The 113,120-nt window shown below is 48.6% G+C and overlaps 3 protein-coding genes and 1 pseudogene across 13 annotated transcripts; 2 read left to right on the top strand and 2 right to left on the bottom strand.

The window, feature by feature from the left end:
- Nucleotides 1-410: 410 nt before the first annotated feature.
- Nucleotides 411-42,554, bottom strand: Kif9 (kinesin family member 9). Of its 6 annotated transcripts, XM_004834980.4 has the most exons (22): nt 42,366-42,538; nt 41,179-41,407; nt 37,243-37,340; nt 35,127-35,292; nt 32,535-32,641; nt 31,108-31,332; nt 25,711-25,794; nt 25,527-25,619; nt 24,507-24,654; nt 23,271-23,335; nt 20,929-21,006; nt 16,101-16,169; nt 15,543-15,647; nt 14,408-14,463; nt 13,897-13,987; nt 13,308-13,438; nt 11,616-11,810; nt 10,037-10,251; nt 7,813-7,989; nt 7,401-7,516; nt 6,951-7,055; nt 411-703 (listed from the first exon to the last, which is right to left on the bottom strand). In XM_004834980.4, exons 2-22 carry the CDS (start codon nt 41,213-41,215, stop codon nt 653-655), a joined length of 2,412 nt encoding a protein of 803 aa, XP_004835037.2. In that variant the 5' UTR covers nt 41,216-41,407; nt 42,366-42,538; the 3' UTR covers nt 411-652. The 6 variants fall into 6 exon arrangements, with proteins under 6 accessions (XP_004835037.2, XP_087043222.1, XP_087043223.1 ...); XM_087187096.1 differs by having other exon boundaries at nt 37,243-41,404; nt 42,366-42,554; XM_087187097.1 differs by having other exon boundaries at nt 37,243-41,407.
- A 256-nt stretch (nt 42,555-42,810) lies between these two features.
- Klhl18 (kelch like family member 18) lies at nt 42,811-94,267 on the top strand. 5 transcript variants are annotated; one of them, XM_004834985.4, is made up of 10 exons: nt 42,811-42,981; nt 72,247-72,377; nt 74,411-74,551; nt 79,002-79,200; nt 81,721-81,881; nt 84,078-84,214; nt 85,513-85,735; nt 88,713-88,817; nt 90,475-90,586; nt 91,332-94,267. In XM_004834985.4, exons 1-10 carry the CDS (start codon nt 42,853-42,855, stop codon nt 91,716-91,718), a joined length of 1,725 nt encoding a protein of 574 aa, XP_004835042.1. In that variant the 5' UTR covers nt 42,811-42,852; the 3' UTR covers nt 91,719-94,267. The 5 variants fall into 5 exon arrangements, with proteins under 5 accessions (XP_004835042.1, XP_021112545.1, XP_004835041.1 ...); XM_021256886.2 differs by having other exon boundaries at nt 88,674-88,817; XM_004834984.4 differs by having other exon boundaries at nt 85,498-85,735.
- LOC106007995 (zinc finger and BTB domain-containing protein 44-like) lies at nt 43,088-55,072 on the top strand (annotated as a pseudogene). Its single transcript, XR_015441170.1, has 3 exons — nt 43,088-44,121; nt 44,214-45,225; nt 45,936-55,072. The product of XR_015441170.1 is annotated as a zinc finger and BTB domain-containing protein 44-like (transcript).
- A 3,139-nt stretch (nt 94,268-97,406) lies between the features above and the next one.
- LOC101708924 (15 kDa protein B-like) lies at nt 97,407-100,138 on the bottom strand. The gene is made up of 4 exons (XM_004834977.4): nt 99,876-100,138; nt 99,093-99,200; nt 98,205-98,297; nt 97,407-98,069 (listed from the first exon to the last, which is right to left on the bottom strand). Exons 1-4 carry the CDS (start codon nt 100,053-100,055, stop codon nt 97,863-97,865), a joined length of 588 nt encoding a protein of 195 aa, XP_004835034.2. The 5' UTR covers nt 100,056-100,138; the 3' UTR covers nt 97,407-97,862.
- Between the last annotated feature and the right edge of the window lie 12,982 nt (nt 100,139-113,120).

Here is a 113,120-nt window from a genome sequence, read left to right as displayed (position 1 = left end):
AAGAGCAAAGCAGTGAGTAAGCACTTTCCCTTTCATATGACCAAGGGCAGAGCTACATCTAAGAACTGGAACAAAAAACGTCTTCTCTTCCCTGCTCAATTTCAGCAGTATCACCCTGTTCCTATGAGGTCCTCTCCAGGGTCACTCCCCAGAGCAGGTCCTCTCCTGGTTGCCAAGGACAGAGAAACAATGCCCCTAGAGTTGATCTGGGGGTGCCACGAGAAGCAGGACGCTTCACACCAAGCACTCCCCTGGGCATGCATCCAGGAGAGGAAAGAGGCTGCAGAGGGAGAAAGGCTGCTGCCTGAGCTACTCTTGCTTCCTACTGGAAACTCAGTTCTAACCCCACTGGTACACAGGGAAAGACGTCCTTTCAGGTAGGAAATGAAACAAAGTTCTTAGATTAGCACTAAAAAGTCCAAACTAGAAAGTAAGTTTATCTGTCTGTGCATGTAAGGCTGAATCAAAACCAAACACATTCCGTGGAGGCGAGCTAGGGCGTGCCCTGGAGGACGCTCTTCTGGCATGCAGGCTGTTATGCCTTCGAGAGCTGCAGCCTGGGAGCAGAGTGGTTGGAGCTCCTGGCAGGTGGTTTAGCGGCTCCACTACAGCAGGTTGGAGTTGAGGGACCCTCCAGGGACTGGTGATGAGACTATTTTCTGTGTGCCTGCTGGAGGCCCATCATGGTTTTCAAGTAATTTTGCTGGACAAAGGAAAAAAGGAGACAGAACAGGAACTGATCAGGAGGTACAGAGTTAACAGGGACTGAAAAACTGTGTGACCCAGATGTTCACCTTACTGTTCTAACCTCATTACACACACACACACATATGCACACACACATGCACAGATAAAAGCTGCCATGACAGATTCAATAAAATTGGAAGATTTTTGACCTTGAAAAATCTGATCCTAAATATTTCATAGATGAGTAAATAAATGCATGAAAGTTTAAATGGTTCAAGTACAACATGACATAAAAAGTTAGCTCATGGCCTTGGCAATTTAGTAACTTAACAAGACCCTGTCTCAAAATAAAAACATTGAAGCCGGTGATTTAGCTCAGTGGTTCCACCGCCTGCCTCAAAAGCACAAGGTCCCGAGTATAATCCTTGGTACCAAAAATAAATAAAAACATTTAAAAAGGGGACCCATATACCTCAATGGAAGGTTCAATCCCTAATATTGCAAATAAAGTAAAACAAATAAAAAGTTAGTGGATAGGCATGTCTTAAACTTGAGAGTTCATCTAGAGTACGGGGCATAGTGGGAGAATGAAATTTTGACCTATAGAAACACAGGGTCCTTAATGTAATGATTCTGAATTTTTTAAAAATCTAAAAATTTGAAAGCAACTAAAGAAAACACAAAATTTATCTGTGATATCAAGAAATTCAGAATAGTATAATAATTTTGATTCATATTTAATGATTTCTGTGATCTTGAAATAGCTTATCTAGTTAAAGCTAAGTTACAATAAAACTTCTGAAGCTCTTTCTGCATAGCCAAAGTCTTGTTATCCTTTTATTCAAAACACAGAATGAGGGCTGGGGATTTAGCTCAGTGGTTCTGTCGCCTGCCTCACAAGTGCAAGGACCCGAGTTTGATCCCCGGTAACCACCCCCTCCAAAAAAAAAAAAAAAAAGAAGCTTTTGGGCCGGGGATTTAGCTCAGTGGTTTTGGCTGCCTGCTGCACAAGCGCAAGGACCCAAGTTCGATCCCTGGTACCAAAAACAAAATACAGAATGACGTTCCCCTCATCCCCTGCCGTGGTACTGGGGATTGAACCCAAGACCTGTGCATTAAGCTACTTGCCCAGTCCTTTTATTTTATTTTTTATGCTTTTTTAAAATTTTGAGACAGAGTCTCATTAAATTGCTAAATTGTCCAGGCTGGACTTAAACTTGCAATTCTCCTGCCTCGGCCTCCCGAGTGCTGGGATCACAGGCATGCACCACCATGCCCAGCTTCATAGGTTGAATTTAAACAAAAAGAAAACATCAGACAAACCCAAATGGAGAGGTATCCTACCAAAAGCTGTCCTGGATTCTTCAAATGTATCAAAATTATGAAACAAAGGGAGAGACTAGAAAATTGTTCCAAGTCAAAGGAGATGTGGCAATTAAATGTAATATGTGCCAAGATTTCCTAGCCTCTGCAGAAGACAGGTGGAAATTATTAAATAAATTTTGACTACATAGCTGTATAATCACTGTAAAGGTCACCACTAGGAGAATAATGAAAAGTTGGGCTTGGTGTGGTAGCCCAACACTCTGGGAGGATGAGATAGGAGGATCAAGTTTAAACCCAGTCTGGGCACCTTAGCAATTTACCAAGACTAGGCTGGGGATTTAGCTCAGTGGTGCCACCACCTGCCTTCCAAGTGCAAGGTCCCAAGTTCAATCCCCAGTACCAAAAAAAAAAAAAAAAGAAATTAGCAAGACCCTGTCTCAAAAAATTAAAAAAGGATCCCACCGCTCCCAGGGCACAGGCAGTGAACAAATCCCAGTGCCTAGGAGGAGGGTCCCCGGCCCCCATTCCACCGCTCCCAGGGCAGAGGAAGTGAGCCAATCCCAGTGCCCAGGAAGAGGCTCCCCGGCTGCCATTACACTGTTCCCAGGGCAGAGGAGGTGAGCCACGCAGGAGCCAGCAGCAGCCCCCATCCTGTGGAAATGAGAAGACATGTAAACAAGCCTCAAAAACAGACTTCCAGATCAACTATAGCAACCCCAAAGGGAAACAAGATGGAACACTGATACTCAACCACCTGGACTCCTGGAACTGGAAACAAAAGAGGATCTGGAAAAAATGAAATCAGAAATAATATCTCAGATAACACAAAGATCTTGCCCATAGTGCAAGACATGATTAATAAATCTAGAGAGGGCACAGATAAAAAAAATAGAGGAGCTGAGGAACATAATGGAATCCCAACATAGGAAACATGGAATCCATAAAACAGATGCAAACAGATTTCCAGGAGATTAAAAACTCCATTGAAAGTCTGCGCAGCAAAATGAACCAATGTGAGGACAGAATTTCAGATATAGAAGATAAGATTGCAATTACTGATCAGGAAATGAAAAATTGCTTTAAAATTATAAGGGACCACAAGAAATCAATCCAGCAGCTGCTAGATGATGCAAAGAATAACATAAGACTGACTGGAGTCAATGAAGAAACAGGAGAGAGTGCAGATGACATTAAAAAACTGTTCACAGAAGTGATGGCAGAAAACTTCCCAAGCAGGGAAAAAGAACTTGACATACAGTTAAGTAAGGCATATAGGACTCCAACTAGCCTTGATTAAAAAAAAATCTACACATAGGCATATAATAGTTAGGATTCCAGAAACCCAAATGAAGAACAAACTTCTACAAGCAGTGAGAGAAAAGAAACAAATCACATACAAAGGAAAGCCCATCAGAATCACAGCAGACTTCTCAATGCAAACAAACACTCAAGGCAAGAAGAGCTTGGAGTAACATATTTCAAGCCCTATAGGAAAACAACCTCCAACCCAGACTGATGTACCCTGCAAAACTATCTTTCAAAATTGATGGAGAAATAAAAATACTTTCATGATAAAGAGCACCTTAGGAACTTCATGAATACTAAACCAGCACTCCAAAAAATTTTAGACAATATCCTAGGAAAAGACAATGAGGATCACAACCCCAGGAAGCCCAGCAGAATGAATCTGTTGGGCATGACGAATTAAATGCAAAGGGGGAGAATCCAACAAAAAGAAAAAGTCATGAAAAGGATTTTAAAACTTTTAACTTCATCTCCCTAATGTGTGTATAATTCAATCTTGTTATTGTACTGATTAGTATTTTTCTGATTCTAGTGTTGCACACCTTTCCTTGTGCTGTACTGGCTATTTATCATCTTCTTGTGTCTACTTTTTAATTGGGTTGTCTATTAATGAACTGTAAGAGTTCTTTATATATTCTGGTCTTAGGTTACATGCATTGTAAATATGGTCTGTTTAAGGACTATTTTTCATTTTAACAATGTTATTTAAAGTTCTAAATTTTGATGGAATCTCACTTACCAATTTTTTTCTTTTATACATCATGTTTTTTGTATCCTAGGAAGTTCTTGCCTACCCTAAATTCATAAACATTTTCCCTTATATTTAAAAAAAATTTGAAAAGGTCTAGGAATATAGCACAATGTGAAGGCCTTGGGTTCAATCTCTAGTACCACCAAAAAAAAAGGTGAATACAGACTTTTGAATAAATAATACTATTGTATCCTTTTTAATTTTCCTGATTTTTATTTTTTATCATTTTTTATTTTTAGTTTTTTGAGACAGGGTCTCACTGTGCAGTTCAGGGTAGCCTTAAACTCACTATGTTACCCAGGTTGGCCTTGAACTCATGACAATCCTCCTGCCTCACCCTCTGAGTGCTGAGATTATAGTCATGCACCACAATGTCTGGCTCTGATTTTGATTATTATATCATGATTATTTAAGGGAATTTCCTTGCTTTTAAGACATAAACATTGAACTATTTCTAAGTAAAAAGGAAAATAGAGTACAAAGTGTTCTAAAATTCACTGTGGTAGCCTGGTGTGGTGGTGCACACCTGTAATCCCAGCACTTGGGAAGCTGAGGTAGGAGGATCACAAGCTTGTGCCCAGCCCAAGCATATTAGTGACTTAGCGAGATCCTGTCTCAAAATAAAAAAATAAAAAAGGGATGGGGATGTAGCTCAGTATAGAGGCCCTGGGTTCAATCCCTAGCCCTGAAAAAGATTTTTCAGTGTGGTGATGGTTGGACATATTGTGACCATCTTGAAAACCACTGAGTTGTACACTTTAAATGAGTGAATTGTATGGCATGTAGATTATATCTCAATAACCTATTTTTTCAAAAAGCAAGATTTTATTAAAATTGACCAGACGTATGTGAAAGAGAACCAAATAGATTTTTTTTTTGTTTTTTGGTACCAGGGATCGAACATGGGGCCTTGTGCTTGCGAGCCAAATAGAATTTTTTGACATAGCTGATCAGACACAGCTGAAGTGAGTATTAATAAACTGGAATGGGAATCTAAAGAAGTTACTCAAATTATAGCATAGAGAGATGGGGAGCTGGAATAAACAAAAGACATTTTAAAAGACAAGTTCAAATCTGACCTGGGCTACTTAGCAACTTAGCAAAACTGTGTCTTGAAAAATAAAAAGGGGGGCCAGGGATTTAGCTCAGTGGTTCCGGCACCTGCTGCGCAAGCGCATGGTCCCGAGTTCAATCCCTGGTACCAAAAAAACAAAACAAAACAAAACAAAAAATAAATAAAAATAAAAAGGGATGTGGATTGTAGCTCAGCAGTCAGAGTGCCCCTGGGTTTGATCCCTCATAAGTGAAAAGAAAAAAAAGTGTCATAAACAAAAAAGTAAATTCATGATCAGGATCTGGGAGCATAGCTCAGTGATAGAGCACTTGCCTAGTATGCACGAGGCCCTGGGTTTGATTCCAGCACCAAAAAAGAAAAAATAATTAGCCAATTAATTTTAAAGAGAAATGTAAACTTTTAATCTTCATCAATATGAGATGGTTTAAAAAAATATATATGAGATGGTTGAAGCAGGGGTGTAGTTCATGCCTGTAATCCCAGCCACTCAGGAGGCTGAGGCTGGAGGTTCACAAATTCAATGCCAGCCTGGGCAATTTAGCAACTTAGAAAAACCTTGTCTCAAAATAAAATATTAAAAATGGTCTGGGGTTGTCACTCCACACTCCCTGGGTTCAATCCCCAGCACCCCTCAACAGAGATGAGTTAAACACATTTTGAAAAATCCTCATATGGGGTGCAATGGTGCAGCTGTCAAAAAGAACACAGCAGCCCAGTACAGGCTGGCATGGAGTGGTCTCAGGATGCATTGTTGAGTGGAAAAAGCAAGATGCTGAACAATGTGCAGGGGATACTAGAGTTAAGACATGGGTTCTGTCAGAGGGGGGTGGTGGGAGGTGGAAGGATGGGGTACAGTATGATTAACCTTTCACACTTTCTTTATAAATATTTAAAACATCTGAAGATATTACTTTTTGAAAATGTAAATAAATAACAAAAAGCAACTTTTGGGGGGGGGCAGAATCTTACTATATTTCCCAGGCTGGCCTCAAACTCCTGGGCTCAAGTGATCTTCCTGCCTCAGCCTCCCAAGTACAGTAACAGAGACTAGAGGCATGTTCTACCATGCCTAATTTATAAAAAATATTTTAAAAGTGGGCTGAGGATTTAGCTCAGTGGTTCTGCCACCTGCCTGGCAAGCGCAAGGTCCTGAGTTCGTTCCCCAGTATGAAAATATATATATATATATAGATAGATAGATAGATAGATAGATAGATAGATATATTTTTTTTTTAAAGAATGAGCTCCCTCAGGAAGTTTCCCTGAGTATACATGCTGTATGAAACCTGCCTCTGGGCAGAGGGGTGCCCGGCACATGGGGACCTCTGGGTTCTGGCTCCAGGCTGGACCTGGGCAGGTGGAGAGTCTGCTCCACCCACCTACTCAGGGAGGAGTCAGACCCATCTGTGGCTCTGTCTTTTTTTTTTTTTTTTTGGTACCAGGGATCGAATTCAGGACCTTGGGCTTGTGAGGCAGGCACCAGAACCACTGAGCTAAATCCCCGGCCCAAAGTACTTTTGCTTTTTTTTTGGTACTGGGAATCGAACTCAAGGCCCTGTCTTGCTGCATGTGGGCCTCGGTCCCTTGTCCCCAATTCCTGCTTGACAGGGAGTGGCCTCTGGGCACCCCCGGGCTTTGTTCTCAGCTGTGAACCATAAGTGGCTGGCTGAGCACTTCCAGCCATGGGCAGGGCTGGCCAGGGCAGCCAACGCTAGTCCATCGGTAAAGCAGGGGTGAGATTCGGAGTGTCCCGGTTGTGAGATTTCTGAGGCCCTGTGCTTTCGAGACATGAGCCTTCCAAGTTACCTTCTGCGCTGTTTTGACCTTGGCGTTGACAAAGGAGATGGACTCAGGCGCCTCTGGCAAGACTGTCTGCTGAATCTGGCTGAACCTGTCCTGGTCATCTTCTCCCTGCGGGAGGCCCAAACCAGGACGGTCCTGTCAGCCTGACCTTGTCAGGATCTGCCCACAACACCTCATAATCCTGCAGGCCCTGAGTCTGTCAGGATCCTCACATATCCCTGGAGCTGCCACCTAGGCTGGACAAGCCACTCTGGGAGGGTGGTAGTAGCCAGAGTGGCATTTTTCCAATAACCAAGGGGGGACTGGCACCTACCCCTGCCTGGGCCAGCTGCGGAAGAGGCAGGAGTGTCCCCCATGCTGCCATGGCTGTGGCAAAGACCCAGGACAAGGGGTGCTGCCACTGGCCTGTGCTCAACCCTTACCATGTCATGGCCCTACCCTCATGCTGCTCACCAGAGACACAATCCTGTTGACAGGCACCATGCCTGGTCGGATGCTGCTGCCCAGCCTCAGTGCCACCTGCATGTCCTCGGGGATAACAAAGGACTCATTGTACCAGATGTCAAATTCTGTCAGGAAGAGGGAGACAGGACTGTGAGGTGTGGGGAGCCCCAAGGAGGAGGCAGGTAGGGGCCTTGTGGCCGTCTGGCCTGTGCCTGTGGCAGGCTCCCCCTGTTCACTCCCTGCTGCGGGGTTTCCCACCTTCTTCTCTATCTTCATCCCTCACTGCCCTGGAACCTACACAACCGAAGCCCTATCCAGCCTCTGCCCCTGCCCCTGAGCAGCTCTTGGACAGATCTCAGGCCATGGCCCTTCCCATGTTCTCTTGGGCTCAAGGGGCCACCAGCCTTCCCAGCCTGCACACCCATGAGCAGGCGCTGGCGACACTGATCCACCAGGCGCTGGCAGTACTGGATCTCAGCCCTGAGGTCACGCAGGTCCTGGTACTGGCTGCGGTACTGCTTCTTGAGGTCTTTGAGCTTCAGGATTAGCAGGAATTCCTCCTCGTCTATGATCATCAGCCCCTTGTTCTCGTACTGGCCTGCAGGGGGACGGAGAGTAGGTCAGAATGAGGAAGAGGCATCAGGGGAAGACGGGACTGGAGGCGTGGCTGGCGCAGGCCAGGAGGTGGGCAAAGCAAAGAAGGCCAGGCTGCCTGGGCATGTCCATAGGGAGGGGAGCTCAGTGCAGTGGGGCCCTGTTGGCATTTTAGGACAAAGAAGAGAGGTGGGCAGGGAGGGTGGGGATGGCCTGCATGCCATACTTATTTTAGTGTTAAACCTAATCACCAACAATATTTCTTTGTTTGTTTGTTTACTTAGAGACAGGGTCTCACTATGCAAGTCAGGCTGGCCTTGAACTCATGGCCTTGAAGCCAGGAGGCCTTAAACTCCTGCCTCAGCTTCCCAAGTGCTAGAATTTCAGGCCTTCACCACCACTCCCGGCCTTAGCCAAAGATATTTATTAAGTACCCTGTTATATAAATGTTTATTTTTCATATGAATTATACACATGAAGGTGTGGTGGCACATACCTGTAATCCTAGCACTCAGAATGCTGAGGCAGGAGGATCGCTATGAGTTCGGGACCAGCCTCAACTACATAGTGAGACCCTGTCTCTGATGTCCCCCCCCAAATCATACACGTGAACTGCCATCACTGGGTAGTAAACCAAGGCCCTTGCACAAGGTTCCTTATTAATAACCGTGGATATAAAACTTTGAGAGGAAAAAGCTAAAAACGATCTTTATATTGATATAATTTTTTTAAAAAAATATTTCAAAGGGGCCGGGGATTTAGCTCTGTGGTTTCGTCGCTTGCTGTGCAAGCTCAAGGACCCGAGTTCAATCCCTGGTACCAAAAAAAAAAAATTTTTAAATATGTATTTCCTTTTTCTCTCATCTTTTGGAAATATCTGTTTTCAGGTATATTTAGGAATAAATGACATGGCAGCATAGCACACATGCGTTTTATTTTAAATACATTGCAAGGATCGGCATGTTCAAAGGTTGGGCAGAGCAGACGGAGAAGTGCTTGCTGGCCCTTCGCCAGGTCCCCTCCCAGGAGGGTCTAGGTCTAGGTTGGGACATGTGTGGCCCCACTGCACCTGGGTTCTTCTCCCAGGCTCTTGGAGGGCTCTGCCCTCTGGAATAACACACTGTGGTTATCTGTGGGGTGAGAGTACAATGGAAATAAAGTCGACCTCTGAGAAACAGATAAGAAAAATGCACCCTTCGATGATCTATCTGACCTGCAGGAACAAACTGCGTGATGCCAGGCAATCACGGTGAGAGCTGGTCAGGATCGAGGCTGTGAGTTAGCAGGGCAGGCCCAGCAACCTGTGGGGACCCGACAGGAGAAGACACGAGAGGGAGCCAGGAACACCTTCTTGGAATCAGTGTGCTCACGCATTAAAATGCAGGTTTGGGGCCCTGGTCAGCAGGCCCTCCCGGACCTCCCAGAGTGCTCTCCTGCCTCAGGCTTGGCCTATGTGCTAGGTGTCGGTGGTGTGCAACACTGGGTCACAACAACCAGGTAAGCAACAGTCCCACGCAGACCTGTGTCCTTCAAGCCTGGGGCACCCATGCCACCTGCCCTAGGATAGAGGCTGCCAGGCCAGCACAGGTGACAGAGGTCAGAACCGGCAATTGTCACACTGACAGTGAGTCCCTTGGCCCTCTGGCAGCCACATGCTAGTTCCCTCTGAGTTTCTCATGGTCCCTGCCAGCAACTGATCCACTGGCAGGGAGGCAACCTTGTAGGGGCTGCCAGCCACCCATCTCCTGGGGACACCTCTGTAGGACCAAGGGCCAGTTATTCTATAGAAGCAGCAGGCATCAGGTAAAGACCAGCAGCCGGCTCTGAGATACTGCGGGGACAGAGGACTGCACAGAGGAGGGCTGGCAGGGAGGGACTCAGTGGCCCTTGAGGGCTGGCAGAGCCAAGTGATGAGACCTAGGGGTGAAGGCTGCACGGCAGTGCCCTCTGCCGGCCCCTCCCATCTCCAGGGCTCAAGGCTGGCCCCTCAGAGCAGGACGACCCTGAGACCCCACAGCCTCCTGCCCTGGTTGTCGTCCCAGAACCTTCACCTTGCTTCTCCCGTAGCGACTTCTGGAAGTTCAGGGCCTCCTTGGTCACATCAATCTCCCGCTTGATGGTATTGATGTGCTGTATGGTCTCACTGGCCCTTCTTCTCCGTTCATTCAAGATGGATTTGTTTTCTTTGAAGATGCGGTTGATCTCACTACCTCGATCATTCTTGAAATCCTCAAAGGCCACAGGCCTGGAGGGTGGAGTGCCGGGCCTGGGGACAGGGAAAGGCCAAGGAGAAGAAAGAAACAGGTGGCAGCCTTGAAAGTGACGGTACTTCATTTGTCTTCCTTGGGGCTTCTGTGGGCAGGAGGCCAAAGTCCTAGGTGCCACCTACCCAGGTTGGAGCTAAGCGCCCATCATTCCCTCATCTTGCTTTTACTCAGCCCACAAGGCCACAGGCTGATTGCAGAAAATGAGGAACATGCACACATGCACGTGCACACGCACACACACACACACACACACACACACACACACAAACAATCTTTTGGCACCCATACTTTGGTGTATCTCCATGCAGGATTTCTTTGATACATTTTTAAATGGTTGCGCCCATGCAGAACATCTAATTTTACATCTTACTTTTTCACACATGGGTCCTTTCACACTATTAAAGTCTGAGAATTCTAGGTACTGTGATGTAAGATGAGGTACTGGGCTGAGAGGAAGTGGACTGATGTTGGGAACTCACTTTGCAATGCATCAAAACATTTAGAGGGGCAGACAGAAGACAGAACAAGTCTAATAGCAGGTTTGTTGTAGGACTGAGCAGGTGCTTCGTCCTCACTGCACAATTCACTGCACAATTCTAACTTCTCTGACTACTTGGAAGTATGCATGGGCTGGGGAAAGATTCTTTACACACATCCTTGCACAATCAAAGGTCACAGATACTTCATGTAATGCCCTTTTCCTAATGATGCCTATTGAAGGTGTTAAATGTGTTTTTTTTAATTAAATTTTTTTTTGGTATCTGGGATCGAACTCGGGTCCTTGTGCTTGCACAGCAGGCTGCAAAACCACTATGCTAAATCCTTGGCCCTGTTTTTTTTTTTTTGAGACAAAGTATCACCATGTAGTTGAGGCTGGCCTCGAACTCACTATGTAGCCCAGGGTGGCCTCAAACTCATGGTGCTCCTCCTGCCTCAGCCTTTCAAATTTAATTTTTAAGTTAAGGATGCAGTAAATATCTTTTTGGTATAAATCTTGCCTACACCTCTGTTTCCTTAGAACGGATTCCTAAAAACTCAATTACTGACTCACTAGGGAGAAGGATGGAGGAAAAGGAGTTACACTCATAGCTTGAGAATGTGGTACCTTCACTGCATTGTAAAAGACACATAACTTTATTTTAGTAATTGCTGTGTGGAGGGTCTAAAGCGATTCCACATTGAATTACGTGTCTCGGGTGACTCCTCGGATCATTTTGCGTGTGTCTAAGTCACCTTGGGACTTACGCTGAGTCTTGCCCTTATCCCCTATCTTCTTTCTCTTCTGTCTGCAGGCACGATTACATATGGAGGATCACACTCTGATTTGGGTTGATGTGGTGCAGAGCGATCTATAGATGGTTACCTGGCTAGGCGTGATTCCTCCTTCGGGGAGCTTGAGGTAGGGGGCTCAATGCTGGAGGTTTCCCTCTCCCGAGAAAGCATGTCCTTGACATCCCCATCCTTAACAGGCAGGACCAGCAGGGTCTTGGAGGTGGAGATCATATCCAGGTCCTTGCCACTCACAGGGCTGCTAGCACCTTCCTTTCTCAGTGGAACGCTACAAGGCGGAAGGGGCGCACCAGCGCTCAGTCATGGGCAGTGAGGTGGGTGGCCTTCCTCAGCCCTCGCTATGCCAGGCCCCCCACCCCTCTCAGCTCTTATCTTTTCCTTTTGGGTTTGGTTTGGTTTTGGTGCTGATACTAGGGCCTTGTGCATGCTAGACAAGCCCCCACCACTGTCAGCTCCTATCTTGATCATATCCCTGGGCAGAGTGCAACTTTAAGCCATACAAAGAGGAAAGAAGAGAGCATTTTCTCTCCTTTCATCAGACAGGGGTCCCTCCGAAGTCTTGAAGGACCCTGAGGCAGGATGGCACAGTCTCTCAGCTTCAAAGCATGTGGCCCTGTGGGGTGGGCCGCAGGCTCCCAGAGCCATTGGGGCAGCTGCAGCTTCAGTCACACTGGTGTCCCTGGGAAGGCCTGGCAGAGCCCTGCCCAACAGGGGAACTGTCCGTGGCTCAGTGGACAAGTCTGCCCAGGGGCTGTGACCAGTCAGTGTCCTGTGCTCCCCACCTGCACCAGTGCCACCTCAGCTCCTAGAAAAGCCACCTGGGCCCCCTCTCCCCTATCTGCCTCAGGGCTGAACAGATAGGAGGTCGCCCACAGCTCTTTCCACTGTTTGCTCCTCCTCTGGTCATAAGTGTGGCAGGGGACGAGCTCAAAGCATGCTACTGTACTGACTGTGAGGCAGCTGAACAGAGAGGCCTGGATGTGACTGAGCAGGCAGGGGCAGCTAGTCACTGACATCTGCCATCTGACTCCTGCCCTCCTGTGATGGTTTTCTGGCCCATGTGCAGAGAGAAACAGCATTCACTCATGGGTCCTCACAACAGCCCCAGCACTCAGAGGCCATCGTCACCATTCCTGTTTTAGGGACATGGGAACAGGCACAGCTGGTTCTCACCTCACACGCAGGTGGTCCCTTGGGTGTTATAGGTGCAGAGCAAGGAGGAGGGCCCAGTCTCCATCCAAGGCCTGCACCCTTGTCTCCTGCTGTGTGCACTGCCCGGCACTCTGGGGATGCAGTGCGCTGTGTGGGAGCTCATTAAGGGAACCTAACCATTAGCCCCCACCTTGCACATACAAGAAGTCGTGCCTGAAAGCTGACCTGGGGACTTAGGTGACTGAGTGCCAGTCAGTGGAAGGACTGCAGTAAGGGGGCAGGTACCACCTGAGGTAGCAGAGGACAAGGACTCTGCAGTGCTGCCCAGGTCCTCCCTGCAACCATACTCCTCAGCAGTCGTGTGATCCTGAGATGTGACTTCCCCTCTCAGAGCCCCAGTTCCCTCGTCAGACCGGGGTGACATTAGCTCCCATCTCACAGGGCTGCTGTGAGGGTGACAGGCCCCACAAAACTGTGAACACTGGCAGCAGGGATGTCCACTGTGGCCATACAGTAGCAGAAATACCAGGGGCGGCAGGAAACAGCAGGTGTCTGCCCTTCCACCCACGAAGGAGGCCAGATGCCAGGCAGGCAGAGCAGGGACATCACTCACCTCAGCTCTTTGAATGTCTTCTTGGCCTTGGATTTCTTCCCAGGCTTGGCAGAGAAAGGGATGACCCCGAGTCCAAAGCCATGTCCATCGGACTCACCAACTAGGTGGCCGTCAACATCCACAAGCCCTGCCTGGATAGGAAGCCAGTCAGAGGGTCACAGGTGAGATGAAAGGTTTGGGCCCGCCAGGGTCACACATGTTTATGGTGTAAGTCTGGCATGGACATCTCACACCCCAAGACTTGCCTGCTCCTGAAGCCTCAGGAGAGCTGTCCCTGACCTCCCTAGCAAATGCTCACTTTCCACATTACCTCCCTACTCATCCATCCCTGAGGATCCTAAGGCCTGTTTCCAGCCTAATTCCAGGAACGGTCGGTCCTATTACTATTAGCCACATCTCCAATTCATGGAAAGCACTTTCAGTTCCAAGGCGGTTTGCTCTCTCACAGGTCACACCCTGCACATCCTGGTGTTACCTTTTCTGGGGCAGCGCCAGCTCCGGTTTGACCCATGACACTTGCTGCCTCTGCAAAGGGCTGAGGATGGAGAATCTGGGGTGAGTGCTGTTAGCAAGAGGCAACTGTCCATACCTTATGGACGGCAGAAATGGTTGCGAAGTCATTCTTGTCTATGAGGGTGTACTTCCGGCGTAAGGCAGACTCCACTTCCTGTTCCTGTTGGCTGGGAGATAGGAAGAGAACACTTCGTAATACAGGTCGTGCTGAACCCAGGGGGCAAGAACCAGTTCTGGGATTAGAATTCTTTCGGGTGAGGCCACTTGGAATCTTGTGGCCAGCTTCAGTGACGCAGTGTGAGCTGCCCAGGCCACACGTTTATATTCACCCAAATAAACCATAGATGCCTCCCATGTCCAGGGTGGGGAAGATTCATGATGTCCTGCTCTGGGCACACACAGGGCTGGCACTCAATAGACTTCCTGTCCTACTGATAGACCCAGTAAGCCCCAGGGACCAGGGCACACACCTAGGACTTGGATCTAGCTCCTCACATGGGAGAGAGAAAGGGGTGCTCTCGGGGGCAAACGCCCAGGATATGGGAAATGAAAATGGCAGCCTGAAGGAGTGTGTGGGGGTCCCTCACCTCAGAACCACTCGGAACTGGTTGAACACCTCCTGGATCTGTCTGAGGTTGATTATCTGGAGTGAAGACAGCAAGGCTGCAGGCACAGAGGGACCAGGCTGTCTCTGTTAGCAGGGATCGGGGCCCTCTGTCGAGACTGGGACATCTGCACACCACTTCAGCAAAGTGGGCTGAGCCTTCTCAAGAGCAGAGAAGCATCTGATGATAGCTTTCCAACAAAGTATTTGCTGAGGCTATTAAAACCACTTTTCTAAGTAGAGATCTCTAGTTCTTAGAAATACTTTCTAAGATACCAAAATTAAATAGAATCTATTTCATTGGCTCTCTCCTACTCCTAAAAAGTTCAGCCTGCCACCTTCAGATGGACCCCATTTGTGAATCTGTCTGTGTGGGTACAGGCATACACAGCTACAGCTAGAGAAAGATCACTGGCCTCCTTCCCGGCCCTAAAGCCTATAAGTATTGCCCTTGACTGAAGGCTCATGTGCAAGTCCCTGTTAGGAAGGCCTCAGAGCACACATTCCCAGTTGGCCTGAGACTGACTCTCCTGGCTGCTCATGCTAACAGGGAGCAGGGGCGACCCACCGGCTCCTGGTGAGGACTTCGATGGCCTGCACAGAAAAGCACTTTTTATCCTGAGGACCTACCCCTCCTTGCATGCTACTGCCTCCCTCTCCTCAACCCACTCCAACGTGGGCCCTGAGTCTTCTTGCAACCAGCCTGACTTCCATCCTTCAGCAGCTGCACCCCGCCAGGCTGCTGCGAAACCAGCAGTTTCCCTGCACAGGTGAGGATCCTGGGGGCTGAGAGGAGGGTTGGAGGGTTGTTTTGCTAGAGGTCACTCAGCAGGGAGGCAGCTAAGCTGGGATTCCATTGGAATCTGGACTGCCTGAGACAGACCACTTTCTGTACCTCACTGGCCACGTTGCACAACCCACAGCCCCGTAACCCTGAATTCGGAAGCTGAGACCAGGGTGGCTGAAGGCTCCTGACACCAGGGGCCCAGCACTACCCCACACCCACAGTCCCCACTTAGTGTGAGCTTCCGATCAGCACCACACACACTGGGTGCGCCAGGACGGGGACAGGGAGCCCCAGGCCAGCTGAGCGTGGTGGTCCACAGAGGGCTCCTTACGTCGATCTCGTCCAGGGTCCCTTCCAGGTACCTCCGCACTTGGGAGTTGATCTCAGCGATCTGGATTTCATCCATGGGGTCATAGGTCACCAGAGGGCGGTTGGCCTGGAGGAAGGTGAAGAACGTCTGGTAAGAAGCAGTAGAAGCCCTGAGCCCAGGCAGGAGTGCAGAGGCCACCACGAGCGCCAGATTAGGGGCCGCTCAGCTGCCCAGGAGGCCTCTGTCTGGTTCCCCATCTGGCCCTGGCAGATAGGGCCCTAATCCAGAGGACCTGGGTCCAAGAGGGCAATGGGGTGGGGAGGGAAGGAAAGGCCACTGGACGGGAGGCTCTGCTGGCTGAGTCTGAGCAGACCACAGGGCCCTCGGGAGCAAGACATCACCCCAGGGGGCTCCTGGGGGAATCCCACCCCTTTGCCCTCCCTGATGGCTGCACTGCCACCCCTTTCTGCCGCCCTTCCTGGCCTCAGCTCCTCGTGTCATCTGGCCCTGGCCCCAGGCCCTGCAGTTTCCCCTGCCCTGGCATACCATTCCCCTCCACCCCCCGCGTCTGCCCCATACCAAGCTGTTGTGCAGGGCCAGCTCCTGCTTGAGCAGTGACAGCTCCTTCTCCAGGTTCTTGACCATTCGCTGCCAGGGAAACAAAGGGTGGGGAGGTGAACAGAGAGGTGACTACCTGGTCTTCCTGCTAAAGAGCACTCTCAGCTTCGGGGCCGCGCCCCCCCACTGGCAGTCTTCCCCGAGAGGGAAGTTCAGGGTCTGAGAGGGACTCCGCATTCCCTGGGCTTTGCCTCCTCCCCAGAGGAGAATGGGGACGGAGGCAGCACAGGCCAAGGGGCCACTTCACTAAGCCAGGCCTGGGGACAAGCGCCTATAGTCCTGGCCACTTGGGAGCCTGAGCAGGAGGGTTGTGAGTTGCAGCCAAGCCTGGGTAACACAGGGAGACCCTGGTTCAAAGTAAAAGATAAAAAGGAACAGGGATATAGCTCAATGGTAGAATGCCCCTGGGTTCAATTGCCAGTACAGAGAGAGAGAGAGAGAGAGAGAGAGAGAGAGAGAGAGAGAGAGAGAGAAAGGGAGAAAGAAAGGGAGAAAGAAAGAACAGACCCTAATTCCTCCAGGGGCTCCAGGCTCTTCCTAACCTCTCAGAATAATGGCCCTTTCCTTGCAGCCTAAGGGCTCCACAATACTTTTTTGGAAGGAGGTTTGTTTTGAAACAGGGTCTTGCTAAGTTGCCCAGACTGGCTTTAAATTCTCAATCCTCCTGCCTCAGCCTCCCAAGGAACTGGGAGCTCAACCGTGTGCCACGGACTCTAGGACGCTTTCTGTGCACGTCCTTACCCTCACCCTTTCCTCCAGGTACTTGTTAGCATTCTCCAGGAATGATCATATATGGCACCTCTGACTTTTTGCAGCTACAGTGAACATCTTTGTACTCATTTCTCCTTATCCCTAGAGATTTCTGTAGGACACAGTGACCAAGGAGGCTTAGTAACTTGTCCCCATTACCTCCTCTCTAGTGTGCTCCCCTGGCTGACTCCAGTCCCACCAGATTGGTATACTCTTTCCGTGTATGCCTGTCCCTCCTGCCCAGGATGCTGTTCCCCCATTACCACAGCTTATGCCCAAACTTAAAACAGGACCTGGTAGTACACTCTAAACTGGGAGGCTGAGGCAGGAGGATCGCATTTTAGCATATTAGTGAGACCTGTCTAAAAATAAATGAGTAGGGCCGGGGATTTAGCTCAGTGGTTCCGCCTCCTGCCTTGCAAACGCAAGGTCCCGAGTTCGATGCCCAGTACCTAAATAAATAAATAAATAAATAATAAAAATAAAAATAAATGAGTGAATGAATGAATGAATGAATGAACAAAAAATAAATAGGGGGCTGGGGATGTAATTCAGTGTAAAGACCCTGGGTTCAATCTCCAGTACAGCAAAAAGACAAAACAAAAGCTTCTACCTGAGGTATACTACAATCACCCTATCTAAAATTGCAATCCCCTCCCGACCTCTATACCACTTTTTTTTTGCTGGAACTGAGGATCCAACTCAGGACCTTGAGCTTGCAAGGCAGGTGAGGTGCCACTGAGCTAAATCCTGGGCCCACTATACCACTATTTTTAAAAATCTCACTCTAGGGCCCGGGATTTAGCTCAGTGGTTCTGCCGCCTGCCTTGCAAACACAAGGACCTGAGTTCAATCCCCAGTACCAAAACCAAAACAAACAAACAAACAAAATCTCACTCTAATTTTTTCATAGCATGTGTTACCTTCTAACATTCTCTAGACCAGACACATCTAACAGAAATTTTGCATTGATAAAATGAATATCTATGTGGTCCAATATGATGGCCAGGAGCCACATGTAGCTACCAAATACTCAAAATGTGGCTACTGTGGCTGAAGAAATAAATTTTAATTTTCATTAAGTAGCCGTAGTATACACTTGTAATCCCAGCTCTCTGGAGGCTGAGGCAGAAGGATCACCATGAGTTTAAGACCAGCCTGGGCTACATGGCAAGACTCTGTCTCAAAAAAAAAAAAAAAAAAAAAAAAAAAATCATGTAGCAGTTACTGTATTGTTTTTTGGTCTTTTATTTTTTGTAGTCCAGGCTTTAACTCACTGTAGACCCTAGGTTGGCCTTAAACTCATGGCAATCCTTCTACCTCAGCCTTCCAGTGCTAGGATTACAGGTGTGCACCATCCTTGGAAATCTGCCATGTCTGGACAGCTTTTTGTTTGGTGGTAGCAGGGGTTAAACCCTGGGCCTTGTGCATCCTAGGCAAGTACTCTACCACCGAGCTAAGTCTCTAGCCCATCTCTTGTGGTGACAGAAAGCCAACATACACAATATACTCGGAGAAAGATTTGTGTTTCTGTCCACACAGCTACATATCCTGGGTGCTTTGGAAAATGGCTGACCCACGTGCCACAGCTTTAGGTTGGCCACCACTGTTCTAGAGATACTCAGTGTCTTCCATAAAAAGGCACCAGGGACTTCATGCTGAGACACTTCATTGTGAACAATGGAGTGTCCTTTAGTTGTCACAAAACAGCCACTGGAGGGAACCCCTGACACCTAGATCCTGGGACTAGGGCCAAAGCTATGTGCAGTCCACACCCTGCTGGCCTGTCAGATCAAAGGTCTGCTACCCTCTACCTCTGTCCAGCTGGGTCACCTGGCACCGAGGCTCTCCTGCAGCTATGCCTCACGTAGGGAGGGGTCACCGGCCCCAGGCCAAAGCTCGGGGCTCAGAGTCCGATCAAAGACCAAATCTTGGCTCAGCCCCTTAGGAAGCCCAAATAGGTCTCCTGGAGGTGTGGACTTCCTGTGGGGTTGAGGGGAGAGGCCAGGCCATCCCCACCCTCCTCCTCCCCCTCCCAGCTCTAGAAAGCACATCCTGCCCCAGGGCAGGGAACCCAGCTGAGCCTTCAAGGGCCTCTGCCTGGGTGACTCTGACATCCAAGCCCATCAGAGGGCAACGTGGGGAAATGGAGGGGCACAGACTCCAGTTCACAGCAGGTGAGCGTGGCAGCCACTTCCCCAGATGCCTGGCAGGTGTCACAGCCTGGAAACAGAGCCACAGGTCACTGGCAGGTGGCCCTTCTGGCTGATGGGCTCCTTGATTCAATCAGGAGCATTCTCTGGCTAGAAAAACACCTTGCAAACACCACAGACTCACATATCTTCTCTGGCTGCCAGGGTTTTCTTCATATGTGTAATGAGGATCATTCAGAGTTCTGCCTCAGGCCTATACCAGGCTGCATAGGCACCCTTGCCTCGGGCACTTTCCTCAGCCCGAAGGCCTGCTTTATCCTGGCAGACTGGGACACACTGAGCAAGGCTGCTGTCTGTATGCCTGACAGGCTCAGAGGCTCGGATCCCTTCCACCACCTCAGGGATCAGCTGCAGAGCACAAGGGTCACCAGAAATCAGGGGTCCAAGCCCCGTGTTCACCAATAAAGTCTCCGAGGCTCAGACAGTCTGAAAACTCACCACAGAGGCTGGAGGCAGAGGGGGACCTGAGCCCAGTCCCCCACCGTACAACCAGCCCCCCACTGCCTAGGGGAACCTACAGCAGCTCTGCTGCTCCCTGAAAACAGGCATTGGCACTGAGATGGCTGCAATGACCCAGGAATACCAGCCACAGACTAGGAAGACAGCACCAATATAACTTCCCATCTCTCTCTCTCTCTCTCTCCAGACCTTGTGTTCATAGAGCAAAATGCTTATCAGAAAGATGATAAACACATTCCCATCAGATGATGGGGAGACCAGCAATGCAGGTTTCGGAACAGAAATGGCATTACAGTAAATGGAAGACCTTGGCATCAGGTGCAGCGTTCACCCAGCAAGGTTCGTGTGTGCTAATGTGACAGTCCTGAGCCAGGGAACACAACTAATGAAACAAAGTGGGCATGGTGTCGCACGCTGGAATCCCGGTACCTGGGAGTTCACAGCCAGCCTGGACTACATAGCGAGACCCTGTCCCAACAAACAAAAACCAGATAAATGAAGTGGCCCTCTGCTTTGTAGACAGGGCTCTAGCTAATATTTATTCAATACTTACTCCGGGACAGTGATGTGCTCAGAGGTTTCTACACATGAAAACTTTCTTCACAAAAAACCCCCATGGGTGGATTCAGTTAATTCTCCAATTTATCAGTGAAGAAACAAGTTCAATTTTTCCAAGGCTACACAGTTATTGAGCAGGCTCTTGAACCCAGTGCAGGGCTCTTCAGCACTGTGCCAGTGGATCTCAAAGTGGGGCTCCCAGAGCAGCAGCTATAATAGCATCACCACCTGGGAATCTGTGGAGAACGAACGTCCTCCAGCCACCCAGGACAGACAAGTCAGAAACTCTGAGAACGGCCCCCGGTGGTGCTGATGCCAGCTCAAGTTTGGGAAGCACTGTTCTCAGCACCAGTCCCTCAAACCCTAGGTTAGTTCCACAGAGCTATGTGTCTGTGTTTTCCTTCAGGATTTCGGATCTGAAGAGTTTAGCTCTCAGTCATGAGCTTAGGGCTCAGGAAGGAGGATGGTTGCAAGTTCAAGGCCAGCCTGGGCTACATAGTGAGACCGTCTCAAAACAAAACAAAATAAAACACAACACAATACCAGTCAGCTCTGAGGAAATCTCACGGAGAAGCCCAGGGCTCAGAGTTCCTGGGCCCTACAGGTCACGTGGGTGACAGACAAACCCAGCCCTCCCACCACTGTGGTGGCCCCTAAGGGACTGTCTCCAGGGACTCTACAGCCCCTCCCTGTCCCAGTATAAAGAGGGACTGAGCCAGGGCCAAGAGGCGGACCGGGCCGTGGGGGTTCCTTCCTGCCTAGGAACACATCACCCCATGGAGCAGCGGCTGCCCACAGCCCCGGAGTACCTCGGCATCGTACTTTTCATTGATGGCAGGCTCAGTCGTGACCAGCTTCATCCTGCTGGCAAAGCGTAGCGAAGACAGCTGGAAAACAAACTGGATGTCAGGGGGCTCCCCACTCAAGTGAGGCCCCAGGAGACAGAGACCCTGGCTGCTGCTCCTGGGTCTTCAGGATGCCTGTCAAACGGTGTGGTTCATGGGTTCAATCCCCGATACCAAAAGCTAAACATAAATAAAAACAGGCTCTTGGCAGTGAGATCCCCACCAGGGAGGCAGGACACGAACAGAGGGGCACTCCCTGGTCCTTGCTGGCACACTGTGAGGATCTGCACCGGGCTATCTCTTCATCGAAACCTGAGCCTCTCCACTTCTGGGCCTGTGATCCAGGCTCCCCTTCCTCTCCCCAACCCTGTCTGCCTCCCTACTTTCCACTTTCTCCCAAGGCCCAGCTGAATGTGGCTTCCAGCCGAAGCCCTTGCTCTCCACATGAGAGGTCTCTGCCCTTTCAGGAGGTAGCCCTGACCTCCATGGACTTACTTCTCTGGGTCTGGATCAGCGATGTCCAATAGAAAGGTAATGCGAACCACACATGCAAGTCATACACGTGTACATATACATAATGTACACATGAACATGTACTTGTACACATGTGTGTGCATGTGGTACTAGGGATTGAACCCAGACCCTCACATATGCTAGGCAAGCACTCTGCCACCAAACTGCAACTCCACCTTTTAAAAAAAATTTTATTTTGAAACAGGGTCTCTCTAAATTGTCCACACTGGCCTCAAACTTGGGGTTCCTCCTGCCTCAGCCTCCTGAGTAGCTGGGATTACAAGCATATACCATCACATCCAGCCTCTTTCTTTTTGCTTGCTCCCTCCCTCCCTCCCTTCCTCCCTTCCTCCCTCTCTTTCTTTCTTTTTCTTTATTTCATTCTTTCTTATGTTTCCCAGGCTAGTCTGAAATTCTTGAATTCAAGTGATCCTCCTGCCTCAGCCTCCTAACTGCTTGTTATTATACCCACATGCCTCCACACCTGGCTTTAGTTTTAAATTTTCTAATAGCTATATTAGAATAGGTAAAAAGAAGCAAGAAAAATAGTATTAATATATCTTATTTAAACATTAGTCTAATACTGTATGCCCAAAATATTATGATTTCAACATGTAATCAATATTCTAAAATTATTGAGATATCCCTTTTTTAAAGTTGGTGTTTGAAATCTGGTATTTTAAACCTATACAATATCTCAATTTGGCCCCACCACTGTGCCATATGCAAGCACACCTGCAATTCCAGTACTCAGAGGCTGAGGCAGGAGGATCAAGTTTGAGCCCAGCTTGGGCAACTTAGTGAGCCCCTGTCTCAAAATAAAAAAGGGCTGGGGGTGTAGCTCACTGTCAGCGAAGAGGAAGCAGCCTTGGAAGTGGGGGGGTTGCCCTCCCATGACCTGAGGAAGGACCAAGAGGGCTTCTATGCGCCAGTCTGGTCTGGTGGCTAAGAACTGCCGCTGGCCACTGGGGTGACCTTGGACAGATCTCACCACTTAGGTGAAAGGAGAGCTGTTGGGTGTGCTGGCGCACAGACACGAGGACACTTCCTGTGCTGCGCCCTCTCAGGGGCCTGCGAGAAGGGGAGCGAGTGGGCCCCCGCTGTCTTGGAAGGCATCCCTATTGTGGAGGTGGTGATATGTAGATCAGGCTGGCCTCAAACTTGCAGTGACCTTCCTGCCTCAGCCTTCCCAGGAGAGAGTGGTGGTGTTTGTGTTGATGGATAATATGGAGAATATAGATAGTGTGAGTATAATGTAGATTAGAAGGTTTAGGTATATAATTGAAGGATTGAAACATATTACTGAGATTACAGGTGTTGCCACCCTGCCAGGCTTCTCCCTTGTACCAACGTAACTCATTTCTACCGACTTGCTCCCCCTCTACCCCTGGGCACAGGGCAGATGGATAACAGCTGTCTGCTCAGACCAGCCTCAGAATCGCAGCCTGGAGCCTGTGGTGCTTCTGAGCCCTGCACATGTTGGGCAAGTGCTTTGCCACTAACCTGCACCCCCAGCCCAATTATGTGTGATTATAAAAAGCAAGCAGTAGACGCCTCGGTTCCAGCTCCTAAGCACAGGCCCCAGGAAGCAGCTTCCTTGTCCCCAAGCTGGCCCTGCTTGCTGGTCCCCCCCGCCCAGCCTGCCTCTTTCTTCCTCAGCACAAGCTGGAGTTTGGTGTTGGATCCTGGCTTGAACCCCTCGGCATCTGTGGCTCCAGCACAGCCCTGGGCCCTTGGCAGACGCCGGCCCCCAGGAGGGGCTCCAGTCGGCTCTACTGGCCGGCGCTACCCACCGTCTCCTCCAGCTGGGCAGCTTCTCCGTAGATGTTAGTAATGAGCACCATATTGCAGTTTCCCCCTGCGAAGAGAGACGCAGAGGGCGTGAACCATGTGGGGCTTTGCCAGAGACTCCCTCGGGGCCCCTGGGGCTCTGCCATGGGCTGAATGTCTAGATCCACATGCCAAGGCTGTACCCCAAAGTTCCCCTCCAAACACCCTGGGAGTGCACTCAGAGCCGAAGCCTCTCGAGGTCCCAAGTGAAGCCCCGAGGACGGGGTCATGTCCTTCCACGGAAGCAGACAGGGGCCTCTCCTGCTCTCCCTGTGGGGCACAGCCAGAGGCAGCCTGTGCAGGCCAGGAACATGGCCCTTTCCAGGAGCCCAACCTGCTCGCACCTCAACTCGCATTCCCAGCCTTCAGGACAGAGCAATGGGCACGACTGCTGTCCAGTCGGCCCCGTCTATGGCGCTCACTGACAAAGTCAGAGACTAGAGGACAACCCCAGCCTACATGAGGCTGGGAGCGAGGGGAAGAGAGAAGGAGGGACAGAAGCCACCTGGTGTTCCTAAAAGTGGAGCCAGGAGAGGACAGCAGAGGAGGACAGTGAGAGCTGGGGTGTGGGAGGGCCAGGAAAGAGGGTATGAGCCAGGGCTTTGCTCATGGTGTCACTAAGTCACGCAGCTAACAGCCAGAAACCAGCCACTATGTCAACATGCCCGACACAAATGCCTGGGGACGTGGGATGACAAGACACAGCCCCTGCTGCTCTGGGCAGGAGGCTGAAAGAGAAAGGGTAGGGGTGCTGGGCACGGTGGAATATACCTGTAATTGCAGCACTCGGGAGGCTGAGGCAGGAGGATCACTGCAAGTTTGAGACCAGCCTGGGCTACGTAGTGAGTTTCAGGCCAGCCTGAACTACATAGCAAGACCCAGTCTCAAAACATAAATAAATAAATAAATGAGGAAGGGAGAACATGATGGGCGAGCCTGTCCCATCGCTGGTCTAGGCTGTGAAGGATCCTGCAGGCTGGGTTAGGGACAGGAAAGAGAAGGTTTCCCGGCAGGGACTGAAAGCAGAAGGAAAGGCTCTGAGGAGTGAACAACAGTGTGGCCCTGGGTGCAAGAAGGGGGCTGGAGAAGTCACTGTGCTGGGGCTGTGTCCTCCTCACCCAAGGGAGACAGCGACTCTGATCGCTGACCCAGGCCCGGCCTCCCCACACCACTCCCCCTGGCACTCGCTGCCCCCTCACCCAGCGAGTCCTTCAGGGCGTGGGTGAGTTTGCACTGGCGGAAAGGGATGTGGTCCCGCTTCTGGTCCCCAAGGGCGATGATGGCCTGCTCCAGGAACGACAGCGACTTGTTGATGTAGGTGGCTTCCTTCAGGACGTGGCCCTCCGACTGCAAATCAAAGGTCAGTCCCACCTGGGGCGGAGGGAGCAGCTTCCCCACTAATAGCGGCCGCCTCCTGATGTGGGTCTACAACACCGACCAGCGCTCTGGCCCAGAACCAGGGTCTTCCTGCAAGTCCTGGGGTCGTGGTCTATCATGGTTAATAATGGTAACACCAAGCCTCGAACACGCCCGTGATCCCAGTCCTCAGGAGACTGAGAGGGGATCACCAGGAGTTCAAGGCCAACCTGGGCTACACAGTGAGCCCAAGCCAGCCTGAACTACATACCAAGATCCTGTCTCAAAAAAGAAAACAAAACAATGGTAACACTAGAACTGAAAAGAACACTCACGTGAACACTTGTGGAAACACTCACATGAATACAAATACTTCTGTGGACATTCATAGGAACCCTCATTCAAAGATTCACACTGATATAAACGCGTGTGAGAGCACTTGCACAGAGAGCTGAGCAAGTAACCTTGTGCCTGTTCTCTCTCTCTCTCTCTCTCTCTCTCACACACACACACACACACACACACACACACACACACGCCGGTGCTCACCTGAATCCTCTGTGGATGCCTGTGCTGACACACACTTACACAATTACTTATTTGAAAGGGAATCCTCATGCAGATACTCATATTCATGGACAGAGAACAGCTACGCAGCCTGGAGTATTTACTGAGCACCTTGCTAAGAATTTAGGAGGCATCGGTCATTTAATGTAGAGGAACATCTGCAGGAATGGCAGTGCCCTGCAGCTGCCGGCCCTCCTCCGCTGTCTCTGTGCCTCCGAAAGCCACACGCTCCACTTGGCCCCCTCACAAGCACTGCGCCGCACTCAGGGCCGCGGCCAGGCCAGCAGCCTGCTCACCCCTGACTTCCCCAGCCTCTCGGAGCCTGCCAGGTCCACCAAGTTGATTTTGGAAGTGATGTACTTCTCATCCGATAGGGTCCGGGAGTGCGCCTAGAAAACAGCCGGGCGGGTGTGGTCTCGGGTCACGGGTCGGGGCTTGACTGGGTGATCCCCCCACCAAGACGCCCGAGGCTCCACCCACCTCCACGTAGATGGTGAAGATGCAGTGTGACCTGGATGAGTTTTTGTTCAAGGTGTGGGAGGCTATGATCCTGTTGGTTTCTCCCTGAAGAAGGGAAATGGATGCAGCATTTTGACAAATTAAAGTAGCAAAGCATTTGGATCATGTTTCATTGGCTCATTTATTTAAAGTATTTCTTTATTTCTGAGATACTGGGGATTGAACCCAGGGCCTTTGCACTGAGCTGTATCCCCAGAACTTTCTTAGTTTTCATTTTGAGACAAGGTCTTGTTAAATTGCCCAGCCTGGGCTCTGCCTCCCAGAGTGCTGGGATTACAAATGTGTCCCATCAGGGCCAGGGATTTAACTCAGCGGTGCCTCCGCCTGCCTCTCAAGGTCCTGAGTTTGATCCCTGTACCAAAAAACAAACAAACAAGTGTGTCCCACCATGCCTGGCTGGCCTAGAATTTTTTATCCTCCTGCCTCAGCCTTCTGAGCTGAACTTACAGAAATGTGCCGCTCTATCCAAGTATAATATTCTTTTTGCAATAGTCAGGCAGTTATGCTACTGCCAACATTATCAATTCTCCCATAATGGACAAGTTACCTAATTTTTCTTAAAAATGGAACGCTTTTGTTTCTATTAGGATAATCTGGCATTTTAATTCATTTTTTTTTCAGACAGAGTCTCACTACATAGTTCAAGGCTGGCCTCAAACTGAGAGTCATCCTTCTGCCTCAGCCTGAGCACTAATAATTCATAAATTTTAAATAACTTTAATTATAGTATATTATTATTGTTGTTCTATTTTATTATTAATCACTGTTACTAACACTAACCAGATTCTATACCTGGTAAGTTAAACATTATCACAGGTATATGTACATGGAAAAAACCTAGTGTATATAGAGTTCAGTTGTATCTGGTGTTTCAGGCATGTGCTGGGGATCTTCAAACATAGCCCCCTGGCTAAGTGGGGGCCATTTTACAATGTAAGGAAATGTAGGGAAAATAAGTAATTTGTATTTTTAAAGGGGCAGTAGGCCCTTGTCTTTAATTTACAGGTTGGACCCTATAACCGGAATACACTGAAAAGCAAATGTGGTAGAAATGCTGTTCGGGGAGAAACCAGTCCTTGTGGAGTGGACTCCTGTCTCCTAAAAAGCCCCATGGGATGCTAGGAACAAGCCCCAGAGCAGGGACATCTTTGTCCCCTGGGGAGAGGGGCTCCCCTGCTGAGGAGCAAGCTAGTGGGTCCCCATGGCTACGTCTCTAGTGCTGCTGCTGTCTCCCTTTTGTACAAATCCAGTGATGACTTCCATGAGTGTGAGGGTTCAGTTCATCTTTATTCTTGTTTCTTTTGGTTTTGGTTTGGTTTTTTTTGAGACGGGGTCTCACTGTGTGGCTCAGGTTAGCCTCAAACTCACGATGTTACCTGCACGCTGTCCCTGCCCTGGCCCACATCAGGGAGTGCTCATCACCCTGGGACAGGGCTTGTGGTGGGCTGCTGCTGCTGCAGCTTTGCCCACACCCTTCCCCGCCCCACCTCACATCAGTCCTTGAACCACTGAAGTTCAGCAAGGACACAGTGCCGGAAGCCATCGGGTGTGAGGAATTATTGCTGTTCGCAAAGCACCTAAATACAACGAGCCCTTGAGTAAGAAACCCATGCTTCCAATCAGCATCCACGGGGCACTGACTGTGCAGATCCTGGAGCTGGGGCCCAGGGCTCCTGGCCCTGCTTCTTCTGACAGCCTTCTGGGGCCAGCACAAGTGGTGTTTCCACTTTTACAGACAAACACAATGGGACTAGGATGAAACCTGGATTTGAGCCCAGGCCCCCTAATTCTAAATCCTAAACTTTTTATCCTGTATTTCAGCCCCAAACAGGAGAGAGACTCTCATTTTCTGCAACAGAATGGCCTATTCTGAGACCCTCGCCCCCCCCCAGAACAGCTGAAGTGAAGGGCAGGATGCTTAGAGCTACCTTTTTAATGGATGCCTGAGATTGCAAGAAAGTAAAGGGGCCAGGTACTGTGGTACACGCCTGTGATCCCAGCACTGGGGAGGCTGAGGCAGGAGGATTGCAGTAAGTTCAAGGCCAACCTGGGCTACATAGCAAGACCCTGTCTCAAAAAACAAAGTAAAGAGGCCAGATGCAAAGTAGAAGCCCTAATCCAGGATTGCACCAAGAACCAGGGCTCTTCCTTTCCAGAAAGTGCCTGCAGCCTGGTGTGCCCAGTAAGGAACTGGAAGTGCCATAAAGATGCCCTCTCTTTGCTCTTCACATTCAAAGTCGGGAGACCGGCACCACCTGACTCCTCCACCCTAGCTGCTAATCCACCAAGCCTTCAGTTCCTACTCAACAGGTGATAAACTCTTTCTCCCTAGAGCCAGCTGTTTACGTTCCTCCCCTTGTTTTCCAAGAGAGGATGAAAGCAGGCTGGGATATAGCTCAGTGGTAGAAGCCAGGCTGAGCATCAGTGAGAGCCAGGGTTCAATCCTCAGCACCAAAATAAAAACAAACAAACAAAACAACAGCAGCAGCAACAAAAAACAAGGCCTGCTGTAGTGCATGCCTGTAATCCCAGCCCTTATGGAAGCTGAGGCAGGAGGATCACAAGTTAGCAAGAGCCTGATTCAAAATGAAACATAAACAAAGACCTGGGATGGAGCTCCGTGGTAGAGCACCCTGGGTTCAGCCCCCAGTACCTCAGACAAAGCAAAACCTTCTTCTGGGGCCGGGGATTTAGTTCAGTGGTTTTGCTGCCTGCTGCACAAGTACAAGGACCCGAGTTCGATCCCTGGTACGGGGCGGGGGGCCGGGGGGGGGGACCCTTCTTCCCTTCTTCCCTTCTTCCCTTCTTCTGGCCTTGACCTCACTCATTTTGTTTTGATTTGTTTTGTTTCTCAGTGCCTGGGGAATGAACCCAGGGCCTGCTCTGCTAGGCAAGTGCACTACTGCTAGTTCATGCCCAGCCCAGCTGCAACCTCTGACTGCCAGTCGCTTCCGTGGCAGGGATGTTCCTATTGTAACCCTCTGCTACTCCCAGTAAACGGCCTTCTTTAGAGCTTCTCTTTCTAATTCTTTGGGTTTTCCCACAGACTCACAAAGGGAACCAAAAAACAATATATAAGTTTATTGACCAAAAATTTTTTTTTTCTTTTTTGCATTGCTGGGGATTAAAACTAGGGCCCTGCACATGTTAGGCAACACTCTACCACTGAGTTACACTTCCAATCCCTAGTAAACAAATTTAAAATACTGTAGTATGAAGGCTGGGCGTGGTAGCACACACCTGTAATCCCAGCACTTGGGAGGCTGAGGCAGGAGGATTGCTGCAATTTCAAGGCCAGCCTGGGCTACATCAGACCCTGTCTCAAAAAAATATATATGAAATAGCATGAAATGTTTAATTTTCATCAGCTTCAAGGTTCCTATTACTCCCAAACTTCGCGTATAACTAAACTTTCAAATCGGCTCACACCGAATTGTTTTATTCTGGATTTTTAAGGTGTTAATTTCTTCTTGAGAATTTTTCCTAATACATCCTCAGATAAAATGGAATTTTTGGAACTGGGCATGGTGGTACACACCTGTGATCCCCGCACTCTGGGGGGCTGAGGCAGGAGGCCAGCTTGGGTAATTTAGGGAGATCTGTCTCCCTAAGGCTGGGGTCACAGCCCAGTGTGAAGGCCCTGGGTTTAATCCCCAAGCCCATGAATAATAATAACAAAATAGAATAAAGTAAATTTAAAAATTAAAAAGCTCTCCCAAATCAATCAAGTGTATTTTCCTCTTTTAACAATCATATAGTCCTGGACACTTGTCCATTTCTGGTGAGACTAAAATGATGCAGCTCCTTGGATGGTTTTCTATTAAGCACAGGACCCAGCAACTCTCTTCCTAGGTGTCTACCCAAGAGAAACAAAAGCATATGTAACACAAAGACTTGTATGCAGATATTCATAGCAGCATTATTCTTTTGTTTGGTTTTGTTGGTTTTTCTTTTTTTTTCTTCTCTCTCTCTATCCTTTTTTTTGAGACAGGGTCTCACTATGCAGTTCAGTCTGGCTATGTAGTCCAGGTTGGCCTGGAACTTGGAATGATCCTCCTGCTTCAGCCTCCCAAATGCTGAGATTACAGATGTGCACCACCATACCTGGCAGCAGCATTATTCATCATAGTCAAGACTGGAAATAACCAAAATACTTGTCTGGTGGTAAATGGACAAACACAATATAGTACATTCATACAATGGAAAACTAGCGATAAAAAGAAAAGTAGTGCTGATATATACTACAAGCTGCAGATAGGCTAAGGGAGTCAGTCACAAAAGCCCACGCATAGAAAATGTTCATGACCATCACAGGTGCCCAGACAGAAAGCAAGGCAGTGGTTGACTTGGGGAAGGGGCAGGAAGTGACTGAAAATGGGCCCAGGGAACTACTCTTGGGGATGAAGCAGGTGTGTGTGTGTGTGTGTGTGTGTGTGTGTGTGTGTGTGTGTGTGTGTGTGTGTGAGAGAGAGAGAGAGAGAGAGAGAGAGAGAGAGAGAGAGAGAGAGAGAGAGAAGTACTGGGCCTTTGCACTGACCTCCATCCTCAGGCCATTTAAAACAATTTTTAATTTGAGACAAGGTCTTGCTAAATCAACTAAATTGCACAGCCTGGGTTCAAAGTTGTGATCCTCCTGCCTTGGCCTCCCAGAGTGCCAGATTACAGGGGTGTTGTCATCATGCCCTGCTTGAAGGAGCATTTCTAAAATGGAATCGTGCTGATGGTTGTACAATTCTGTACATTTACTAAAAATCATTGAATTGCATACTTAAAACAGCAGATTTTACAGTATCTAAATGATAATAAAATTGCCTTTCAAGACAAATCTGTCTTATTATCATTTAAATGCCATAAAACCTATTGTCTAGGAAAGAAAATATACTAAAATATACATTATTGTTGCCTTAAGTAAAAAATTGTTTGTTTGTTTTGGTACCGGGGATCGAACTCAGGACCTCGTGCTTACAAGGCAGGTGGTGGAATCACTGAGCTAAATACCCGGCCCCTGTAAAAAGTAGTTTATGAGTAAAATCTTTTTGTTCACAATTTTTTCAAAGCCATCATTTTTGGGGGTTTCAGGGGGTTTTTGTCTTTTTTTTTTTTTTTTAAACAAGGTCTCACTATGTAGTTCAGGCTGGTCTTGAACTCTTGGTGATCCTCCTGCCTCAGCCTCCTGAGTGCTGGGATTACAGGCGTGCACCTCCATGCTGGCTTTTGGTTATATCTAAACTTACTAAATGAGCACATTTCTTTATTCTGATGATCAAAGTAAGATCCTAAGGTAGGAGGGGAGGGAAAGGGAGGGACAGGGATCCCAGGGCAGGCCAGGCCAGGAAGTCTTTGACTCGGTCATCTCACCTCAAAGAGGAGGCTGAAGGCGTCCTCCTCCTGGCTGGTGAGGTGGACTGACAGGCCCTTAATGAAGATGCCCTGGGGGTTTTCCACAATGGTCATTGGTGTGACGGAGGGGCCCACGTAGGGCAGAGTGGACAGGAGATCAAATAGGCTCTCGTTGTAGATTTCCAGGTAGGAGACTCGCACGGTGATGGCGTGTGTGGGGCGCTCCTTGATCATCCTGAAGACCTAGGCAGGAGGTGGACAGTGGTCACCACACAGGACTGAACAGGCAGCCAGTGTTGGGGGTCTTCTGACCCCAGGGGGAGCATCCGGAAGTATAAGGTAAGTCTTGCTCTCCGGAACTTGCAGTCTGGTGGTACAATGCTTGTCATCAACAACAATTATTTTTACTAGTTCACTGGGTGCTATTAATTATCATCTTATATATATATTTTTGGCCTGGAACTCTCTGTGATCCTCCTGCAGGCTCACACCACCACACCCGGCTTATAATATGAACATTAATTTCACCTTTTATTTTACTTTTTAAATTGTGGCTACTAGAAAACTCAGTATTGTGTATGTGACTTACTTGTTATTTCAATTAGGTGCCATAGAGCTAAACTATTACAGTCAAAGATGCTGAGATACTGAAGTATTCACAGTGGGAAATCACGGATTTGGGTTCAGAAACTAGAGCACAGAGGACTGATGTACTAGAAGGTTGTCCACGCTTCTGTCCAAACCACAGACGCTTTCGGGGAAAGGCTGTTTGCCTCCTGCCTCCAACCAGAGCCCTCACAGATCCTGGGCTTGAGACCCCTACGGGAGGCCTTCTGTTGTCTCCAGTCACACTTCCCAGGCCATGGGTGACTCGGTCCTAGCTCAGGTCATGCCTGCTTTCCTGCCTTTGGTGTATTATAATTTATTTATTTATTTTGCTGGACTGGGGTTAAACCCAGGCCCTTTGCATTGAGCTAATTAGTTTTTTAAATTTTGAAACAGTGTCTTGCAAAGTCACTATGATCCCTGTGCCTCACCTCCCAGACTGCGGGGGAATACAGTATGCTGTACCACACCCAGCTTGCCTTTGCTTTTTCAGGAGCTGTGGAGTGGAAGAAGCCAGAGCAGGCCTATATTCTACTCATTAAAACCAGGAAGGAACAAGATTAGGAATTCCAAATCCTTAATTTATAGGATCACAGACCATAGAGGAACAGGAGGCCAATTAGCCTGTCTACCCCCTTTTCTGTAAATGAGGGAACAGCTGAGCATGGGTGTGGGCCTATCTGCAGCCTGAACCCCTAGTTTCCGGAGGCCTTGTCCCACCCCACTGCCAGCCACGTGTCCTGTCTTGGGCACTGGTACCAGTCCTGGCTGCAGCTCCTTTGAGCAGCAGGTACCACATAGTGGACCTGTGTGGCTTCCCACCCATGAGCCCGCTCTACCTGCTGCAGGGCGCGGGGCAGAATCCCCCGGTGCTTGTAATTCTCAGATGCCCCTGTCATGGTATATGTCTTGCCAGCTCCCGTCTGCCCGTAGCACATGATGGTGCCTGCAAACATTTCAAAACACATCTCGGTGACATCCAGGAAAACCATACTAAGGACACCTCTCCCAGCACACCTGTGCCAGCCAGGACCACGGCGTGAAGGCCGCCAGTGACATGAGAAATTCCACCTCGGAGTATCATGGGTAAGCAAGGGGACAGGGACATGAAGAGTCAAGATGTGCACATCTGCCCTGAATCAGCAGTCCACCCTGCTCTCCTGCGCCCCAGACCAAAAGCAATCTGGTCCCAGGGCTTCTGAGAACAGGACTCTCAGGGGACGGAGGAGCTGAAGACAAAAGCATTAGACTCCAGACCTTCACTAGCATGGCCAGGAACTGCCTGGGTCTCAGGGCTGGCAGGAGCCATCAACCTGCCCACACAGGCAAGAGGGCTTTGCAGTCTCAAGGAGAGATGGAGCAGGAGTGGCACTTCCTGCCATACTGAGAGTGCTCTGTAGACTGGAAATGCCCACAGGACCAAGAAGGGCTCCTAGTGGGTCCTGTGCCACTTCCAGAAATGGACCACTCTGGGAGGCTTTCATCTGTGCTTCTGCTCTGCTTCAAGTCGCCACCAGGCTCCAGGACACAAAGCATGCAGTCACCCAGGCTCCCGTCTGCACTTCCTCTTGGCCCAGAGCTGGACCCCATTCTGAAGGTGCTTCTGGGTGTTGAGATGGTGGACCTGCCAGGGCAACCTGGGGCTGTGGAAATCGGTGTTTGCATGCAGGTGCTCTCATTCCTGGGATTCAGCGTGAGAGATGGAGCCAGGGACTGGCTAAGAGCCCAGTGTAAGCAAGCAGGAAGGAGACTTGGAGACTCCGAGCCCTTCGTGGTTCCACAGCACAAGGCCCAAGACTCAAGCTCCTGGGCCCCAGTTCCTCTGTCTCCACCTCCTGGGTCACAAGTGCTCAGAGTGTCATGAACTCCCGTGGGATATCCTACAGTCAGTGGGCCACACGTGTGTCCCATGCGGGATAAATTACAATGTTTGGGCATCTGCATTCAGCAGACTTTTAAAATAGAAAACCTAAAACTTACAAAATTGGGGCTGGGAGGGTAATTTAGTTGTAAAGCACTTACTTAGCATTTGCAGGGTCTTGGGTCTGATTCCAGTACCAGAAACAACAACCAAAAATCGTGCAAAACAAGAAACATTCTAGTCAGCAGCCACCACATGGCAGGATGGAAAAACTGTGACTTTTAAATACCTTATATATATATATTTTTGAGACAGTCTATGTAGTTGAGGCTGGACTTAAACTCACTGTGTAGCCCAGGCTCACCTCAAATTCATGGCGATCCTCCTGCCTTGGCCTCCTAACTGGTAGGATTACAGGTGTGCATCACCATGCCCAGCTTATATTTATTTTTTTAAGGAGTATTTGGGATTTTTTTGGCAGTCCTAGGGATGGAACCCAGAGGTCATGCATGTGCTCTAAAACTAAGCTGCACACCCAGCCCCGTTTTTTAAGATTTTAAAGTAATCTTACGATTTCCAAGTTTGTAAAACTTTCCCAGTAAAGGTTTGTTTTCTGTTTTTTTTTTTTTTTCTTGGCATAATGGAGTACACCTGTAATCCCAGAACTTCTGTAATCCCAGTATCGCAGAGAATCACAAGACTGAGCCCAGCCTGGACAACTTAACAACTTAGCAACTTCCTGTCTCAAAAGGACAAAAATTAAAATTAAAAAAGGGCTTGGATGTGGCTCAGTGTGAAGGCCCTGGGTTCAATCCCCTGGGCCACAAAAATAAAGAAAGAAAGAGACATAATAAATAAGTAAGTAAATAAATAAATAAATAAAGCCTTTTAGGCTCTTGTTAGGAAAAACACTGCTCAAGTTTTTAGCGACAGTGTAAAAAATCCTATACTAGAATATGAACAGTACAGTGTGTACTAATAAATGTAAAGTTTCTTAGGTAGCTGAGAAATATTTGAATTTCATCAACTCTACCATAGACATATCTTCAAAATATTTGAGAAATTTGAAACAATAGTTGAATCCCTGTGACCTATAAAAAGCCAGGTCTCTCTCTCTCTTTCAGTCTCTGTCTCTTTTTCTCCTGTACTGGGTGTTGAATCCGGGGCCTTGCTCATGTTAGGCAAGTGCTCTACCACTGACCTACACTGCTGGCCCTTTTTATATTCTATTTTGAGACAGTCTCATTAAATTTTCCTCGACTGGAAAATTTGTGATCCTCTTGCCTCATCCTCCTGTGTAGCTGGGACTGAGCCATGTGTCACCATATCTGGCCAAAGCCAGGGTCTTTTAATTATCCTAGGAAGGCAGGACCCAGGACATGGGATCAAGCTATCACCAAGCAGCAGTAAGATTTCTACCATAATAACATGGAGACAAATAAGCATACAAATGCTAGCAAGTGGGGTTATATTTTATTTTATTCACTATAAAACACTCGTACTGTACCTCTTCCTCCAGGAAGGGCCGCCTAGGCTCTTAGGAAAGATAACAGTTAATTAGCTAAATTACCATTGTAGCCATCCAGGGCCTGAGAAACCACATCCTTTGCAACTGTCTCATAAACCAAGTCCTGGGAGGCATCATGGAGAACTCCATCCAGCTTGAAGGACCAGTCTGTCTGCTGGTTATTGACAACTCCTCGCCGAGTGTCTTTTTTTAAGTGAATATCAATGCTCTACAAAAAAAGAGAAAAGAAAAGTCACTTGTGAGGAAAGTGGTGCAAAAAAAAAAAAAAAGAAAAGAAAAAGAAAATCACTGACAGCTTGGTGTGGTTGCACACACCTGTCATCTTAGCACTTGGGAGGCTGAGGCAGGAGGATTGCCAAGAGTTTTGAGGCCAGCTTGGGCTACATAGTGAGTTCAAGGTCAGCCTGACTACACAGTGAGACCCTGTCTCAAAAAAAAAAAAAAATCACTGATAGCTGAGTCCTGAATTGAAGAAAATAGAGGAAGTGAGCTCTAGGGTGAACAGGGATTCTGCATATCCGCTGATATTCTGGATGAATTCCTTGGAATGGGAGAAAGAAGCTCCTGCAGGGAGGCCACACAACCCTGTGGCAGCAAAATCAGCAGACTGGAGAGTTTACACGTTCACTGTTTGGTCAGGTACATTCATCATGCTTGTTGCTTATTTGTTGGGTTTCTTGTGGTGGTGGTGGTGGTGGCTGTGTTTTGAGATGGGGGTCTCACTATACAGTTCAGGCTGGTTTTGAACTTTCGATCCTCTTCCCTCAGCCTCCTGAAGGCTGGGATTCTAGGCGTGCACCACCATACCTGACTTCGTGTTCTTAGAAAGCAAGGCTTAGCTACACCTGTGAAGTACAGCAAGCCCTTGGATTAGCTGAGAGGGAGCAGCAAGGCTTGAGTTAGTTACAGGCAGGGGCTGACAGCAGGGACCCCCTCTGCTGTGCACTGTGCAGGCCCTGGGCCAGTGTTGAGTTGTGACGAACAGCACCAAAAGGCTCTGGGCTTCTCAGACAGTTACTCTTCAGGATTATAGTAAACTGACAGGGCCAACCTCCTTGTACGCAGTAGTGTTCAGATGCATGTACTCCGAAGGCAGTGGTGGCAGAAGCTGGCCTAAGGCCATCCTGGGTAAAGTCAGCTCCCAGTAAGGGCCCTCTTGATGGAGGCTTTGGATGTAAATATTCTCTTGCTCAAATCTTGTTTCCTTTTTTTTTGGTACTGGGGATCAAACTCGGGACCTTGCGGTTGCGAAGCAGGTGGCAGAACCACTGAGCTAAATCCCCAGCCCTTTTGTTTCCTTTTTGAGACAGATACTCACTACGTAGTTCACGCAGATCTTGAACTCACTATGTAGCCCAAACTGGGCTCAAACTCACAGTGATCCTCCTGCTTCACCCTAAGTGCGGGGATTCCGGGCATGTGCCACCACACTCCATTTCTTGCTCAAATCTTATCCTGGCTACTCTAATTCCTGAGCCAAGATCTGGCCACATAGAGTAAAATTAAGACTAAGAAAGACAAGTTTGGATCATCCACGTACTAAATGCTCCATGCCTGTGTGTTCTCTGAAACTGTGTCGTGCAGGGAACATGTCACAGGGCTGCATCTGAGCCCTTTTCTGACTGCTAGGACCTCTGAGGCTTGAGCAGTTTGCCCTTGAAGTCTTCCTTTAAAGATGTATCAAAGCTGGCCACAGTGAGCCTCTAGATGTCTGCTAATGAAAACCCCCCACACTCACACTGTCCCATGCCCATCAAAGGGCTCTCAGGACAGTGGTGAGGGTCTAGAGTTGGAGAAATCTTTCCACTCCTCATGATGAGTTTCCCCTACTGCTCGATAAGTTTAATAGTAATCAACTCGAGACAACCTTACTATACCCACCGTGAGATTATACAACAGATCTGACCGCAGAACATTCTAGAAGTGTGAGCAAATGTAGGGCAAAGCAGTTATTAACTGTAAAATTACAATTAAAGATGGGGACTTCCTCAATAGCACTGTGAAGGTGTGGTCTAGACTCGGACACTAGAGTCCATCTGAACTTTTACTCATTCCGCCTTGGTCCTTAAATGGTTGTTTGGAAACAGGGTCTTGCAGTAGTGACACAGGACAGAGAAAGCAAGGCCCCAGTGGGCGAAGGCAGACATGCTCCACTCACTTTGTTGTCATTTCCATATTTGATCATTTCATGAGCAAAGTCATCCGTCGGCTTGACGCGGACAAATGCATGAACCTTCTTCTTAGAAGCCCTCCTAGCTGAAGGGAAGAGAACAATGCAATTCTCAGTGGTTACCATCAAATAACAACAGGGTGGAGTCATCAAAAAGATCAGGAAAAGAGTGAGGTATGGCCTTGTTTTCCTGTGGCTCTGAGAGCCAGTCTTTCTTCTGGCCCCAGCTTCCCAGTGCTTTCCCCAAAGGACCCTCTTCAGCAAGCACTGAACTTCCTGCTGTAGTCAGCTTAATTTTCCACCATTGACCCCAAAAAGACTAAAATAGAAAGCAAAAATAATCTTCCCTTTAGTGGTCTTAGTTGTTGTTTCTAGAAATATTCTGCATCTAAGATGTGTTAACTTATGTTTTACCTCACTTATTATATTTTCTTGTAACATACTTACTATGAAATAGTATGTTAAAACTAGAGTTTTCTTTTCTTTTTTCGGTATTAGGGATTGAACCTAGGACCTTTGCATTGAGATACTTGTCCCTAGCCCTTCATTATTATTATTATTATTATTATTATTATTATTATTATTATATTATTATTTTTGGTACTGGGGCTCGAACTCCAGACCTTGTGCTTGGAAGGGAGGCGGCAGCACCACTGAGCTAAATTCCCAGCCCCCTTTTATTATTTCTTGAGACAGGGTCTCACTAAATTGTCCAGGCTAGGCTCAAACTTGCAATCCTGGGCCAGAGATTTAGCTCAGTGGTTCTGGTGCCTGCCTCGAAAGTGCAAGGTCCCGAGTTCGATCTCTGGTACCAAAAAACACAAAAAAACTTGCAATCCTCTTGCCTCAGCCTCCCAGAGCGCTGGGATTACAGGCATGTGCCACCACACCTGGAAAAACTATCTTTCTTTGTTAATTTATCTTGTATCAGATGCAGCACCACCTTCTGTGCTTGAGCTGACTATCTGGATCAGATAAAGATGCCCTAGCAGGCTAGTCTAGTCTAGACCAGTCCATAATCAGTCTTTCTTCTGTCATTCCACTGACAAAAATCACAGTTCCCTATTTCCTCTCCCTCTCTTGAAAGGTAAGTACTTATACTCTCATCAGTTTCTTTCAGGGACCCACAGGCATATTTGTCTTCCCTCATTTATACTATCACAAATAAGTACCATTTGTACAAGCATAACAGAAGTTGAAAGTTTGATGTGGCTTTATGCAATAGGATGGAAGAGGATGCCCAGGACTTGCAAAGCTTTCTAACAAACTTGTATGATGTTTAAAATTTTGAAGCTAATTTTTTTTAAGGTTTTTTTTTGGTACTGGGGAATAAAACGCAGGTCCTTGCACTTGCGCAGCTAAATCCCCGGCTTTTTTTCTTAAGTCTTTTTTTTTTTTTTTGGTACTGGGGATCGAACTCGGGTCCTTGTGTTAAGTTTTTTGAGACAGTCTCACTATGTAGTTTAGGCTGGGTTTAAACTATGTGGCCCAGGCTGGCTCCAGTGCTGGGATTATATGTGTTCAGCATCACACCCGGCTTTAAAACTAATTTTAAAGATCTTTATTATTAAAAATAAAAAACTCAAGTATAACAGCAGGTATAACAGGAAATTCTGGTTTTTGTTTTTTGGTTTTGGTACTGGGGATCAAACTCGGGACCTTGTGCTTACAAGGCAGCAGAACCATTGAGCTAAATCCCTGGCCCAGGAAATTCTTTTAATTAGTAAATTATTTTGTTTTTTAAAAAACACATTAAAGTCTAGGTTTGGAGGTGCACACCTGTAATTCCAGCACTCTGGGAGGCTGAGGCAGGAGGATTACAAGTTTGAGCCCAGCCTGGGCAGCTTTGTGAGTTAGGGAGACCCTGTCTCAAAGTAAAAAATTTAAAAAAGGCTGGGTGTTTGCATTCTCTTTGCCTGTATGCACCTTAAGGTTAATAATGACAAATGGCTGTATGGAACTCCTCTACAGATGCGAAGGAGCAGACTGTCAGTGCAGAGCTTCTCTGCAAATCATCTCCTCTGTGAGCTGTGGCCATCGCTTGGCTGTCTTCCTGGGTCTCACCAGTCAGTGTGGTTCCTCTCCTGCCTGGGTTTGAACTAGGCGAGACCTCATCAAATTATGGGCCACTTTGTTACAGAAACAGGCTGCTTGTGAACGCCGAGGTGATTCAGTTCTCCTTACAGAAGTATGAATTCTCCCCCACACTAGAAAGGCAGCATTTTGGGGGCAGACCTCTCCTCAGCTTCCCTGCCTCCTCAGAGTGGGTTGTTAATGGAAGTGTGTGAACACTGCAGCCTCCAGAGTGCAATGTTTCCGTAACCTATGTGTGGAGTATTCTAATGCTAGTAAAATCCCCAGCCTTTTGATGGCCTTTTACATGCTTCTCTTGCTGTGGGTTTCTTGGGTCTGAATAGATTATTCTGTACAATTAATTTATAGCATATTGGGCCAGGGATTTAGCTCAGTGGCACTGTGCCTGCCTCACAAATGCAAGGTCCTGAGTTCGATCCCCATACCAAATAAAAAAAAATTTTTTTTAAATATATATATAGCATACTGCACGTGTGTACGCACACACACACACACACACGTAGTCTGGGGGTGTAGTTCAGTGTGAAGACCTTGGGTTCAATCCCTACTATCACAAAAAAGCACATTAAATAAATAATAGTAACATTTCACATGTACTTTTCTTTTTTTTTACATGTACTTTTCTGAGAGAAGCTCAATGTTGTTACCTAACAATAATTATTCTAGATTTTTAAAATATTAATTTCCTTTCTCATTTCCAGACACAAGTTGCAGTGACTACTTGATTTCCTCTTACAATAACATTAACTATCATCAAGTGGTGTTAAGTGTCCTTATAGAAGCCAGTAAAATAGAGACAGGTGTTGCTATTTCAGTTTAGTTTCAATGATGTGGACAAAATAAAACCATGACTCCTCATAAGTCCTTCAGCTGTCAAATCAAGTAAGCAAACATGGCACTTACATACTTGCCTATTGCAGAGTGTGTGTGCACATCTTACATTTCTCAAGACACTACTTCATGGAAGTCTTTTTCCTAGATACTATGGGATACAGCATCTATGGTTTTTTAGTTTTAGAAAATTAATCTAGCCAGGCATGGTAGTGTACACCTGTAATCCTAGCACTTGGGAGTCTGAGGCAGGAGAGTTGCCTTGCATTTGAGGCCAGCCTGGGCTACATAGTGAGTTCAAGGACAGCCTGAACTACAGAAGTGTAACCCTGTCTCAAAAAACCAAACAATAACTGCCTTGAAAGTGCAAGGTCCCGATTTCGATCCCTGGTACCAAACCAAAAAAAATAAATAAAATAAAATAAATCTAAAAGATATTGGGGTGAGCAAAGATAATGGCTTATCCAATTTAAGCCCTAACATGTTTTGTCTGCAAAATTGAGCTCTAGAAATAAAAAGTCATTTCCAACTTCAGTTTGATTTATACTACCGGGAAGCCGAGGGAAGAGGCAGTTATGTTCTGACTCAAACCCTCACACCAAAACCACTTCCCATGCCAGGAACAAGGGCCCATCCTCCAGCCATGCAAAGTTCAGATGACATCCAGAGTGCCCTCTGAAAGGGACCATGAAGAAGCAGGGAACTCTGGGAGCAGGCGCTCAGGTCTCCCTCCCTGAAGCCCCTGCCTGCCAACAGCACAAGGGTAGCACAGGCCAGATCAGAGCATCCCCCAGAGCCTGCCCCTTCTCTGCCCTGAAATTGCCAACATGCACATGCAGTCGCCCCATCTGTGCTTCCCAAGGCCCTCTTCATGCTCATGCCATGGCTCCAAGCATGCCAGGAGCTACACCCGCATGCAATAAGGCTTTCCTATGACCTACTACTTACCAGCCCCTCAACACCCCGACATTTGGGGACCCCATGCCATTTTACACTTACTGAAATACTGCTTGTTACCATTTTTATGCCGCTTCATTTGTGTGGGTTTCAGCTCCCAAACCCAAATTACTTGTGAGCTGCCTGAGGCCAAGCTCTGTGCCCCCCACAATATGCAGAACAGTGCCTGGCACACAGCAGGTGTTCATGAAATGGCAGTTGGTGGTGGTGGTCATGGCTGGAAGTCAGAGGGTGGCTGAGTCTCCACATGTGCGTCCATCTTCAGTTACTACTGAGAGAATCCCAGGGGTGTATGAGGTCGCTCCCCTCCCACACCACCTCCAACCCGAGCCCAAGGCCCTTCTGGGAGAACACTTGGTTTCGAGGCATAAAAAGCCATGTTCACCTCCTCACTGTGCCCTCCCTTTTAGCAGTGTCCTCTTCCTCAGGACGCTGTGAGGAACACCACTGTCTTTTAGTCACCATCTTTAATATTCTGCTGTTATAAAGAGATTAAGTGGCCACAAGGAGATCTTTATGCTGAGACTCGTTTCCTCATGTTTTAGGAGTAGGAATGGACAGTACGGCCTCCAAGCATCCCCGAAGGCTCGACAAGAGCGTCTGGTGGGACTGTAGGCAAGAGGCAGGTCCCCATCTTCCCGTGCTCTTGCCCAGACCAGGGACAGAGGCGGTGGTGGCTGTTAACAGCAGCATCTGAACCCAAAACACAAGGTCTGATTGCACCCAGCCTTAGGATGAACGCAAGCCTGGCATCCAGGCAAAAGTAGCCTTTCTCCTTTACCTCACCTAATGTGCGGGAGCCCTGGGTGGAATGTGCGCGGCAGGGGCCCTTGAGCCCATTCCCGTCCCTCTCTGGAGCGGTTTCCTCATCTGTAAAGTGACGGCCTCGGATTGATGATCCCGAACCCCCCTCCAGTTTGAAAACTGACGAGTGAAGAAGAGTCCAGACGTCCTCTGGTACTCTGCCTCACACCGTCTGTGTCGTGGGCGCGACGTGGGACCCTCGTTAGGCTAGGGAACACTAGCTCGGAAAACCCCAAGTCACTATCAGGCTGAAAGGGGCCCGGTGATGCCTTGTCCTCCTCTGCCTTTGTTTCACAAATGAGTGAGCAAAGCCAGGAACTCCCATGTAGACCGCTCTCGGACCCCAGCCACTGCCAGCGGCCCGGACGCACACCCCATCGGGTCTCCCTTCGCTCTAACCCCGCCCGCGCATGGCCCCCGCTCACCGCTCTCGAGGCAGCGGCCCTTTCCGAGCGCGACAGCTGCAACTACAGCAACCCAAACTCTGCACGAGACCAGGGCACCCCAGGCGGAGCTGCCCGGCTGTGTACACAGTCGCCATGGCAACAGACCGCTTCCGGGAATTACGGAAGTGTCTGGGAGTGTGGCAGAAATGAAAATCCAAAGTTCTTCGGTGATACGATTAAGGTCAAGGCCGAATCAGAAGACGGCAAATGGAACCCATTAATCTAGAAAGATTGCAGCAGGCGTATGCACAGTCGAGGCCTTGAGAGCGGGAAACGAAGGCTATGGTTAAACCAGGAAGCGGGGCGGCCGGGCTTCCGGCGTAGAGGAGTTTGCGACTACGGCGCCGCGCGGGCCCATCCAATTCCGGCTCCGCGCTGCCAGCTGCAGTCGGCGTGCGCCCTCGCCGCGCCCTGATTAGTGTGGAGCCGGCCGGCCAAGCCTGCGCAGTCGCGGCGGCCGGGGAAGATGGTGGAGGACGGCGCGGAGGATCTTGAGGACCTGGTGCACTTCTCGGTGTCCGAGTTGCCGAGTCGCGGCTACGGCGTCATGGAGGAGATCCGACGGCAGGGCAAGCTGTGCGACGTGACGCTCAAGGTGACGCGGGCTGGGCGGCGGCTGGCGGCGGCAGAGGAGGCGAGCCAGAAGAAAAGAGGGGCGGCGGACAGGGGCAAAGAGGACAGTGGGCGAGGGATGGAGAGAGAGGCGGGTGGAAGCCAAGCTGGGAGAGGACGAGGGACAGCCTTTCAGCCCTGGGTAGGGAGGGTGAGAGGTGAGCCGCCAGGCCCTCAGAGTGGGCGACGTGGGGTGCCCGCCTCCTTTTTCTGTCACACAGACCCGAGAAGATGTGCTCACAGCCCCCCGTGGAAGAAGGGGTGGGGGCTGGCTCCACACGCTGGTGTGCTCCCTGCAGCATCTTCTCTTGGCACTTAGACTTCTTTGTGCCCCCAAAGTGATTGTGTTGTGCAGAGGCAAAGGCTGCTCCTCAGGAGTCATTGCCTCCCCTTGATTGTTAGATGACGGTCTTGTCTCTTAAAGAGCTCTTACACTCGATCTGGAAATCTTTTGAGGTGGGCAGCTACTCAGCTCACACTGGAAGACTTTCATATCCCACCCCACCCCAAAAAAAGGTCCTAGGCTGATGGGCTGCTTGAGGAGAGGGGTGCCTTAACCACCTGTTCCCTACCAGCTCTCCAAAACTGTTCCCCGCCCTGGCCAGCGGCCCCCAGCTGCCGCTGTGCTGGGGTTCCCCGGGTCGCCTTGTTACTCCCTCAGGCCGGGCGTGCCTCTGAAAGACGGCCCCTGGGTTATGACCATCACTTGCTCTGAAGGCATGTTTCCTCCCTGAACCACATGATCCCAATCAAAGACATTTCTGATTTGTTTACATCCCTGAAGAGGATTTATATTTACCTCTGTAGAAAAGGAAGGAAAAGATGGGTGTGAAAACATTTCCCCAGAGCTCCTCTTCCCATAGTCAGGAAATGGTTGTAAAACTACATATGCTACGAAATGATGGACATTTTTGTGATGTCACTATTTGTGTCCAGGACACAATCTTCCGGGCACATAGGTGGTACTAGCAGTTTGCAGTGATTTCTTTCACACCAAGCTTGTGGGCCAAGCAGAGGATGAGAACAAAAATGTGTTGGATCTGCATCATGTTACAGTGACTAGCTTTATACCTCCTTTAGAATATGCTTACATAGTCACTCTGTCGATTAATACAGAAAACATTGCCGGGGATTTAGCTCAGTGGTTCCGTTGCTTGCCTTGCAAGTGCAAGGACCCGAGTTCGATCCCTGGTACCAAAAAAAAATTCCAGAAAACATTGATGTTCTAGCTGCAGCGAGCTATATCCAGATGTTTAGTGTTGCTAGCACCTGTGCAGAGTTCATGAAACCAAGTATTTTATGGAATATGCCCAATAACCAGGCAGAAAAGAGTTTAGGTGGTGGGCAAGAAAAGAAAATTCTAACTGCAATTTTACTTCTGGAGATGGAAGCATTTCTCCAGTATCTTCAGAGTGCAGTGTGTTGGAAAGAATCATTCCTGTCTGCTGAGAATCCCAGAGAAAGCACAAAAGCTACACTGTTATGTTTCCTAAGAGTCTTGTAAAATGTACCACACAAACAAGTTCTTAAGAGGTGTTGAGTTCTTCAGCTTCCTACACAGAACACTGTAATCGACCAGGTGACTAGCTTTTCCTTTTGGAACTGATCAAAGAATCAGCTTGAGAAAGCTAAACAGGTGGAAAATATCCAGATTTTAGAATTACCTGACCCACCTGAGGTAGATAGAAGAATGGCTGTGACTTGCGAGAGCACAAAAACTGCCTTGCCTCTGTATGCTGAAGATGACAAGTCAAAGCAGAAAGACTAAGTGACGAAGAGGACCTGGAGGAAGTATCCCAGCCTGTCAGTGCATCTCAGAGTTCACTGAGTGATCAACAGACAGTACAGGAAAATAAACCAGACTGAGAGGACCTTCTGATTAGTCCACAGTCTTCCGATACAGGCTCAGTAGAAGCAGGCGTTACTGAGGTGCTTCCTACACTTCAGTGCACCTCTAGCGCTAATGCTCACGTGGATGATGATGATCGACTGGAAAATGTTCCGTACCCTTACCAACTCTACATTGCTCCTACGGGTAGTGCAGAATGACGAAGTCCAACCGGTCCAGATGGGCGTTTTCGGGGTTCAACCATGGGGTGCAATTCACCCGTATTCAGAACCTAGAACAGCATGTGCTACCAATGAGGAATTAAACCGTTTCAGTGTGACTGCTGCGGGAAAAAGTTCACCAGGGCTTACCTGCTAAAGATACATCACCTGAACCCGGCCCCTATACATTTAATTTTTTAAGCAAGAAAGAATTTGGGAGGGCCGGGATTTAGCTCAGTGTTTCCGCCACCTGCCTTGAAAGTGCGAGGTCTCAAGTTTGGTCCCCAGTACCAACAAAAAGGATTTGGGAAAGAATCTCCCTTTTCACTTTGTAAGCCTACAACTGATGTTTTATTTTTCTTAACTGAGATGGCCTTGTAAGGACACAATAATGTGATGTTGAAATGATAGAAATCATGACAGTTAGGAAACCAGCTGATTTAAACTATATAGGTACCAGGTTTTTTCTTTCATTATTTAAAGTAGGCTAATAGATCATTAGGTAAATAAATCATGATTATTGACCATCCTGAGATGAAAGGGTATGTGAGAAGCAAATTATTAAGCAGCATTTGACTAATGGCCTGAGTAGATGTTTGCTCCTATATGCAGGATGTTGCCAAGCCTGTTGTTTTTGGAAGTATTTATGCTACGCTTTCTTAAAAATTACTAAGTAGGGCCGGGAATTTAGCTCAGTGGTTCTGCTGCCTCCCTCGCAAGCGGAAGGACCCGAGTTCGATCCCCGGTACCAAAAAAAAAAAAAAAAAATTACTAAGTACTTCTGAAATCAAGCGTGCTTTTTTTTTTTTTTTTTAAAAGCTTTGTAATTTCTATTATGATTTTTTCTGGTGAAAATTTCGTCTTGGGTAGGCATTCCCTATACCTTTAAAGTACCACTCCAAAGGCAAAGAACCATAACTGAGCAGTCATGCTATGGATGAAATGACCAGGAATGCAGAATAAAATAGGCAAATCCCAGCTTCATAGAAAATCTCTTAATGCCGCTATTCTGACTAAAATTGACATGCACCTGGTCTTTGAAAGTTAATGCCTGGCCGAGGTCACTGCCCAAATTACTTTCGCCCTTGGCCTATCAACTGTATTTGCTCTTGCATATACTGGTGTACTACCATATGAGGAGAAATATCCCTCACAAGCACAAGGACCCAAGTTCAATCCTCAGTACAAAAAAAAAAATCCTGAGAAAATATCGGAGATATTCTGTATTTTATGTATAAGTTTATGTATTATTTGAGATGTTTTACCCTGCAGTTTTAAACAAAGAATTCTGTTGAAGCTTAAAAAAAGACAATCTCCCCACCCCCCCCAATAGAGCTATTCAGAGGGGTCTTTCTGCTCATATTTTCTACATGGTTCAAAAATCCTCTTGCATGTATTTAAGTCAGACTGCTACAGACAGTAGAATAGGGTGGTTAAGAGTCTGGCTTTGAAGACCGCAGGATTTGGATTAAAATCCTACTTGTAACCTTGGGCGAGTTACTTAATCTCTCTAAGCCACAGTTTTCTACATGTAAACATAGGGATGGTTACCTGGCATAAATTTTTCATCACTTTGAAATCCCTGCTGAAGGAGACAGTTTTCCAGGAGAGGAGTAGACTGAGGAAAAGGGCAAGATCTTCACAGGTGGGAAGGGAAAATCAAGAGAACGAAGAAAAATAAGCTGGACCAGAAGGAGGCAGAGGAAGTAAAAATAAATGAGAGGTTGTGTGTAGAAGATGCCAAGGCCACTCGAGATCTGTAAGCAGAATGATCGAGTTGTGGCAGTAACATTTGGTGTGAGAAGAGAAGGGTGAAAGTTAATCGTAAGGGAGAATTTTTGGATTAAGATTTAGATTGTAGAGGGCCGGGGATTTAGCTCAGTGGTTTTGCTGCCTGCTGCGCAAGCGCAAGGACCTGAGTTTGATCCCCGGTACCAAAAAATAAATAAATAAATAAAATAAAAAATAAAAAGATTTAGATTGTAAGAGTGGGCTTAGGAAGATTTATGAAACACTGAGAAAGAGAGAGTGGCAGATGGGATGGTTACAGATAACATCGACATAAAGTAGAACTTTATGTATTTATTTATTTATTGTTTGGTACCAGAGATCAAACTCTAGTCCTTGCACTTGCGCGGCAGGCAGAAGAACCACTGAGCTAAATCCCCGGCTCTAAAGTAGAACTTGAATGCAAATACCAAATATAGCAAATCTGTAGCAGAGAAATGCTTGAATGTTTTTTTCCTTTAAGAACTTTTCTGTTGATTCACAGGGACAAGTAAGTCCTTCAGATGGAGTTCCTGCCAAGAGTGTCAGTCGGAATTACTCTGTTAGAGTCAAGGGTAGGGACATAGGGACCAGTATAAAGGCATCGGCATTTCCTTTGTGGGTTCTCAAACTGTTCTGTAGAGGCTGAGGAGTATCCCAGAATAGTGGGGACCAGGGAAAAGTCAAACAAAGGGGCCTGCTGCATTTCACTACCCTCTGCAAGAGCTGCTCTAAAAAATCTATTGTTTTTTTTTTTTTCTTTTTCTCTTTCATAATAGAGTCTTTCTCAAATTTCTGGTTTCAGACTGGTTTTCAGATAAACAGGCACGGAAAAGCTGATTGGAAGCTTTTTGGTGTGTGATGATTTATTGACTAGTGGGCCTCCCTGTAGGGCAGGGGTTCTCAAACTTCAGCAGGCTTAGAGTCACGTGTTGGCCTTGTCAAAACTCTGGTTGTTGGAGTTTACCCAGAAGTTCTGACTCATGGGTCTGGCACCGGCCTGAGAACGTACATTTCGGTCAAGGTCCCTGGTGATGCACCTCCGATTCTGGGACCACATTCCGATCGCTGTAGGATGGTGTCCTTTTCATTAATATGTGTTCGGCGTCCATCAGTCTACCTCCAAGCATCTTCCTATATGGAACAGGTCTAGCTGTCAACCCCTGGGGGTCTTCTAGTGAGAAAGACTGGGGGCTCTGTCTCTTGTATGCAGGTCTGCACATCAGTCCCGGCCCTCCCTTGTCTTCTGTGGTTCAGTAGTTACCCTGTTTAGGGAGTGAACCTCCAGGCTTTGGCTAGGTCCATGCAGAGTGGTTGCTTGCCTGGAGAAGGGGCCAGTGCTGCCTGTTTTTGGCCTCTCCTCTTGCCATACCTTCAGAGGTGGTGCCTCCGGAGGTTCAATGTTGGAGGCATCGAACGAGTTCTGTATATGTTGATGATTTGGTTTCTTCATATGTAAGACAAGTCATCTATCTCCATTCTGAAGATTGTACTAGTTAATATACTCCAAACAGACATAGAGTAAAGGCTTAGTAAGTAGTAGCTTGGGGCGGGGATTTAGCTCAGTGGTTTCCGATGCTTGCTGTGCAAGCGCAAGGACCAGAGTTCGATCCCTGGTACCAAAAAATTAAGTAGTTTTTTTTTTTTTAGCTATTTATTATTAATACATGCTTTTAAGAGTCAGGGGGCTTGTAGCCAGGTGTGGTAGTTCATGCCTGTAATCACAGCACTTGGGAGGGTGAGGCAGGAGGATCACCATGAGTTCAAGGCCAGCCTGGGCTACATAATGAGGTCAAGTCTAGCCTAAATTATAGAATGAGACTGTCAAAAAAAAAAAAAAAGAGTCAAGGTCTCGCCATGTTGCCCAGGCTGGTCTTGAACTCCTCTGCCCAAGTGATCCTCCTGCCTTGTCTCCTGAGCAGCTGGGACTGCAGATATGCACCACCCAGCTTATTAATAATTCTATAAAGTTTCTGGAGGGAGTGGAGATAATATTTTGTGTATTTTCATTGAGCTGTTTTGAATTTATTTTAGTGCCTGATGCATTTTGGATGATTTTACCTAAACAAAATGCTTATTGTCTTAAAAAAATATATTTACAGATCACTGCTCTACTTCCATAACTCGTGCTTCATAGATTAGGACCCAAGCCCAGAAAGGAAGGGAAGGGACTTTCAAGGTCACAGATTGGGTTAGGCAGAAGTAGGATTAGACTCCTGGCCTCTGTATTCAGGGCCAGGTGTTCTTCATGGCGCCTTGTTGCCTCTCTTGCCACTGAGTGACTGAATTGATTTCAGCCTCTACCATGTGAAACTGGGTTAACCTGCCTCGGGTCACCATTACTTAACCTTAATAACGTGTCGTCTTGTCTATCTTCCCAGGATTGTTTAGGAAGAGCATGAAAGTGAGCTTTTGTAGACATACTGCATTCTCAAAACTTGCTGCCAGTACTTGAACCTCAACTTAATTTTCTTTTTGCACTTGAACTTTTTTTGTGTGTGTGTGGTACTGGGGATCGAACTTGGGTCATTGCACTGTTGAGGCAGGCGGCGGAACCACTGAGCTAAATCCCCAGTCCTTAATTTTCTTCTGGAAGTATTTGAAATTCAATTTCTTGGGAGCCTGTTGGATAGTTAAGTAGAGGCACAACAGAAAAGAGTAATAGTCTACAGCCATACCACTCCAAATGTGCCGGATCGCCTCAGAAAAGAGTAATATGTTCTTTTTTTCTTAAGTCACATTCAGTGGTCACTTGAACCTCTTATTAGAAAAAAAATCCTTGGTCTCTCTCATTGGCAAGTCTTTTATCTTTTGAGTTTAGGAGGACGGTAAGCACCCTGTGGCCTAAGGCTTGGTGTGGTAGAGATGTTGGTATCTGTGAAGGCTCTCATCCCCTCTTCCCGTTCCATTCATCTCCTTTTTCTGGGCTACCCAAGCAGCATCTGTTAGGTCCATTGGGTCCAGCCAGGTGGGCAGAATCCTAATTCAGTGAGTATTCTTCATACTCATGAGATCTGTAGCCACCAGATTAGTTCAGATGCTCCTTTCCTTTTTCTATATCTGTGAGAGCAGAATAGGTAGGGGGAGTGGGAATCTCCAAACTTGCATGTTATTCACTGACCTGTAAGCATAGATGAGAGAAGGTGTGTGTGTGCGTGTGCATGCATGGATAACTGTGTACACGTTTTTTGCTTTGCAACCACTGGTAAATGGTTCCCAAAAGATCTGTTACCATCAGTCTTCTCACTGAGGTGTTTTTTTTGGTACCGGGGATTGAACTTGGGACTTTGCACTTTCGAGGCAGGCGGTGGAACCACTGAGATAAATCCCCAGCCCTCACTGAGGTTTTGAACTCTGGTCTGAGAATTGCGCCTGGGAAGGAAATGTCTTTTTCAAGGGTGAAAGGTACAGTAGTAGAATATTTCCTTTTGATCCACTAAATGCAGGTACAGAATTTTCGCTGAAGCTGACTTTTGAGCCTGAAAACTTGCCAGCTTGCTGTTACAGCTGGCTTTGTCATGAAAGAGGAGGTGGAGAAGGATATTAGGAAATAAGGTGAGGACCTGCTGATGCGTACCATTGTCATTATGTGTAGTGTAGTAAATTATGCAGGGATAATTATAGTCCTAGAACAATCATAGTCAAAGGAACCTGTGGAGGTACTCTATCAAAGCCATCCATTTTGTACATTAAAAACAAACAAACAAATAAACCCTAGGCTCAGAGCTATTAAGGGATTTGTCCAAGCTACAAAGCTGTATTAGCAGAGATCCAACACAGCTGCTTTTGTATGGGTGGAAAGGATGCTTTTACATCCTCTGTCAGATTACTCACCTGCCCTGCTGATGTGTGAAGCAGAGCAAGGGACAGAGCCTCTTCCCTGTCATCTTGGAGCACAGCTGGTGGTGATGTGTATGTCCCAGGGCAACACCCTGTTCTATTTCAGTAGAGAAGGGCTGGGGATTTAGCTCAGTGGTTCCAGTCCCTGCCTCGAAACCGCAAGGTCCCAAGTTCAATATCCAGTACCAAAAAAAAAAAAAAAAAAGTAAGCCACAGATCTATTTCAGTAGAGAAGAAAATTCAGGCTTTCTCTGTAGTCTTCTAGATAGGAATTTTTTTCGTTTCACTACTGATATGTAGCCCAGGCTGGCCTGGAACTCATGGTGATCCTCCTGCCTCAGGAGGATTACAGGTGTGCACCCCCACACCTGGCCTTTTTTGTTCTTTTTGGATGGAGACTTACTGTCTTATCCAGGCTGCCCAGACTTATGTTCCTCCCGCCTTAGCCTCCCCAAACACTGTAGCTGTAATTACAGGTGTGCACCATCACACCTGGCTCAGACAGGATTTTTTTTTACTCCTTTTGATTTTAAAATGATGTTGTCTTGGAAAACATATGCTTCTAAATAGTATTCAGATGTTCCTGGGGTTTTCTGCTCTTTTCAGGTAGTGTTCATCTTCAGCGTGTGTCTTTCTAATGTACAGTTAGGGCTGAGGAAGAATATGTTCCCTCCCAGAGGAGCGGAGTGTAAGAGGTAGGAATTCCATATTCATCAAAAATTCAGTTTTGATATGGCCTTTATGAAGTTCAAGGCTTTGGAGCAGGTTACAGTTACCATTGCCTTATTGCTCCATGCAGTATCTAACCTTGGAAGTGTCTCTTCCTGAAGAGTACAGATAAAGGGCAGGGGCTGTAGCTCAGTGTAGAGCCCTCGCCGAGCATGTTCCAGGTGCTGGGTTTAATCCTCAAACCCACATACACAGAAGTACAGATGACCCAGAAGTGAAGAATTCTGTTCCCAGCCTGCTGCAGGTGATCACGGGGTATACTGGTTGGCAAGTGAATTACCCACATAGGGGACAGTGTTGTTAAATCTTTCATCTCATCTTTAAAGTCAAGCAGCTCTGCTGGAACCTGGAGCGGAATGCTTCTGAAGCGTTAACTGCAGGCACTGTGCTCCCTTTCTGTCTCAATGGAAGCTGAGGATGCTCAGCTGCTCATAGAACGGCAGGCCAGAGGGAACCCTGCCCATTCCTGTGTTCAGGGGGACAGACAGATCGTCCGTGTTCAGGGGCTGACAGTAAAGGGCAGAGTTTGGGCTTCAGCAGGCAAAGTAGAAGATTGGTAGCTCATGTATGGCCCAGGATAAGTGATAATGTCTGGGCAGAGTGTGCTGAATTTCTGATGAGAATACAGAAATGCTTTTTAAAAAATAGACTCGGAAAGAGATATGTGTGCACCAGTGATCATAGCCACATTGTTCACAATAGACCAAAGGCAGGTGCAATCCAGGGGTCCATGGATGGATAGATAAAAATAGTACACACACACCCCATACCATATAATTAACCTTAAAAATGAAGGACTCTGACACATGCTACAACATAGATAGACCTTGATGCTATGTTAAAGCTGTAATCCCAGTACTTGGGAGGCAGAGGCAGGAGAATTGCCATGAGTTTGAGGCCAGATTGGGCTATACATCAAGACCCTGACTCAAAACAAAACACTATATTAAATGAGATAAACTGTTCCCAAAAGTGCAAATATGTGATTTCACTTATATAAGGGGACTACAGTAGTTCAATTTGCAAAGACAAAAAGTAGCAGGGTGGCTTTCAGGGGCAGGGAGGAAGAAGGAATGGGAAGTTATTATTTAATGGGTCAGCATTTATTTATTTATTTATTTATTTTTCCAGTATCAAGGATCAAACTCAGGACCTTGCACTTGGGAGGCAGGTGTGGTGCCTCAGAGCTAAATCCCGGGCCCTTCTGGGTTTTAGTTTGAGATGATAAAAAAGTTCTGGAGATGAATGGAGGTGACACTTATAGAACAATATGAATGCGCTTAATGCCACAGGACTGTATACTCAAAAATGGTTAAAATAGTAAATTTTGTTATTTATATTTTGCCACAATAAAAAAAGATGATAAGCTCAGAAAGACTTGTTACCAGATTGACAGGTGAGATTGCTTATAGTGCTTTGTGACATTAAAAACAAAATTCATCTCTGGATCCAGACTGATTGATCAGAAACATTTGATACTAAGGGATAAGCTTTTTTACTTTTTATTTTTTGTAATATGCTGCCTCAGCCATTAATAACCAAATTGTAAGCCCGACATGGTCATGTACACCTATAATCATAGCAATCGGAGGCTGAGGCAGGAGGATTGGTGCAAGTTTGACACCAGCCTGGATGACATAGTGAGTTCAGGGGAAGCCTCCTCGTGAAGCCCTGTCTCAGAAGAAAACCAAACAAACAAACCCCTCAGAAACAAACCCCTAACTTGTATTAGTTTGGGCCAGTAGTTGCACTTCAAATTGTCACTTAAGACATTGATTTTTAAGAGGTAATAATATTTAAGTGATGTACACGCTGCTCTGTGGCTGTTTTCCTGGACTGATTAGGAAATCTAAATATCATGTTAGCTTGGGGAAGGTGTCCTGATGACCAGCAAAACCTGCTGTGCTACCACGCCTTGCAAGTAAAGGTGTATTGGTGAAGTCTCAAATTACAGATAGCTTCCAAATCTGTATTTCTACCCCTTTCTTTGTTCTCAGATTAAGGGGCCTTTCTTTCCATTTGTCCTATGAGCCCTCATACTCTAGGTGGTCTTGGCCTTCTAAGCTGTCTCTTAGTGTGTTTCCTTTCTGTGAGGATCCATCCATCTGAACATGCACAATTAAAACTCTGGAATCGGCTTTGGCTCATCTCTTCCCATTTATGTATTTTGTGGCACTAATCACAGTAGTAATTGCATAATTATTTATAGTTTTGTAACTCCAAGAGCAGGGCTGGGACTGAACTATTTACACAGGTTTCTGAGTTATAGGTGTTTAGTAAACCACTGCCCTAATTGAGATCCACCCGGTATTTCCCCCCTCCAGGACTGAGGTCGTCACACAAGCTACATTCCTACCTCTTTTTTATTTTTATTTTTATTTTTTTGAGATGGAGGTCTCACTAAGTGGCCCAGGCTGGGCTGGAACTTGCGAGTCTCCTGCCTCAACCTCCCAGGTGGTGGGATTATAGGCATTGCCCCATCACGCTTGGCTCCAGTATTGCTTTAACTTCATTCGTGTGTTGAGAGAATTCTTGTAGATCCTTAGGAAATGATCCTTATGCAGCCAACAGCTTGCTTTTTCCAGGTTTACCTCTGGTCTTTTCCTCTACTTGGAGAGGCTTCACATTTCACTTTCCTTCAGCAAACAGTGTATTCAGGGTAAGTCTGTACTCTCCCCAGGCCAAGCACTGTCCTCTGTGCTGCAGTGCAACAGTGAATAGAGTCGGCCAAACCTTTGGGAAAGTGAGCTTCTGCTCTAGAAGGCAGCAGACAGTAAACAGCAGCTGCGAAAGGTCCAGGAGATAGAGCATTTACTTGGTGTGCAGAAGGCCCCAGGCTCGATCCCCAGCACTGACAAAAACAAAACAAAACACCATAAATGTCCAGTGGTGGTAAGTGCTATAAAGAGAAGTGAAGCAAGGTAAGGGCCGAGAGTGCGGTTTTGTTAGAGGCCCACAGCAGCCTGAGTAGAGACGTGAGTGACTAAGGGAAGGAGTGACCCTGGGATGGCTGAGGGAGGAATATTCTGGGTAGAGGGCATAGTAAGCACGGGGCTTGGGGAAAACAGCAGGAAGTTGGCCCAGTAAAAACAGCAACCTAAAGAAGAGTGACAGGATGTGAGGTCAGGGAGGTGGCCCCTCCAGGCCCAGCTTGGGTCCCCGCTTGGCACAGCATGGTCAGTAAACACTGCAAATGCCCTGGGGGAGCCCAGTGGTAGTGTGTGCGCGTGGCACACTGAGCCCCTGGGTTTGGCCCCAGCACCAAACAAACAAAAACCTTTATGAATGCAGTAATCATTCACTTATATCTATGAATGAAGGATCAGGACAGAGTGTAGGAAGGTGCTCTGCATATTCCACAGTTCATGAAGAGCACACAGGATTTCCCCTGTCCTTTCCCCCTGTTGTTAGGAGAGATGGTGCTGACACCCAGAGCAATAGAGACTTTCTGGCTGGTTCTTTCCTTGGTGGAGGAGGTGGGGACAAAAATCTTACTTTATTCATTCCATCACAAAAAGAAGTTACCTACTTTTCACAAGAATGCGGAAAATACTTGTGTCCTAAGTTTTTCTCTACTTCTGATAGTTCCACTCCGTTTGACTGATTCCTTTGACTCCCTGGGAACACTCAGACACCGCTAACATGAAACCCAGACTGTAGCTGTCAGGGGAGCTGCTGCGCTGGTGGAGGTTGTAGAAGCTGCCTCTGCCGTGCAGTGAGCAAAGCTTGCCTTCCCTGTGTCTGTGACCAACCCTTCAGGTCATCCCGACGTCTGGTGGCAGCAGGAATGCGGGACCAACAGGTGGCTCGTAGTTTTCCATGGGATTTAGGGAAGGGCTGCTGATTTGACCAAATCTTCGATTATTCTAAGCTGCACAGAGAAATCCTTTACTGTCCCTGCTGTCTCAGATGCGAGAGGGAGAAGCTTAAGGGTTTCCGGTGCTGACAGCTACTCCTGGCAGGCTTTCCCAGGACTGCCAGCTGGGCTGCTCTCCACCTCACCCCCTGGGTCCCCATGGTCTCCTAGGTCAGCTTGCTGGCTCTTTAGGACCTCTGATCTCCATCCCCTGGGCCCTGTCTTGTTTGTACTTCAGGGCTCCACTCGTGTTTTCTTAAGGGTGTGAAGTGACCCAGCACTCCCTCTGTTCTCCTGAAGCACTTAGTGCTTGTGTGTATTTAGCAAGCTGCTTTTGTTTGGCAGAGACCCATGCCATCTCCGTTCCCTTATTCTGTCACATGGAGGGGCTGCGTGAAGCACCATCTCTGAGGATGATCGTCTCCTGTCTCCAGGTGTAGTCGACTGTCCCCCCTTCCATGCTGCCGAGCCTTCCTCACTTCGCAGAGTGCTGTCATTGGACCAGTAACCCTGGCATCGCCCAGGAGCCCATTAGAAATGGCAGAATGTCAGGCTCCACCTTGGACCCAGTGACTCTTCCAGCCTCTGCACACCATGGTGTAGAAGCATGGCCTTAACATTTTACCCCTACTCTCCTCATACTGAATGTGGTGTGAATGAGTTTTTCTTCCCTTCCAGAGTACGAGCTCCTGAAGCCTGTGAGCCTTTGATTATCCATTTGTGGTTCTTGGCACATTACAAGGACTCCAAAGTGCTGAATTAACCCCAAAGGGCACCTGGCATTGTGTTTGAGATGCTCCTCAGTCAGCGTCCTGAAGAGTACATTCAGCTGTGCACAGTGCTTTGGGGTACTTGGGGCACCAGGACTCAGCCTCTGCCTTTGTTGTTCATAGATTTGTGGGGAGGGAGGTGCGCATCTGTCAGTCACGGGGCAGGGCCCTGTGATGAGTTCTGTGAGAGTGCAGGCATCCCCAACTCCAAGGGTGGCAGTTCTTTATAGTTCAGCAGGAGGATGACTGTTTCATGGAAGGATGGTATTGGGTCAGTACTTTGCAGGTTGAATGGGTCTCAGACAGACAGACAGGATGGGAAGAGGCTGGGAGACAGTGTATGAGAGGCCCAGGCATGGAAGCACATGCATGCTTGTCTCTCACGTGAGAAAGGCGCAGAGAAGCAAGGTGGAGGGTGGGTTGAAGAGGTGGCTTGGGCGCAGACTGGGACTGCATCCTCTTGGGAAGGCGTCTGGACTGGTAAAAAGCCTCGGATCACTTGAGGTTGGTACAGTGGTTCCTGAGGACTTGGCCCTCCTGTCTCCCTCCTTTACCTCCCATCCTACCTTGCTGGGTATGGGGAGGGAGGATTTGGAAGGGGTGGGGACAATCCTGAAAGTGTCAGCCCCCTCATTATGTGGGGCTGTAGCCCAGGTCTTTTCTTAGTGTCGCCTGATCTGTCACTTCCTCTCACCTCCTTCCTGAGTCTCTGCTCAGTGGGGCTCCCTGAAGCAGAGAGACCAAAGCACCGTGAACAGAGGGTTCGTTGTCCTCGCCTCGGTTTCCCAGCCCCATGTGCATTTCTTCTTATGGTGGGTGGACAAGTGCTCCTCTGCCAATGTCTGGGCCGGTGGGTAGGCCATCAGCATTTAAGGTGAGAGGACACACCTGGCACTTCCTTATATGCCATCTTGTGAAGAAACCTACCTGAGGGCTGGGGATTTAGCTCAGTGGTTCCGCTGCCTGTCTTGCAAGCACAAGGTCCCAAGTTCGATCCCCGGTGCCAAAAAGAAAGAAAAAGAAACCTACCTGAACAGGGTAGCTAGTGTGACTCATTTACTTTTTCAGGCTGGAACACACTATTAGCCTGGAAACAAGGCCTCTGTAAGTTGGCCCTAAGCCTTGCCACTTTTTCTTGAGCTTTTTACTTCAGCTAGCTGAGTTTTCAGATTCAGTTAGAAAGTAACACTCCCTGTGCTTTGGCACCTTTGAACTCCCACCTTGACCAGCTCCACCAGTCCTGAGCCAGAAGGTCCACTATGAAGAAGAGGCTATGAGATGAGGAATGATGCACTGTACAGAAAAATAAGGGGTCGGGCTGGGGATTTAGCTCAGTGGCACCACACCTTGTTGTAAGTGCAAGGTCCTGAGTTCAATCCCCGGTACCAAAAAAGGGGGAGGGGTAAGGATCCCAGCAGAGGAGCAGGGCAATTGGGGGAATTGCCAGCTGCCTAGAAAAAGAGGCACGGTGGGGATGAAACCAGATGGAGTAGATCAGGGCCATTTAGGGTCTAGATATGACCGTAAGAAGTAGAGAACCCAAACTAAGGAAGGCTGATGGGACTCCTAGACCACTATATGTTGAGTTGACTGTGTCAGAAATTTCATTTGTTCAGTAAAAACTGGGTATTAATTGCCAGGCTATTCCTGGAAATATACGATTGCTCCCGAGGTGGAACTCCTGTTTTAGGAAGGGTGGGAAAAATCCCCATCCCAGGCCCCGACTCCTTGCTTTTGTCAAGGTTACAGCGACCTCCACAAGTCACAGCTATTCCACAGCCACTGAGTCCTCCTGGTGCCCCTTTATAGTCACACCTGTCCCCTCCCGCCCACCACCCCTAGTCTCTGGCAAGCGACCGAGACTCTGTTCTTCATCTTTCACCTTGAGAATGTCATCAGAGTGGAGTCATAGATCGTGGGTCTCTTCAAGGTGGACTCGTTTTAATTCAACATAGTGCCCTTGAGGTGTATCCTGGCTGTTGTGTGTAGTGATGTTTTTTTCCTTTATATTTCGGAGTAATATTCCATGGTGTGATTATGCAGTTTGTTTAATCCTTTACTCACTGAAGGGCATTCTCATTTTTGACGATTACAGATAAAGCCGCTGTGGACAGAAGTATACTGGATTTTGCATGAGCTTAGGTGTTTTTATTTTCCTTTGGGATAAAAGTCCACATGCACAGTTTCTGTATGATATGGTACCTATGTCTCCAGTTTTAGAAGCAATTGCCAAGTGACTTTCCAGACTGACTGTACCTACATTCCCATTGGCTGGCATGACTATGGAGGTTAATTTTATGTGTCAGCTTGGATAGACCATGAGGCCCAGTTTGGTCAGAACCAGTCTGGATATTGCTGGGAAGATATTTTTAGATGTGATTAGCATTTTGATTAGTAGACTTTTAATAGAGTCTATTACCCTCCATAATATGAGTGGACCTCTTTCAGTTAGTAGTCTTAAGAGCAAAAACTGAGCTTTCTTTTGGGCTGAGGGTGTGGCTCAGTGGTAGAGTGCTTGCTTAGCACACAACGCCCTGGGTTTGATCCCCAACACCACAAAACAAAAACAAACAAAACCCTGGGATTTCCTGAAGAAGCATTTCTGCCACAAGATTCCAAGAGAGTTCTGGGGATGTTGTCAGGGGTAAAGTGCCTGCTAGGCATGCCCAAGGCCCTGAGTTTGTTCCAAAGTACCCCGCCCTTCAAAATGGCATGAGAAACACCTTGCCTGAATTTCCAGCCTGTTTGCCTGCCTTGCATATTTCAGAATCATAACTGCTGTATTAAATCTCCAGCCTGCCAGCCTGCCCTGCAGGTTTTGGATTTGAAAATTCCATAACATCGTGAGCCAGTTCCTCAAAATAAGCCTCCTCTATCTATATAAATATACATATATATGTATAAAATAGTTTTCTATTTCACCACAAAACTCTAATACAACAAGTGACCCAGTTCTTTTGTATCCTCACCAGCAATTACTATTGTTACTGTTTTTAATTTTGGCCATTCTGTTAATGTGTAACGATATATCATTGTGCTTTTAAATTTCCCTTATGAGTAATAATGCTGAATGCCTTTTCATATGTTTATCATCCATGTTATCCCACTTGATGAAATATCTCTTTCAATTCATACCTTTTGCCTGTTTTCTCATTTTTTTTTAACTTTTTTTGTCCTGGTGGTGATACTGGCACTGGGTATTAAACCCAGGGTCTGTCCATATAAGGCAAGCATTTTACCACTGAGCTGCATACCCACCCATCTATCTGTCTATCTGTCTATATTTGACTATCTGTTGACAGAGTCTTGCTAAGTTGTCCATGCTTGTCTTGAACTTGAGACTCTCTTGCTGTAGGCTTTATCTTTTATTTTGAGACAGGATCTTGTTAAGTTGCTAAGTTGCCTAGGCTGGGCTAGAATTTGAGATCTTCCTGCCTCAACTTCTCAAAGTATTAGGATTACAGGCATGTACCACCACACCTTGCACTTATAACCATTTTTAAGCGTATAATGTAAATACATTTACAATGTTGTGTAACCATCAAGACATTTTCATCACCTGAAGTGCACATTGTACCCATCAGCAATAAATCCCCAGTTGCTCTTCCCCACCTCTTTAAAATCTAAATATTCTGCGCTCTACTCCTGTAAATTTTGCCTGTCCTGAACCCCTCGTGTAAGAATCACACAATATTACTCATTTGTGCCTGGCTTATGTTTTAAAGATCCATATCTGTGTTGTGACATATGTCAATCTGAGTGTATGTTACTAGGAATGAACTCAGGGATGCTCAACTACTCGGCTACATCCCAGCCCTTCTTTATTTTTATTTTTGGGTTAGGGTCTCACTTAGGTTGCCCAGAGGTAACTCAGATCTGTGATCCTACTTTCTGTCTCCCTCAGTGCTGGGATTACAGGAATGCGCCACCAGGCCCCACCAAAATTTCTTTTTTTAAAAATAGGCCTATTTCTTAGAGTAGTTTGGGATTCGCAACAGAACTGAGCAGAAGCTACAGAGATTTCCGATACATCTGCACATATAGTCAGTCTCCTGCACTATCAAAACAATCCTGCTGGGCTGGGGATTTAGCTCAGTGGTTTCGCCACCTGCTGCACAAGTGCAAGGACCTGAGTTCAAACCCCGGTACCAAAAAGAAAAAAAAAATCCTGCCCCAGAGCAGTACCTTTGAGGAATCAGTGACCCTACGTTGACATGTCACATCACCCCGAGTCTGCAGTTTACATTGGGATCACCTCTTGGTATTGTATGGTCTTGGTATTGTATGGTTTTGACAAATGTGTAACCAGCATTATGCTATCATACAGAGCAATTTCACTGCCCTAAAAACCTCTGTGTTCCCCTAATTCACCCTACTCCAACCTTGGCAGCCACGGATCCCTCTACTCTGTCTGTAGTTTTACCTTTTCCAGAATGTCATATAGTTTGCATCGTACAATATGTAGCCTTTTCAGATTGGCTTTTTGTGCTTACTGACATGCATTTAGCAATCTGCCTTTTCTTTTCATGTTTTTTTTTTTTTGGTAACAGGGATCAAACTCGGAACCTTTCGCTTGCGAGGCAGGCAGCAATACCACTGAGCTAAGTCCCCGGCCCTCTTTTCATGGTTTGACAGTGCATTTCTTTCTAGGGCGAAGTGATATTCTACTGCCTAGATATATCACCATTTATTTATCCATTCACCTACTAAAGGATATCTTGCTTGCTTCCAAGTTTTTGTTTTTTGAGATAAGGTCTTGTTGTGTTGTTGAGACTGACCTTGAACTCACTGTGTAAACCAGGCTGGCCTCAAACTCTTGGCAGTCCCTCTGCCTCAGCCTTCCGAGTGCTGGGATGACAGATGGGTGCCACCATGCCCGGCTAGTTTTGGCAATTATGAGTAAAGTTCCTATAGAAGCTCTTCATGCAGGTTTTTATGGGCATAAGTTTTCAACTCCTTTGAGTAAATACCAAGCAGCATGATTGCTGGATTATATGGTAAAAATGTGTTTTGTTTTGTAAGAACCAAACTGTCTTCCAAGGTACATTTGGCGTTGGTCTTATTCCATGTCGTCCCCAGTATTTGATGTCTTTAATATTTTATATTTCAGCTATTCTAATAAGTGTGTAGTGGTGGCTCATTGTTTACATTTCCAGTGCACTGATGACAGATTTTCATAGGCTTATTTGGCATATGTATATTTTCTTAGGTGACGTATCTGTAGCTCTTTTGCCCTTTTAAAGATTTAGTTGTTTTCTTATTTAGTTTTAATTCTGTATTAGGGGTGATAGTGTTTTTCAGACATCCCTTTTGCAAATATTTTCTCTCAGCCTGACCCTTGTCTTCTCATTGCCTTGATTTTACTCCTTTTTAAAGCTGAATAGTATTCCACTGTGTGTATTACATTTCATTTACCATGTTTATCTGTCCATCTATTGATAGCTACTCAGGTTGTCTTCACTTTTGCCTCTTGTGACTAACAGTACTATAGTCATTGGCTTACAAGTATCTGAGCCCCTGTTTTCAATTCTTTTGGGTGTCTACCTAGGAGTGGACTTGTTGGATCCTATTTTAATCTCTGTATCACACACACACACACACACACACACACGCACTTTTTTTTTTAGCAAGGTCTCATTATGTAGCTCAGGCCGGCCTTGAACTCACAGTCTTCCTGTCTCAGCCTCGAAGTGCTGGGATGACATGTGTGCGGCATCCCTGGGTTTCTGTATTTAGCATTTTTGAGACACCATCAAACTGTTTTCCACAGTGGATGGCAGATGCACCCTGTCACAAACATTCCCTCCAACAGTGTACAAAGGCTCTGCTAGCTCCACATCTTTGCCAGTGTGTCTCATTTATTTCCCATTATCTTGGTAATAACTATCCTCATGGATATTAAGTGTTATCCCATGGTTTTGACTTGCATTTTCCTGTGCTTATTGGCCATAATTATTCCCACCCCTGCCCCTGCATTTTTTGTAAGATGGAGACTCACTCTGTACACTATGTAGCCCAGGCTGGCCTCAAACTTACTGCACTTCTCCTGCCTCAGCCTCCCAAGTGCTTGGATTACAGACCTGTACCACCACGCCCGACTTCATCCCCAGCCCTTTGGTTTTTCTTTTTGAGACAGTCTTACTAAATTTCCTGGGCTGGACCCAAACTTGCAACGCTCCTGATCATCCTGATCATCCTCATCATCCTCTCAGTGCTGGGATTACAGATGTGCACAGCTGCCCCTGGCTTATTTTATTTATTATTTTACAGCATTGCTCGGGCTGGCCCCAAACTCCTGAGCTCCAGTGATCCTCCCACCTCAGTCCCCTGGAGACTGGGACGCCCGCCACCACGCTTAGCTCTTTGCTTCTCCATGTTGTAGATATTCTTACACACCAACCTCATAGTCTTTCTGGCTCAATCTGTGCCTTAGTAAAAGTGTAGCTTTCTATTTATTGTGCTCTTTCAGCATCCCTTGTGACGGACTAAAAGCTTAGACTTTTAACCCCACAGATCCCAAGGGTCTTCTGTCTGTACTGGCAGGCACTTAACTGTTTATTTTATTATGTTCATTGTGAGCTCCTCTAAGGAAGGAGCAATAATATTGAAATGTTTTCTGTTGAAGAGAAATCGATTCTGGACATATCTTTTGCTTTCTTTGGGAATCCCTGTCTCAGATTACTCCCAACTCAGATTTTTATTCTGCTGCTTTTCCTGGTTGAACGTTGAACCCTACCTGCTTGTGATAGGGGACAGAATTTGTGGTGCCCTTTGGTCCAGGGCTCGGGTCAGGCTGGATAGGTCTTCTATGTATGTGTGCACTTACTTTCCAAAGGTATGTAGATGCCATCACAAGGAAAAGTAGGAGCTTTTCTGCATTTGTCTTAGGCTACTGTTAGTACAGCTACTATCTCTTGGGAAATCTGATCTGGCCCCTTATTTTACAAATGAAGAAACTGAGGCTCAGGACAGTAAAGGGAAGAGATTTGCCCACATCATTCAGAAAGGTTAACAAGAAAATAAAAAAAGGCAACACCTGGCTTGGAAACTGGTGCCTTATATGTGCCATGCAGCTTGTGCCTGCTGTCTCCTCTAGGATGGGCACAGGGTGAGGGACTGGCAAATATTCTGACCTTCAGTGCTGTGCTGTGCTTTCTGATACTGTCCAATAGAGTGAGTACCAGTATTCCCAGTGCTTCTCTTGAGAATCCTCTATTCTAATCCGGGAGCCCGAAGCAGGTAAAGTTGGGCAGCTGTCGTAGAACTGCACCTAAAATGCAGAGTTTTAATCTCTGCACCATGGTTCTGTGCATCAGACTGAACTTGTGAGGATTTCAGTCACTTAGGCCTTCGTCTTTGCTGGCTGGCAGTCTTGGGTGGGTACAACAAAGGCTTCTGCAAGTCTCTGCTAACTTCCTGTCACTGTGCTATTTTCACAGCTATCTATCGCTTCGTGTGAGGACACTAATGTTGCAATTCTGAGGCCCCTCTGAGAAAACCCTAGGTAGATAGGGTCTGCGCCAGAGCCCGGCTGCCCTGTCATTTACTTCTCCATTCACCATGAGTGAAGTACGCGGTCTGTCAGGCTGCACATGTGCTGGTGGTCAGGCTGGGACAAATCACACATCCATGTCTCCAGACAAGACCAGGATGGCCAGCAACATTAGCTGGGTCTGCACAAGATGACACTTTTTTCCTACTGGCACTTCTGGAATTTGGAGTGGCCCTGGTGATCCGGTTAAATGATGTTCATGTCCATCATTCTTCACTTTGCTATTTCATCTCAGAAAGTCTTGAGAGCTCAGGTGCATTGGAATGACTGAGCTAACAGCTGGTGGGAGCCTCCAGCTTCCACCACCTGCTGCCTGGTGGCTGCCCCTGCTCCTGCACTCTTTTCTACTTCCAGACTCTCCTTTTCTTCCCCTTTCCTTTTTTCATTTCTGTACTTCCCTTCTTTGCTTATGCATCCTCTAACTGAGTGCTCTTTAGGTGTTGGAGTTCTTCAGGACTGTCTTACGTCCTCTTTTCTTCATACCCTGAGCTCTCCTAAGCATTCTCCCTTCTACACTGACGATTCACAGATGTGTCGGTTGCATCCAGATTTGTCTCTGTTCCAGATTTCTCCATCGTCTTCCTGCATGGTGTCTGTTTGGATGTCTCCCAGGTACTCAGTGTCAGCTTGTCCAAAACTTCACTTGATCTTGCACCCTTGACCTCATCCTTGTATGTGAGTGGCACTCCCAGGTATCAAGTCGCACAGTGACCCCAGGGTCATCTGGATGCCTGTCTCCCTTCCCTGGTCCGTCAGTCACAGTCAGAGCACGTCTGAGCCCAGGGTCTTTCCCGAGTCTGAGCTCTTCTCCCGTTTCCCACAACCTCCAGGCGGAGCTCTTCTGTTCTCCCTCCGGCCCGGGCCCTGGGCTCCTTGCAAGCCACGTACCCTTCCAGATCACGCCATTCCCCACTGAGCGGCCTGATAGGCTTGGAATTCCTTCTTTAGTATTCCTACCTGGTTTCCTAACACTCTGTAGTGAGTTATAGAATTCTTGACTGCCCTGTCTGTTCCTTTAGCTTCATATCTGTACTTTCCCTTTCATATCTATACTTGAATCATGGGGGCCATGTTGATATTTAACATTCATCAAAGGAATAGTATTTTCATGATTTTTTTTTTCAGTACTTGGGATTGAACTCAGGGCCTTTTGCAGCAAGACACCCCCTCCCACCTCACCACCTTTTTAAAAATTTTGAGACAGAATCTTGCCAAGTTGCTGAGTTGCCCAGGCTAGACTCAAACTTTTGATCCTCCTGCCTCAGCCTCCCAGAGTGCTGAGATTACAGGCATCGATCACCATGTCCGACCATGATTTTAAAAGCCAAGTTAGTGGAGTTAGAACGTATGTGCCCTTGTTACTCACTGACTTTTAGAACGGAATCTCCCTCCCCTGCATGTAATTCCGTCTCCTCTTGTAATTTCCCAACCCACACTGCTGACAAGTATTAAAGTTGTGGAGGAACCGTGCGGGCGAGCAGGAGTACTTCAGTCTCAGACTTCTGCTCATGTTATGTGGAGCCTCGCTCAGGAAGAGGCTCTGTATCTCCCCTCTCCCCAACCCAAGTGGTGTGAGACCTGCACCTTTGCTGTGGTTTTAGGGGAAGTGGTTTGGACTTTCCAGTCAGAATTGATTTTTTTCCTTAGCAGCAAATTCGAGGGTGACCTAAGTACCTAGGAAGTCTCATGACTGCCCCTGATGAGCTTTGTAGGTGCTGCTCATTACGGATCACCGTGTGGTGATCTGTAAAGAGGCTGGGTCAGGGCACTGGGTGTGGGTCGGGCACATGGGAGACAAGGTCCTGACCCAGCCTCACAGCTGCCACTCGTGTGGGTGGCTTCAGCTCTTTCCATTCAGAGTGCTTCCTGTGCATCATAAATGCGTTTCTTTCTTTCCAGCATGCTTTAAACTTTGACCCTGACTCTCAAAGACCTTAAATTCGCCATCTGATTCCATTGTATGGCTAATACTGGACAGAGGTGTCCTTTTAGAGGTGGGGCTATAACAAGTGCGATGAGAGGTAGAGCTGCACCCTAAACATTACATTTTCTGGCCAATCAGTTGCCCGTTTCTTATTGATTTTTTTTTTCCAAATTTTGTCGTACCGGTTTATGTTTTCTAGCCACCTTAGGGATGGGGGAGTGGGGAGACTTGAAACAGTGTGTAGCTGCATATTACTGGGGAATGTGGCCTGCCTCTGCAAGAGCCTGTATCATTCTAAATATTATACCAGGGACCCACTTGGCTCTTAGACAAACCATAGCTTACTCTTTCACACTTATCTGTAAGAAAATAACACTTTGATTTCCCATTTGCTTTGTTCTTTTTTTAATGAACATTTTACTTTAGGATATTGTAGAGTGGTCACATGCAGTGGTAAGAAATAGTGCAGGGCGGGGATTTAGCTCAGTGGTTCCGCCGCCTGTCTCGCAAGTGCAAGGTCCCGATACCAGAAAAAAAAAAAAAAAAGAAATAGTGCAAGGAGATGGAGTGCACTTTTCCCCAGGTCCTGCCAGTGGTGATGTGGCAAGGAAACCCACCATTCTTCCTCAGATTTCCCAAGTTTTGCTTTTGCTCACTCGTACGATGTATGTTTAATCCTACACATTTTAATCACGCATAGGTTTTTTTTATTTTTAGTCTTTAAAATTCCTCAGTTGTCTTGAGAACTCCAGCTGGGAGTTAGATTGTCTCCTGGGTCCCTCTCAAACCCCACTAGCAGATAACTTAAGCATAATTTATTCTCCTTCAAATAACACTATTTGACTTTGGTTACACTACTTAATTTTTGTTTTGTTTTGTTTCATTGTTTTTAAAGATAGGGTCTTGCTACGTAGTGCAGGCTGGCCTTGAACTCACTGTGTAGCCCAAGCTGGCCTCGAACCTGCAGCAAACTACTTAATTTCTAAATCTCGGTTTCCTCATCTGTAAAATGTGAGTCACAAAGGCTACTGGAAAGGGTTGTTGTGAAAACTAAAATGAGAAAATGATTCAGACATGCTCCATACATGTGCCAACTCCCTTGGTGAATCTAGTCATATGTACTGCAAACATGTACTAGTAAAAATTAAAAATGAGAAAGTAAGCATAATATGTACTTGGCACAGTTGTGGCATATAGAAGGGGCTCAATAAATTACTACCTCATTTTTTTAAGAAGTAATGTTTTTTGCTGAGCATGGTGGAACACACCTGTAACCCCAGAACTTGGAAGGCTGAGGCAGGAGGATTGCCACTAGTGAGACCCTATCTTAAAAAAAAAAAAGAGGGGCTGGGGATTTAGCTCAGTGGTTCCACTGCCTGCCTTGCAAGCACAAGGTCCCGAGTTTGATCCCTGGTATCAAAAAATAAAATAAAATTATATCATTGTGAAAAGAAAAAAGTAACATTTTAAAACTGAGATTGTGTGGGGCCGGAGATTTGGCTTAGTGGTTCCGCTGCTTGCCTCGCAAGCACAAGGACCTGAGTTCGATCCCTGGTACCAAAAGAAAAACAACTGAGATTACATACTCTTAAGTGAAATAAAGTACAACCAGTTTATTTTAAAAACTAGAGAAAAATACTAAAAAGAACTTTGCTTTAAAAAAAAACAAATTAGGGCCAGAGATTTAGCTCAGTGGTTCCACTGCCTTCCTCACAAGTGCAAGGTCCCAAGTTTGATCGCCAGTACCAAAAAAAAAAACCCCAAAAAACCAAATTATTGTCTCTGGGACAGATGTGAGAGTAAAGATGACAAAGGGAACAGAAATTGCTTTTGTTTTTAAAAATTCTTAGCATTATTTAAAATTTTAATACAATTTTTTTTTTTTGGTACCGGGAATTGAACTCAGGACCTTGTGCTTGCAAGGCAGGTGCCGGAACCACTGAGCTAAATCCCTGGCCCTTTAATACTATTTTTTAAAATTTAATACTATTAGGGCTGGGGATTTAGTTCAGTGGTTTCGCTGCCTGCTGCGCAAGCGCAAGGACCAGAGTTCAATCCCCGGTACCAAAAAAAGAATTTAATACTATTTACATATAATACTTTGATAACAGAAGCTACTGTTAAATACCGTAAGATCTTCTTTTCTTAGAACATCAAAACATCTCCAGTCATTCTTTTTCCCTTGGGATTTTATTTTATCATATTACAATCTAAGTTCCTGAGTAAACCAGAAATTGATAAAAGGATGATGGCTGTTGATTATTTTGAAAAGCACGGATTCATGGACTTTTCCATTTAATTTGAACTATAGAAAATAAATTATGTTGACAAATAAATTATAATTTTTTTTTTGGTACCGGGGATCAAACTCAGGTCCTTGTGCTTGTGCAGCAGGTGGCGAAACCACTGAGCTAAATCCCCGGCCCAATTATAAATATTTTTTTAAAAATAAAACAAATGAGAGAGTTTATAATTTCAAAAGCCTTTCACACCGTGTCGTCTCATGGGATTATGGAGTTAGAAGGTCCCTTCAGTAGCCACTTAGTTTTAGAACCAGCCCAGGCCCCCCCAAATTTTCTCAGGTGGTGAGCTCTTATTTTCTATGACGAACTCAAGTCTGCTTCCCTTTTCCTTCTGCATCTGCCCTCATCTGTGGGATAGCTCATCTAGGGTTTGAGCACAGCCATCCTGACCTACTTACCTTTCCCAGACTGTCCTTCAACCATTCTTCCTAAGATCCAGCTTCAGACCCTTTCCCACCTTGGTCTCCCCCATCTAAACAAGGTCAAATTTCTTGTTCCCCTTAGCCAGACACAGAACACAGGTGTCATCTGGCTAGCGCATCCCAGGATAGGGCTATGTTCTACTTAGCTGAGTTTCTTCAGGGGGAAACCAGGACAATATTCAGCTTGTGCTTTTGTCCTCTGCTGATTTTCTAGGTCAAAAAACAAAGCCCAGCAAGGGATTTAGCTCAGTGGCACTGCGACGGGCAAGGTCCGGAGTTCATTCCCCGGTACCAAAAGAAAGAAAAAGGAAAAACAAAGCCCAACAGTTAAACACAGCAAATTGAACATACACTTTAACCTTTAATCCCTCCAGTCACTCTACTGAAATGATAGTAAGGGAGGAAAACGCTATCAGCAAGTGAGAAATCAATTGAATGTTGAACCCAGAGGTGTGTGTCCAGACCTAGTGGGTCAGAGGAACTGAAAGCGCCTGCCAAGGGAGTAATGAAGGGGGAAGAGGATTTGTACTGCAGAACCCTGCAGCCACTCAGGAAGATTAGTCAGGAGTCCACGTGAAAGCTCTTCCTTACCATAGATAGCCCCTCTCCTACCATCTCAGGAGAGAGGAGTTGGAGCTTAGATACTGAAGCATGGGCTCCACACGCAGGCATATCACATTTGGAAGAAAGGGAATATAGAGCAAAGCTGAAAAGGCTTTCAGATCTAGTTTTATTAGTGACTAGCAGCACATTCTCTCTTTCTTACCCAGTTTCCAGAATGTCTGCAGAGGTGCTCCCATGCAAAAGATCGAAAGGTGCCACCCTGATAAAATCACCCCAGAGGAAAATCCTGCAGATAGTGACGACTTCTAGGGGTCCTCGATAAAATGCCAGATTCTTGCCTGATCACCCTGATGAGAAGTCCAAAAATTGACAAGTGTAGTCTTGTAGAGCTTTCCAAAAGCTTAAAAGGTATGAACAGATAAGCAGACGTCACCATACATTGAAAGGAACACTGTGACATTAAGAAAAGATAAATCAAGGGCTGGGGATTTACTTCAGCAGCACAGTGCCTGCCTGGCAAGCATGAGGTCCTCAGTTCAATCCCCAGTACCAAAAAAAAAAAAAAAAGGATAAAACAAATAGAAGAGGAAATGACTCAAAGGAAACAGTAAAATCAAGGAAGAAGAAACATTTAATTATGTAATATACCAAGAGAGATCAAAGAAAATCTCATATTCTTGAGAACAAAATTATTATTATTTCTTTTTTGGTACTGGAGATCGAACTCGGGACCTTGCACTTGCGAGGCAGGCGGCAGAAACATTGAACTAAATCCCCAGACCTAAATGAACAAAATTCTAAAACAAAACCAAACCTACAGACAAAGACCTCTTGGAAGTTAAAAATATGATAGCCCCCCCCAAAAAAAACCCCTACAACACAGAAAGATTAAAAGGTACGGTTTAAAAAGTTTCTAGGTGATAGACCAAATAAAAAGATGGAAAATAGAAAAGCTAAGAACAGTAGATTATTCCAAGAGGTTCATCGGTATTAGTAGAAGTTTAGAAAGAGAAAACAGGTACTTTAGAAGGATGAAAATTACCAAAGAAGTATGCAAAGATTTTTCCAGAAAAAAACCACTAAACTCTAGAGAAAACAGTCTCTTAGGCTTGGTATTCAGAATGTCATTAGATTTCTCAAAAGTCTTAAGCTAAAAGGCTACTTTAAGAATTTTAACAAAAAAAAATTTACCCAACTTAAAGTTTAACTGGCTGGGAGGAGTTTGAGGGTAAATATGTTTCGGACACATGTGCATATACCTGCTGCCAAGAAGACACACCCTAGAGAGAATAAAGGAAGAGGACTGAAGGGGACCCAGGAAACGGGGGTTCCCATGTAGGATGACTAAAAGTCCCTAGGAGGAGAGAGCTCTGGTGTGGTACCTGACTGAGTCAATTAAAAGGAGTTTCACATTCCAGAGAAAGTAAAAACTACACAAAAAAGGAAATGCATCATGGTATAGCGTACACTATGGCTTGGCTACACGTAATATTCAATCTAGTAGTGTGACTCTTGCTCTGTTTCGTATTTTTCTTTTTCTTTTTTTGGTGTTTTTGAGACAAGGTCTCACTATATAGTCCAGGCTGGCCTCCAGTTTAGGTGCTTCTGCCTCAGCCTCTCAAGTGCTGGGATTACAGGCGTGCACCACCACGCCCAGCTCTAGTAATGCAACTCTGTTGGGTCAACCAGAGTTTGACCTAATTATATTAGAAAGATGGGAGGACTGTGGGGTGGTGTATGAAAAAGGTATCAGAACCAAACCTAATCTTCCATAACAGGAGTTAAGTTAGTAATGTCATAATTATCATTTCCTGCACAACAAATCTCCCCAAACTTAGTGACTTCAAACAGCCAGTATTGGGACCGGGGATTTAGCTCAGTGGCTTCACCACCTGCTGTGCAAGTGCAAGGACCCGAGTTCGATCCTTGGTACCAAAAAAAAAAACACAAAAAAAAACCAGCCAGTATTTATTACCTCACAGTTTCTGTATTGTTGTTGTTGTTTGAGAGAGTCCTGCTATGTAGTCCAGGCTGGCCTCGAACTCAGGGATCCTTTCAGCTTCCTGGATCCTGGGGTTACAGGTGTACATCACCATACCTGGCCACCTCCCAGTTTCTGAGGGTCAGAAATCCAGAAGTGGCTTAGAGGCCTGTGCTGCAGTTTCAGTGCAGGGGTCCCCAGGGCTGCAGTCCCCTGAAGGCAAGATGGATGGAGGGCCCTCTTCCTGTGGCCCTCTCCTCAGGATGTGCCGTCCAGCTTCCCCTACTGCAGTGACCCAAGAGAACGGAGAAGAGGACCAAAGAGGTGTGGGGGGCAGACTTAGAGATAGCACAGGACGAAAGAACAAGCTGAATATAGCAAGAGCCTCACCTGATGAGGAGCCTTCGGCATTTGGAAGATTGTGTGTGTGTTGGGCCAGGGATGTAGCTCAGTGGTCCCACCACCTGCCTCCCAAGCACAAGGTCCTGAGTTCGATCCCCATTACCAAAACAAAACAAAAAAAGATTGAGTGTGTGTCCCGGAAGGATTGTTTGCAGTTTATAAACTGGAGTTCAGTGAAAAGACAGAGGAACAGGTCCCAAGTCAGACGCCTTGGGTAAATGTGACGCAGACACATGCGGGTTGGGCCTGAATTGCCCTGGCATTTTGATGATATGGAACCCAAGGAAAGGCCGGGGGAAGAGTTCTTTCTTGTGGACAACAGAAGGTTCCTAAGTGAAATGTTTATGTAGCTTGGAGCTGTAAATGGAGACGCTTCTTGAAGGAAATAGCTTTCAGGCAGACAGTTGGAAAGCACTTCATGGAATTCCTCAGGTTCGAGTCTGGGAGCAAGGGTCAGGCTCGGGGAGCAGCTGGGCTCTGTCCCTTTGGGCATGCAGAGCACTAGCCTGTCCACAGCACCAGCCACTCCTTTCCTGGAGGAGCTCTGAGCTCCTGGTGTGTACCACAGCCCTGCCACCCCCAACTTTGGAGCCCATGGTGCCAGCTGTGCCGTTAGTCACTACCACACACACACACAAGCTCTCTAGTCTGGCCTCAATTCTCCTTGTTGCTTCCTGTCACTGTATTTACTTTCTCACAGAACATACTGTTAGCACCAGTGTCCTGGACAGTTTGTCTGTCCGTCCCTCTGCTTCTGATCCAGCCAGATTTGGGGTCGAGTGTTGAAGGAGTCAGTATTGGGGTGGGTGGAAGAGTGGAGAAGGCGGCCTTGGAGGCTGCCTTCTGAGTAGAAACTACCACGCAAGCATGCATCCCGGCTTCCGTTTTTAACCATTTAACACCTTGATAAAATGCACTGTTTCCGCCGTTCCGCTGTAACTGGCCTGTTGAATCTGAGCTTTGGTGTTGCGCAGGGAGGGAGGCCTTAGTGTCGCTGCAGTGGCAGAGGGGCGATCAGCGGAAGGCGCAGACAGGGTCTTTGTGTTTGAAATCCTCAGCATCTGCCTGTATGTCTCACTTTGCCCACAGATCGGGGACCACAAGTTCAGCGCTCACCGGATCGTCCTAGCGGCATCCATCCCGTACTTCCACGCCATGTTTACCAACGACATGATAGAGTGCAAGCAGGATGAGATTGTCATGCAGGGCATGGACCCAAGGTACCTACGTCCTGGGGTGTCCTGGGCTGCCTTCCGGGGGCAGCTTTGGCTGTGTGCAGGGCCACGTGGGGGCCTAACAACTCCACACAAGGTGAAGGCGGTTTAGGAAACGGGCTAGAACCTCAGCCAGTGACCTGAGATGGTTAAAATGAAGGGAGTGGATTTCTGTTTTTACAGTGCTAGGGATTGAACTCAGGGCCTTCACACTAAGCTGTATCTGCAGCCCTTTTTTTATTTTTTATTTTGAGACAGGATCTCACTAAGTTCTGTAGACTAGGCTCAAACTTGCCATCCTCCTGCCTCAGCCTCCCAGAGTGTTGGGATTACAGGTGTGCACTGCCATGCCTGGTTTATTAGAGAGTTTTGTGGTGTTTTTACTCTACTATTAAAATAACATTTAATAGCGCCTAGAGTCCAAGATATTTTTGTTTTACACTGGGGCTAGGTGGTGGCATATTACTCTGCACTTTTCTTTTTTTTTTTTAATTTTATTTTATCGGTACATTTTAGGTACACAATATAATGACACTCATCATTGGAAATTTGCACCTTTACATAATCTCTCTTGGTCCTTATTTTTCCCCCTTCCCCTGCCCTCCCTTCAACCCCTCCATCCCTCCCTATCTACAAAGACTTTGTTTCCATTTTTTCATTTTCTCATATTAATTCCATTCCCTTCTTTCCTTTTATTCTGCACTTTTCTGCATTAGCTGATTTACCTGGCAGAATCATTCTTCTAATCAGTTTCTATGTTCACGTTCCTTCTTGTCCACCTAGAATAGTGCTTTCCATTCTGCATCAGTGGAAATACTCCCTTTGTACTGTGCAGATGGCAGCCACTAGCCACAGATGGCTCTCGGGCACTGCAAATGGGGCCAGTTGGACTGAAAAACTTAATATTTAAATATTTGCTGGGAGTGGAGGCTGAGGCAGGAGGATTGCTGCGAGTTCAAGGCCAACCTGGGCTACATAGCGAGACCCTCTCTCGAAAAAAAAATTGAATAGTCAGTGTGTGGTTAATGTCTACAATGCAGGTCTAAAATGTGGCAGCTTTTATGTTTCTTTGATGGATTAGAAAATTGAAGCACAAAGAGGTCAAGTCTAAGACCATCCCAGTAGCTCAGTCATCTGCTACCTAACCTCATTACCTGCTGGTGGCAAACCTAGAGGGAAGGAGCCGAGAGACTATGTGGTCCCCTCCAGACGGGTGGGGGATCCACCTACACATGGAGGAGCCGTGCGGCCACAAGGCTGAAATCTAGGTCAACTCCTCGGAAGGAGAGACTCGACTGCGGAGACTCAACCTCCAGAGGTCGTGTCCTCTGGAGGCTCGGCTGGTCACCACGTGTCCAGTGCTTCACTTAACAGAGGTGACCCAGCCTCGAGGGTGTGCAGGTCCAGGCAAATTCACGAATGGTAGGGCTTGGAGGAGAGCGGAGCAGGTAAAAGCTCCTGAGCGAAGGAGGGCTGTGCTGTCGGGTTGCTCGGGGAGGTGGCATTTGAGGCAAGACCATGGCTGACGTAAGGAAATGCGCCTTCCCAGGAGAGCCCTCCAAACAGCACAGCCGGCACCGAGGCCCCGAGGTGCAAATGCATTCAGAATAGCACAAGGAAAGGAAAGCGTGGACAGAACGAGGCCAGACTGGAGAGAGCTGGACTCATACCTCTCTATGGCTGGAGTTCAGATTTCATTCTTGGCCTGAATTGGAAGCCAGAAACAGTTGAGAGTCTCGTGATAGTAATGTACCCCAAAGCAGTAATAAGAATCCCAAAGCAGGGCTGGGGATTTAGCTCAGTGGTTTCACCGCCTGCTGCGCAAGCGCAAGGACCCAAGTTCAATCCCCAGTACCAAAAAAAAAAGAATCCCAAAGCATTCAATGGCAAAAGATGGAAGGAGCTACGATCTCTACCAATAGAGCAGTAAATTATAGCATAGCTCCATGCTGAATATGGTCTGGCAGCCACCAAGAATAGCAAACAAAGCCAACACAAGAAAGCTTCTTATGCTTCTCATGCATTTCCTCTTTCCCCAGCACCCTGGAGGCTCTGATCAACTTCGCGTACAATGGCAACCTTGCCATCGACCAGCAGAACGTGCAGTCGCTGCTGATGGGGGCGAGCTTCCTGCAGCTGCAGAGCATCAAAGACGCCTGCTGTGTGTTCCTCCGAGAACGGTGAGGTGACCTGGAGGGAACGCTGCCCTGTCCTTTCCTCAGCCCCTGCCAGTTGCTGGGTCCCTGGTGTCCCTAGTGTGTGTCTGTCATGCAGGGAGTGTGGCTCTGGGATCCTTCCTCTCAGAGATGACATGTCTGGAAATCAGCGCCGGGCAGCACCCACCTGTTGGGGATGAGCCTTTTGCACAACATGTTGTCCTGCCTGTCACCGTCCTTGGGGTGGCGAGTCCCTTTTCCTGTCTTCCTGCTCCAGCCTCACCAGCCTCTAGTTTTGCACCAACCTGATTTATTCCGTGCTTCCCAACTGTTCCCTAGCCATCTCCCTTTCTGCTGGGGTTTCTTAATCTTTTTATACTTCAGCTGTCAGTAAGAGTCGCCCCTGGAATTCTCTGTCCCCCTGTCCACTGGAGTCCTCTGTGTCCTTTTAGGGCAAGGGCTGTGTGTGATGCCCCCACCCATTTCCAGTGTGTGCCAGGGGCTTTGTGGTTCTCCATGACCTATTGAGTAGGTCCTCCCTCCCTCCCCGTCAAGACAGAGCTCTCAGTCATAGCTAAAGGCCATCTCACCACCAGAGGCCTAAGGAGAAGGGCAGCGCTGGGCCACACGGGGGCAGAGAGAAACCAGGGTACCAGTGCTCTCAGGGCCCAGCCTCCACCCGGCCTCCTGTGGTTACCAGGTTCTGGCCTGAGGCCAACCTTCTCCGGCCCACCTCTGCCCTCAGAGCCCCAGCCTCTCTTGGAGCTGACCTTGCCTTCCCATTCCCACTCCTCTGGTCCCACACACTTAGCTACTCGCCGGACCCCTTCCTGCCCATAGCACTGGACGGACATCGTGAGCATCCACTGTGTGGGCAGCTGGTCGTAACCACCGTGGAAGTGGGGCCTCAGACGCAGTGACATTCATCTGCTGGGTGCAGGGTGCGTGGCTTCATCTTGTTGTCTTGTGTCCGGTTTTGCAGATGGAGGCCTAGTGACCGTGTAGTCTGAGAGCCAGGCCTGAGCCTGGATGCTTCTAGGACAGGCTGGAAGGGAGCCTGTGAAGATGTATGGTGCATACACTGCCCTTTCCTACTTGTTTATGGGTTTAAAGACACAGAACAGACCCACTTCACTCCTTTGTTCCCGTAGAACTTGGAGAACGGCTTTCTGACCAAGTAGGAGCTCCCAGGACTGTTGGCCATCCTCACACCTTCACCGGAGGGAACAGCGCCCCCTAGGGTCCTTTGAGGTCACCACATCACTGGATTCAGGCTCCAAAAGATGCTGACCTGTGATTCTAAACCAGTGCAGTAACATCTTAGGAATAAGTACTTAAACATAAAGCCTGGTGTCCTGAGTCTGTCCTTAGCATTTTTTTATTCAGCAACACAGAACGCCTTCTGAGACTTAAGCCCATACCTCATTCCTGTTTCTTTTCCCTGCCACAGGCCCCAGAGGTGTGGCCTGCTTCCTGTTTTCTCTCCGGTACTTACTGTCCCTGCCTGTTCCTTAGGTGGCTCTCCCTGGGCCTGGCTGCAGAGTGACATGGGGCCCTCCGGGTTCCCCTTCCTCGTGCCCCTGAGAACGAGCACCCAGGCTCTGCAGCTAGAAGGTTTGGTTGCCTGCAGCAGGGAACAGCATCTTAGCCATGGTGGAGAGAAGGGTATGCACCACAGAGACACTGCGGCCTCAGCCTTGCGGGGATCTTTAGCTCCCTGCTTTCCCTCCAAGGTTACCGCTGATTTTTTGTTTTATGGCCCTTTTCCCAGATATTGGGGCCTCCTTGGTTTAGGTGAGCATTAGAGTTCTTGTCTGAAACTCTTCTCTCAGAGCTTGATTGTTTTGTTTTGTTTTTGTGTTAAAGATGCTAGGGATTGAGCTCAAGGCCTTGTGCATCCTGGGCCTACCGAGCTGCAGCTGGCCTCAGAGCTAGGTTGTAATAGGAAGTACACAGCTTCCTGCCTCCAATAAAGTATCATCTTCTGCGGCCTCCTTGCTGAGAAAGTTGAGCTACATCAACAAGGAAGAAGACTGCGAAGTAGCTAATGAAAAATGTGGGTCTCCATTTCCCTGTTAGGGTTGTTTTCCTTCCTGCTTCCCTCCAGAGTGGGCCTCTTCCCTCCCCAGCAGCATCCTCCAAACAGGCTTCCCACATCCCTCTCTCTTGGATGTGGTAGCACAGTTCAGTTAAGATGTGTTCGATGCCCAGCATCCTATCAAACCTGTCAAGATGAGGCACAGGCACCCTGACCTGAGCTGAGAAGCTGGAAGGAGATGCTGGCAGCTGCCTGGATCATCCTTGCCCTCATCTTTGGACTCTGTCCACTCCTAGTCCTGGACCCTCGAACCCTGTGGGGCGGGTGGCAGAGTGGTAAGACCCAGGGAAGGTTGATCCTCATAGCTGCTTATGTTTGTGAATTGCTCTGTCAGCTCTTACTCAGTGCCTTAGGAGAAAAGTGCTTCTGGACAGATGACCTTGGGCCTGTGTTTCCCGCTGGCTGTGCTGTCGGTGCACTGCACCCAACTCTTGTTTCCTCAGCCTTTGGGAATCACCAAGTTTCCAAAGCAGTGGGTAGAACAAGTTCAGGCTGTTACGAATGATAGTCAGATCCCTAGATTCTCTGTCCTTTCAGTGACAGGTCTGTTGCTGGGCGACATGGGTGAGTATTGCTTAGTGTACGTAACCCTACCTATAACCTTTAAGTCACCCTGAGGGAAGAAGAGAGAAGGAAATCATTGTAACAGGAAAAGTAAGCCCCAGCAGGTCATCAGTCACAAAATCAGAGAAAAGGTCCATCCCCCTGGAGCCTGCTGCTGCCACCAAGATGTCAGAGCCACACGGGTTCACTTGGAATTAGGAAAACAGCCACCATAGAAATTAAAACAGTAGCTGACTTCTTACCAGGCACATGCTTTGTGTGTCTGCCTACAGTCTTTCTTTTTTCATTTTTTAATTTAATTAATTTTTTTTTGGTACAAGGATCAAACTCAGGACCTTGTTCTTGCAAGGCAGGTGTTGGCACCATTGAGCTAAGTCCCCGGCCCTTTCACTTTTTATTTATTTTTATTTTTTTTCACTTTTTTTTTTTAAATTTTTTTTTTTTTTTTTGGTACCAGGGATCGAACTCACTTTTTAATTTTAGAGACAGGGTCTCCCTAGTTTGCCCAGGCCAGCCTGAAGCCCCTGGGCTCAAGCGATCCTCCTGGCTCAGTCTCTCTGGCCACACCCCCAGGAGGTGGGTCGATGTCATCATCTTTTTCCAGGTAAAGAAATGGCTGACATGTGGGAGAACTCAAGGAACCCACTCAGGTTGCCTAGGGAAAGCCAGGGCCAGGATTGCCCTGACCCTAAAGAGAACTGTTCCCCCCTGCTCCTGTAGGAATGCGTGCAAGAGGTCAGGTTCAATCTCAGCACCACACTTGCTGGTCCAGAGACTGGGAGCACATTTCGTGAGAGCAGTGTGCAGGGCTGTTAAAAAGATTTTGGAAAATAACCTATAACCCCAGCTACTGAGAGGCTGAGGCAGGAGGATCACAAGTTCAAGGCTGGCCTGGGTAACTTAGCAAGACTTTCTTAAAATGAAAAGAAGAGGGCCTGGGGATTTAGCTCAGTGGTTTTGCCGCCTGCTGCGCAAGTGCAAGGACCCGAGTTTGATCCCCGGTACCAAAAAAAAAAAAAAAAAAGAAAAAGTAGAAAGAGCTGAGGATGTAGCTTAATGGTAGAGTGCTCCTGAGTTCAATCCCCAGTCCTGCAAAAAAAAAAAAAAAAAGATTTCGGAGAATGTGTGTAAAAGTATAGCACACAGCAGCCTGTTTGACTCGCTGATGCTGACTAAATGATAAGCTCCTGGTGCTATTTCCAGAGACCTGAACAGTGAGGTCCATGGAACCTCTTTCTTCCTAAGAGGAAGAAAAATGCATAAGGGTCCTGTTGTTGGAGAGATCATCTCAGTTACTTCTTGGGCTGGGGATGTAGCTCTGTGGTGGAGCATTTGCCTGCCATATTCAAGGTCCTGGGTTTGATTCCCCCACCTCACAAACACCCCCCTAAAAAACAAAACAAACTGACCAGTCATCTCTCCCCATGACTTGGACTCCCTGTGCAGCCCCAGTGCCTTCCCGGTGCCCAGGGGTGTCGTCAGGTCCTGGACACCAGACAGGAGCTGCAGGGCCGGCAATGTCTGTCCTGTCCTCACAGCGATGACACAGGACCTCCCAGGCCTCCCACCTTGTCCACCGGGCTCCAGGCCTATGAAGCAAAATCCTCTAAGTAAGATAAACTGTCTTAGGTGCCTTTAGAGGTGAGTCCTGGTGGGTTCACTTGGTGTCATAGGGAGTTTCCGGCAAAGCTGGGGACAAAATTAGTCTGTATTGTTCCGTGGCTCCACCCAGAACCATCCTGAGAATGATCAAAGGTAACATTCTTCCCTCCTCTAATTTGTTGGTTTTTTCATTTTTTCTTATATCAAAAGGCTCCACCCCAAAAACTGCCTGGGTGTGCGCCAGTTCGCTGGGACAATGATGTGCGCTGTGCTGTACGACGCGGCCAACAGCTTCATCCACCAGCACTTTGTGGAGGTGTCCCTGTCGGAGGAGTTCCTGGCCCTGCCACTGGATGACGCGCTCGAGCTCCTGTCCCAGGACGAGCTGAATGTGAAGTCAGAGGAGCAGGTCGGTATGCTCAGCCGTAGGCTGTGCGGGTGACTGGGATGCCGTTCCCTCCACCACTGTTTTCTGTTTTTTCTAAACAAAGTTAAGATCAGTGTGTATCCAGCTATTATGTACAGTGGGGTTTGTTTTATTGCATGTGTTGTTCATGAAAACGTTTATATTTTAAAGCCTTAATACTCTTATCATCTCCACTTCCCTTATTCTTATGTGTTTGGGTTATTTCTGATCTCTCCTATTAGAAATAATATTGCCGTGAATTGGAAATAGTGAGTGTAGACAACTTTTTTTATTTTTTTATTTTATTATTTTTTTATTTTTATTTTTATTTTTTTATTTTTATTTTTTTTCCTTGCGCTTGTAAGACAGGTGGCAGAACCACCGAGCTAGATCCCTGGCCCTGTAGACAACTTTTGAAGGAGGTTTTTTTTGTTGGTTTTTTTGGGGGTGGGGGGTGGTTGAGACAGGTCTCTCTTTGTAGTCCAGGCTGGCCCTGAACTCACTATGTAGTCCAGGCTGGCCTCAAACTCAAGGTGATCTTCTTGCCTCAGCCTCCCGAGTGCTGGGACTACGGGTGTGTGCCTCCACACCCGGAATGAAGGAGGTTCTTTCTAAAGAAGAGCAGAGCCTGGGGCAATCACTGAAGGGAACATGAAGTCAGGAGGGTTTTGGCTTTTCATTAAGGTGAGGGGTGTACAGCGTACTTGACTGCTGATGAGACTTTGCAGGAAAGGGGACAGGGTGAGCAGTTGCTGGCAGTGTTCTGAAGGGAGAAGTGATAGAGTCAGGGCACAGGGTGCATTGGACAGAAGCAGGAGCCGTCCATGCCCAAGCAGCAGGAGGGAGAGCCGGGTGCATGCAACCAGGTGCTGCAGGAGAGGTATAGTAGATTCTTAAGGATGCTGTCTTCTGAGTTGCTTCTGTCCCCTCAGCAGGGAGCGAGGAGCAGCAGAGATAAACGAATATGAGTTGTCTTCTGGGGTAGAGCACTTGGACAGTGCTAGGGAGATAAGAGAGAGCTGGTGGGTAGCAGATCAGTAGTCAGAATCGCAGTGAACTGGTCGGCTTTGTTGTGTGTTCGCTGTCAGCCGTCACTGGTGCAGGGGCAGAGCGGGGGTGAGGAGAACTTAAAGAGCTGGACCTCCTTAGCTTAGAGTGTTTTTTCCAGGTGCACCTCAGTGAGGAAGCTAGGAGCTAGGCATGGGAATCAAGGGCACCCGCGTGACAGCCCGTGGAATCTGTGCTGGCAGAGGGGCGAGGACAAGGGCCAGATGCAGGGGGCTGGGAAGGAAGTGGGGGTCAGTGTCAAAGACCAGAGGGTGTCGATTCCTGAGCTGGAGCAGTAGGAGGGACGGCTCTCAGTAAAGCCAGTTCTAGTCATGGAGGGTGAAGCTATGGGCAGAGTGGGCTTTGGGCAGCCTTGGGTCCTCTAAGGACAGAGAAGACAGATCTTGGCATGGTCGAGAAAAGCTAAAATGAGAGCAGGTGTTAGTAGCCAGAGAGGAGCAGAGGACTAGCGTTCGGACAGAACCCCTCTGCTGCCTTGGAGGTGTGCAGCTCGTCTCTAAAGGATGCTGAATAAGTTACTTTGAGCAGAGGGTGGCAAGGACTGGCAGTGCAGGCTGAGAAGTGTGGCCCGGGCCTGCAGGCCCTGAGAAATTGCTGCTGCCACGCCTCTGCCTTGGTCAGCTGAGAAGTCTTGGCCTTTGGTTGGCCAAGGCAGTTAGAACGCTTGAAACTGAGTGGTGGCCTGCATGAAGCTGGGCTTCAGTGGGAGCCCTAGGCTCTAGGAGGCAAGCGGTGGGGTGTGAGGCCCAACTCAGCTAATTTCTCAGTGACAGAAGAGTCCCCACCCTGAGTATTAGTGACCAGTAGAAAAGTGGACCCTGAGCCCACAGTATGGACCCTGAGTAAAGAAAAGAGCCTCATCCCGAGATCAGCCGTTCTGCCCCAGCTCTTCTGCTACTGAGTGTGACCTGGGGCAGCTCACATTTATTTAAGTGACGTAGCTGTGGATGGGAGGATGGGTTTTCAAGGGAGACATCCTTGTGGCTGGAGCCATTAAGGAAGGCTTCTCAGAGAACGTGGATCTCAAGCCAGGCCTTAGAGGAAGGGGAGCGGGTTTGAGGGAAGAGGCTAGGAGAGGACATCTAGATGAGGGTAACAGTTGGAACCCGGAACAGGCCCAGCCTGGCTAGAGTTGAGGGTTTTGAGGGGTTGGTGTAGGGGCAGCTGGAAGGGAGCAAAGCAGGCATCTTGTTGTGATGCAGAGAGGAGTACAGTGCCCTGATGGTTGTCAATAGGAAATCATAATGAAAACCAGGAAGCTGTTCCAGCAGCCCAGCCTTGCATTGCAAAGGCGGGACCAGATGGGGTAGCTGAGGAAGTGGAGAGAAAGCAGTGCATCTGGGAGACAAGTAGGAGGAAGGATTTCAGGGCCGAGCAAGGAATTGAGGCTAGGGGCCAGGGGAGTGGCTCCCAAGTGGGGTGACTGTTGCCTGAGCACCCTCTTCCTCATGGCAGGTCTACGAAGCCGCATTGGCCTGGGTCAGATATGACCGGGAGCAGAGGGGTCCCTGCCTGCCCGAGCTGCTGTCCATCATCCGCCTGCCTCTCTGCCGTCCCCAGTTCCTGACTGACCGAGTGCAGCAGGATGACCTGGTACGAAGCTGCCACAAGTGCAGGTGAGCAAGGTAGACTCGCATGGGACACTGCCAAAGGCCTAGGTGGTGGACTCGGCTACTAGTTCCACTTACAGCTCCAGGGAGGACAGATTGGGAGTGATCCACCTAATTCAAGGCACATGGATTGGGCACACTCTCTCTAGAATAGGAGAGGAAGTGGTAGGAGCCCAAGTCTTCCACCAGGGCAGAGAGAGGTGCAGCGTGGGGCACTGAGGCAGAAGGGGTGTTTCTCCCCACGTGGATGAGGATGTTCTAACATTTTCACCACGGAGCTGCTTGAGGTGGACAAGCATCCGTCCTGCCTGCCCTGGCCCTGTCCACCCTGGCCGCTGATTGAGTGGTGTGAATGGGACTTCCTGGAGCTCCTTGCCCCCTTCAGTAAATACTAAGTCAGGGCCCCATCTCTGGGGAGCACAGGCTTTGTGGCTGCAGCAATGGGCAAGGAGAGGACTAGTTTACCAGCTGTGAAACCTTCCCCAGAGAAAAATCAGTGGCGATAGTACAGGAGAGCACCAAGCCCGTCCCGGGGTGACAGCCCATTAAAGCTTTGATCAGTTTAAAGCAGCAGAGAAAAATGCCCATCCTTCAGATTGCTTGGCATACTCACAACAGTGAACATTCTTCACTAGGCATGATAGCGCATGCCTATAATCCCAGCACTGAGGAGGCTGAGACAGGAGGATCACTGTGAGTTCGAGGCCAGCCTGAATTACATAGTAAGACTCTGTGTCAAAAAACAGAAACAAAAAGAAGAAAGAAAATTCTCCTTTGCCAGTAAAGTTTTTGCCCATATTCAGCTCTCCCCTTCTTCTCTCGCTCCTGCTGGGGTCAGCTGGTTCAGGAGGAAGTCGGGGCTCAGTGCCAGCAGTGTGAAGGACGGTGGCAGAAACCCGTGGCAGTGCGGCCAGAACAGTGCTGTTGGCAAGGAGGGGTAGTATCTTAGACGGCTAAGTTAGGTAAAAATACCATAGGCAGTCAGACAGGACTGGGCCCTCGAGGGAGTCGGTACAAAAAATAAAAACACATCACAGCTGTGGCCGGAGGCACAACTGTTAGAGGCCAGGCCTCAAAATAAGGACAAAATGGCCGGGCCTGCATGCCTCCCCAGGAGATAATCGGTATCACCTGGTCCAATAACATCTGGCTAGCCGTCAGCCACCCTAGTGGGTGACCAAGACCCCCAGTCTATCCCTTCCTAAAGAAAGACTTTGTTCTTGCCATGTACACTTGCCATGTGACCTGCTTCCTCCATTGGATCAATATTACCTAAGCTGCTATACTTAGAATCTTTTTTTTTTTTTTTTGCTACCGGGGATTGAACACAGGACCTTGAGCTTGCAAGGCAGGCGCTGGAACCACTGAGCTAAATCCCCGGCCCTATACTTAGAATCTTATTGGTTGATCATAGTTTTAACCCAAATTACGCCCACCTCATGATTTTACTCTATAAACTTCCTTTGAGGGCTGAGGATTTAGCTCAGTGGTTTCGCCGCCTGCTGCACAAGCGCAAAAACCCGAGTTCGATCCCCGGTACCAAAAAAAAAAAAAAAAAAAAAAAAACTTCCTTTGAAAAGTAGACTCATTGGCATCCCGCTTTCGGGTCCCCTCCTGTCTCTCAGGAGCTCTCTTTCTCTCTCAATAAAGTTTTCCTACTCGTAACCTCCGTTGTTCCATAAAATGCATTCTTTGATTTTAGAGAACACAAACTCAGCGTACCTAACATCTCGCAGGTTAAGAGTTACATTTATTTCCCCTCCGTCAGTAGCTTTCTGAGGTCTTAGAGAAACAGCCTGGACTGTGGTGTGGAGGGTGCTGGGACAGGGACATGGTGGGGACAGGGAGAGGAGAGGTGTTGATCGCAGCGTGTGGGCCCCAGTGCCCTGTGCCGGGAAGAAAGCTTTGGTCCGAGTGTGACCGGTTGCCAGCCCCACCCACCCGTGCCTGCTCTGTGCCAGGTAGAAGATTGTGCTCATTACACCAGCAGGGGTCGCTCTGCTCATCCCGCCCCTCCACTTTGGAGCGTGTCTCAGCCTACCAGGCTTCACCTGGGTTCTTTGACACCAGACCTTCCAGAAGGCTTCTCCTGCCCGGTTTTCCTTGCCTGCCGTTGGGGGTGGAGGAGCCTGGCTCAAAAGTGCAGATGTGGACAGAGGGGAGAGGATGCCTCTCGTCCTAGCATCCTGCACGTTTTTCCAGGGACCTGGTGGAGCAGGCAAAGGACTATCACCTCATGCAGGAGCAGCGGCCCCACCTCCTGGCCTTCAGAACTCAGCCTCGCTGCTGCACGTCCATTACTGGGCTGATCTACGCCGTGGGAGGCCTCAAGTCAGCAGGTATCTTGCAACCCCCTTGTCTGGGACACCTTGGGGGTTTTTTGTTTTTGTTTTTGCTTGTTTGTTTGGAGACAGGGTCTCTCTATGTAGTTCAGGCTGGCCTTGAAGTCATGATGTAGCCCAAGTTGGCCTAAAACTCATGGCGATCCTCCTGCCTCAGCCCTCCTAGTACTGGAATCACAGGCATGTGCCACCACACCTGGCCTCATCTGGGACATCTTGGATGCAGAAGCACAGTCAACCCCTCCTGGGCCTTCTGGCTCCTCTGCTTCGACCTATTACCTCCCTCTCCCCTCTCAATTTGATGTCGTTGCTCTGCAATCAGAGCTGTCACATGTTTATGCCATTGAACCCGAACCTCGGTGCTAAGGAGGCCTTAGAAATCCTCAAGGCCTCACCTCCTTACATTACACCCAAGGAAACTGAGGTGCAGCCGCACTCTCCCTAAACATCGCACTATCTGTGGCATTTAGTCAGCCGGGTACAGGGTGCAGTCAGGAGGAGCCCAGCTCTGTGTGAGGCCATCTGCCTTCAGGGGCTTCACAGTCCTGCGCCGCCACTGTGCTTCAGGGCTCTGGTGTCCTGCAGTCAGGTTTTCAGGAACACCCTCGGCCGGGCCTCCAGAGCCCTTGGTTGGCAGCCCCAGGCAGTTTTGTTTAAATGGAAGGTTGTGAGAGGTGGGTGGCAGTCTTCTGCATGTGAGCCTCCTGACCTGGAAAAGGAAGTCCTGAGTCCTCAACTCCTTGAGCATTAGAGAGAGTAGCAAGTGCTAAGAGAGCATCTGATAGGGAAAGGAATTATTTAATTGATTGTCATAAGAACCAGTGAAAAAGGGTAGGGCTAGAATTATTACTCCTTGCTGCTCTGACTGTGGTTTCCTGAGCATATTCTAGAACCGTGCTAGTCATGTAATCCTCCTGGCAGCTCTACTGGAAATGTCACGTACGAAACAGGGTGAGGGCAAAAGGCCTTGGCAAGGGTTCCTCGGTAGTAAGTGAGGGGTGGTTTGGGACCATGCTCTTCCCTCCGGGCCTGGCTCCCGAAGTGAGGCAAGTGAAGGGCCTGATGTAAAGGGGAACCACCCTGTCGGAAAGGTAAAGCCCTCCTGTCTACTTCTGGTTTCCCTTGGAAGAAGTTGTGAAGCCATGAAATTCCTTAACAGGCCTTTGTGCTCTGAGTAGTTCTGAGGGAAGAGCTAATAGCATCAAGTCAAATGTTCCATGTAATCCATGTCCACTAGCCGTGATCTAAACAAATGGTCTCATTTGTTTTAATTTGAGTAGCACATTTTTATGCAGGTGATTCCCTGAATATGGTGGAAGTGTTTGACCCCATCGCCAATTGCTGGACGAAGTGCCATCCCATGACGACGGCCCGCAGCCGGATGGGCGTGGCCGTGGTGAACGGGCTCCTCTACGCCATCGGGGGTTACGACGGCCAGCGGCGGCTGAGCACAGTGGAGGCCTACAACCCACAGACAGACACGTGGACCCATGTGGGCAGCATGAACAGCAAGAGAAGGTATTCGGGAAGCCTCGAGCAGGCCAGGCACAAACACAGCCCCGGGGAGAGCCATGCTGGCCAAGCAGGGAATAGTAAAGTAAAACACGAGCCTTGGTCCAGGAAGGCTCTGCAGCCAGGCCAGCCACTGTCGGCATCGGTCTGAACATAAAAGGCTGCCTTGTCCTTCAGCAGTGTGGAGAGGCGAGACCTGGGCATGTGGGAGCTGGATTGTGATGTACTTGCCAGATGTGTATCACGGAAGATTCGAGAAGGAGAGAAACTAGGCTGGAACATCTGGAAGACTTCAGAGCAGAGGGAGGATTAAAGTAGAAACCTGAAGAATAAGAAGGACTTAACTTTACTAGTGGTAAAAGGAAATGCAAGGTGGCTTTCAAGTCCAGCCTGGGCAACTTAGTGACTTAGTGAGACTGTCTCCTAATAAAAAATAGAAAGGGCTGGGGATGTAGCTTAGCGTGAAGGCCCTGGGTTCAGTCCGCAGAGCAATTTGAAAACTGCCAGACCAGTGGCTCTTCAGTGGGCTTTGTGTTGTGAAATTCCGTGGTCTCAGTGCTTGGCTCACAAACCCCAGGGGCTCTACTTGTTGGATCACATGACTGGGGCTGGGAAGGACAAGGAGATGTGGTGGCAGTGTGTAGTGCAGAAGCAGAGTTAGCGGGGGAAAAAACGACCCAGACTGCACCTGTGAGCCTGTGACCATGAGCCAGCAGGAATCTTCCCACGTAGCAAGAAGTCCAGATCCGCAAAGGGTCCACGTGGGTTTATTTGCAGACAAAACAACCTGCACCAAAGCTCTGCTCCTCCCGAGGATGCTGTCGCGTGTCCTCCTCCCACCTCCCTACCTGGCACTTGGAGCCTGTCCTTGGACCCTTTGCAGCTGTCCGTGGTCAAGGGATGTGTGGCCTGAAATCGCCACCATGAGAGGCCTTTTTGCTCCAAGCTGCCCTTCCCTATGTGTCTCTCTGGGCCACATCCTCGCTCTGATGTGAGTGGGTTTGGACCGGTGTCTGGGAGGAAAGACCCCTGGGCATTCCTTCCCTTCGCCATGGTCAATGGCTTGGTTTTAATAGTATGGGCCCAGTTCTGTCTCGTCCCCTTTAAGATGTCGATCCCCTTACAAGGTTCTTAGTCGCCCCGCCCTCTCCAGACCACCTGCCCCCAAGCCCAGCAGCCTCAGCTCCTCCCTGCCTGCTTTCCTCCCTGTCTCCTCCCGCCTTCCAGGCCTCAGCCTGTAGCTGTCTGGCACTGGAAGCCCCAGGCCACTCCACTCGGTCCTTTCCCTTCCCAACAGTGCTGTGGACCTCTTAATTCATTCTTGTAGCATTGTTGAGCACCCGGGTTGTGACTTAATTTTTAGATTTGTTTTGAGTCCAGGTCTAGGCAAGCAGTGTAGCTCTGGGCTGTGTCCCAGCCCCACCGAGGCCTTACCTGGAAGGACATCAGCTGTCTAGTGAGTCTGCCGCATTCCCACAGTCCCGGCCTGGGATGAGTCCCTCTCCCCTTAGGCTGGCTAGAAGGTCTCAGATAGGTGCAGTGTGGACCCGAGTGACTTGCTGCGTATACTTGAGAGGGTGCCACCACCCTGAGATATGCTATTTTCCATTTGTGAGACAGCCAGATGGATTTTTAGTCTTCTGCAGCATTGGTTTTGCCAACAGTGGATCAAGTGGCTTGGCATTGGCATGTGATTTCTCCTACGGCTTTGTCGAGAACAGAGGATCGTGTGATCACCCCAGGCCCTCGGGTCTTTGATCTCAGAGAGCTCGGAACAGGAGGAGCGGGGAGCTGGGCTGCTGTCGCTCACACCCAAGGCAAACCTCTCCCAGGCAGCGTGAGGAGAGCCTGCGGCCCCCCAGTCCCCAAGCCAGCGACTGATTTGCGCCATGCCGGTGGCGACTCTCCCTTCCTCACAGGGTGCCGTGAGAATGGCGAACATGGAACACCTCACACATTTAGCAAGTGCAACAATTTGTAATCACTAAATCTTGGAAGCAACCCAAATGCCCATCAACAGACAAATGGATAAAAATGTGGGGTTTTTTTTATACAATGGAATACTACTCTGCCACGAAGAAGGATGAGCTTGGGACATTTATAGATAGCTAAATGGATGGACCTTGAGACCATTCTCCTTTTTTTTTTTTTTTTTGTAATGTTCTCTTATTTTTTTATTAGTGCATATTTGCAGTACATGATGATTACATAAGTCAGTACATTTACACATTACATTTTCTTTTTCTTTTACGGTACTGGAGATCGAACTCAGGACCTTGTGCTTTCCAGGCAGGCACAGTGCTACTGTGCTACATCCCCGGCCCGAGACCATACTCTTAAGTGAAATCTAACATTTAGCAAGTACAAAACAAACAGAAGCTGCAGCTTCACCCATTAAGACTGGTCAGGGCCCATGCAGGCAATGAGAACACCTCTGCTAACCCTCATAGTGAACCAAAGGGGAGGAGCCAGGGCTGGCAGCAGGCAGAGCCGGAGAGCCCCACAGATGTCACTGTTGAGGTCATGGATGGATGAGGTCTTCCAGGAGATCCCCACAGGGCCAGAGTGTGGGTGCCTGTGGTGGCGCCTCAGCTTGCCCTCTCTCTGGATCCCTGCCTGGACAGCTCGGCCCTGTGAGCGGCTGCTGAAGGGCCAGAGTGAGCTATGGTGTGCTGTTACAGACCAGCTGCTCAGGGAGCGGGGTGGAGAGAGTCCTGCTGAGGGCTTCGGGGTGGAGGAGGGCTTTGATGTGGGCCTGGAGGGTAAACTAGACCTGGAATGAGGGGAAGGGAGCTGGCGGGTGCTGAGTGGCAGGGCCAAGAGGAACCACAGGGTGGCTTCTGTAGCCTCATTTTGCACATTACCTAGTCACATGCCTGGGGTTTTAGTCTATTCTGGAAGCAGCCAGTTGAGCTGCTTTCTCAAGAAAGGCTGCCCTGGGAAGCCAGAGGCCCATCCGGGCTGACGGCTCTGTCTGTTTCAGTGCCATGGGGACTGCCGTGCTAGACGGGCAGATCTACGTCTGTGGGGGCTACGATGGCAACTCCTCCCTCAGCTCCGTGGAGACCTACTCACCTGAGATGGACAAGTAAGTCTCAGCTCCCAGGGCCAAGCTCATACTCAGCACAGCCAGCTTAAAGCTGCAGGGTTTTGTTCTTGTTGTTGTTGTTTTGGGTAGTGGGGATCGAACCTGGGCCCTTGTGCTTTCGAAGCAGGTGACAGAACCACTGAGCTAAATCCCGGGCAAGAGCTGCGGATTTTTATGGGAGTAGAGAATGTCTTACTTTCCTGCCTTATATAGTACTTTGCATATATGCAATAGGTATTTATTAACCCTAGGTTAAATGCATGAATGAGTAAATACGTTTTGTTTTCTTTTGTTGGTGTCGGGAATCAAACTCGGGCCCTTGTGCTTGCAAGGCAGGTGTTGGAACCACTGAGCTAGATCCCCGGCCCTAATGATTAAATATGTTTTAAAAACAAATGTTTGTGCCAGGCATGGTGGTGCATGCCTATAATCCCAGCACTTGGGAGGCTGAGGCAGGAGGATCACCAGAGTGGGAGACCAGCCTGGACTCCTTAGTGAGACCTTATCTCAAAAAACAAGCTACAAAAAGAACAAAAAAAAATTCCACGTAGGAAGTTGGAAACATTTTTTTAAGATCTGTACCTCTTATATGAAAATCAGTCCATGTTGATGGAAATGCAGGCAAAGGGGGACAAGTAGATGAACAGCATGTTCCCAAGCCAGTAGGACATGACTTGGAAAAAGAAAAATGGGAATGTCGATGTTTGTCCCACCGCATCCCCGTCTTTCCTCAGTGCATGCCAACCTTGCAGAGACTCAGGGGGACTCTGCTGTAAAGAACCCTGCTTAACCTTGTGTTTTAAATAACACCTGTCAACCATTGTGTGGGGTGATTTTTATAGAACACTCTTTTTGGAAAACCCTGGTAAGGTTAGCCTGAGTTTTTCATTTTACTGTTTGATCCTCATCTTATGTAACAATATAAGAAGTGAAGTCGAACGGGCTCCTCATGGTGCTTCTAAGCTAACACTCTGTCATTACCCTGCATGGGAAGTGGTGGGCAGCATGCTAGGTGTGGGGACCCTCGGGTAACACCCTGTGTGTTGGGGCCTTGGGTGATACGCCCAGGCCCTGGGTTCTGGCCTGGGTGGGAGTCCCTCCTCTTCCTGGGCTCGGGCTGTCCTCCCAGGTAAGACCCATCGTGGTGGCACAGGGAGGAGGGGCTTGTGTGATGGAGGACAGGCCTGGGGTCTGGTGGGCCGGGGCACAGAGTGGAGGGAAGCAGCGGGTGCGGCATGGTACAGAAGACGGCAGAGGAGTGTACTGAGGAGGAGCGTACTGAGGAGGAGCTGGGCCCTGGCCACATGGGCTGCGGAGGCACTGGTCTGGCAGTGGGGCCACTCAAAAGGAGGGGGCGCGAGGTCCAGGGCCAGGCCAGGTCACGACTAGGGCACAGCTGCCGGGACTTGGGGACCAGAAGAGAGTTGAGTGAGGGAGAAGCAGACACACAGCGATGGAGGTAGAGGTCCCATAACAAGGCCAGGCAGTGCAGGGAGGAGCGGCCGTGTTTGAAAGGGGCTGGCTCTGAGTGTCCACGGAGACGTACAGAGAAGGCAGGCTGTGATGGAAGAGGGAGAGAGGTGGGAGACGTCCGGGCACGAGGGGCTCAGCTCACCAGGCCCGCTGTCACGGCCCCTCCTGTGTTACTTTCCTGAAGGTGGACAGAGGTGACCCCGATGAGCTCAAGCCGCAGCGCTGCTGGCATCGCGGTTTTCGAGGGCAGGATCTACATGTCGGGTGGCCACAACGGCCTGCAGATCTTCAGCAGCGTGAGTCTGGGCCAAAGGTGCCGCCTCCCACCTCCCACCTCAGAGTACTTTGAAAACGCTGGGTACAGTGCCATCCCGTGAGGGCGGACTGTCCACTGTGTCCTCTGAAATCCCTAGCTTCGGGAAGAGGCAGGGCCGTCACTCCTGCCCACCCCCCACTCAGCTGTTCTGAAACCTCTGCCCACAGTGAGCTCGAGGGCAAATTTGCACATAGTTCTTCTGGACACTGCTTTTGAAATTGCTTGTTGTTTGTTGAATAGTCAGTTTGTTTGGGGTTTTTTGTTTTTGTTTTTTTGAGACAGGATCCTGCTATGTAGCCTAGGCTGGCCTTCAACTCACAGTGATCCTCCTGCCCTCGGCCTCCTGAGGGCCTGCACACCCAGCTGAAATTGCATTTTTAGAATTTTGTTGCATTTTATTTGTTCAGGAGCCATGTAGTAGTGGTTCCATAGTCAGTGCTGTGGGGCAAGTGCAGGACAGTCCCAGGAGATCTCGCTCTCAACCCAGCTCTGCTGTTCCCTAGCAGACCCCCTTGGCAAACCCCTTGTCTGTTTCCTCAGGTGCACACAGAAAGGGTCACCCTGGATGGCCTCTCGCTCGTCAGAGCTGAGCACACACTGGTGGAGCCCCTCACCCCCTGCCGCCCCCAGTCTGACGCCCATGAGCCCGTGCTGTGCCCCGCAGGGTCACTGCCAGGGCCGGGCTGTGGCTCTGACGCCCATACCCACGCCTCTCCCTGCTGCAGGTAGAGCACTACAACCACCACACAGCCACCTGGCACCCGGCCGCCAGCCTGCTCAACAAGCGCTGCCGCCATGGGGCCGCCTCCCTGGGCAGCAAGATGTTCGTGTGCGGGGGCTACGACGGCTCCGGCTTCCTGAGCATCGCTGAGGTGTACAGCTCCGTGGTGGACCAGTGGTGCTTCATCGTCCCCATGCACACGCGCCGCAGCCGGGTCTCCCTCGTGACCAGCTGCGGGCGGCTCTACGCAGTGGGCGGCTATGACGGACAGTCGAACCTGAGCTCTGTGGAGATGTACGACCCCGAGACAGACTGCTGGACGTTCATGGCCCCCATGGTGTGCCATGAGGGCGGGGTCGGCGTGGGCTGCATCCCCCTCCTCACCATCTAAGGCCAAGGGTGGGAGGCAGTGGGGTAGGGATCCGGTACAAACCTAGGCGCTTCCGTCCGGGGCCGAGCCCTCCGGGAGAGGTGAGGGACCAGGAGGCGGGGAGAAACGCGAGCTTGCCAGAGGCACGGCTTCTCCAGGTACTTACACCCTCCTCCCTGTGCTGCCCTTGTGACCTGTGGTCCCCAAGGTGCACAGCCGGGGACAGGGAGCTGCGTTGCTGGTCCACACAGATGCAGCTCCAGCCCGGCCCAGCTCCAGCCCGGCCCAGCTCCTGCCCTCTGAGGTGTCAGGAGCCGCCCACCTGCGGCCACTCTGCCATGGGGAGGGGAAGGGGGCCCAGCGCGTGGGAAATCATGGGGTGCAGCTGGAGAGAAAGGGCGCACCCCACGTGTTCTTCCTGTCGGTGATGATGTAGCTGCAGCAGCGGCAGCGGCAGCGGCAGCTTCCGCTATGGGACACGGAGGGTTCTGTCCTCGCCTCTGGTAAGCAGGGAGGACCCCGGTCTTCCCCTTGTCTGATGTTGGGATTTCAGTAAGGTCTTTCCATCTTGTCCAGGAGAAGTAGGGAAAAATGGTACTTGAAAGCAACGGACGGCATAAAACACTTGAAAGAAACTGGAAAGAAAAATACTTTTTTTAAGTGAATTTTTTCTGCAGGCAGAAAATATGAAGGACACTAAAGGCAAATAAATACATGTTTAAGTGAAAAAGCCACCAAACATGAGAATGTCAGTGTCCGCTCCCACATCTGGATCCCAGGGTCCGGAGCCTGCTGAAGCAGTTGGAGCCCTGCATGCCTGGAATCGGGACCCTTGTGCTGGTCCTGCCACAGGTGCTCATGGCTCATCTCCACATCCGGCTCGCCAGGAGGTGAGTTACTGCCTCTCCTGGCTGGGAGTCCCGGCTGCTGTGGAGGCTCCAGATGCCCGTGATTACCTCCCATTGCCACCAGGGCGCTCGCTGAGCCCCCCACTCCCACTTCCCTTCCTTCCCTTTGGGACCAGCGGGAAACAGCGCATCCAGCCAGATTCGCTCTGCCCATCCGTCCGTCCTGGATCCTGCTCCTCGTGATGCTCCTGGGCTCATTGCCCATTTGTACCTCCAGAACCCAGTCAGGGTTCCTCCCACCAGCCTGGGGAAGGCTGGCCTGTGGCCTCGCCCGCCCTGCCATCCACTTCCCCTCCGTCCACTCGCCAGTGCCAGGGGTCTGACGTCCCCAGCCCCTGGCCGCCCGACCAGCAAGGTGGACCTTTACTTCCAAGCACATCTGGCTCTAGGGTCTGAAGGACTTGAGGCTAAAAGAATCTTTTGCTGCTGAAAAGAATGGATTTTATATTTCTTCCTCTAATCTTGGCAAATGACCTCATGAAGAGACTGCACTCCTTCCTCCTCCCCGATGGGACCTTCATGTCACACCTCAGGACCCAGAAAGGAGGACATTTTCTCTTACCAGTGCCCTGGGCAGTGAAGCTGTTCTTCAACTGCTGCTGCCAAAATCTGCTTTTATAAATTCTTCCAGTGGAGACTCAAAGAGGACACAATTCCTTTTTGCTCAAGACCGGGCCTTAGGTCACACTGGCCACCTGGTTGATTTTCCATGCTCTGCTGCCCACCTGGAGTGGCTCAAGCCCGTTTAGAGAGGCACAGTGTGGCGCCTGGGCGTTGCCTTCCTCCCCATCCCCAGTACCACCAGGGTCACCAGGGTGTGCGATCGTCATGGGGACAGAGGGGAGGACCTCTGTCACTTGCAGCTTGGGAGCTGGACCTCTTACAAGCACTTGAAAGTGACGTTTTTAAGACTCAACAACCTGAGAGCTGCGTCCCCTTGGTTTGCCTGTGTGGGTAGGCTGCAGGGGAGGAGGAGGAGGATCCATTTCCTGCCGAGAGGAGTTACAGCTCTCACCCGCTCCCGAGGAGCCCTTCTCTTGTGACTGAGGCAGCGCTGGGTCTGGCTCGTGAAGGTGCTCATCAGCGGTCACCAGAGTGGGCCTCGAGCTCTTCAGGGCACTGGCCCTCTCGCCACTGGGGCCGGTGAGTCCCTTTCCCATGCCCTGCCGCCCCGTGGTGGCCTTCCTGGGTCCACTCCCGCTGGACCTGAGGCCACACTGCACCCAAGGCCAGTGTTTGTTACCAAGGAAGAACAAGCCCGTGCTTTGATCTGGGCTCTGAGCAGTTTCCTGAACCTCGTTTTCAAAAACATCCCAGCCGTTTCCTGGACGACTGTGTGTAGTGTTGGGTACCACGGGCAGGATGAGACTGCATCCGAGGACATTGCGTGCCATGGCCTCAGGGAGCAGCCTGGCTCTGAGCAGAGGGCACCTGTGTTTGCTGTCCTTGTCATTTCGCCGCCTCGGATGATGCAGAGGTCTCTCTTCTGGGGTCACCCGAGATCACGGCCAGCTGGGGCCTGACGACCAGCCTCTTGGCTTGACCACAGGTGTGACCATGTAGGCATCCCCTGCCCCACTTAATGTCTCACAGAAAACCCTTTATTTATAGAACGCATGTCATTTGTTTTAAACCAAAGAGAAATAAACACTCCTAATGGCTTTTGCCCCTTCCTGATTTTTTTTTTTAATTAGAAGCACATCATTTTTACTGCAATTCACTGTGAAAATATATTGGACAGGCTAGGCATGGTGGTGCATGCCCATAATCCCAGCACTCTAGGAGGCTGAGGCAGGAAGCTCACGTGTTTGAGCCCAGCCTGGACAATGCAGCAACTTAGTGAGACCCCATGTCAAAATTTTAAAAGGGCTGGGGATGTGCAGTGCAGAGGCCCTGGATTCAATCCCCAGTGCCGCCCATACATAGACTCATGTATACAAATATACATGACAAGGAGGAATATACCTGTGAAAACGGGAGAGCCGGATGTCACACATCAGAAGCAGTCTCAGGCAGATGTGTGTATTTTATAAAAGAGTCCTGGTGAACAGACTCAGACTTGGTTTGCATGTTTTGCTGCACAACTGGCCCCTTGCACACTCCTGCTGCTCTCAGATCCCCGAGCTCTGTCTCCCCTTCGTGCCCGCTCCAGAGTCCCCGAGATAACTGGAACCGACCCCTCCACCTCTTTTCTTACACTCTAGGCCAGGTGTCCTTTAACTTTAGTACACTTGGAAGTTGTTGGAAGTTGTTTTTCTTGCCTCTGTTTGCTGTAGATAATGATTCCATTTCACCGTGGGATTGGGACGTCCACATGACACATCTTAATTCTTGTTATGTGGCCTCCCCATCCTTTGGTCTCCTTCCCCTTTGAGAAAACTCTGTTTCCTGGCTTCCTATTCTCTGGCTGTTATTTTGCTCTTTAACGTATTTATACTTTCGGTTTCCCATTATAAGAGAAACCATTCGATATTTAATCTTGTGTGTCTGGTTCATTTCACTTAACACTGTGGTCTCGGTGCATCCACTTCCCTACAAATAACCCACAGTTATCCTTCTTGATGGCAGAGTAGTATTCCCTTGTACGTAAATACCTCATTTTTATCCATTCATCTGTTGATGGACATATATACCACTAGTTGCTAGAAGTGTTTTAGACCACCAGTGAACTCCTAGATCAGCCCCTGCCCCATGGATCCACAGGGTACTTCCGGCAAGCCGATCTTGTGGGTGTGAGAGCCACATGCCTGGCTTTAGGCTTTCCTTGATTCTTGATGGAGGATTTGTCTTGTCGGGTCTCCCTACAGCCTGGTTAAAAAGATAGAGTAGGGATAGCCCCGTTTTACAGGTACAAAAACTGAGAGGAGAGCTAGTCAGGCTCACTCAATGAGTGGCAAAAAGAAAAGTAAAAGCAAATAAAAAGGTCACAAATAGGGCCGGGGATTTAGCTCAGTGGTTTCCCTGCCTGCTGCGCAAGCGCAAGGACCCAAGTTTGATCCCCGGTACAAAAAAAAAAAAAAAGGTAACCAATCATGGTACATCCGTTCTCAGCAATAAGAGGAATAAATACCAACCACGTGGGCGAATCTCAGAATTACACTGCTGGGTGAAAGAGGGCAGAGTGAAAAGCACCTGCTGGATGATTCCAGAGACGGCAGCTGTAGTGGCCGGAAGCAGATCCGAGTGCCTGAAGATGGCAGGGCTGGGGGTGGGGCAGGAGGAGACCTGGTGGCTGTGGGGGACTGAGACTGTTCCATGGGCGCACACCGTTGCGTGCAGGCTGGTGTATGTCAGCTGCAGCCCCAGGAGGCAGCACACTGATTCTCCTCTGACGCCTCCGTCCCCAGGTTTGCTGTCCCCTTTCCCCAGTGGAGGGGCCTTTTGTGACCACGTGGGGCTCCAGGCCCCAGGGTGAAAGTTGGGCCGGGCTGGGGTCCAGGGGTTCTGCATCTGACACCTGATCTCTGCACAGTGAACCTCAGGGTCCTGCTTTTGTCGTTTGACACAAACGCTTTTCTTAATGTTTCAGAATCTTTGTGGTTCTTGTGCAGTTTTCAGTTCTGTTCTGCGTATGCCCTCCTGGTGCCTTCCCCACGTAGCACGTGCCATACACGCCAGACTCCGCCTCGCGGCCAGGTTTTGCTAGAGCAAACCCCACTCCATTTTACTTCTCTCTCGCTGGGTTTCCTGCTTGTTCTACTGCCTGTGTTGCAGCCCTTCACCATCACCCTTGTCAACTCCATTTCTCACTGTCCTCACACAAACCACCTACCTGTGCGTGTCTGCACGTCCCCTCGTATTTGAAAAATTCTGTTTCCCCCACACCTGCCAAAGCTCTGTTTTTTCTTTTTGTTTTTTACTTTTTATTTTAAGATGGGGTCTCACTAAGTCGCAGAGGAGCCCAGGTGGTCCTCCTGCCTCAGCCTCCTGAGTGCGTCACTACACCTGGCTATAATTTCATGGCTTTTAAAGCTTTGCTACTCAGAGTGTGGTCCCCAGACCAGCAGTAGCAGCAGCTCCAGCAACAGGGCCTAGAGGCTGGTCCTGCGGGCCGATGTATCAGACCCCACGTGACATGGTACTGACCAACACAGTTGGCTGCTGAGCATCCTGGGAGAGGTCCCTCAGCCCAGCCCCAAGCTGTCCAGCTGGAAGGCTGAGCCTGGTGACCCCAGAAGACCTGGATGAGTGTGGGGCACCCCCTCGGAGAGCTGGGGCAGCCGAGGAGCTGTGGGGGTGTGGTGTGGATGAGATGCAGGCACATCCTGTGGGGCTGAAGCCCAGGGAAGGCCGGAAGCGGCCTCTTGTGCCCGACCGTCATCTCCTGGCATGGGAAGGAGGTCTGCGGGTCTCCGCTCATCCTGCTCTTCCATGGACAACCCTTTCCTTCCTCTCACCCAGCACTGGTGCCCTCGGGACTTGAATGGAACAGGGGCTGGAGTTGGAACCATAGGCAGTTGAACCATCTTCCTTGACACTTGATTTTGTCACCAAAAGCCGTAGATGGTACATGCAGCTTGCAAAGCTAAGGGACTGGAAGTGCCACTCAGACAATGACGCTGTTCTTAGGAACGGACAGAGATCTTTCCTCCCCAGCGCCAGTAGCCAATACTGAAGAGCCCACTTCCCGAGAGGCCACCTTGGGCTCCCCATCCTGTCCTTAGCACCCTTCCATGGTTTCTGTCCTGATCACAGGGTCTCCCTGACCCCACCCCCCACCCTGCCCCTGCCTCATTCCTGGGTTCCCTCATCCTAGGTTCAGACACTTGGATCTCTAGTGCTCAATTCATACACTCAGACATTTGCTTCAGAAATGTTTTACTGAACCTTCCCGTGGGTCTCGAGGTTTTTGGACATGGGAAGGGGTCTTTGGTGGTCACAGTGAGTAGGCAGAGAGCAGAGGTGCTCAGGGTCTTTCCCGAAAGGATCTGCCCTCCCAGGGCACAGCTGCAGCCAGCCTGCTGTGAGTGGACACAGCGCCATCTGGCTGGGGACACAGCAGCAACGCCACGAGGTGTCAGGACCCAGTGAGCTGGGGAAGGCAGGGGCTTCCTGGAGGAAGCAACTTCCCCGCTGTGCCTCAAGGGAGAAACAGGATTTACAGACCCTGGAGGGGCAGGCAGGCAGGCCAGGCAGAGGGAGCAGGTGTGCCACGGTGGGCTCCAGTTTTGGGAATCGCCGTAAAGGGGGTCACTGGGCGGTGCAAGACAGGAGGCACTGCAGGCCAGGCGGGCGCAGGCTGCCCAACCTTCCCGCCCTAGAAGTTCCTCAGGATGTTGGAGATGATGTCATACTTGGCCTTCTCGTACAGGTACTTGGCGGCGGGCGGCACCTCAGCCTCGGCGGCCGCTGCTGGCTCAGCGACCTCGGCGCCCCCTGCTGGCTCAGCGACCTCGGCGACCTGGGCAGCCTCACCGGCCTCACTGGGCTCAGCTGGCTCAGCGGAGGGTCTCACCCTTTGGCCCTGTAGGTCGACATGGGTGGTCAGTTCCCACCACCACTCCAGGGCCACTGTCCCTCCTGTCCCCTCCTCCTGACCGCCTGCCACTTCCCACCGGGTGCCCTGCAGGTGGGGCATGGGAAGGGGACCTGGACTCACCCGGATCAGGTCCCCACAGTCCCGGTCGCAGCTGACGGTCAGGCTCAAACGCCGCCCCAGCCTGGAGAATTGGCCGTTGCAGAGGCGCTCCTCCTGGGGGGAGAGGGACAGCAGCTGGCGGCGGCCACCCACGTCTCAGCCCAGCCTCAGACCTGAGGTTTTCTCATTTGGGAGAGGGGAAGCCTGGGGATTGAACCCAGGGCACTGAGCTACACTATTAGCCCTTTTTATTTGTTATTCTTAAAATTTTGTTATTCTGTTTTGTTTTCAGTACTGGGGAGGAAACCCAGGGCCTTGGACTTGCTGGGCAAGGGCTAAACCACTGAGCTCACACCAGCTTTTTCTTTTTATAAAACACTGAGTCTGGCTAAATTACTGAGGCTGACTTGAACTTTCGATTTCCCTCAGCCTCCCAAGTAGCTGGGATTACAGGCATGGGCCGCTGTGGTCACTGATTTTATTTTTTAAAAACAGTGATTCTAGGGCCAGGGATTTAGCTCAGTGGTTCCGCTGCCTGCCTCCCAAGCGCAAGGTCCGATCCCTGGTACCAAAAAAACCCAAACAAACAAACAGTGATTCTAGGTGGATCATGGTCACACTTTGTATTTGTTTTAGTTTTTGTTTTCTTTACATTACAGGAAAGCCAGCTCTAGGAATTGAGTGACCTGGGCTGTCAGAGTCTCTCCAGGTTTATTTATATACTGATAGTTAAAGGGGGTTACTTTTATAATAAAGATTTAGGATAATTTATAGAAAGAAAGAGCAGTAAGGGAAGTCTGATTTTGCAAAAGGCTTTCACAGTGACACCTGTGGGGAGAGGGCCCAGTGACGGGAGTGGAGGCCATCCGGGGGCCTCTGTGTCCCTGGTGGGGAGCCGGGGTAACTCACCCCACCCTCCAGGAAGGCGCAGTTCTGGGGCTGTCGCAGTCTCTCTGGAGTGGAGGTGCACACCGTCTCTCTAATCCTGAAGTTCAGCGGGAACCTGGTGGTGGAGTTCTAGAGAAGCAGCGGAAACCCTGTGACTACCTCCCTTTCCCGGAAACACCGAGGAGCTGCGCTGGCCTTGTCAGCAGGGGCTCAGCACGCTCTGCGCTTTCCACAGAGCCGGGGCTCCTTAGCCTGCCTGCACCCACTGGAGGTGCTCAGTCTCCAGAAAGAGGCCTTCCTGCCTCTGCCCCTCTACAGCCTGGGAACCAGCAGACCCTGCCCGAACGCTCCGCTGCCAGGAGAGAGAAATGGAGGCCCGGGAGACCAGGCCAGTTCCTTCCTGTCCCTGGCAACAGCTCTCGTAGTCCCTCAAGCCCAGGGCCCAACAGAGGCTGGATCCCCAAAGCCACACTGGATGAAGCCACACCCAGGCAGCTGCAGGCTGAGATTACAATCTTGTTGTATCTTCAAGTGGAAAAAACTTCTTTGTTTTGCTTTGAGACAGGGTCTCACTATATAGCCAAGGCTGGCTTCCAACTCATGATGCTCCTCCTGCCTCAGCCTCCCAAGTCCTGGGATAACAGGACGCCCCTGAGTAAGAAACACTGTTCTAAGGATGGTTGATGTTACCAAGCACTTTGCTTCCATGCCAGGCTCTGTCCTGCCCAGCACCTTCACAGGTGTAAGGCTGGCAGCACCTGCTTCCCTGCTCCCTGCTCCCGAGCCTGAGCCCCAGACACTCACCAGCTGAGGAGGCGGGATGGTTTCCACCAGGCGGAAGAGGGGCCTCCCCTGCTGGCCTTCATTGTAGACCCTCAAGGCCTTGGCGACAAGGTCCTCATATCGCAGCCGGTGCCGCCGGTGCGCACAGGACACCCCTGCCAAGCAGAGCACCAGCACAAGTACCTTCCAGGCCCCTGCCATTGTGCCTGCCCTGACGCAATGCGCTCCCAGCCCCTTTTAGACCCTTCCCAGCCCACCTTGCCCAAGGGCTGCTGGCCACACGGGGACTGGTGGCTTCCTGAAACGGGGCTGCTGCTTTCCTCAGCCAGAGATCAAGGTTGGCCAATGTTGCAAAACGCCATTAGCTAAGAAGCTTGGGCAACAGACCAGGGCCTAGTAGGGACACGGGAGTCCTGAGCTTGGGCCAGGACACCTGGGTATCCCTGCACGCCAGACCTTGTCACCGCCTCTGCCCCAAGGAGGACTCTCCTGGTCTCCCAGGGCCGTGTGTCTCGCCGTCTGGCAGAAACAGCTGCCCAGAACCCGAAGACTTGGAGAATGATGGTTCCACGGGCAAGGTGACTGAGGATCCGATCCCAGGCTGTGCTCAGGCATTAAAAGGAAAAAACATTGGAAGGCAGGTGTGGTGGTACACACCTCCAATCCCAGCTCTCCAGAGGCTGAGCAGGGCAGGAGTTCAGCTGAACCACATAGCAAGACCCTGTCTCAAAAAACAAAAAAAATCAAAAATAAACAAAAAACAAAAAAATTGGTTGCCAACTTTTTTGGGGGCAGCGGGGGGAATAAGTTTTATTTTTAAAAACTGATATAAAAATTGTATGTATTTACCGTGAACAACTTGATGTTTTCCAATATATACACACTATGGTATGGCTAGTCAAGCTAATTAGCATATGCATAACCTTGCATAGTTAACACGCTTTGTGGCAAGAGTAATTATCTACTTGCTTGGCAATTTTCAAATATGCAACACATGTTGATATTAACATATAGTTGCTATGTTGTACAAAAAGGAAACTGTATCCTTTGACCAACATTTTACCGATCTCTATTCCTTCTCCATCCCAGTCCCTGGTAATCTACTATTCTATTCAGCTTCTTTGGGTTCAACTTCTTTAGATTCCACATATATGTGAGATTGCATGGTATTTATCTTTTTGTGCTTGATGTATTTCATTTAGCTTAATGGCCTCCAGGTTCAATCTTCTGTTGATGATTTAGATGTTTCATCTTGATGTGTATTCAGATTTTTTTTTGGTGAAAATGTTGGTACTCTGCCACTGAGCTATGGGCCAGCCCATCATATTTTCTGTTATTGTTGTTTTTTGTTTTTTTTGGTACCGGGGATCGAACTCGGGTGCTTGCGCTTGCACAGCAGGCGACGAAACCACTGAGCTAAATCCCTGGCCCATCCTATTTTCTTTTAAGACAGTGTCTTGTTAAGTTGCCCAGGTACTTGTGATCCTCCTGATTCGGTCTCCCAAAGTGCTGGGATTACAGGCATGCACCAGCACACCGGGTTGAGAATTTAACTCTAACCCCTTCACATAACTGATAGGCTCCAGCCCAAATCCTACCGAAATAATAATAATAATCAAGCTTTTAGATTCCTGAGGAGGTTTTTTTCCCCCACCACAATAGCCCTGACTATAGCTAATTGTTCTTGAAGTGTAGTTTGCTTTGTCTTTGTTGTTGTTGTTGTTGTTGTTGTTGTTATCCTTTGGAAATTCCTTTTGCTAAAGAAACAGGAGCGTAGCATTGCCTGATCCACTGAACTGACTGCTTCCCGGGGTCGTTGGTCCGGTTTTCCCACTATTAACAGGTAGGGAAACCTCGCACTGAAGTCCAGCAGGTCGCTCAGCTCCTGGTCGGTCCTATCGCGGCCATGCGCTGCTGTTGGGGGTTCATCTTCGGCCACTTCTCGCAGGTCCTACGGCGCGCGCGAGGCGGGTCCATGACCTGGGCGTGGCGGCGGTGAGGACTCCGCAAGTTTCCGAACCCGTCCCTACCCGGTCCCGGCACCCCCGCTCGGCGCGAGGGTCCCGGGGGCGAGAGGCGGCCGCGGCGTCCTGAGCCAGCACGGCGGGGGAAGTGACTCGCTCTCTCCCAACCATGGAGCGGACAAGTTGCGCGTGGTAGCCACCTCGGCGCCCGGGACCCCGGCCCTCGCCCCGCGCCGGCGCCGCCGAACAATGCCTGGTTGCCAACTTTTAAAGGGCTGGATGCCCAACTTTGAAAAATCAAGATCAGACCATCCCTGGCCCACCAGTCCCCCTCAGCCTGATGTCAGCAGCCCCTTGATGCCAATCTCCCCTAGCTACTCCCTGCAGGAAGGGACAGGGGACCCCGGGAAGGAGTTCAGAAGGGAAATACAAAGGCCTCCTCTCCACTGAAGACTCCCATTTGCCTGGGCTCCTTCGCGAGTGAGAATCAGCCCTCGCTTCCTCACCAGCCCCGGGGCTGAGGGGCTCTTGCTCTCTCTCCTAAAGGAGATTCAGAGACCAGTGAAGACAGCAACTGTAAGGATTTCCCACTGAAGCCTGCCAGTGGGGAAACTGAGGCACGGAGCAGCTCATGCTTCTTCCTCCCAAAAGCTACGGGTAGAGGTGAAAGAGTCAGAGCTGGAAGTTGCGGGGGTGGGGCAAGCCCAGCACAGTCCTCCACAGAGCAAACGGCCCCGTCTCATCTTCAAATCCCCCAAAGGCTGTTTCACAATGATAACAGATTAGAAACAACCTAAATATACAACAGAACTCACTGTGATGGCAGACGCCTGTAATCCCAGCCCTCGGGAGGCTGAGGCAGGAGGATCGCTGTGAGTTTGAGGCCAGCCTGTGTTTCACAGTGAGTTCAAAGCCAGCCTGGTATATGTAGGAGACCTTGTCTCAAGACAAACAGCAGGTGTGGTGTGTGGACTCGTGGAATATGGATTCTCCTTATTGGAGCACAGAATCATTTCTTGATGGTGATTACACTCCTTCTAGATGAAGGAACAGGGTTCCATGCAGCAGATCTGGTGGGAGACTGGCTGGGGCCTGGCCTGGCCCAGTGCAGTCTGTGCTGGTCCTGTGAGCTGGGCTTCCCACCCTGGGGCCACAGGGGTGCTTAGGATAGCAACAGTCTCTGTCGGTGTCTGGGGTCCATTGTGGGATGTAAGTGGAGGAAGATGGGGTGCACACTGCAGTATTTCATGAGCAGTTAAGCCATGGTTCCCAGTGGACAATTGCCCCCCATTCGCAGGACTATTGTCAATATCTGGACATTTCTAACTCTTTGATCATCATAACATGGAGAGAAGGTGGAATCAAGTGGGTTGAGGCCAGGAATGTTACTAAATATCCCACCAGCGTGGGAAAGTGCCGAGGGCAAGAAACCCTGTGATAGAGCCAGAGACGAGGTGCGCGTGGAGAACTGCATGGATCCATCCTGCAAGCTAGTTTGGGTGCACTTCTCTGTGACTTCCAGTACAAAGTCACAATGAACGGAGGATGCGGGCATCCAGTGGAGACGGGAGGGACCAGATCCTGCAACTTCCATATCAAGCCCAAAGTCTGCAGTGTGTCCAGAGGCGTGAGGACAGGAAGCAGCAGAGTGGAAAATGGAAGAAGTGTTTGGTTGTCATTTATTTATTTAATTTTGGACAGGTGGACTCTACAGATTATGAGTTCAAATGATCAAACTCTGATAGCTCCATAAACACATCTCAATACCTTGTCCCTTATCATGGACTCAGGGCTAGTGCTGTGTAAGCCCTGCCTCAGCTTCAGGGTCACAGAGACGCGGGTTCAAATCCCACCTCTGACACTTCCCCAGTGCCTTTGTCAGTTTCTCTGACGATGTTTTCTCACCTGTAAAGCAGAAAGAAAGCTAACGTGGGTGGGTGGGGGGCTCTGGGCCAGTGTGTGAGGCAGAGGGAGCCATGGCTGTGGTGGCTTTACTGCAGCCACAGCCAAGACCCACCACAGACATGGGGAGTGCTGACCTCGGCCAGGAGCAGACCAGGGACCTCAGTGAGGGGGAACTCAGGTCGGGAGCACTTATGCACGGTGCCCAGCTATAGGGCTGTTAAGTGGCGGTCTGGGATTCCAACCCTGGTTACTGTTGTTCACTTTGCAGCTCTGCCTTCTGAAGAGTGGCTGGGGCTGCTGGCAGCCGAGCTGCAGCAGTGAGAACGGCGTTCCACCCCCAAACCCACCTGGTGTGCAACTCCACCTGAGGCTTGGGCTTGGGATAGCAGCTGAGGGCACGAAGCAGGAACAGACCCCACCCGACCCCAGGCAAAAGTCCTCCATCTACAGGAGGCAGGAAATCCCCTCAAGCGGTAGTCCCACCCCACAATTACAGGTCCCCTCTAGTACACACAGAGGTAGGGTGACATACCACACCTGTGTCTCTTTCTCAGTGTCCCGACAGCTTCCACACCTTTCTGGAGAAGGTGGCTGGATGCTGGGTGTTGTGGTGCACGCCTCTAATCCCAGCATTTGGGAGGTTGAGGCAGGAGGATTGCCCGTGAGTTCAAGGCCAGCCTGGGTTACATAGTGAGACCCCGTTCTAAAAGACAAAAATGGCTGGAACAAAAAGTTTTCACAAGGGCTCTAGAATTGTGAAGAAAAACACACCCCATTGTGGTTCAGCTTCCCATTGCAGTAATGAGGTGGTCAGGAGGTGGGCAGGGATTTCAGAACCCTTGCCCAAGGGGCCTGTGCCAAGTCCGGATGGAGAAAGCTGTGGTGACCACACAGGCCCATGGGGACACACCTGCCGTTCCTAAACCAGCACTGTGGACACAGTTGCCCACGACCCACAGGCAGAGGCCTGGTTGCATCTAAGAGCCCAGCCTGCGGCATTTCCCTGCAAGGGCCAGGATGTCTCAAAGCTCCACCTTTGGCAGTGCTGGAGGGCGTGCATGGGGGCCCTCCCTACCAATGCTCTGAACCTGGGGTCTGTCCTAGGCAGAACAGGGATAAACCCTCCTCTGCTCCCTTTCCAGTCTCAGACACTGGTACAAGAGGGCCCCTTGCCGGAGAATTAAAACTGGTTCGGAGCAAAAAACCACAATTTCCATCCTGCAGGGTTTTGCGGAGCCAGAGGCTCCCAGGACTGCAGCGACACCTTGGCTTTGGCGCCCTCTGCTGGCTAAGAGGGGAGGGGTTTGATTCCATGCAGGGCCCTCAAATGTCTCTGATCCCCTGCGTATCTGCCTACGTGTTGGAGCCTCTCTGTGGGAGAAAGTATCCAATGCTCCGGGGTCCCTGGAGGCCCAGGGCCCTCTCGAGAGCGGACCTCTTTGCCACCTGGATGGGACGGGTCCCCACCTCTTTTTGGGGTTTTTTGAGACAGGGATCCTTGTAGCTATACAGTTTACATTCGTTCTGAATTCTGAACCCAGGCGGGCTACATAGCGATCTCCTCAAGTCTGAGACCGAGACCAGGAGAGCGCCCTCCCCTCTTCCCGGCTCTCCCCTGGCCCTCCCTCGAGCCCAAGTGGTGTTTCGGGCAGTCCCCTTCCTTTCCGCGCCTGACTGATTCAGGAATGACCCAGGCCGGTGGCGGGGAGAGGGCGCGTTTCCTGTTTGGTGACTTTGCTCACTTCCCGGACACACCTGGGGCTCATAAGCAGGACTCTGGCCGCAGTCTGACCAGGTAACACCAGGGGGCGCCCATCTCCAGCCCCGACCTGCGCAGATTAGAGTCGCTGGGACTGGGCATCCTCTCACCAACACTGTGTGTGTGTGTGTGTGTGTGTGTGTGTGTGTGTGTGTGTGTGTGTGTGTGTGTGTGTGTGTGTGACTTGATTTTTATTTGGCAGCGCGGGCATGATGGTGCAGTCCTGGAATCCCAGGGAGGCTGAGGCAGGAGGGCTGCCTAAAGTTTGAGGCCAGCCTGGGCTGTATATTGAGTTCAAGCTCAGGCTGGATGAAATAGCAAGACTCTGTGTCAAACAAAACAAAACATTTCTTTATGTGGATCATGAAAATAATTCACACCCATCATGGACTCTATGCAGCACTATTATTGCCAGTGTATACTTCGAAGCCTAAAAGTGGCTTTCCGGGGTAATCTGGTTTGCATTCCCCTGGTACTGATGAGGGGACATCTTTCCATGTAGTTCTGTCTGTCCCTGTAAGATCCTGTCCAAGTCATGTGCCCATGTTTCCATTGTGTTGTCTCTTTTGAGAATGTAGGAGAATGCTGTACCTGTGCTAGAAGGTAACCCTTTCTGGTTATGATTTACAAACATCTTCTTCCAATTGGATCCGTCTGTTTACTTCCCTTGTGTCACCCTCTGATCATTTTGTTTTAGTTTTTTCTGCAGTACTGGGGGTTGAACCCAGGTTCATTGCCTGCTAGGCAACCACTCTATCACTGAGCTACATTCCCAGACCTTTTAAAAAAATTTTACCTTGCGACAGGGGCTCAGGCTGGCCTTGAACTTGTGATCCTCTTGTCTCAGCCTCCCAAGTAGCTGGGATTACAGACATGTGCCACCACAACTAGCTTCTTTTAACTTTTTTTTTTTAATTTTTAAATTTTTATTTTTATTTATTTTTTTGGTACCGGGGATCAAACTTGGGACCTTGCACTTTCGAGGCAGGCGCCGGAACCACTGAGCTAAATCCCCGGCCCTGAACTTTTTATTTTGACATAAGTCCATATTTACACAGAAAAGTTACATGAACAGTGCAAAGAACTCCTTCATATCCTTCACCCCAGAACCCTAAAAGCCTTTTAGATTTTCCCTGCCTCACTCTGTGAACACACATCCTCCCCAGGCCCCAGGCCACTTGAGAGTTTTGCTCCTAAATATTTCAGTGTATATTTCAAAAACAAAACAAGAAACACCAACAAGAACATTCTCCTATATAGAAACACGGCCTCTGAAAAATGACCAAATCAGCAGATTAACTATGGTCATTACCCTTATCCAATCTACAGATTTCACCGTTTGTCTTTTTTATTTACTTACTTTGGTTTTTTTCAGGCAGGGTCTTATTCTGTAGCCCAGGCTGGTCCCAAACTCACAACAATCTTCCTGCCTCAGCCTCCCGAGTGTGGCATGTGCCACAACATCCAGCCTTTATTTTATTTTGTATAATCACTTACTATCCTTGTGTTAATGCTCAGTATGCCCCAGAGTTGGCAGCAGGTAGAAACCTCTGTAAACTGACGTCTGTGTTTGATGATGTCCTTTTGCTAGACAGAATTTCTTAACTCTAACAAGGATTGATTTATTTATTTATTTATTTATTTATTTATTTATTTATTTTGAGGCAGGGTTTCCCTTTGTCATTCAGGCTGGCCCTGAACTCACTATGTAGCCCAGGCTGGCCTCAAACTCACAGCAATCCTCCTGCCTCAGCCTCCCAAGTGCTGGGATCACAGGCATGTGCCACCACGCCTGGCTCAAGGTTCAATTTATTGATTGATTCACAGCTGGTGCTTTTTGAAATCTTGTTTAAGAAATTCTTTCCTACTTGAGTTAATAAAGATAAAATCCTATAGCTCTTCTAAAAGTTAGAAATCTGCCTTTCTCATGCCAGCCCCTAATGCACCTGGAATTAACTTTTCATGTTTTTATTGAACTATACAACATATGTACAAAAAATGCTCAAAACAAGGATGCAGCTTGGTTTCTTCTCCCAAACTAAGCAAACTCCTATAAGCAGTGCCCTGTTTACAACAGGAATTCACAGAACCTCAAGAGCCCATCTCCGTCCCACCCCGAAGGGTGACCACTGTCCTGACTTCAGAGCCATGGCAATGTGGAGAGAATGGGACTTGTAGTAGGGTCTTCCAGAGACAGAAGCAATAGGGGACAGACAGAGCTTGAGGAAGTGGCTCGGGCAACTGAGAGTTGGTGAGTCCAAAGGGTTTAGGACGTGTGGTTCTATTCCTAGATTCTCTGTTTTATTCCAATGATCTGTATGTCTTTCCTTACACCAACACTGCCTTGATTACAGTAGCTTTAGAGGAAGTCTTAAAATTAGGTACTAAATGTCTTCCAACACTTTTTTTTTCTTTTTCTTTTTACTTTTCTAGGTCCTTTGAACTCCTACATAACTTTTAAATTTCAATATCCAATTCTTCATTTATAGCAAGTATACACAGACCTGAATTTTTATATATACCTTGTGTTTTCTAATCCTGCTAAATTCAAATACAAGTTCTAGGGGCTCCTAGAGATTTCTGAGTATTTTCTCTGTAGATGATCATTTCATCTACACATAAAGATTTTACTTCTACCTTGCCAATCCTATGCTATTTGTTTATTTTTATTGCCGGACTATTTTGGTTTGGGCCTATGTTTCAAAGTTTAATGGACAGATGAAGAGTAGGCATATCTGCCCTTGTTCCCCATCCTTGGGAGAAAGCATTGTATCTTCTCCGTTCATATAAGGCATTTTTGCTGAAAGTATGGAGTACATGTCTTTGATCTGTTGAGAAGGTTCTGTTCTACTTCTCGTCTCCTGATAGCTTTTACCATGAACAGCTGTGGAATTTAGTCCAATTCTTTTTCTCCAACTAGTGACAGGATCATATGGCTTTTTCCTTTCCTCTGTTAAAATGATGACTTTTGGGGGTGGATCTTCCAATGCTGAACCAACACTGCCATCCCTATAATAAAACTACTTTCTACATACTGCCAGATCTGACTTCTAATAGTTTGTTTTGTTAAACAAATTTCTATCATACTTTTTTTTCCTATCATACTTCTATCATACTGTTCATACTTTTTTCTTCTATTATCTTTATCCAGTTTTAGTATTAGCACAATGTTGATTTCCTAAAATGTGGGGAGAAGTGTTCCTTCTTTTTTCTGCTTTAAATGTTTGATATAATTTATCAGTTAAAATGTATATGAGCCTGCTGTTGTCATATAGGTAGGTTTTCAAGCTAGGAATATACTTTTTTTAATAGGTGCTATTCAAATTTTATATTTCCTCCAGAGTTAGTTTCATTAATTTGTCTTCCAAGGTACTTCTTAGAAGTTGTCAAATTTATTTCAAAAAAGATTTTTGTAATATGCTTTCTATATCCTTTTAAATTCTGTAAAATGTGTGGTAATGTCTCCTAGATCTTGATATTGTAATTTAAAAAATGTATAATTGATATTGTGTAATAGGAAGAAAAGGTCTAAAGGAGCAGGGGAATTGGGAAGGGTAGGAGAAAGGAAAGAAGGGAAAAGAAAAAATATGAGAAAAGGAAAAAAATGGAAACAGTCTTTGCAAATAGGGAAGGGTGGAGGGGGTGAAGGGAGGGCAGGGGAAGGGGAAACAAAATAAGAAGCAAGATGCTCATGTAAAGGTACAAGATCCCGATGATGAATGTAACTGTATTGTATACCTAAAATGTACCAATAAAGTTAATGGGGAAAAAAATAAAAATAAGTAATTTGCAAAGGGTTTAGGGATGACCGGCAGGCTGGAAGCTTGGGTATGAGTTGGTGTCACAGTCCCAAGGCGGAATTTCTTCTTTTAAGGACTCCAGTCATTGGATTAGCACCCCTGTTAATCCAGAATGTCCCCATGTTAATTCAGTCATAGCTGGAAAGATTCTGTAAAGTCCCATGTGCAGGTACTGGGGGTGAGATCTCTGTTTTAGGGGGGTGTTGGGAATAGAACCCAAGGCCTCATGAGTGCTAGACAAGTTCTCTACCAACTGAGTTTCATCACCAGCCCTTACGATGGGCAGAAACAGCTGAACCCAAAACGGACTGCCACTTATTTTTTCACAGGGATGTGTGGTCAGCCTGTACCATTGACCGGTGGTCCCCCTGCTCCTCCTCAGTGCCCTATGTTCCTACTCCTGGAGTCTGTCACATGGCTGCCATGGACGCCTTGGGTTTGTTTCCTGGCTCTGTTCAGCTCTGGGGGTGTGATGTTGCGTTCCCCAGCAGTCATCCCTAAACTCCTCCCTGGCTTGCTCCAGAGTAGCTTCTCAGCAAAGCCTTCCTTGACCGCCCAGTATGAAATTGGAAATGCATAGATCTCTGTTGTTTATGCCATTCCCCTCCCCCGCTTCATCTTCAGTTCTTGCCACAGCAGTTGCTGCCACCCAACATACTATCTGTTCCTTTTCAGGCCGATGGCTCTCCCCTTCCACCAGCCTGTGACTTCATGAGGGCAGAGGCCTTTACTTGCTTTGTTCAACAGCTACGGGAACAGTTTGTGGAATGCTACTGGTGTCGAGTAAATATTTGTTCCATCGTTGAACTGCTCCCCCACCACCCTGGCCTCAGTTTCCACACTGGTAATGAGGGGGAGGGTGTCTGTGTGTCTCTGGGGGTTCCTGGAGCTCTGCTGTGTGATCAGGAGGAAAGGGGGAGCTGACCCGGCTGAATGGGGCATTTCCTCCCCCTTGAGGTGGGGCCAACTCTTCCCCAGCACCATTGAGGCCTCTGGTTCCTCTAACTTCCCAGCTCCCCTTGAGGAAGGGGCACACCCTTCACTGGCCCATGCCCACTATGTGACCTTGGCATTCCAGCCTAGGAAGGTCCTCTTGGTCTTCAAGGCCATTTGCACCAATCACCCATCACATGGTACTTTGTCAAGGCAACTTGAGTAAATGATACACCCTGGAACTCACAGGCTCTGCCTCTTGTAGTTCAACCCCAGAAGCACGCTACAGAGCCATGTGCTCTGATTCTAGAAGAGACCGAAGGTCAGGGGAGGAAGGACAGTGGGGACAAAGGGATCACTCTACGGAGTGCACGAGGGGGGACCCATCTGTCTGGCTGCTCTGAATCCTGGAGCCCAGCCGAAGCTCCTCCCCAGCCCCTGTACTAAGGACTGAACCCAGGGCCTTTGCACTGAGCTACCTCCCACTCTTTTTATTAGTCCATGTTTGTAGTACACAATGATTACATTCATCATGAGGAAGTGATACATGTATATTACACCCTTAGTTCTTTTTATATCCTCTTCCCCTCCCTTCTCTCCAATTCACCTCTTTGTCCCAGTTTTTCTGTTGTCTGTTTGTTTGTTTTGAGACAATGTCTCAATATGTAGTTCAGGCTGGACTTGAACTCATGGCAATCCTCCTGTCTCAGCCTCCTCCTGAGTACTGGGATTGCAGGCATGCATCACCATACTCAGCTCTGTCCCAGTTCTTTTTTGAGACAGGGTCTTGCTCAGTTGTCCAGGTTGGGCTTGAACTTGTGATCCTCCTGCCTCAGCCTCCCAGAGAGCTGGAATTACTGACATGCACCACGGTGCTCAGCCAAACCTCCCTTTTGCACCAGCAAAAGTTCCACCAACCTGGATTGCCCACAGGTCTTCCTGACTTTCCAGGTGCACTTGTAGGTTTCTACTCATCCCCTACCTCTCTTCCTGTTCCAGCCCGTCCTGACCTGCAACTGCTTAATCCTGCTGCCTTGCCAGCCTCACATTTGGGGCCTCTATCTTCACTCACCAGTGCTATGTTGCAGTCTCCACCACTCAACCTGAGCTGAGGTCTTGTGGCTCCCCTATAGGCAAGTGCTGCCTCCCCATCAGAGACCCAAGGCGGGCTGCTTTCCCCTGCTCCATTTACTCTAAATTGTGTTGGTGCATTTTGCGGAGCATGGGCCTTGTCCTTTATTCCTCCTCCTCTGACCGAGTGACCTCCAGATAGTCTTTCAGAAAGAAGCCCCCCCCCCGCCCCCGCCCCGCTACTGGGGATTGAACTCAGAACCTTGGATTTTCGAGGCAGGCATGGACCACTGAGCTAAATCCCTGGCTTTTTGTTTTGTTTTGAGACAGGGTTTCACTATGCAGTTCAGGCGGGCCTTGAACTCACTATGTAGCCCAGGCTGGGCTTGAACTCCCAGCAATCCTCTTGCCTCAGCTTCCTGAGTGCTGAGATCACAGATGTGTGCCACCATGTCCAGCTCAGAAGCTCTTTTAAAATACTGTAAAATTTTCTTTTTCCTGGCCAGGGAGTTAGCTCAGTGGTTCTGCCACCTGCCCCACAAGCACAAGAATGAAAGTTTGATGCCCGGTACCAAAAAAAAATTTCTTTTTCCTTAAGAAATGTTATCTGATATCTTGCATTTTATTTATTTTTGTTGTGGCAAAACATACTTAATAAAATTTACAATTCTCTTTTCTTTGGGGAGGGTAGTTTGAGACAGGGTCTCACTATGTAGTCCAGGCTGGCCTAGAACTCCTGGCAATCCTCCTGACTCAGCTTCCTGTGTGTTGGGGTTACAGGCATGTACTACCACTCCCAGCACCAGAACTTTTTCATCATCCCATAATAAAACCCTGTATCCATTAAACAATAATTCATCATTCTCCCCTTTCCCCAGCACCTGGCAACTACTATTCTGCTTTCTGGCTTGGTGAGTTTAATTACACTTGGTACCTCATGTAAACAGAATCACAATATTTGACCTTTTGTGACTGGCTTATTTCACTTAGTACAATATTGTCAAGATTCATTCATGTTGCGTATAAATCAATTTCCTTCCTTTTACACCAGAATAATATCCAAAGCATCTACACACTGCATGTGGTTTATCCATTTATCCATTGCTGAATACCTGGGTTTCTTCTATTTTTTGGCTATTCGAATACTGCTGCTATGAACTTTGGTATACTTTCTTTCTTTTCTTTTCTTTTTTTTTTTTTTTTTGCTACTGGGGATTGAACTCGGGTCCTTCCACTTGCAAGGCAGGTGGTGGAACCACTGAGCTAAATCCCTGGCCCTGGTATACTTTATTTTGCTATACTTTCAGTTGCCATGAAGGTAGGTCTTTGGCTGAGTATTAAAAGGCGTTTTTGCTCATTATAAAGGGGACCTGGAGTGTGTGTGCATGAAGCCTGCCTTATAAGCCCAGATCCCTGCAATGCATCCATCTCCAGTTTAAGAGAGACCTGAATCCTTGCTCTTCACTCTAAACTCATTCCTTCCTGCTTTCCCATATCAGTATCAGCCCAGCTACATGGGCCAGAAACTTAGATTCATCTTTTTTTTTTTTTTTTTTGTACCAGGGCTCGAACTCGGGTCCTTGCACTTGCACAGCAGCCAGCGAAACCACTGAGCTAAGTCCCCGGCCCCTTGGATTCATCTTTGACATCCTCATTCCCTTAGATACATCCACCCCAAGCTCTGGTAACTTTTGTCTCCAAAATATTTGTGAAATGTTTCACAAATTGGGCAGAATATTTGTCTCCTGGAAGACCACAGAAGGCGCGTCTCCCTCCTGGTGTCTTCCACTTTTACACCATCTCCAAACCATTCTCTATTGTTTCTAAAACTAGA

Source organism: Heterocephalus glaber, unplaced genomic scaffold (genome assembly GCF_053883595.1).
Source record: "Heterocephalus glaber isolate CG9 unplaced genomic scaffold, H.glaber_assembly_v1.0 deba00001504, whole genome shotgun sequence".
NCBI lineage: Eukaryota > Metazoa > Chordata > Mammalia > Rodentia > Bathyergidae > Heterocephalus > Heterocephalus glaber.
Note: the sequence above shows the minus strand (reverse complement) of the source record. Positions and strands in the feature narration are given on the sequence as shown.

Bases quoted from the DNA above. Each gene is read 5' to 3' on its own strand.
- Klhl18 (XM_021256882.2), top strand. From the start codon at position 42,853: ATGGTGGAGGACGGCGCGGAGGATCTTGAGGACCTGGTGCACTTCTCG. The intron at 42,982-72,246 runs GTGACGCGGGCT...CTTTGCCCACAG, and splicing joins TGTGCGACGTGACGCTCAAG to ATCGGGGACCACAAGTTCAG. The intron at 72,378-74,410 runs GTACCTACGTCC...CTCTTTCCCCAG, and splicing joins ATGCAGGGCATGGACCCAAG to CACCCTGGAGGCTCTGATCA.
- LOC101708924 (XM_004834977.4), bottom strand. From the start codon at position 100,055: ATGGCAGGGGCCTGGAAGGTACTTGTGCTGGTGCTCTGCTTGGCAGGG. The intron at 98,298-99,092 runs GTGAGTTACCCC...CTCTCCCCCCAG, and splicing joins GCGCCTTCCTGGAGGGTGGG to GAGGAGCGCCTCTGCAACGG. The intron at 98,070-98,204 runs GTGAGTCCAGGT...GTCGACCTACAG, and splicing joins ACTGTGGGGACCTGATCCGG to GGCCAAAGGGTGAGACCCTC.
- Kif9 (XM_087187096.1), bottom strand. From the start codon at position 37,404: ATGACTCCACCCTGTTGTTATTTGATGGTAACCACTGAGAATTGCATT. The intron at 32,642-35,126 runs GTAATTTAGCTA...AAATGTTTGCAG, and splicing joins GGCCCTGGATGGCTACAATG to GCACCATCATGTGCTACGGG. The intron at 13,988-14,407 runs GTGAGGGACCCC...CCTATCTCCCAG, and splicing joins CAGTTCCGAGTGGTTCTGAG to CCAACAGGAACAGGAAGTGG.